We start from the raw sequence: 121,896 nt of genomic DNA on the forward strand, positions 1-121,896 counted from the left end.
GGCGTCGTTGTCCTGATGATGCACAGACGGAGAGAGAGAGGGAGGCTTTGATCAGAGTCTCTCTGGGCTCGCTGCGACACGCTGAGACACATCCAAACATCATTAATGCAGTGAATATGCAGACTGATTCCACTGCAGCAGAATCTCTTTGTGTCTCCGTCTCTCGGGTCAAAATAATAAATCAGACAGAAAGGAGACTTTCCAACATCTGCTGCGACTTATTGAGATTGTGAAGGCTCGTCTTATTTTCCTCTTCCTCCATCCTCAGAGATTCACACGTTGTGCGCATGGATCAGGGTTCGCTGAATATTTGCTGACTTTGCCCTCTGCACACTCGGCCAACGAGGACACTTCATCCTTGTATCTGAGCCGGTGATCAGTCCTTGATTTGATCCTCGAGCAAACAGAGACAGAGACACAGAGAAACCAAGAGGAAATGAAGCCAAGGAGCTTCTGGATCAGGCCTTCAAAATAAAATACACACCAGACCGTTGTTGAGTTTCTACCACATGATGGACTCAAACTGGACCACCTGGATTTAACTAATCAAACAGGTAGGAGCCTCCTATTGGATAATTACTGCATGGGTGATTATCTTTCAGCTGACAACAAGTTATTTAAGCCCAACTGATGCAATGAGCAGCTTCTCATTTCTTCAACAACCATGTCTAAAGACACATCCTGTGGTCGTCTGTTTGAGAAGGGTCAAATCATTGGCATGCATCAAGCAGAGAAAACATCTGAGGAGATTGTAGAAACTACTAAAACTGGGTTAAGAACTGTCCAAGGCATTATTAAAAACTGGAAGGATAGTGGAGAAGCATCAGGGTAAGAAGAGAGGCAGATGAAGTGATGCACCCATCATGCCTAGTGTCTACTGTACAAGCCTGTGGGGGCAGTGCTATGATCTGGGGTTGCTGCAGTTGCTCAGGTCTAGGTTCAGCAACATTATGAGGTCAGCTGACTACCTGAATATACTGAATGACCAGGTTATTCCATCAATGGATCATATTCCAAGACGACAATGTCAGGATTCATGGGGCTCAGATTGTGAAAGAGTGGTTCAGGGAGCATGAGACATCATGTTCACACATGGATTGGCCACCACAGAGTCCAGACCTGAACCCCACTGAGAATCTTTGGGATGTGCTGGAGAAGGCTTTGTGCAGTGGTCAGACTCTCCATCATCAATACAAGATCTTGGTGGAAAATGAATGAAACACTGGATGGAAATAAATCTGGTGACATTGGAGAAGATTATAGAAACAATGATACAGAGAATGTGCTGGAATCAGAGATATAGGAGGTCCAACCAGATATTAGGGGGGGACCTTTTGTTTTGGCCAGTGTATATTAAATATATAAAACATGGCAGCTAATAGATGGGTTAAATAAAGAATTAAAAACTAATTGATTTTAGTTTATTTACAGCCTCCTGTTAATAAAAACTCAGTGACGCATCGCAGCCTTTAAACTTTCTTTCACACTCCAGCATGTGTTCACTAATTACAGCCAAATTAAAAAATCAAACTGGAGACGGGCTAATTTGGACTGTGAGGAAGCTGGAGGGTTGAGTCTTGCAGCATTAATAGAATTTAAGAGATTCCTTGGTGTGCTTTAGTTTTATATTACAACTCTTCTGGATCAGTTTGTAGCTGCAGAAAAAAATCTTAATAAAGAGATAATAAACCTTTAGACCACCTGAACCGGTCCTGCTCAAATAGAAGGGTTAATCATTTTCTGTGTGGCATGGTGTACCTCAGGGGTCGGTTCTAGGACCACCTTTATTCTCATGGTATCTTCTTCCTCTTGGACGTGTAATTTGCAGACACGGTGTCTCGTTACGGTTTTTTATTTACGCTGACGACTCTCAGATCTTCCTGGGTCCCTGTCAACTCATCAGTCAACCTGATCGAGCATGAACGAACGAAAACTAAACTCGAACCTCGGCGTCTGGGTCGAAGTTTTGAGTCCCCGCATATCTGATCCGGTCTAATCCTGTTTTTACGACCTCGGGAACATTTTTCAAAAATCCAGCTTCATTTCATTTTATGTTTTTATTTTGCCTGAATGACAAATCAACCTCACATCTTCAGTCTAGTTCACATACTCATGCTCATTAGTCGGCGCTGCTGCTGTCTGTTGTTGTTTAGTGTCTTTTTGTAAATGCATCGTCTTCCGAGTGTTTCGTATCGTCTGCATCAGCTTCCACACATCCACTTTATGCCCAGTCCCTTCTATTCTACTCAGTCCTGTGTCTTCATGCAGCTCCATCCCCTCATCTCACTATGTTGTGCAGTGGCAGTGTGGAGGGGGGTGACTCCAGGACGCTGGAAGTCACTGTTAAGCCTTCTCGAGGTGTCGTGGGCCCAACTTAACCAAACATCAGTGAAGGGAGGTGCCCACTTGAAAACCCCAATGACATGCTGCATACTGCTGTTGTTTAGGCCAGGTATCTGTTGTCTTCATGTTGCTGGGTAGCTATGGTTAGCTGCTGAGGGGGCCATACAAGCCAGCAGCGTTAGGTTAGCTTATGTTTCACAATGGTTTGAGTTAGCGTCTGCTGCTGAGCGGGCCATACAAGCCAGCAGCGTTAGGTTAGCTTATGTTTCACAATGGTTTGAGTTAGCGTCTGCTGCTGAGCGGGTCATACAAGCCAGCAGCATTTATTTAGTTCATTTAGATTGTAGGTTAAGCGTCATATCACATGACTGTAGGTTTGTTAGAGTTTCTCAGCTGGACAGGGCCCTCTCTAAATGTGTTTTGCCTGGGATTTTGGCACAAGGGATTGTAACATCTAATCCTGTGTATTAATGAATGTGCTACACCTGTGATATATGGTTTAAAATAAACAATAAAAACACAGTTGTGATTTTAACCAGAACCAGGAAACCCTGTGTTTACAGTTTAACATCTTAGTGACGTCTTATCTTTGTGACCTTCTAGCACCATACAGGTCTTGAGGTCTTGGTCTGTTCCTACGGGGGACGGGCCAAGCCGTACATTTAAATAACGAGACTTGAGCGTTTAGATTCAAAATTTATTATTTCTTTAATAGATACACATTATTTAGGATGTACAACAGAGATCTGATCAGACAGTGACGAGGGACCAATCAGTGAAATCTACTTCAGCCAGATGTTTTTGTCTCCGACATCTGCATTATAGCCGGGGGCGTACTTCTTCCCAGGGAGCTACGAGGACAGAGAGACAAACAAAAAGACAATTTAACAAGAGGAACAAGACTGATAGGACGCCTGATGGGGACAGGCCCCGGTTCAGAGTTAACACCTTCATCTGACTGAAAATGTTGGGAGAGCTGCCAACGTCCTTGCACGACTTTCGACCGAAATGTGGCGAGAGGAGATTACGGCGCGGCGTGTCACTGTTCTCATTCTCTGCACCGGGATCCCGGCTCAGAAACAAAATGTCAGGTCACGGCCTCCTGCAGCATTACGAGGCGCGAGTCTGGCAGCAGGGGGAGACAAAAACGTCTCCAGTCAATAAACAGAAAAGGTCAGACCCGAATGTTTCCCCACAAGACTGATGACACAAACAACCTCGTAGAATATTCCACTTCTGGCATTTGCCATCTTGTAACCGCGACTCGCTCAATATTCCAGCAGAGGAAAATGAGTTCTGCTGCGCTGACAGTGACAGGATTTAGATTCCTCTGTTTACATTGGTCTGTTTTTAATAAAGACGAGATGACACGAGACGTCCTCAGAGAATAACTAAACAAGACGAAAAGGACAGATCATCGTCTGGAAGCCTAATTGGAGTTATTTTTATCCTCTGTGACTGAATGACTGCTCCTCGTTACAACACCAAATGCCACCGAGGTGGTGGAGGTGTGGAGGACGTCGTTTGTCAAATTCAAAGTGTTCACATCAGCATTCTCGTCCTCAGCGCGTCGTCCTTGAAGCCTGATCAACGAGCTGAACGCGCGTCCTTCGCTGCGTTTCTTTGGACTAGAAACTAGACCAACTTCCCTCGTCAACAGATTTATTGTTGGGGGGTAAAGTTTGAGAGTTATGCTCTGACAAAGATCTGCTGAACTGTCGGAGTTCAAACTGACTCTGAAGATAATTATAAAAATGGTCCTTCTGGCTTCTGTAGCGTCAAGAAGAAGAAAAGACAAGAAGGAGGAGGAGGAGGATGTGGAGAAGAAGAGGAAGGAGGAGGAGGAGGAGGAGGAAGATGTGGAGGAGAAGAAGGAGAATAAGAAGGTCAAAGAGAAGGAGATGGAGTAGAGAACACAAGGTACCAGCTACCCTCTCCACACTACATTAACTTTGACTGAAAGATTTATTGGACTGAATCCAGTCCACTCTAGGAGAAGACAAGGAAGACAAGGACAGACTTTAGGAAGCTACAGGAGACCAACTCTAGGAGAAGACAAGGAGGACAAGGACAGACTTTAGGAAGCTACAGGAGACCAACTCTAGGAGAAGACAAGGAAGACAAGGACAGACTTTAGGAAGACACAGGAGACCAACTCTAGGAGAAGACAAGGAAGACAAGGACAGACTTTAGGAAGACACAGGAGACCAACTCTAGGAGAAGACAAGGAAGACAAGGACAGACTTTAGGAAGCTACAGGAGACCAACTCTAGGAGAAGACAAGGAAGACAAGGACAGACTTTAGGAAGCTACAGGAGACCAACTCTAGGAGGAGACAAGGAAGACAAGGACAGACTTTAGGAAGACACAGGAGACCAACTCTAGGAGAAGACAAGGAAGACGAGGACAGACTTTAGGAAGACACAGGAGACCAACTCTAGGAGAAGACAAGGAAGACGAGGACAGACTTTAGGAAGCTACAGGAGACCAACTCTAGGAGAAGACAAGGAAGACAAGGACAGACTTTAGGAAGCTACGGGAGACCAACTCTAGGAGAAGACAAGGAAGACAAGGACAGACTTTAGGAAGACACAGGAGACCAATTCTAGGACATTTAGGACCAGATCAGGGGTTAAATAACTTCCCTAACATAAGACGTGTCCCTGATCTCCTGTGATGAGCTGTTGACGTCTGGACGTCTGAAGGTCTGAGAGGTGAAGACGTCGTGCGTCACGTTGAAGACTCGCTGTCACTTACGTCTTCACACTCGTCTTTTCCACTAACGTCTAACACAGGAACTAACTCAGTGTCTCCAGGGTTTCAGACAGAACAGAACTTTAATTAATCCGGCTGTTGACGCCGCCTGCAGCCGTGAGGACACGGAGACGCTTCACTCCAGTCATCGTTTACTGGACTCTGAAACCTGGGTGACCTACGCTCAGCGCTGCACCTGAACGCCTCACGGACACCTGATGCCAGCGCTCCAGGACGTGTCTCCAGATCGGATGAGACATGCGTAGAGGCTCGTGTCGTACCGATTTATAGGCGTAGTAGTTCTCATCGTACTCGTGGGACCCGATGGTGGTCTCTGGCAGGAACTTGGGGATGTGGGTCAGCGACGCCACCGCCTGTTTGTCCTCCACTCTGTGAAACCAGACGGGGAGAGGTGAGAAGCTGCTCTGGCGAACGAGCAGCGTGAGACCAGCGTCTGTGGTGGCCGAGGCCGAGCTAGAACTCACAGGATCCTCATCTGGTGGTAGGTGACGTCGTCCTGCTCCAGCCACGGACCCTTGTCAAACTTCAAATACTCCACGTCCTCGACCACCTGCGGACGACACGCAGCACATCACAGAACGGTTCTAGCAGCCACGCTCCGATAGAACAAATAACACGGGTAGCTGTGGGGATTTTGAGGCTGTAAGGTCACGGGTTTGAATCCCCTTCACTACTGATTACCTGAACACTGATTCACTTAGAGATATCTGAGTTTGGAAAGAAACGGTTCCAGAGATCTGTGATCTATCTCCAGAATAATTTCTAGTGTCTCATCTTTCATGTGTCTCTACTTCAGTCCAACTCTTCTCTGTCCTCAGACTTTTTAAATTCAGACGCTGCTCTCTGAGCTGGAGCTTCTGTCACACGTCCACTAATCTGAGACGAGTAGAAAGACTTCTAACCAGCCGATGCATGAAGATTTGTTAAAATGAATCAGGTCTTTCTTTAAATCAGAAACAAAAAAGGAAATAAAAATAAACTCTCACCCTTTCGACGTCCTGAGCTTGAGTCGTGTCGTAGGAAAGACATTCTGATTTTTCTCTGAAAGACAGAAAGACAGAAATAAACCACAACCTCCTCCACGTCACACTGAGATCTTCTCAGAACGTCACGCTTCATTCTTCTGGTCAATATCTTGATTTTTCACTTTGAAGGCTAAACTGGTTGACCATGTCCTCACCCTCCAGTCAACACATGATGGACTTGGTGATCCAACGACAGACAGACTGTTTGAATGAGGAGTAAAGGGTGGACTGAGATCTTCTCTGTCCTCAAACCCAGCTCCTCATTGGTCTTTTAGGAGTCTAGTCTAGTCTAGTCTGGTGTTTGGAGGTCTGGGGCCTTCAGGTGGACCCTGATATAAACCTAAACCCTCCACCAGTCTTTGGTCAGACTTCTTCATCGTCACTCAGAACGTCCTACCTGATCTGTGGCAGGAAGGTCTTCTTGTAGACGTCCTCGATGCTCTTCAGGTACGACAGAGGCACATTGTGCAGGTAGGACTGAGGAGAAGAAGAAGAAGACAGATTAACAGTTAAATAATCTGTCTCCGGTCCAGCGACGTCTCCTGCAGACGCGGTCTCACGTCTACCTTGCTGCTCTGCTTCAGCTTCTTCTGCACCTCCTCAGCCGGCTGGTCCACGTAGATGACGAGGTGTGGAGGCAGGAACTCACAGATGCTGTTGTTCTTGATCTCGTTGTAGTTCTGCACACCTGCACAGGCGCACACAGCAACAACCATCCTGTTAACGCTGCACTGGGACGTCCAGTCGGGGGGTGATTTGTCTCCATCGGTACTTACACTCCTTCCTGATGTAGCCCTGTTTGAACATGGCCTCCAGAAAGACCATGTCGCTGAAGGGGGAGCGCTCCAGGACCACTCCTTGACCTTAAAAACACAACATCAGGGTTATAGAGTCTCAGATTATGTTTTAATCCAGGTACATTCCAGCTCTTCCTGCTCTGTCAGTCGTACCTGTGGTGAGCAGGTGTTCGATGGCGTCGGAGTACTGCAGCAGCCTCATGAGGTACATCCACAGCTGAAGCCTGTAGCTGTTCCCGTCAGCAGCTTTGGGGTCTGTGTAGAACTTCTCCAGGCTGCACATCCCGTTGAAGTGGAGGGGGAGGGGCTCCTTCTCCCCGGACATCTTGTCCAGGTAGAGGGTGTCGGCCTCGGGCATGTAGAGCATCCCTGTCGGTGCAGAAGGTCAGTTAGATCTGTGACGACCCCTGGTGTCCTCTGTGGCTACGTTATGGGACTAAACTCTGTCTGTCTCTCCAGCAGGTAGCGGGTTGTGTGATCTGGAGCACTGACTTCCACATCTCGTATGTTTAAGAGAATAAATCTAAGTACTGCTGTGCCTTCCTGTTGTTGTGGCCCTGAGCCAGGCCATGACTAATGGAGGCTCATCCATCAGGGCTGGTTAGGTGAAGGAGTCTGTCTGTGCCTGTGGTGGAAGCTGCCACATGTTGCTGGTTTGGTCTACTGATTTTTTTGGTGTGTTTTGTCGTCAGAGCAGAGTTAAGATCTTTTTTTTTTGCTCTGGTCTCTGCAGAGAGATGAATCATGTGTTCTCTGGTAGCAGCTGTTTGTGTTGTTTAACTGAAACGCTGGCGTGTCTTCGTCTTGTTGTGGCGACTAGAGCCAGGACGTGACAGGAGACAAAACTAACGACGGAGACGAACGAGTAACTGAAAACATCTGCAGCAGGAAACAATTCTTTGATTTCCAGACTTCATGCAGTCAGTGTCTGCAGAGGATCCTCCATGGAGCTGGAAAACTGGGGGCTGTGTTTATAAATGGATCTTAAATGAATGATGTGATGTTTTAGTTCAACCTTCAAATTAAAGCTGCACTTCAGGTCCATCCTGGGGGGGGGGGGGGGGGGGGGGGGGGGGGCGTGGTGGGTTCAGACGGGATCAGGATCACAAAGATGAGTGTTATAAATGTAAGAAAACATTAAACCTGTGCACCACCCAGACACACCTGCACATCAAGGCCCATACAGGTGTAGAGGGACAGACGTTTCCAGACCTAACTAGTTAAATTATTATTAGCAGCACGGCCTCTGTTAACGTCCAGACAGCTCAGTCTGAGGTGGACTCTGCTGTGGTGCTGGACTGACAGGACCCAGGCGCTCAGACAGATAATTACCCAGCTTGTCGGCCAGTTTCTGAGCCAGCGCTCCTTTTCCTGACGCCAGGTTTCCGTCCACAGAGATGATTTTGCTGGACTGATTAAACCGCGGCGTGGTCCTCTCCCCCAGAGCGAAGGCCCACCAGCCGTAGCGCAGGCTCCTCACCGGGCTGGTGTGAACGCCCGCCTGGATGGGACACACAGAACAAAGGTTAACAGGCTGCAGACGTGGATCAGAGGCTCCCACTGAAAAACACTGAGCTCCTACTGTCAGATATGAATGACCAGCAGGTAAACATCAAGTCAACTGATGATTTAAAAGGTAATAAAAGCAGACGAGGGCAGTGAGATGAAGGTTTCAGCATAAAAGACTCTATTCACTCACATTTATTCATAATATTTGGTAAAAACGACCAAACATTTGTTCTTTTTAACATCATGAACCAACAAGCTAACTACAACTCAGCTAATAACCAGACTACACCTTAAAATAGTAAAGTTAACGAGTTAGCTTTAAGTGTTTAAACTAAATAAAATAAGATTTAACTCCTCGTCTGTCCACTTTATAAACAAACCAGCCGCTGTCGCTTGTTGGTGACCGACTGTCACTGATGCTAGCGGCTAGCCAGCTAGCACAGTTAGCTTGTCCTTGTAAACGAGTCGCGCCCTTTGGGTCCAATCAGGATCTGACTAAGTTTTATTTTCCGTCTTTACCTTCTGAGAGAAACCAGAAGCGTTGAAAGCATTTGCTCCCGCCGGGACGACCAGCCGGATCACCCTCAGGGCCATGGTTCACCGTCCTCCAAACTACCTCCGGTCTGACCCGAGAATCACAGAAACACGGCGACGGAGTTATACGTCACACGCGGGGTCCTCCGACTGGAGCTGTCCCCCCGAGCCGTTACTCGTTTAGCTGTCCACACGGTGCCTGAACTAATTTAGATTTACGTGAAACAAAAACATATTTCACACATAAAATAACTAATAAATAAACTATTAAAGTAACAGATAATAATGAAAACAACAGGTTTTAATAATGAATATTCTCATTCTCTGTTTAAATATATATTATATTAATAATCTAGTATTTAATTATTTAATGAACAAATCGTTTTGTCATTAAAATGTCCAATTCATTATAATCAATTATAATTCCTCATTGGCCAAATTGATCTGAACAAAAACTACTAATACACATTTCATGAGAAAACTTTAAACTCTTGTGTTTAATAAGTGGAACAATCTGATTTCCAGCTGTTTTCCTTTAAATCTTCAGTTTAATAAAGGGTTCTAAGTATCGTCATTAGCTGCTATTTATCCTCCTGTGGGTCCTCTACTATATTTATGTCTGCGGTGTGTCTCTGCGTATTTAACAGTAGGTGGCAGTCTCCATTAGATAAGTCGGTCTCACCAATCAGTGAGTGTCCCTCTGCACGGGGACAAAGGCCGGTCAGGTAGAGACACTGAGGACATAGAGGTCTGACTGAAGAGCAAATAAATTCACACAGACAGCATTTAAACACAGACACGTTACCAGAGGATGCAGGACACATGGATAGAGTCAGCATTAAAAGTATCCATGACTCTATCTTTTGCATAAACTCACTAATATCCACTGTGGGATCAATAAAGGATCATCTTATCTTAAACCCTTGAACTCTGACATGCTTACAGCTGCAGGGACACTGATTACAGCGGATCAGTTCACACAAACATCTGGATAACGCGTGCATGCGGCGTGAAGACCGCGCGACACAAACAAGATGATCTGATGGAAGGAGACGCCCGAGGCTCTGGAGACGCACGAGGCTCTGGAGACCTCTGACCGTCACCTTTTACATCCTGAGAGAAAACTGAGAGATGCAGGAGACCGATCTGTTTCTTGTTTGTCCTCCAGACGGCATCACATCAAACAGGACGCTTCAGATGACCCGACAAGTTTCTTCAGATGTCTCTGGTTTATTCAGATCTCTACTGGACTGTAATTTACATAACATCTCACCACGTCTGTATAAATCACTGACACATCTGTGGCTTGGCCCCGGGGCTGTCCACCTCATCCTCTCCTGCTCTTGTTCCCCTTGCAGCTACAAACTCGTCGCTATCGCACCTGAAACTCTCAGGACTTTTACGTAACGCCTCCAGCCCGTCAGCCTGTCAGCGTGTGAGCGTGACTCACAGGCTGTTTCCTCTGTAGGCTAGGAAACCACCAGAGTAAACACGGCTGACGCTCAGCTGCACCGCTTCGTTATTCAGAGGCCGGTCGGCCGGTCGGTCGGTCGGTGGAGCACGAAGGGCTCCAGCTCGGAGTCGGGGTGATGTAGCTCATCCTCCAGACCTCCTGATGTGATTGCAGCACAAATATTTGCAAACATTAGCTCTGTTGTTTCTGCGCCATCACATCTCATCCAACCCGTCTATTATTAAGCCCTGAGCGTTGTGTCAGATTTCTACCTGAAAAGTTTAAATCAGATCCACGACAGATCCATAAATGAACAACTTTGAACCGGATTTGAAAAGGAAATAAATCTCAACAGTCTCCATCTGCAGGTTAGAGTCCTGGGAGATGTGGGAAACCCCTGGAGGTATGACCGCTGCTGCTCAGGAACTCAGATTCATGATGATGATGCACGAGCTTTTTGAACTTTTAAAAGACGGCCTGGCAAACTGGAGACATTCTGCATCCAGTGCACACCCACACACACCAACACACACACACCAACACACCAACACACCCACACACACACCAACACACACACAGGAACCAGAGTAATTAGTCAACAGTGAAACAACAATACTCCACATTCACTCTCATGGCTGAGGCCCTGTGAGGCCAGCTGAGGGGTTTTGGCAAAACGCAGCTCTGCCAAATTTCCCCTGGTTTTTACAGCAGCTTTTATTTCAGTCTCAGCGAGAGCCAGCAGGGAGGAGGTTCGCCTGCGTTGTTTATCGTTAAAACAAAGTCAAAAGCTTGGTAACGCAGACACGCGGCGCTCTCTGCTGCTGCTGCTGCTGCTCCTCGTTACACCTGCGATGAAACCACTGGTTCTGAAGGTCAGACTCACATCAGGAGGGTTTCGGTGTCTGGGTCCAGGAATGGAAACGCTCTCCTCTGCAGGAGCTCGAGGTTTAAAGTGTCTCAGAGCAAAGAGACTGAACACAGTGAGGTCAGCAGAGTTCTCTCTTCTTCAAAGCATCATTCATCGTGTGGTAACTTTTAATTCTACTAATCTATAGATGCACATTCGTTCTTCACTCCAAGGATCTGGTGTTTTCGCATTTCTTGTGTCTCACAGTGACTCGACATAAAGTGAATATATTTATATTTACAACATGAATCAGCTTGTTGACTGTTTCCTGTTGTTCAAAGATTAATTAATGCATCAGAGATGAAAATAAACCTGCAGAGCTTTGGCTTCAGACACAGGCAGCAGGGTTTCACAGCATCATTCATTTAGTTTAATGTTTTTTTGTGAAGTTAATGAACGGATCAGACATTTAATAACTGTTCCATACGGTCTTGACTCTTTGTGTTTCACGGTAACAGAACATCAACTGTGCAGGTTTTTAACATCGTTCAAGGTTTTCTGTCGTTTACAGATTAATCAACGCATCGAAGGAGAAAACAAACCTGCAGACTCTTCACTTCTGAAACTGGCAGCAAAGTTTCAAAGCACCATTTGTCTCGTGCTTCGTTGTATTAGTTCATTAACTGACTGACAAAGAAAAGAGACAAATGAAATATTTAACGGTTTGATGCGTTCTAGTTGCAGCTTCTTCACTCCAACAGGTATTTGTTCTGTAGTTTCACCATATTACCTGTTATATATTTAGGTTTTCATGCATGCATCATCTTACCCGGTGCTTTCTGACATTTACTGAACAATGCATCAAGGAAAATGATGTAAATGCTGCAGTCCTGACTCAACGTGAGCTCCACGCTGCAGCTGAAACATGCATCCTCTTCATCTTTGTCCCCATAAAACATGTTTAGATGCCTCCTGGTGAATGAAGCCGACCACGGCCCCAGACCTGGATCCTGACAGCACACAACTGATCAGCATCATTTAGAATAAACGCAGGAGCTGAACGTGTATCCCAGAGTTCACGCTGAACGTTCTAACGTATGACGGCGTAAAATGACATTTATGAAGTCCAGTCTTCCTCAGACTTCATATTTCAGGTACTTCCTGTTAGGACCGTCGTCCCAAACATGTCCATCCGTCCATCCGTCCGTCCGTCCGTCCAGAACACACGGTAGTAACTTCCCTAATGATCACACCGCAGCTCTGCGACCACACAAGTGCAAATGAACAGAAATGCGTGACACTCCCCGGCTGCTTTAAATAACCTGATGTTCATTTTAATGGCGCTGCGGTTCGGGGGATAATGGAGCTCAGTTACATCTCGCTGTGTTAAAAAAACTGCCCTCCCGTCCTTCACACGCAACTCTTCCCTTCCCAGAGGGCAGCGGTCCTGCTTCTCGTCAAGCCTCGGCCTGTTTGAAAGGGACTCGGGGTTCAGCCTGACAGCTGGAGGTGGAGGTGTCCGGTTAAAAACTCTAAATCAAATCTATATAATATCACGATTTAATAATTACTGTGTCGCACTGTGAAACAGCAAAATAGATTGTTAAATGATGAGTTTAATCTTGGGGTAGCTTTGCATTTAGAAGCAGCTTATCCTCCAACTTTGTGTCTGAACCTGAGACGAGTATCTTGAGTAAATCACACGCCACACGGTTTGCACCATGAGAATTAGTGTTTTTACTGCTGACACATCCACGTGTTTATTCCTCTGCGCTGTAATAAGTCTGAGGGAAGTCAGGCCGCGGGTGGAGAGCAGTAAAAGCCAGGGAGGGAGGCAGCCGGCCTTTCCTAATTGAAAACCTATGCTGCTGGGCCGAATAAAAACCCTTCACTGCAGAGCTGGCGTGAAGCAAAGCCGTCGAGCCCCGGTTGTCGACGGCCGCCACACAGGAATGCACCAGGGCCAAATAAAAGAGCAGGCAGGGAAGACTGAACCCATGGGAACAAGGAGGAGCCATGTGCACGCCAAAGGAACGCCGCCATGTTTCCTATCTGGCGTGGCGTCAGGTTGGCTTTGACACCGGGCGGAGGGGAGTGGATTGATGGATGTCTGAGGCTAATATAAACGCATACAGCTCAGACTCCTGGGGTGGAGGGTGGAGGGTGGGGGGTTACCATGGAAACAAGGATGCCTCGGTTTACCTGGATGCAGGCCGGTGAACGACACCGTACATTAGGACAGAGCGTGAAGAACTGAAAGTTAAACTCTGAGGCAGGATCATGAACTTTACTCGTCCACATACTTAGAGAAGATGTGGACAGGTGTGGTGTGATTCATGAACTAGATCCTGATGAAGGATATATTGGTTCTCCAGTTTGTTCTCTGGTGTGGCCTGTAGAGTCTGGTAACGTCTGGGCGTCCCCCCGAATGATCTGATTGGCCCGGTGGATCTTTGCTGGAGCAGAATCAGTTCCTCAACGGAGAGACTCCAGAACATCTTTCCACCTGCAGGCAGAAAGCATCTCTGGCCTCCAGGCCGGTGGTTTCTGGTTCTACTGAACTGATAACGTGTTCCTATTATTTTGACTCAGAGGTCAGTGGGCGGGGCCAGATAACAGAAACTCTTTAGTGTTTATTTAAATCCAGTTTATCAGAACCACAAACTACACAATGATCATCCAGGTGAGTCACCACCTTCACGAAGGCTCACGTCAAAGTTTAATTCAAGCAACATTAATATAAAAACAGTAAATATGATCCAATAAAATAGAAACCAAGCAAATAAAATAAACTCTCTGCAGCCTGGACTGAAGGCCAGCGGGTAGAATGCATTCACTAGTGTACCTAATGTTATGGCAAGTGACTGTTCAGTTATTGGTAGAAAGCTCTCTGCTGCAGCTGCTCTGATGTTTCCAGCTTTAGTTTCAGGTCATTCATGATTTTGCAGCGACAGCCTGAACTAGAGCGGTTGTGTAGACAGCAGGGAAATAATGATGTATGTGCAGCGTGTAAAGCCTCTGTCTTCAGAATCAGAAGAACATATCTGGGGCTCTGGCCTGAGGGGGGACAGTATCCGCTCTGAGAGACGCAGCTCTCCCCTCGGGCGTCTCTCAGTCATCCAGCTGTCAAACACACAGAGAAGAAGAAGAAGAAAACAGAAAAGCTCCTGACTCTGATTTTAAGTCGTATTCAGATGCAAACGGCGTGTAGTTTTACACCAGTGACTCACTTGAAGACAAAGGCGTCATGAGCAGAGGCGGTCATGTGTGCAGCCTGCAGTCTGCCGTGTCTGCGCCGCGTGGTTCACTAAAAGTAAAAGTGCCACCTCTGCGCCGTCGGCGGCAGCAGCGACAGAGTTCAGGGAATGTGAACAGACAGCTGCTATGAGGAAGTCGAGTGTGCCCAAGATAAACACCGCTGTTTACAGAAGGACGACGCGCTCACACAGGGCTTAGGGTGTGAATGGTCGCCATGGCAACCGTCCGCAACATGTCTCTAGCTGTCACCGGCCGGGACGCGAGGAGTGGCGACAAAAATCTCTGGTGAATGTCACTGAGACGCCTGTCAGAGGACAGAATACACGTCCATGCATCAGACAGGCCCTGCACGGAGACGGTACAGGGACATGTGAGGGGACGTGAGAGGAGACATGAGAGGAGACGTGAGAGGGGACGTGAGAGGAGACATGACGGGACTCAACAACACCTGCAGCCCTGACCAGAGCTCCACTGGAGGGGACAGCGTCCATCCACAGGCCAGTCCAACCTTCACCGGGACAGTTCTTAATAAACAGATTGATAGATAGATAATTATAAATATGTACAAGTATATATAAAATATACAAAGATATGCAGCGTACTGTAATATATATAAATGCAATAACTAAAGATTTGAAGATATGTGGTACTGTAACATGTATAAATATCTGTTTAAAGACAGTATACGAGTATATGTACGTATAAAACTATACTAGATATATCAGTACTGATATTAAAGATATTAAACCTGTCGTACTGGACGACTATAGAGCAGCAGCATGTAGATGCAGAGCGACGCAGAGCGACGCAGAGCGACGGCTCCAGGGTTCTGAGAAGTTAAAGGGAAACCTGAACGCCTCAACACACAGAGGGATTAGACAATAGAGGTGCTAGCAGTTTGGGGAAGGTCCTTTCCTGTTGGAACACGACAATACCCAGGGCTGTGCACAGAGCCAGGCCTGAGAAGAAAAGACTTTCCAGCTCAACAAGCACCTTTCAGAGAGCAGATCCAGACGCTGCAGCAGAACAGAGCACGACACACAACGACATGAAAACCAGCTCATAGATAATCTAATCAAACGTCCTCATTACCATGGAGAGCTGGATACGTACCACCCAATGAACAGCGCTCAAGTCCATCCCCATGACGACAATAAGGGGGCCATGTGGTCCCAGAACCACCTCACTCCAGGTCTCCGCGGTCCGGTTCTGATCTTCCATCAGAGGTCAGAGGTCAGCATGGACACCCTGACTCATTTCTGTCAGAACCAGCATCAACCTCTTCTTCAGTGGAACCACATGGTCCAGGACCCTGACTGGCTCTGGTTCTCCTCCTTCCTTGGACCAGCGTTGATGAGTACTGATCCACTTCAGACCAGGAACATGGTTTTCCTGCTTCTAAAATGAACTTTGAGGAGAAAATGTTCTATTTTCTGCCTGATACATCCCACCAGCCATGATAACACATAGCTAGTCATAATGTTATGGCTGAATGGTGTGTTTGAAACCCTGTACGTAATCAGTAGTTAAGAAAATCTCAAAGTTATTTTATTTGCAGTATCTCCGCTACAGATCTTCCCGTCTGGGCTCTGAGAAGCGTCTTCAGACACTTTGTTTTGTTAAAGACGTTTTATTTAAATAAAACTGAGCCGAGCTGATTCTACTGGAAGAAGACGGGGCGACATTTTACAGTTTTCATCAGGAAGTAATTACCGCCGCTTCCAGATTAACGTCTAAACGCTGGTGATAAATTCCCACATCAGTGTGAACGGTAATGAAAATAATGTTTGGAATAATAATTCGTACATGACGTTTATTAACAAACAGGACGAGCCTTGTTTCTCGTTTCACTTGGTTTGATGATCAAGAGGCAGCTCTGCAGTTTTATTACAGATGTACGTCAGTAAAAACAAAAAAGAAAAAGAAAAGGAGCTGATTATCTGAGATTAGTTTTAAGCTTCCTGATTAGATCTGGAAACGTCTGTTTAGGTCTCGTTATGAAGCACAGAAGTATATTTACTCACACTAAGTGCTATTTTCAGACACTTGTGCCGCGCTCTTCATACTAATCCCGACTGTAACTTAATGTAATGCATTGTCCTTGGCTGGTTTTCCATGAAAACAAAGACCAAACCAAAATTTAAGGGGCGAATATTTCTGAGTTCTTGTAATTGGATGCAGCCTCGTTGCCTTTTAGGGACCACTGCTGGCTGTACGCGTTCATTCTTCCTCTCTTTAGCTTTTTAAACTTTATTACACATTACCATTGAGCATATTTGAGAAACCTAAACTTGAGTATTTGAGTATTTGCTCATGGGACGTTCGATGGCAGAAAGCACATGTACTCAAGTACTGTACTTAAATACAGTTTACAGGTACTTCCAGTATATATCATTCCCATTTTATTGCACTTTATTCTTTCTCTCCACTGCATTTGTTTGACTTTAACTTTAGTTTGAAGATTAAACACAGACTATAAACAAGTGGTTTCCAACCTTTTACTCTTTTTTTGTTTCTTGTCCAGAAACTAAAAGCACTGATGATCTGCTGAGCTCTCACAATCATCTGCTGTTTATTAAACCAGATATAAAGTAGTGTTAATAAAGATTCAAGTCAGGTTTACTGTCACTTCCTCAACATATCAATGAAAACACTGTGATACATATATGCAGACATGACAATAACTACTCCTACTACTATATATTATGACATAAATACATAAAGAAGTAAAAGTGTACAGCTCTTTCCTTATTTAAACTCAGACGTGACTTATGTTCATTGCAACAATCACCAAGACAAATACATGTCGTAATAAATATGATTCTTATACTAAACTAATTACAAAATCTAACTGTATAATGAATGAACACTGTTACTGATGTCAGATATAATCATATTTACTGATAATATATATATATATATATGTGTGTGTGTGTGTGTGTGTACTGTTAGTACTTTCAGTTCATGCAAGACTTTGACTTTTAATGGAGTATTTCACACTGCTGCACTTTTACTTTAGTAAAGTATATGGATATGTCCGTACTTCCCGGTGAAGTCCTAGTTTTCTGTGCAAAAGTACCCTGAAGTAGTACTTCAGAAAAGAAGTACTTCTATACTGTGTCACAGTCCATCATGTGACCATATGTCAGATAATAATTTCTAGTGCTAAGACTTTTTAATGCACTTTTAATTAACTATGGAGTTTCATGCAATAAGTTGACTTGTATTTTATGCTGTAGTACTTCTACATAGTAAAGGATGTGTATATTTCTTCTTCTGTCATATAAATACAGTTGTATATACATCAGATATATGTATAATATATACATATATAATATATATGTACTTTTAATTAAGTAGGACTCATGCAAGACTTTGTCTTGCAATTGAGTATTAATGGAGTAGTTATGGGGTATTTTACACTGTAGTACTTTAACTTAAAGTATGTAAGTATGCAAGTATTAAAGTAAGTAAAGTATGAGGATACATCTTCTTTTGTCATATACATGTTGTATATATATGTGCATCAGTTGTCTACATACATTTTTCCTGGTAATATGTACTTTTACTTAAGTTACTAGTCTAGTAACTTAGATAGCTACTGCTTATTGTTTATTTTTGCACTGTAAGTTGCTCACGTCATCTGTTTTTGTATTGCCTAATTTATCATCTGCCATCTCCTCTATTGTAAATTATGTTATGCTATAGTTCCTGTTTATAGTCTACTCACATTTAACGAACAAATCCATCTGTATAACATGTTCATAGTACCTCACTCAATCATTATGTATATCCTGCTCATTAACCTGTATATATGGTCTCACCTGTACATAGGTTCTGATCTGTAAATATTGTCCATATGCTGTAAAAACCAGACTTATTTACCATAATATTTATGCCATGTGCACTTCTGGTTAGATGCTAAACTGCATTTCGTTGCTCTGTACCTGTACATGTGTAATGACAATAAAGTTGAATCTAATCTAATCTAATCTAATCTAAGTATGGAGTTTCATGCAAGAGTTTGACTTGTAATGGAGTATTTTACACTGTAGTACTTTTACTTCAATATTACTTCAGTACAGGATGTGGATGTTTCTTCTGTCATATTCATAAATACAACAGTGAATACAATTTTACTGCTGCTAATACTTCAATGCTAGTACTTTTCATGCAAAACTTTGACTTGTATTTTACACTGTAGTACTTTTACTTCAGTAAAGTACAAGGATGTGTCTTTCTCTGTCGTACCTGTTGCACAATAATTGTATACAAATACGTCAGATGTTATCAGTTTTACTGCTAATACTCATGTACTTTTACTTAAGACTGCAGTTTCATGCCAGATGCTGACTTGTAATGTAGTATTTTACACTGTAGTACTCTAACTTGAAGTATGCAAGTATTAAAGTAAGTATGAGGATACATCTTCTTCTGTCATATATGTACTGTGTGTATATATATCTGTGCATCAGTTGTCTATATACATTTTTCCTGGTAATATTTATGTACTTTTACTTGAGTATGGAGTTTCATGCAAGAGTTTGACTTGTAATGGAGTATTTTACTCTGCAGTACTTTTACTTCAGTACAGGTTATGGGTGTTTCTTCTGTCATATTCATACAACAGTTCATACAACAGTTAATTTTACTGCTAATACTTATGTACTTTTCATGCAAAACTTTGACTTTGAAAGTATGAGGATATATCTTCCTCTGTTGTACCTGTTGCACAATAATTGTAAACAAATATGTCAGATATTATCAGTTTTACTGCTAATACTCGTGTAGTTTTACTTAAGTCGCTAGTTTCATGACAGATGCTGACTTGCAGAGGAGTATTTTACATTAAGTTACTTTTACTTAAGTAAAGTTTGCGGGTATTTCTTCTTCTGTGGCTCCGAGTGAGATTTCAAAAAGTCACAATAAGTCATAATGTGTGGATGTTACAAAAGCAGCCACAAAGAGTCCAGTCCACCTTAAAAAGCAGCTCTTACACACTGTACATGCACATTTCCTGAAAACGCCCCGTGTGTGTCTGTGTGTGAGAGAGAGAGAGAGAACTCCAGTGACTCTGACTTTACAATAACACGGCGGCGTTGTTTATCCAGAGAAAGGGGGCTGGACACGGGCTCTAACTTCTCTTAACTTACATTTCCTCCCCTTCTCTAAAAGCTTACGAGCTGCTGCTGAACCCCGTCTGCTGATCTCACCCGGACCGGACCGGACCGGTGCAGCGGACCAAGGTCAGAGACGGTGACCGCCCACGGGAGCTGTCAATGCGGCACCGAACCTCCGCGGACCACGGCGGCTTCTCTGTTGTGTTTACGTAGCGTGGGAGTCGGGATGGAGGACTCGTCCGTAGAGGAGGAGTAAACGAGCTACACGAACGCTGCCTTGAAGTTTTTACTTTTTATTTTATGAGAGTTTAAAGCAAAGTGACACCATGTTGGGAAACCCGGGGACGTACGCGAACAAGAAGAGGAAGAAGCCCGTCCTCAAACAGTAAGTCTGGTCACAAAGAGCCGAGCGGAAGTTTATATCTCTACACGAAAAAGTTACAAGACAATGTTCAGGAAGCAGTAACGATTATAAAGTCATTTAATGTCACAGAAAATACCCAATTAAATATAAATATAAAGCCTTACAAATTAAATTAGCTCGTAATCGAGTTATGAAATCAAATTGTGCTCAAAATTAAGATTACAGGATTTAAGGTGGACCGTGTGCTCTTGTTAAGTTTTATTAGCCTCATGTTAGTAACTGTAGAGCAGAAAGTTGTCAGATTAACTCCAGCTAACGCGTCTTTGTGCTGCAGAGCCTCCACTCTCTCCACTCTCTCCACTCTCTCGCTCCTCGGGGTTTTTTTTGTCTCCCTCTTTCCCGGACCACCTTAAGAATGCGTCTAGCTGGATCTGGCATGGATATCTTGCCCTCGCGCATTAATCACAATCAAGTTGGAGAGTCGGCTGCTGCTCTCACGCGATGCTCCGAGGAGGGCGGGGGGGGGGGGGAGGCGAGGGCTCGCGGGCTCCGAGTATGTTATTGTAATGTGATAGGGCCTCGCGCTCGCTGCCATGGCTCAGGGATCAGAGCTGGCTGGAAGTGGCTGCTCCGCTCCTCTACACGCATTGTTGTGTCTTTTTAAGCTTTTAGACCAAATTACACGAGGAAGCTTGGGAGTACACTGGCTTCAGGGCAACTCTGAGACACTTTCACACAACTTATTAACATTTTAGCATAGTTTTACATTTTAATCTTCACATTTTAGAGAGAAATACTGTCATTTTAGCCCATTAGCTTTACATGCTAATTATATATTATAAAAAAGTACAAGTGTGCCTTATTTACTAAAATGACATGTTAAGGTGATTATACTAGTTTCCAGTTTATGCAAATTTACACTTAGATCTTCATATTTCATATTTCTCATCTAATGGATGTTTGAACCCATTCGCTTTACACGCTAATCACATAAATGGACAGTTACAAAGCATTGAGTACTTCAAGTACTTCAAGTAACATTTCACAGTACTTTTACTTTCCTTGGCTATGTCCAGTTTATGCAAAGTTACACTTGTACCTCCACACTTAAAAGGGAAATACTGCCATTTGAACCCATTGGCTTTGCATGCTAATCATCTAATGGGCATTTGAACCCATTAGCTTTGCATGCTAATCACATAATGGACTATGATGAAGTATAGTAGTACTTAATTTACTGAAGAACATTTCACAGTACTTTTACTTTCCTTGGCTATGTCCAGTTTATGCAAAGTTACACTTGTACCTCCACACTTAAAAGGGAAATACTGTCATTTGAACCCATTAGCTTTACATGCTAATCATCTAATGGACTATTTGAACCCATTAGCTTTACATGCTAATCACATAATGGACTATTTGAACCCATTAGCTTTACATGCTAATCACATAATGGGCATTTGAACCCATTAGCTTTACATGCTAATCACAAAATGGGCATTTGAACCCATTAGCTTTACATGCTAATCACAAAATGGGCATTTGAACCCATTAGCTTTACATGCTCATCACGAAGTAAGATGTACCTCGTTTAATTAAATTACATTTCAAGGTGCTTATACTACCTTCCAGTTTACGCAAACAGTTATATCCTCATATCTTTATTCAGAATAAAATACTGTCAGTTTAACCCAATTTCTTTACATGCTAATCACTTAATGGACTACTTAATACTTAATTTACTGAAGAAACATTTCAAAGTACCTTTACTTCCCTTGGCTATGTCCAGTTTAAGCAAAGTTACACTTGTACCTCCACATTTAAAAGGGAAATACTGTCATTTCAACCATTCGTCACATAATGAACTGTGACGAAGTACAGAAATACATCATATACTTTTACTCGACTGTTTCCCATTTACGTAGTGTTACAAATTGGTGGAGTCCAAAACAGAGCTCAAACTAGAGAGTTGATGTTTGGTATTTAGTGCAGGACTGTTATATTAGGATGCATGTAGTTGTCACCTAGCGTACCTAATAAACTGTCTAATAGGTTATATGAACTCATGACCTCTGCGAATGAAAGGCTGCATCTTGTAATTACTTTTAGGTAGACTGACGCTCTAAACACAGCACTAGACAGCAAACTAACTATAAGTAAAGAAGTCAAATCTGCAAACATACAGCAGATTATAACATAAACCAATTTTCCCATGATTTTAAATCGCTGTGCGCTCTTTGAGTCGTTAGCGAGCGGTGTAGATATGTCTGCTCATTCTGATCTGGCAGTTTGTGCACTGGCAGTTCCCAGTGTAAATCCCAAAATAAAAAGGTGGCCTGTGTGCAGACGTCTGTGTTTCTGAAGATGTGGGACTGCGCTGCGAGGGCTGAGGTTTCCTGGACGGCCAGCTGGGCTCAGCTGCACAAAGGCACCATTGAGCCCGACTGTAAAAAGTTGTGGTCACTACACAGGGGCATTCCATGGCAGATCTGCCCATCCAGATTCTCTGTTTTATTACCCCAGTGCAGGACTTGCACATGTTGCCAGACTCCCTTTGCCATGCATACTATTATATTATGAAAAATACCAATTTGATGTACTCTGCATACTGTTTTCCAGAACTAGTCTTCAAGCCTCTTTTAGTGAGTTTGCAAACGACACAGGAAATATATTTGGAAGCTGGTTTGTTCTGTGTTGATTTTTTTTCAGCAGCATTCCTACAGGTTTTGCTGAAAACTGTTCAGTTTGAAAAAGTTAATTACAGCGTATGGGGCTCATTAAAGCCCCCCTATTTGGATGTTTGAAACGCTCAATTATAAACTCTGCACTTTTTATTTCAGCAAACAATTATGTCCCTAATAAGGAGATATAATTTACCTCCAGTGCACACATAATTTTCTTTTGCAGAGTAAACTAGAGGCTCTGTGAGGAGCACATGTTGGCAGACATGCTGATAAGAGGTGTGTCTGAACATTACACTTTGTTCTTTGCCCCTCGATTCATTTCAAAGAAAAGTGTTCAGAAACAACACACACTTTTTTACCATTTCTGTTGTCTTCTAACAGACACAGTGTCTGAAATACAACCTGAACACCACCTCCAGTTGACAATATCAATATAGCTTTAATTATAACTAATGTTGTGAAAATGTCTGTTTGTCTTAGAGATAAATGTAAATGTGTCTGCACTGTGGAGCACTTAAAATAAACTGTTATGTGATTTGCATGTAAAGCTAATGGGTTAAAATGACAGCATTTGTTTCTACAGTTTGAAGGTTTAAACGTAAACTATCCTGATGTTAATGCCACGTCAAAGTCAGAGTGCCCCTAAAGTACACAAAGTGCTTTTGAGCAAGACACTGAACCCCAAGTTGTTTTCCTGATGTGTATAGATGTAGGGAGAAATCTCATCTGAGACGAAAGTATCTGCCAAATGAATCTGTTTGCATGGCCCAGTGTTATAGAGCAGTGTTTCTAAAGGCTGTAAAAACCCTTTGCTTGTTGCAACAGAGGAGGCTTCCCAGAGCACAATCTGCCGAGCCAGTCAGATCATTTTATGTGGAGTTGAATTAGTTTTCAGCTAAAAGTCTCCGATTGGTTAGAGGACTATCCACTTGATGCAGGGGTATTTTGTTTTGCTCTGTATCAGTTAATGAAATCCAAATTGCGACTTACCAGACTCTGATTCTGGATGGAACAGGCCACCCCTGTCCAGGTACTTTCCAAAACCCGCACAGTAGTCGTCACTCATTGAACGAACTCATCCAACACTCCACGGCTGAAAAATGTCCGCGAGATGCTTGTTCCGATCCCCACAGACCTCCACGTTAAAATGTGCAACTTTACGGCAGAAATCAACATGTTTCCATCCTGACACTGAGACAGTTTTGTCCTCTAGAGTTAATTTCTCTATTAATGATGAATTTTCTTTTATCAAACTCACCTCTTCTGCAAAATTAAGGAATGCGGCTGCTTTGGGTGGCAGGTGGGTGTCCACACAGGTTGCTAACTGTCTTTAGCTTCAGCTCCACTCATGCTTCACCTCTTTGACTATTGTTGAATCAGCTGGGAGTTAGATGGCGGCGGCTGGAGACGCCACACTGAGCTTCAGAACTGCTCATTCTTCTCAAAATGTTGTTCAATAATACAATATTAAATGGTCTTGTTCTTTATTCTCTCCTCACTTTAATTTATTTCCATCTGTCTGGGATTCTTTGAAGGTTGCAACGGTCTCACTTTCATATAAGTTTCTGTTTGTACATGAAAAAGCACACTTTTGATGCTTTACGACCTCTGAGTCAACCCTTCTGGATCTGAGCAGATGAATGTGTGTCAGCGCCATTACAGCAGACGTTGGCTGCCTTACATCCCAGACAGAGGTGTTTTTGTTCTTCGCCTCGACATTGTCCTGCCGAGATAAGGAATCCAAACAGAAATTGAGGGTTACGGTAGAAACATCTTCCTTTTAGCACAATGAACGCCCTGATGTCTGCTGCTCAACCCCGTGATCCATAGCAAATCAAGGTGGAAAAAATGGTCGTGAATGCTGGCTTTTGTCTCTGCTGAGCATTTCTCAAGAGTGAGATCAGTCCTTCGCCATTTCTGAGAAGGTACGGCGTTGGTATGAGGCCAGAACTCCAGTTTAGTGGCAGCGGAGGAAATTTAATAGCCTGCCATTAACCAAAGTTTCGGTAAAAGGCAAGATTTGGGGAGAAGGTTGGGAAGTTGTGGCCTGAAACTGGAGTCATGCCACGGTGGTAGTTGCAGTGGATGCTCTGAAGTGTTTTAGGCCAGAAACCATGTGATTCAATGTGATTACAAGTAGACAGACTGATACAGCTTCTAAATATTTACAGAGAAGACTCCTGCTTTAGACATCATGTCTGTCCATTTATGTAGCACTTCTTAAAACGAGACATGAGAAAAGAAAATGAATCATATTCAATAAAAGAGGAAAAAATATGAAACAATGATTTAAGACAATAAAACATAACAGAAATCTATTGCCAGGGCAACATAATGAACCACATACAATCTGTGCAAACTAGGAAAAAGGCCTGTCTGACTTTAAACCATCCAGAGACCTAATAGTCCTAACATTTTTAGATAGTTGGCCGACGCAGTAAAGGCACTACGTCCTTTAGTTTTGTAATCTGAGTGGATAAAGAAATAAGGCCAAGACTGAAACACTGGAGTAGGTGGGTGGTAGAGTATAGAGTAAAAACCCTAGAGATGTAACTCGGGGCAAGGTCGTGCAGTATCTTAAAGGTGATCAGCAGGACATTTTCATTCTTACTCTGAGCCCTGTGACGAGGACGTGAGGACTGGCGGCTGTATTCTTGTGGGTCCTGTAGCGTGGCCTGACTAGGACAAGCGTGGAAGGTATTGCAGCAATCGGGGAGAACATGAACGTTTGAATGAATTAACTCATTCAGAGTCATCTGAGGACAGGGTATGCTGGAGGTCTGATGGTCACAAGTCATACACAGGTCATTTGTTGTAGGTTTAGTTATTGATTGACGTGGATGAATAGACTGATTCACAGCAGCATCAGCAGCAAAGGCTTCTAAACATCTAGATAGTAGACCAGTGTGTCGTCTGCATAACATGACTGGCAGCAACCTCCTAATTCATGTCTATCTGTTGTTATTCCTCTGTCCATATCCTGATTTGTTTTTTATTTATTGAGTATATACTGTTCCCAGTCTGAACGTTTCCGTTGCAGAACCTTGGATGCAAACAGTTGTACACAGAACTCGAAAAAGATTTGGCAAAAGCTGAATTTTGCTGAACTTTAACGACTTGAGACTAAAATTAAATGAGACGGTTCGCTGCGAGGCAAATCGACCTGTGGTTCTTAGACAGAAGTAATCAAAACAAAAAAGAACTGAAGCAAAGTCAGAGCATCGACATCCTACAGTTCAGTTTAATCACTGACCGTGCTGGTAAAATATTTAATAGATTACGTCAGAGCTAAGTGCATTCAAACTTAAGGCAAAAGAAACCTGGCAAAAGCTGAGGAACATCTTTATTACATCTAAACAGCTGTATTCATTGTTGCTGTCGTATGTTCTGAGATTACTCTGCAGAGGTGAGATACTGAACCTGAAAGATACAGAGGTGTGGTTTAAAAAATAAAAGACTCTGAATGTCAAACGAAATAATAAACGTATTGCGATGTAGGAAAGTCCAGATTTAAATTTAATTGGAAATCAGTGCTTCTTTCGTTTTTGGAATATATGTGAAAAGAGGATGAAATGACTTAAAGAGACCTGTTTTTGGTGAAGTAAGAAGGTTTAAATTAACATTATTACAACTTCACTTTATTTATACTTAATATAAATGCGTTTAAGAATGGAAACTAAATAATCTGACTCTTGTTCTGGCTCTTAAGACGTTAATTGAAATTTAAAACCATTATTCCTGCAGCTCCCTGTTCTCTGCAGGAACCAGTGTCCCTAGATTCTGAGGTTAGTTATTTCTAAAAGCTCCATAAATGTCCTTTACCACCAGATATCTGTGTGTTTCTGTGCAGGTGTGTGCTGCAGGAATGATAACAGTGGTTTCGAGTGTCGTCCCCATTTCTCACTTTCTCTTGCTCTCAGACCTGGTGAAGCATGTGTGTCTGATTTGTGATGACATTAATCTCCATCGAGCCTCGCCAGTTTGCCTCTTGCACTTGAGCCTGGGTGGCCAAATGATCGTAAAGCAGCTGCCGTGATAAAAAACTGGTTTCCATTTTGACAAACTACATAAGTAGCCAAAGGAGTGATTTGTGGTGATGTTGTATATTTTGCAAGCTGGTATTTGTGCTATTTATGCCTGGCTGAGAAAGACGTTGCGCTCTGTGTTGTTCTCATGGTTGTGTGTCCATAAAGACCAAATAGACTGGTTCATCCTTATTTTCAGACATCTGAAAAACAAGGCAGTTGGGTTTGTGAAGACGTTTCATTCAAGTCTTCATTTGTAAATGTCCGAGGGGAGGGTTTAGGTTTTTATCAGGAACATCTGTGGGTGGAGGCTCACCTGTAATTCGATGACGTTGTTTTGATCCATTGAAGACTCATGTCTCAATGTGCTCTTTCAGACATGTAGTTAGCATTAAGCTACTCAAGCTAGGTAGCTCAGTAAAACCTTTGAGGCTAGGACACAACAAACCGACGTCAATGAACTGCCAGCAAAAAGGTTTGTTGTGTCTGAGCCGAAAAGTTGCACCAAAGACTAAAGCCAACAACCAGCTGGTATATGCACCTGAGAGAAAATAACTCTCTACCTCAGCATTAGCTAGAGCTAGCATCTTGTGGACTGGTTCACTGTGTGGGACACACCAGAAAAGCCAAACATCGCCTTAATGGATGTTCAGTAGCGCATCCTATCGTCCTGTTAGCTAATGCTAACCTACAGAACCCAGCAGGAGTTAATCTTTAATACCAACACCGGACAGTTTGTGTTGACGACAAACCTTGCCTTTCTGTTATCAACTTTTTGTTCCTTGTGTTTCATATAAAACCAATACATGTTTCATATTCTCACTTTATGTGGTTCAGAGCTGAAATCACAAGTTCCTGTCTTCCACCACAAAAGATCATCTGGCCAACGAAACCACACTTCATTATCAGCTGCTTTCAGCAAACACTGCGCTGCTGTCTTCTGCTGCTTCTGTCTCTTTTTGTTTTATCCCACGAAGCTAAAACGTGAACATGAACGTGGCTCATGTTTAAACGTGTGTGCCACCCACAGCAGATGCTGTCGCTGGGCCCCGTTAGCCAGGCCGGAACTAAACTGGTCGCAGACTTCATCTTCAGAGTTGGCGGTAACGAGATATTTTCTTTTGTTGCTCTCCAGAAAGAAGGTCTCGGATGGCAGCGATGTCGTCAAATCGAACCCTTCCAAGCGCCACCGGGATCGGCTGAACGGGGAGCTGGACAGGCTCATGGACCTTCTGCCCTTTCCGGAGGAGGTACGCTCTCGTCTGGACAAACTGTCGGTCCTCCGCCTCAGCGTGGGATACCTGAGGGTCAAGAGCTACTTCAAAGGTGAGGACCACACTCGTCTAACATGCCATAACATCCTCGCTGCTGACACTAGGACTGATTCAGTTCAGTGTTTAGTGTGTTTACAAACTATTTTGCAGAGTTTTGAAAGAGGTTTAACTCTAGTTGGTGCAAAACGGCAAATATTTAAAAGACTGATTCAAGGAAAATCTAATTCTTAAATCCAGTATTACTTTATATATATTGTTGTAATTAATGAACTAACCTGGCAGCTTTTAGTTTCAAGGCCTCAGACTTCTTAAAGGTTCCCTGTGGAGTTAAGTTAGAGCTTTGCAGCAGTTTTTCAAGACGTAAGGTTTCACATGCGTGCACAAATGACACGATTTACACGATACGCATTCCTGGCAGCGGCGTGGCACTGTTCTAGGAGAAGAGGCAGGAATGAACAGAGGCAGATAAATGCTTAAGAAATCTTTGCAGTGTAGTAACAATGTGCACAAAGTAAACAAGTTATCTCCTGGGATATCTTCTCACTGTGCCTTAAAACTCTAGAACTACAGCGAACTACAGTTATTTGGGAGACTCTGAGACGGAGCGGTGCAGTCTGAAGTTTACCCCTCTGCGTAGCCGGCGAGACTAAAACCGAGCCGACGCTCAGCGGCCGTCAGAAGAAATGAAACCGATTTTGAGACGAACGTGTGAGAATGCGCCAGTCGGCCGAACGTTTGACAGACGAGGCAGGAATGAGAAGCACGCAGGAATCTGGTTTTTAGGAAACAACACATCCTCAGTACTTGTAACCTCGCTCCACCCTCCCTGAGAGCAACGCCTGCAGCGGCCTTCGACTAAATCTGAAACGCTCTTTTTGAGATTGGCTGCGTGTTGTCTTTGAAAGCTGATGAGTCATGTGTTAGTCAATTATATGTTAGATGTTGCTCAGCTCCACCTCCTGCACATGAAAGTTTACCTTTGACTTAATCTGTTCTAGACGAGCAGCTCTGCAGACAGGCTGCTGGGTACGTCTCTGATACGTCCTCCACCCCCATATGAATGGACATGTATGAATGGACATGTATGAATGGACATGTATGTCCATGCAGTCACAGGAGACGTGACATTCCAGCGCTGCTACTTCTTCTTTGTATTTTTTATTTTGTGATGCAGGTGAGATCGGCTCTGGTCGTGTTCAGATAAATAAATTCCTGCCTCTCAGCCCGTGACCGTTCCTCTGTCTGTTCACTGTCGGTCGATCTGCGAAGGATCAATGAAGTTGTGTTTTTAATAAGAGGGGACAAAGGTTTACACCGATCAGCCACAACATTATAACCAGGAAGTGAAGTGAAATGGGGGGGGGGTTGCCATGTTTTCCCAGAACCACCTTCCTCCAGGTGTCCGTGGTCAGAGGTCAGAGATCAGCATGGACACCCTGACTGTGTTCTGACTCATTTTTATGAGAACCAGCATCAACTTCTTCAGCAGAACCACACGGGTCTTCTTCATCCTCCTCTTCCTCTGCCTCATCCTCCTCTTTTTCCTCCTTCTGCCTTTTCTTTCTCCCCTTCTTCTTCTTCTTCTTCTTCTACATTTTCTCTTTGCTCTTCTTTATCTTCCTCCTTCCTCCAACTCCTCCTCCCATTCTTCCTTCTCCTTCTTTTTCCTCTTCTTCCTCCTCCGCCTCCTCTTCTTCTTTTACCTTTTCCTTCACTTCATCTTCCTGCTCCTCTTCTTTGTCTTCCTCCTCTCCTTCCTCTTGTTCTTCTTCTACCTTTTCTCTTTTCTCTTCTTTATCTTCCTCTTTCCTTCAAATCTTCCTCCTCTTCTTCCTTCTCCTTCTTTTTCCTCTCCTCTTCCTCCTCCTCTTCTTCATCCTCCTCCTCCACCTCTGGGTCATCCTACTCCTCCACCTCCTCTTCTTCTTCTACCTTTTCCCTCACTTCATCTTCCTGCTCCTCTTCTTTGTCTTACTCCTCTTTTTCCCTCCCCTCCACCTCCTCCTTCCCTTCCTCTTCGTTCGCCTCCTCTTCGTTTTTAGTTGTCCTTTCAGATACAAATGTAATAAACGGCTTAGAGCGTAAATAATAGTTTAATTATGTGGAATCTCCATTGAGTCGTGATGCAAGACTTTTATATAAAAGCCCATTTAAAACGATCTTTTATTTTTTTTTGTGCACTTAATTGATTTGAGCCTTTTAGTCTGAAATGTTTGCATGAGGCTGCAGATCCGTCATCGCCAGTTTTGTCCATGTGTCCTTTCACCTACAGCGATCTAGTCCAGCTGTCCTCAAACACCAGATAAAGGGTTCATGTCCTCACAGCACCCCACAGTTTTATCAATCATTAACAATTACTGGGAAAGCAACACATAAAAAAAAAAAAAAAGATCCAAGTTCAGTTTTAGTGAAGTAAAGTTGAGCATCAGAAAACGCTTTTAAGTTCATTCCAGTCCGTCTTTTCGTCCCGGGGCGTCCACGTCCCCCTACACTGATCCTGTGTCCCCTGAAGAGGCCCCACTCCTCAGTTTGAGAACCACATCTTTTGTCGAAGCAAAATCTAGACTGACATTTGTTGACACAAACACCCTGAAAACATCAGCCCACCCAAAATGATTCACCCAAACGAAAAGGCCTTTTATTTTTTGTATTATTTTTGTGCAGTGATTTAAAAGTCTGACATGAATACAGATGAGTTCTGACCACAAATAAACTTTGAAATTGTGAAGAAAAATGCTGCAGAAAAACAGCTGCAGTCATGGAGAATTTAAGGCTACACAAAATAAAAAAAAGAAAAAGAAATCCATCCATCCAGCAGCTGCTTAAAGGAGCGTTTCATTAATATTTATGTTCCTGCGGTTTATTGTCTGAAGTAACCTCCACTTCAAGATATATATTGTTTTAACAGCTGTTAGCTAACTGTCAGCTGGAGGAGCAGGAAGTACTCTGCAGAAAACAATGGATGAGTTTGATGCACGTTGTTAAAGCAATAACACCTGTGGTATGTTTCATCCTGAGTGAAACTACACCGAGCATTTTTATGATACTGACACGATCATAACACATTCAGACTGTGGAGACTATATCTCACTGGTTTACTGCTTTCATGCATGAAAAGAGTTCTACACTGACAAAAACTGAACTTACTCATTAGACTACAGCTTTAACCACATCTGGGTCAGTGCAAACATTCTCCATGACGATGTCGGGCCGAGTGCCCATGGTTCTGTACTTCGGATGTCGGATCCATCAACATGTGTTCTTCCTACTCTGTTTAAATGGTGATTTAACCATGAAGGTCGTCCTCTGTCAGTCAGTAACTAGAGTAATGTGGATGTGTGGTGAGGTGGTAGTAGTTGATCATCTAAACAGAATCCATGGAGTCCACTCAGTCAGAGGCTGCACCCAAACAACAACAACAAACACTGAACGTTTAAAAGAAGAGAAAAGTTTCCTGGAGACAGCGTCAAGGAGAAACATCTTCCAGAGAGGGTTAGGGAGTTTATGGCAGCGTTGGATGACCAGAACATTTCTGGAGTAGAGAACACAAGGTACCAGCTACCCTCTCCACACTACATTAACTTTGACTGAAAGATTTATTGGACTGAATCCAGTCCACTCTAGGAGAAGACAAGGAAGACAAGGACAGACTTTAGGAAGCTACAGGAGACCAACTCTAGGAGAAGACAAGGAAGACAAGGACAGACTTTAGGAAGCTACAGGAGACCAACTCTAGGAGAAGACAAGGAAGACAAGGACAGACTTTAGGAAGCTACAGGAGACCAACTCTAGGAGAAGACAAGGAAGACAAGGACAGACTTTAGGAAGACACAGGAGACCAACTCTAGGAGAAGACAAGGAAGACAAGGACAGACTTTAGGAAGCTACAGGAGACCAACTCAAGGAGAAGGCAAGGAAGACAAGGACAGACTTTAGGAAGCTACAGGAGACCAACTCTAGGAGAAGACAAGGAAGACAAGGACAGACTTTAGGAAGCTACAGGAGACCAACTCTAGGAGAAGACAAGGAAGACAAGGACAGACTTTAGGAAGACACAGGAGACCAACTCTAGGAGAAGACAAGGAAGACAAGGACAGACTTTAGGAAGCTACAGGAGACCAACTCTAGGAGAAGACAAGGAAGACAAGGACAGACTTTAGGACGCTACAGGAGACCAACTCTAGGAGAAGACAAGGAAGACAAGGACAGACTTTAGGACGCTACAGGAGACCAACTCTAGGACATTTAGGACCAGATCAGGACTCGGATCGGTTCATAGTGAATATCAAAAGATCGGTGGGCGAAAGAACTTGATGGGGACGTCTCTATTCTCTGCTCTGATCTGTATCACGGATGGAGATTATACTCGGATATAGTGACGTTGTTTAAATGTCTGACAGAGGATGCATGTGTGGGTGAGCAACAGGACAAGAGAAAAGAAAGAAAGAAAGAAAGTGAACTGGTAATTGTGTAATGTAATTGTGCATAATTCTATGGTTTAGCAGTAAATTGTAGCTACGGTGCAGACTGCAGTCTGTCATGCTAACAATAACAGTCAGATTAACCCACGATAGTCGCCTCATGTAAGGTCAACGCCTCAACGCCCACAGATGCTTTCACAGCCTGTGTTGGCACCGGCATGGATGGATGTGACATGTGATCCAGCCTCAACAACATATAAGAGTATGTGTCCTCGCTGCCTTCAACACCTCACGCTAGCCTTTTAGGAAAGCCAGAGAAATAAAGGCAGCGTTCATTTGTTCGTTCGTAGGCGTGAGATCAGATTGCAGAGTTTTGTAGCTTTCATATCACCTTCACTAATCCAGGTTATTATCACGAACGCAGGCTTTGAGTTCACTGACACCTGAGATCGTCGTCCTTTCTTCCGTTTTGTTTTTTTTGCAGAACGTGTTTCATGCAGAATCATTTAAGCTCCTGCAGGAACAAACACAAACTGCCAGAGTTAGTCACCGTTTAAATTTAGCAGTGAAATCTGGACATCATAACGTCCTGGAGCCCACGTCAACCTCCCAAGAATTTACATCTTTGGTCCAAAATATTAAAACAAACAAAGAATGTGAAGTTTCTCACATCAGAGAGCCTCGAGCAAGAGAATGTTTTAGATTTAATCTTATTTGTAAATGACTTAAAGAGTCAGTTTGACTAATCAATCAGCTGATTTACTGCTCTAGTTTATTTTAATATTTATTCTGAGACACATGTTTTTCCATCTGAAGGATTTTTGAAGATGCCTCAAACCTGGAGGTCCACTCACTGGCCAGTTCATTAGGTACACTAGTGATTGCACCTTATTATAACAGCCGTGCTCTTGTCTTCATGAAGGTTCAACATTAGTTTCTAATAACTGAGAGAGATGTTGATTCAACTGTGTTTTAATTGCTGTTTCAACTTGACTGAACTTGAGAACAGTCATGAAGGGGGATTTAGTGCAGGATTATATTAGAATGCATTCACCAGCGTACCTAATGAACTGGCAAACGAGCGTGTATGACTTCTAGCCTGGAAGGTAGCCACAAATCTTTTGCGGCGAAAGGTTTGTCTGGGGTCTCTCCGTTGGGAACTGATGAAGCTCCTGCAAAGATCCAATCAAATGTCTCTGATTGGTTGTAGGACTATCCAATCAATGCAAAGGGAACCAGAAACTATCGGTTTAAATATCAGAAACTGGGCCCCGACTGAAGAAGATGAATTTCTGCGTTCAAGTCCCGTAACACAGATCTGCTATCTATTTAAACAAGATCATCAAGGTTGGCTCTCTGGGGTGATCCCAGTCAAAACATAAGCCTAGGATGGGCGTTCGAGTGGGGACATGCCTGGAGCTGAAGATAAGGATCCCGTAAATCGTTAGGTAAAAGAAAAAGGCCTCAGAGAGAAGACGAAGCGTAAGCAGTCTTAGGGGGTGAGATCTAACGAGCAGATTGTGAAGCGTTATCAGTCTGCCTCCGAACGGCACATCTCTCTGAACGAGCTGGACGGCCCGCCTCGTAGCGTGACTTCACGAGGCAGCGCTGGATATTTTGGAAGGCTTGTGGCTCGCTGCTGCTGACATATTTGTGTGACGCTGTTGGAAATTTGAGAAAAAAAAAAAAAAAATGTGGACTAGCTTTCCAAGTTCATTGAAAACATCCAGGGCCTGTTAGCAATCACCGTTGATGTGGTAACGCCATATCTGGTGCTCTGATTTGATGTAATTTGGCATTCGGGGATATGTGAACATGTAACAGAAGGAATGAAGAGGTGAGGAGGAGAAGTTTTTTTTTAGAGAGAATCAGTTTGGTCTTGTTTGTTATGGAGTCCTGGCGGCTCATCAGGGGGAGGTTCTTCTTAAAACACGTGGGCTCACCTGTCGGCTCAGTGTCCCGACAGAGGTCGTCTTACTGCAGTGACAGCAGCGGTCGTCTGTTAGCTTTCACATCACGACTCGTCTTTCAGTATATCGTGAGAATCCAAGCAAGCTGCTGGGAGACAGATTTAATCATGTTTTCATTTTTTTTTTCCAATTTCCATTCTCTGGAAGGTTTGTTCTGAGTCTCTCCAGCTTCAAACCGCAGCACTACATCTCCCTGAACAAAAAAAAAATAAAAAATACCCGGGCTCTGCTCGCCCACCAAGGCTTTCTGTGACATTTAGAGTCTTCCAGAAAATGCTCTGTTTGTTTATGTGCTCAAGCAAAATCAGCTGTCGTCCCTGGATCAGAAACACAGAGGAGGATTATTACATTTAGTTAAGGGGCTGTGACTGAATGTGTTCATTTCCAGACTCAAAGCATTCATGTTCATCCACCATCAGCTACCAACATCCGAGTCCTAGCTATCTGATTTACCGGGGCTAAATTTAGAAACATTGTTCGAGGCGAAGTTGGTATTTCTGCCTCAAACCGTCGTGGTACGTGCCTCCTCTCGCTCCGAAAGCTACGACTGACCGCCTGGAGCCCGATAAGAATCTCTTCAGCGATGTGATACGTGGGGCACACCTAACGCGGCGACCTGAATATTGCTTTGTTTTGTTATTTCTCCCGCGTCTGTGCCCAGGACCACGACTGATGACACCACTTTTTTTTTTTTTTTTTATCGAGAAGATAAAACGAGCCCTGAGAGCCAAGAATAGCTCAGAGAGTTGATTGAAACAACAGATGCACCCCGACGTGAAAACAGATGTTGAGTCTTGAATAGCATATAATGACTGTTTATTTTGATTTGGGATCATCAGAGTCTGGGCTTGAAACAGCACCTGTGTATACAGTCATTGTCAAAGGTTAGGCGTCTAACACGGGACCTGGAAAGTCGTACTTTCAAAACGCTCTCTCAGATCTGCTGATAGTTTGTCGTAAGCTTTGACCTCTGCTTTTCCTTGATGATCACAAACTACCCAGACCATTCCTCTAACGCAAAGTCGTGGAAGTGAACGGACGCCATTAATCTGGGAGGACGAACCTCTGGACACAGTGACCCGACTCATTGGCTCTTATTTGTTGCAGGCTCTGCCCTTTCCTGCACATCTGCGTGAGAACAGAGATCTCTGTACAGGATCTACTGGAACTAAATGTTTTCAAATCAAGATAATATTCCCCTATGCATTGCTGGCATGCTTTATACTCTCTCCGAAAGCTGGCAGACGTCCAAGCCGTGACAGCATTTCCTTTTTTCTCTCCTTCGCTTCAGCGTGTGCTATTACTCTAAAGAAGACAGAGCTGTTCAAGTGCTTGTGTCTTTGGTTTCAGTTTTCGTTCTTTTTGTCTTCATTTTAATGCTGCTCAGTTATGTGGAAGAACTCTGGCCCCTCGTAGGCCCTTTTGGAGTAATTGCCCCACAGAGAAAGAAGACGATAAACCCTTGAGATGTTGTGCATCAAAAAGCCTGTTCCGCACCCTCAACAATCCTATAATGACAAGCTTTCTGAAACAGGAAGCAACAGTTTGATGCAGAGACGGGGCCTCTTTTGGTGTCAAGTTGCACCTTAGCCTTAAAAAAGAGTTTGCTCTTTTAAAGGAGGAACAAAGTCACTGCTGTCTTGTGGTTCATGAGGTTCGTACGATTTTGAAGGCAGCAACTCTGGCTTGGTCGTAGATTTTAACAGAAAAGCTTGAACTGAAACGATTGAACAGTCGTTACAGGAGGATGCTTCTCTCCAGCTGTTCAGAGAGGACCACACAGGCCTGTAGCTTCTCCTTCAACCTGTTTCCATTGTGAGTTGTTCAGCTGTGGTGGAGGCAGCTTCGAGCCGGTTGAACAAACACGAGACAGACTCAGAATATTCAATGAACCGGATGTTTTCCAACGTCAAACCACGTCAAATACTCCATGCATGTCCAACTAGAATCAGTTCTGTTGAGCTGCGACCAGAACCGACAGTTTGTCTGTGTAAATCTAAAGAAAACAAAGGAATAACTAATAAAATAATAATCACATGCCACAAAATAAGAGCCAGAACCCTTGTACCATTAAACGTCTAGTTCTGTCTCATTAGCAGACATGTTTTTATAGAGTATAATTTAACTGGAACGGTAAAATCAGACGTATTATTGATCTGCTAAAGGTTGCTAACACCCTGGTTTAGTTTTAAAGGCCTATATGTGCAGAAACAAGCTGCTGGAATGCAGCTCTGACATGCTAGGCATTAGCATCACCATTAGCTCTAGAGAGTCTTTGTTGAGCTCTTGTCTGAAACACAACAACTTCCCCCAGGCTTTGATCACCAGCCAACAATCAAAAGTCCAAACACTGACGCTGCTATGAGATGCTAGTGCATATTTTACAAAGTGTGCGTCTTATCAAGTCTCTACTTAAAGGATTCAGACATTTTTCAGCTCCGTCATCGGATCGTGTTGTTGCAGCAACATCTGTCTCTGTGTGTGACGTTGCTCTGCGGCGTCGGTGTTTGATGTTACTGTAGATGTGTGTTTCTCTTCCTTCACCACCGCCTTCAGCTCTCCAGCCCTCCAGCCCTCTGGTCAAGCCTTGGCCCGAGTTAATACCCCCGCCGTTCTTTTCTCCTGCAGCAGCAACACAAAGTTAGCGTGGGCAGCTCTCGCGCTGAACATCAACGGAAAAAGTTGCGGAGGAGAGAACAACGGCGCAGAGTTCACCGCTGGGGAAGAAAAACTAGAATGAAAACAAACAGGCCGCCGCAGAAGAGGCCCACTCACTCACGCAAACACTGGAGAGAGAGAAAAAAGCACTCGAGGGATGTGGAGGATTATCCAGATTTGGACATGAAGCGGTGTGGTGTACGTTTGACGGAGGAAGCAGAAATAAATCATGTTTTTGTGCATGTCTGTTTTCCTACTGTTGGTTTTCTTGTTACGGCTGCACATGAAAGCTAATAGCGCTGGTATGCATTGTCAGGGCTGCAGCTTTTTGTGCGGCTGTCAGGCTGTTTGTGTGAATGCAGTGTGAGTTTGAGGTGAGCAGCGCTCAGGGGGCCCCGTTCCCTCCTTAAAGAAGTTTGCGTGACAGGACTGGACGGACGGGTTGGGAGAGGCCATATCCTGGGATTTTCCTGTAGTGGCCGTGCAGATAAGGGAAGCGCTCTTGTCGGCTATTGCTTACAAAACTCCCCCAGGGGCAGATGCAGGAGTGTGTTTGTGTGTATGTGTGTGTTATATTTCTGTGTGTGTGTGTGCGTTTCATTTCATGTGTGTGCGGATATGCAGGCTGCCAGATCAGTTTTCCAGCAATGAGAAAACCTGTTTTCTGGCTCGGGACCAACGATTGAAGCCGAGCTCGAGTCAGAGAGCTGGCTTTGCTTTTTCTGCTGCACACTCATGATCTAACGTCCAGATTATTTATAGATCCAGAAATGACTCTTGTCCACCGTCTACAAAGCGAAGTGGAAGGGTGTGTGATGCAGCGCGGCGTTTAGTGTGGGTTTAAAACTCAAAGACGCTGTAAGAAGTCGGAATAACGTTACGATCAGTGGGTGGATGCTGATGCATTTCATAATTTAACATATTTAGACTCAAAGCTTGCTCATCTCTCTCATCTCTGAGAACAATAGCATCACTCATCTGAGCTGGAGAGTCGATCCAAACGTGACGTGACACGCTGAGAGTCGTGATGAAACAGTGAGAAATCTTTCAGCAGCGACTTTAAACACTCTGGGGGGGAAGGGGAGGGGAGGGGAGGAGAGGGGAGGGGGGTTATAAGGTGCACCAGCAGGTGATGCCAAAATGAACTCAAAGCAAACAAAGGAATAATAGTTCGGCATGCACAGATTGCTTATTTGTTTGCAACGTATGCAGTTTGCACAACTCACTAACATTTAAAAACAATAAAAGGCACGAACGCGCTGCCAGGTGTTTTGTAATCCCTTACCTGGAAGTCTTCGTCTAAACTCGCTTGGTTCCTCTCTGGCGTGTGAGCGAGAGTGTGAGTAGTGAGCTGTTACTGCCGTCTGTACAGATGTTGTTTGCGGTGGAGATTAATTATGTTAACATAATCCACCGTGTGTAGATAATATACAGTAGTTTTTACTTTCAAATAACCAATCAATCAGGCTGCACTCATCCTGAATCTGTAGACCAGACTACGACGACTGCGTCTTCAGACAAAAGAAGAATGTGATACTGCTGTCATGTGACATTTTACATTTCACTACACAAAAGGCCCTTTATGTATTTCCTTGCATGGCGCTGCATGTACAGTTACAGTCTCTTACAAATAACAAAACCTTTGTGTTACACTTTTATTCTAAGGTCTATTTTAGGTCATAGCTCAGAAACCTCCCAGGTTAGAGAGGCAGGTGGAGCGTGAACATCTTAACTGGGATACCCTCAGCAAAAAGTAGTGTACTTGAAGTTCATTTTATTAAGTATACTTGAGTATAAGTATAGCAAGTATACTACAGACCATATACTTGTAGTGTACTAGAAAGTATACTAATTTAATACTTCTTCCGGCTAAATTGGAACGTTTTTAGTTAATAAAAGTATACTTAGAGTATACTTTTATGAACTAAAATGTGGACTAGAAGTATATACCTAGTACACTAGTAGTATACTGAAGAGTGTACTTGTGGTATACTTAGAGTATACTTTTATGAACTAAAATGTGTAAAATGTGGACTAGAAGTATATACCTAGTACACTAGTAGTATATAGATGAGTGTAGTAGTTGTATACTTGAAAGTGTACTTTTATGAACTAAAACGTGGACTAGAAGTATATAACTAGTACAGTAGATGAGTATAGTAGTTGTATACTTGAAAGTGTACTTTTGTTAAAAGTTAAAAATGTTCCAATTTAGTCTGAAGAAGTATTAAATTAGTATACTTTCTAGTACACTACAAGTACATGGTCTGTAGTATACTTCCTATACGTATACTTATACCCAAACATACTTAATAAAATGAACTTCAAGTATACTACCTCAATTTTAGTATAAAATAAGTATACTTGTAGTACACTTGAATAAACTACTTTTTGCTAAGGGTTCCTTACACAGATCAGCCACATCATTATGACCACTGACAGGAGACAGTTCAGTGTTCTGCTCGGAAACTTCTGGACTTGGCATTCATTGGTGTGGATGTTACTTAGACATGTAGCACCCACCTAGACCAGACCAGGCACCCCCACCCCACCTAGACCAAACCAGGCACCCCCACCCCATAGCAATGACACTCCTTGATGGCAGCAGCCATCCCCAGCAGGATGCAGCCTGACACAGACACACACACAAAAACACTTTAGGAACAACTAAAAAAAAAAAAACATGAAGAACAGCACAAGGTGTTGACCTGGCCTCCAAATTCACTAGATCCCAAACTGATCAAGTATCTGTGGGATGATCCACAGAGGCCCCTCCCCTCAACCTATAGGACCTGATCGGCTCAGAGAACCAGAGCAAGAGAACCGAAACGGGAAATGATGAAAGTAAAGAAAAAGTTCAGAGCACACACTCAGAAGACTCTTCTCATTTTCAGTCTTCATCTGAACGTTGAAATACACAGTGATGATCTAGAATCAGTATCTGGTCTGTGCGACACTTTGGAGCTCTACCTAGCTTCCTGGCCTGCCAGCTAATAGTAGCTCCTTCTGTTTATAGTGAATGATGAATACAGACTACTGCCACCTTGTTGGTAGGAAGAGTTATTTCCTCTGAGGGTATTTTCCTGGCTCTAGCCTTTATCTTAAATCAAGTTAACTGTGACCTGCAGGACTTGTATGTGCATAATCCATCTGTAAATATTGCGATTCTAATTCTTGAGACTGACTTTGAGAGAAGGTTTAATTATCTATTTACCGTCTACACTGGGTCTGGTTCTTCATCTCGACCTCTTCATGAGCTCAGAATGGGATCAGTCGCATCATGTCAGTTCATGTTCAGACCTCTAAGATGTATTTCCATCCTCTTTGCAGCGACCATGAAGAACAGTAACAACAATCTGGCGTTTCCTGGCGTGAACGGACAGAATGGGAACAACATGGACAACGTAGCCTTCTCTGAAGGAGACCTGCTGCTCCAGGTACGAGACGGGAACAGTTAAACACTGAGTCTGACTTATACACGTCTGTCACATGATGCTTATTAGAAACAGAAACACCAGTTTTAAAAGCGAACAGTATCTCTTCCTAGCCTCCCAGCTAACTGCAGCACATCTTAGCCTTCCAGCTAACAGCAGCACGTCCTAGCTTCCCAGCTAACAGCATTCCTTCCTAACTTGTTAGCCTCTTAGCTAACAGCAGCTCTTCCTAGCCTCCCAGCTAACATCAGCTCTTCTTAGCCTCCCAGCTAACAGCAGCTCTTCTTAGCCTCCCAGCTAACAGAAGCTCTTCCTAACTTGTTAGCCTCCCAGCTAACAGCAGCTCTTCCTAGCCTCCCAGCTAACAGCAGCTCTTCCTAGCCTCCCAGCTAACAGTAGCTCTTCCTAGCCTCCCAGCTAACAGAAGCTCTTCCTAGCCTCCCAGCTAACAGCAGCTCTTCCTAGCCTCCCAGCTAACAGTAGCTCTTCCTAGCCTCCCAGCTAACAGAAGCTCTTCCTAGCCTCCCAGCTAACAGTAGCTCTTCCTAGCCTTCCAGCTAACAGAAGCTCTTTATAGCCTCCCAGCTAACAACAGCTCTTCCTAGCCTCCCAGCTAACAGTAGCTCTTCCTAGCTTCAACAAAGCCTCGACTGGCCATCACTAGCTACCAGGATGAACTGTGTAACTGAGCAGAACAACATTCAAATCTAAAAATAGTGTTAGTGCACCTTTAAACTGTTGCAGCTGAAGAAAACAGTCCCATGGCCGGATTAATCAGCGAGCGGCCCCGAGGCTAACAGGTGCACGGACGCACACATGTTTATTTGTGTGCGTGTCGTGTTGTGTGCAGCTAGTCCACGTCTGTCCGTCCAGGAGGAAGTTATGACAGGTGATGTCGCTCGTCTTGGGGCCTCTTGCCAAAGCTGCGCCACGCTTCGTGGTTCTTAACAAAACCTGCGCCTGTCGAGAGCCCCGGCGACTCGTCTGGTGACGCTCACCTGTCAGGCACATTTTCACACTTTGTTCTGCGTAATGACCACGACGGGCAGTGATTATTCGATTCAGCGGGCCTTTCAGGAGCTGCAGCTGTTGGTGTTTCTTATTACGTCAGATTATAAACAGGCTGCAGGATTTACAACTCTCCGTCCTCTGCAAAGAATCTCACACGGACGGAAAATTACACGCAACTTCTCATATTTTTACAGATTTATTTAATTTTTTTGACAGTTGAAACCTTTTTCAGATCCAAATATAATTTCTTCACATTGAAGTCTGTGTTCTATCATACATGACTGTCTGTGACTGTGTGTGTTCTCTGTGCAGGCGTTGAACGGCTTCGTGATGGTGGTCACCTCAGAGGGTTTGGTGTTTTATTCCTCTCCTACAATCAAAGAGTATCTGGGCTTCCATCAGGTGAGACGCTGAGTTCAGGTTCTTTTTGATTAGTGTAGAATATTAGAATATTCTTTAAAGGCAAATACTGATTGTTTGCAGAAAAGCTTTCAGATGAGAGTTAATTTAAACAAAGTTAGGAGATGAACAACACAGGAGCCAGGGAGTGTGAATTAAAGAAAAACAGTTTAACAAAAACTTAGTGGCAGCAAATGGGCACGCTGCAAGGGTAAAGAAAGTAAGTCTGAAACAGTGAGGGGTAAAAACAGGATGAATCCAAAAAGGGAAAACAAAAGGAAAGAACCAGGAGAGAGACTTGAAACAGGAAGAAACTTGGATGATCCAAATACCTGGATGTGTTCTAGCCAGGTATCCCAGAATGCATCAGCAAATTACAGAAGGACAAGTCCTCCTCAATTAACAAATCACAAGGAAGGACACCCCACCTGGATATGATTATGAGGTCTCTTCATGAAGGGGACAGTCCTCCAACCAATCGGAGACATTTTAATAATCTTCTGTCCATCAACACGTAAAGCCCCACCCCCAAACAATCTGACTGGCCAGGCAGATTTTTGCAGGAACATAATCAGACTCTAGACCGAGGCCAAGCTCTTTGAAAACTTTAAAATTACAACAAACCAGATAAAGACACCATGACTCTCTGTTTCCACTCTCTCTAGTTCTGATTTATTATACTCTACTCACTCAACACTCTCTGTTCAACATTTATATTTGTAAATGAACGGATTGTCTGACGAACGCCGGTGTTGTGTTCTCTCCTCTGCCGACAGTCGGACGTGGTTCACCAAAGTGTGTTTGAGCTCATCCACACTGATGACCGGGCCTTGTTCAGAGAGCAGCTCCACTTTGCCCTAAACCCTCCGCCCGTCGCCACAGACGGAGACGGTGAGTCCTTGTCTGTCCCTGTCTGTCTGTCGTCCACTCAGCTGTAGCATGCTAGCAGGGTTAGCCTTTAAAGCTGCAGCTTTGTCCACTGACGGTTACAATAAAGGTTATTGAAACAAGCTGAAACTAAATACATTGCACTTTTTATTTTATTTATTCAGACAGTAAACCTTTGAATGTCACATTTATTAAAATAAAAGAGAAAAATGTTTATTTATTCTGTTTTTGGGGGGGTTCTCTTCATAGCAGATAAAATAAAAGTATCATGAGGTAGAATGTATAAAGGTGTATATAGCATATGTATAAGTATATATAGAAATATGAAAAGTATACGTAAAATATACAAAAACTTTATTAAATGCATAAAATATACGAAGAAATAAAATATACTAGAATATATATAGACATATATGAAGATATGTGGTAATATAGAATAAATCTGTTTGAAGACAGTTTACGTATGAAACTATACCAGATACATAAATACTGTTTGAGGTATCAGAGACGTGTGACGTCACACCTGTAGTCAGGTGTCTGTCGGTGGTTCAGGTGAAGGTTTCTGACCCGACCCGTTTCACCTCAGCTCTGCAGAGTCTTGGTAACACGGTGGTGTACAACCCTGAGCAGCTTCCCCCAGAGAACTCCTCCTTCCTGGAGAGGAGCTTTGTGTGTCGCTTCCGCTGCCTCCTGGACAACTCCTCCGGCTTTCTGGTTGGTTTTAAATGAATCTCTCTCAAAATAAAAATAAAAACACACACATTTCCTGATACCATGATGTCTCCTTTACCTTAAACCAGGCCCTGAAGTTCCAGGGCCGGCTGAAGTACCTCCACAGCCACAGTTTTCTGAGGGACAACGGGACGAGTAACGTTCCTCAGCTGGCTCTGTTCGCCATCGCTATGCCCGTCCAGCCTCCATCCATCGTGGAGATCCGAGCCAAAATGCTCCTCTTTCAGACCAAACACAAGCTGGACTTCACACCTACGGGCATCGATGGCAGGTGCTGCTGAGATCACGCTCTAAATCACTGATCCAACATTAACTGATGACTTTTAATCTGCAGCTCAAACTCATTGCTCGTACGCTTGGTCTCGTTTCAGAGGGAAGATCATTCTGGGTTATTCAGAGACTGAACTCTGCATGAAAGGCTCCGGCTACCAGTTCATCCACGCTGCTGATATGATGTACTGCGCCGACAACCACATCCGCAGTACGTTGGCACTTTACTCTCAGTTAAATGTAGAACAAGATCAGGTGTTAAATCTGTGCATTTATCACCACTGGTGTTAACACTGAGAGGAACCAAAGAGATCTGTGGTTGAATCAGTGTCATTCAGAGGTTCTGTAGATATCTGTTCAGATCTGGTGTTGACACAATGGAGGATGTGAGAGGAAGGAAGGGAGGAAGGAAGGAAAGAAGGAAGGAAGGGAAGAAAGAAAGAAGGAAGGAATGGAAGGAAGGAAAGGAAGTAAAGGAAGGGAAGAAGTAAAGGAAGGAAAGAAGGAAGGAAGGATGGAAGGAAGGAAGGAAGGAAGGAAGGAAAGGAAGGGAAGAAGTAAAGGAAGGAAGGATGGAAGGAAGGAAGGAAGGAAGGAAAGAAGGAAGGAAGGAAGTAAAGAAGGAAGGAAGAAAAGAAGTAAGGAAGGAAGGAAAGAAGGAAGGAAGGAAGGAAGGAAAGGAAGTAAAGGAAGGGAAGAAGTAAAGGAAGGAAAGAAGGAAGGAAGGATGGAAGGAAGGAAGGAAGGAAGGAAGGAAGGAAGGAAAGGAAGGGAAGAAGTAAAGGAAGGAAGGATGGAAGGAAGGAAGGAAGGAAGGAAAGAAGGAAGGAAGGAAGTAAAGAAGGAAGGAAGAAAAGAAGTAAGGAAGGAAGGAAAGAAGGAAGGAAGGAAGGAAGGAAGGAAGGAAGGAAGGAAAGAAAGAAGTAAGGAAGGAAAGAAGGAAGGAAGGAAAGAAGGAAGGAAGGAAGGAAGTAAAGAAGTAAGGAAGGAAAGAAGGAAGGAAGGAAGTAAAGAAGTAAGGAAGGAAAGAAGGAAGGAAGGAAAGAAGTAAGGAAGGAAAGAAGTAAGGAAGGAAGGAAAGAAGGAAGGAAGGAAGTAAAGAAGTAAGGAAGGAAGGAAAGAAGGAAGGAAGGAAGTAAAGAAGGAAGGAAGAAAAGAAGGAAGGAAGGAAGGAAAGAAGGAAGGAAGGAAGTAAAGAAGTAAGGAAGGAAAGAAGGAAGGAAGGAAAGAAGTAAGGAAGGAAGGAAAGAAGGAAGGAAGGAAGTAAAGAAGTAAGGAAGGAAGGAAAGAAGGAAGGAAGGAAGTAAAGAAGGAAGGAAGAAAAGAAGGAAGGAAGGAAGGAAAGAAGGAAGGAAGGAAGTAAAGAAGTAAGGAAGGAAAGAAGGAAGGAAGGAAGGAAAGAAGGAAGGAAGGAAGGAAGGAAGGAAAGAAAGAAGTAAGGAAGGAAAGAAGGAAGGAAGTAAAGAAGTAAGGAAGGAAAGAAGGAAGGAAGGAAGTAAAGAAGTAAGGAAGGAAAGAAGGAAGGAAGGAAAGAAGGAAAGAAGGAAGGAAGGAAAGAAGGAAGGAAGGAAAGAAGGAAGGAAGTAAAGAAGTAAGGAAGGAAAGAAGGAAGGAAGGAAGTAAAGAAGTAAGGAAGGAAAGAAGGAAGGAAGGAAGGAAAGAAGGAAGGAAGGAAGTAAGGAAGGAAAGAAGGAAGGAAGGAAGTAAAGAAGTAAGGAAGGGAAAAGAGGCTTAAATGAATTAATTCCTAATCCTGATTATTAATGAATGAATGACAGTGCAGACCAGCTGATGTGTGTTGACCGTGTGTGTTGTTGTGACAGTGATTAAAACAGGAGAGAGTGGACTGACGGTGTTCAGGCTGCTCAGTAAGTCAGGAGGCTGGGTGTGGGTGAAGGCCAACGCCAAGCTCATCTACAAAGGAGGAAGACCTGAGTTCATCATCGCCTACCAGAGAGTTCTAGTGTGAGTGTCTGACGTCTCAGTCCCAGTCGTGTTCCTCTCATGGTGGCGTCATTAACGTTCTGTGGTCGTTTCAGGAACGCCGAGGGAGAGGAGTACCTGAGACAGAGGAGAATGCAGCTTCCCTTCAGCTTCACCACAGGAGAGGCCGTCCTCTACAACACCGGCCCCACCGTGGACATCTCTCAGTTCCAGTTCAACAAACTGTTCAGCAACAACGACATGAAGAAGGACGTGGCCCCCCGCTCCCTGGTCGACTGCTTCCTGAGGCAGGACGAGGCGGTCTACACCCAGAACGTGGACGCCCCTCTGCCAGTGGACCAGGTGTTCATGGACAGCCGCGCTCTGGTCAGCGTGGCCAGCGACTCGTGGCAGGGCAACGAGGCCACGGCCGCCACCAGCGACCCCGTGGTGGTGAAAGAGGAGGCCAAGCAGTCGGTCATGGCTGTGATCGACAGCCTGGGACAGCTGGCCCAGAACGGGGAGTTCGCTGCGACGCTCCAGAACCTGGAGGTTGGAGACGCAGAGCTGGTGGAGTGGGAGAACGCTCTGAAGAGACTGAAGCAGGACGAGGACCAGCACAGCAACGTCAGGTCTGACCTGGACAGCATCCTCACCAACGACATCTTCGACTACATAGACTCTGTTCTGTTCAAGGAGAAGGGAGAAGACTGTCTGGACGTCCTGTCCTCCAGCTGCCTCGGCGGCGTTCAGGAGGACCCCTTTGCTCGGGCCGCTCAGTTCTCTGAGCTGTGTGACGCTCAGCTGTTCACCACGCCGAGCCCCGACCGCCCGTTCACCCCCATGAACGGCCTCTACGCCTCTCACCAGCAGCAGGGTCCAGTCAACGGGGCGTCCGTCGCTGAGCCTCCTCAGATCTTCGACGGCAGCCTCAAACTGTCCCACCAAGGTCCCCTGGTGCCTCCGGCTGACGGCAGCCTGCCTCCTCTTCAACAGCTGCAGCTGCAGGACATTTTCAGTCCGTCTATAGAGCTCCCCGAGCTCACCGTCCCCGACATCTCAGCTGCTGATGTCTTCGCCCCGTTTCAGTCCTGTGGGCAGACACCTACCCACCACATGGGGGTCTCTGCCCCGGTCCAGCAGCCCAGCCAGCTCCTGCTGCATCAGAACAACCTGCAGCCAAACGGACCTCTGCTGCAGAGCTCAGTCCAGCAGCCAATCAATGTAGCACCTGGTGTGGTGGACGTCCTGCCCCCCCTGATTCCCTGCAGTGACTTTAGTTCCTCTACACCTAATATTCCCATCGGCTTTCCTACACCTGTCCTGCAGGAGAGTCTTCCGTTTGAACCGCATGCGCGCCCTCTTCAGCAGTGGCCTCAGAGCCAGCAGCAGAAGCTGCCCCACGCTGGCATCGTGCAGAACGGACACGAGACGATGCCGGCGTTCCCGAGCCAAAGCTCAGAGAGCCAGACATTCCCAGGTGCTGGCTTCTGGCCGAGGAGCGTCGCCGGACTGAACCACGTCCAGCAGCAGGGGGCGCTGGCAGGCAGCCAGGCGGCCTCCCAGAACAGCTGCATGTTCAGCCAGCACTTTTCCTCCGGTCCGGCAGGAGGGGACGTCCTGGCTCGGTCCGGGTCCGCAGGCCTCAGAGGGGACGCCCCGTCTCTGGATCAGAGTCCTCCTCAGGGCTCCTGCTACTTCCAGTGGAGCCACAGCGACCCCGTGGTGGGGACGTCGGCCATCAGCCGGGAGAACGCCACCGTCAGTCCTCTGACCGCCGCCCCCAGCGTGTCCTCCGCAGAGCTGCCACGCGGCCTCCAGCTCTACCTGGACGGCAGCCGGCCCAGACAGGTAAACACAGAGCAGGAGCTGGAGCAGGACAATAAAGATTAAGATTTATCAGACAAGTCAGAGGATTAAGAGTTTAATCAGAAGACAAATATCATGTTTATTTATTTAAAGAGACGACTCATGAATCATTTCTGTCTGGCTTCAGTTGTAAACACAGTGACTGGTCAGGTTTAATGTGACTGCACTGCCCCCTGGAGGATGACAGTGTGTTAGCAGTCTGCTTCCTCCTTTACAGTTTATCTTGAGCATCTTCAGGTCTGGTTGCAGCATGTGTTGCCTTCACTGTCTGCAGGAAAACACAAGTCATTTGGTTAAAATCATAAATCTGTGTTTGAAACACGTCCTCCTCTCCTCTGAAACCTTCTCTTCTCTCTTCTGCAGAACGATCTAGTCTCCGCCGACCGCAACGGACTCTTCGTCGCTCCGGCTCACGACGTGGCCTCGTACCTGATGGAGTAGAGCCGGGTTGCCGCGTTGCCGGGTTGCCACGTTGCCGCCGCGCCTGCAGGAGAAGGACTAAGACCCAGTGTAGTTTGCCTGTATCAGTGCTTACCGTCGTGTTATTGTAATATGTTTTATATCGCCCCGCGCCGCCCGTCAGCCGCGTGGCGTCTCTGGTGAAGATACACACTATGAAAACAATGAAGTATGAAGACACGAGTGCGTTTACCGGGATGGAGCTTGAGCTGGGAGGGAAACTCGAGTCAGTCCACAGCAGCCAAAGATGTTTGTTTTTTATAAGGGAAACCAGATTTTAATCCACAAAGACTAAAAAGAATCGAATCATTTTTCTAAAAGAATTTGTAAAAACAATAATAATGATCAGTATGAGAATCACTGAGCTGTGCCTTCAACGTAATGTCTCTACAGATGAATGAGTCTGTGTGTTTTAAATGAAACCCTCAGAGAGGTTGAGTGTATAGATGTCATTTTCTGTCGTTCCACCAGAAGGTCTGCGCTCGCTGTCTTCATGTGCAGCAGAACTGGGCGTTAACGGAGAGAGCTGTTTGTTTTTTTTCGGTTCGGGATTCAGTCCCACGATTTCACACCAACACATTCAGACGGCCTGGGCTCGCTGAGCAGCTGCTTCGTTTCCGTTTGGCCCAGACTAAAGATGAGCCGCAGACAGAAACCACTCAGCGCTCCTCCTCCTCCTCCTCCTCCTCCTCCTCTTCTTCTTCTTCTTCTTCTTCTTCTTCTTCTTCTTGTAAATGTGCGTTTGTTCTTGAATCATTCATCTCAACAAAACTAGAAACCAGAGGAGCCTGCACCGTCTCCCGTCCTTCACTGAGATCAACGTCTACATCTAGAACCTGATAACACCGTCCCTAGAGTACATGACGTGATCAGAGCAGAGACACATCACTGCAGGACTGTTGACAAAGACGTTCTGCTGCTGGGACGCATCAAATGTGCAGGAAATAGAACAGAAGAAGAAGAAGAAGAAGAGGCAGCATGTCCTCCTCCATGTCTAGAGCAGAAGAAGACGAGCAGGATGTCTCCACGTCTCCAGCGCTGCGTATTGGAGGAGTCAGAGGACAGACGCATCAGACTACCGGCTGCTTCCTGTCAGTCCAGCTGCTAAAACAAACTACCGCTGAGTTCAGACGCTCCTCATGACCTGGTGGAGACGTGAACTGAAATCCTGTTTTATCTCTCTGTGCATTTCAGCCTCTTTAACAGAAATCAGTGTGAAGAGTGTGGAGACGCCTCTTCCTCCTCCTCTTCCTCGTTCCCTGTAGACATCCACACTACACCAGCAGCGTCCAGACGGTTCAGACCAACCTGAGGCAGCTACTCCTCAGTATTTGAACTTTTCCTCAGTTATGAACGAGCCTGCGTCCTGGTCGGCCGCTGGGTGACCGCCTCCGCCGCCGCCGCCTCCACCGCCGCCGCCGTCTCAGGACGTCCTCTGATGACGTTGGACATGACTGTAGCCACTATGAAAAACCTGGAGCCAAACGTTTTTATTCACAGTTGCTGTTATGAACATGTGCCTTGACCGACCGCTGCCATATCTGTTCTCTGTATGCAAACATCCATATACACATATATACATACATACATACATATATATATATATATATATTCACTTCAGTGTACTCCACTTTATTTAGCCAAGTACTTAAACTATCTACATCATAATCTATGTTCAGCAGATATCCAGCCTGTGTCTTTTGTCTGTGTTTCCTTTTCATAAATATCTGTGTGCAATGATTGAAGCTGTGTTTGTCTTCATTGGAAACATGAAGCTGCTCCTGCAGGACGTCCTGCTCAGACCTGGGTCTGTCTCAGATGGTTTGTTCTCGTCGGAGGCCGTAAAGTTTCCTCCTCAGCTGTGACAGTAAACTCTGAAACGTTATTCCCCTCAGAGCTGTGATGGCAGATAATGTTAAACAGCGATGAAGAGCATCACCAACATTGTTTTAATGTCAATGTGCCAGAAGCTACTGGAGCGAGGGAGGGAGGGAGGGAGGGGAGGGAGGGGAGGGAGCTGAGTCCACAGACTGGGCTGCAGAAATAAAGCTTCACTGACCTCGAGTCCAAATATAAAAGATCTGTAAACGGAGGAGGAGGAGGATGAAGAGGAGGAGGAGGAGGAGGAGAAGGAGCTCACCTGGATCTTTAGGAAATGTGTCTCAGCACATCTAACCCTCCTGATCCAGGACTTTCTGAGACCTCTGCTCCACCAGCATCAGTCTGGTCCTGGTCCTGGTCCTGGTCCTGGTTCTGGTCCTGGTCCTGGTCCTGGTGCCCCCTGCTGGTCTCATCCATCCACTGCAGTCACCAGCTGGAAAAGGTTCAGAATAGAAGTTACGTTGCTAATATTTCAATATGAATATTTCATGATACAAGCTGCATTAAGTCTTCATTTATTCTATATTAGTGGAATCATTTTGATATTTACTTGGTGATTTTTCTGTTCGACCTGAAGTCACAGAGATCCACTTATATATTTATGAATTCAGAGTCGCAGGTGTTAGTTTTTCAGTCCGTCTTCTTCCGTCTGAGCAAGAACAGAAACTGATTTTTACTTAAACAAGGTAAAAATAAACAGGTCGTACAAAGGATCCTGTTTGGAGAATGTTTGAAATGTTCCACATGGTCAGTAAACGTAATGATGAGTCAAATATTCATCAGTTTATATATATTCTCAGTGTTAAATCAAGACTCCATCAGGATCAGAGTCCACCTGAAGGTCACATGACCAGAGTCCTGGACCTGGACCTGGAGGAACCTGCTCTGATCCTGTCTCCTTTCTCCAGTGAATGGAGAATAATATATCTCAGTCCAGATCCAATCTTAGGACTTTAGGAACAGAAAGAAGATAAAACTCTACATTTGTCCCGTTGTCCTCGTCTCAGTTTGTTTTTTTGGATGAACTGTGAGAACCTTCACACACTGTTGTCTTTATTTATTAGATGTACTAATAGAAGAAGAAGTCACTGTGCTGATAGTTTTCACAGCTGCAGACTTTGACCCTGTTTTTATTTCAATCTCCAGAAAATACTTTTCAAGTACAAACCAATGTCTCAGTCAGTTTCCTTCACGTCCTAAAGAACTCAACGTTTATTTTAAAAACGTCTCTGGTTTCAGGACGTCCCTTAATATTCTTATTAGATGAATCAAACTGGTGTTTTTCCATCAGTCGACGCTCTGAAGCCTCTCTGACGTGACGCTAGATGAGACGGTGTCCTTCACACAAAGCCAGACCGTCTTCAGAAGTTAATGCCGTGTATTAAATAACAGGCCTTTCAGGACCCGGGCTTCCAGCCACAGTTTAAATGATCTCTTACAAACCCACAACCATCGTGCATTTTTCAGTAGTTCATCTTTTTTCTTTTTCCACTGCAGAGACACATTCTGGGGTTTTCAGACCGAGGGCCTGCGTGCAACAGTAATATTATACCCAGCTGACTGTGGCCTGGGTGCTTTGATTGTCCGTCGTCTTCGTGGAAATGCGCAGACTTCAGACAAAAAGGAATAAAAACATGCGGGTTAGAAAATCAGGAAACAAGCAGTGAAGAAATAAACCATCTTAAGTAACATGTTTCTATATGTGTCTGTGTGGAATGAAAGGTTTAATGATGGATGTGACACATGAGCAGCACAGAGGAGGAGACGCAGTCTTTGGTGACGTCCACGGGTTCCAGACTTCCTGCAGCGTGAATGATTAGATGTCCGATTACTTTTGAGCTGTTTATAAAAATAGTTGTAATTCCTGAACGTTCTCTCCATGTTGGATGTGAACAAAGAACTTTAAACCCTTTAACTGTAGACTAAATAAAAGTATCAGACATACTGGCCACTTCATTAGGTACACTAATGAAAACAGTCCTTCTCTAAATCTCCATGAAGGTTCTGGTGTTCAGCTTTAGTTTCTAATGACTCAGAGAGACGTTGATTCTACTGGGTTTTTATTTTGTAGATCTACTGAACTGACACGTGTTCCTAATATTGTGGCAACTCCATCCTCCACATTGATCATTTAGTTGATTTACCTCCTTTCTGACGCTCTTTCAACATTAGAACCGTCATGAAAGAGGATCCAGGTTAGCATGCATTAGCTGGTGTACCTAATGAACTGGACAGGCAGTGTGTGCAGCCCTGGCTTGATGAAGAGAACACTGAGCTGTGTTGGTCCTCTCTGACTGGCTGGAGTCCTCGTTCAGGAGTCTATTAAACCACACCTGCAGGACGGTCCCAACAACTAGAAGATTTAATCTGAGCCGTAACGATCCACTGAGGTTATCCAGTAAATCCACAGCTGGATTCATTTTCTTTCAGGTGACTGAGCTGCAGGGGAATGTCCCTGGAGCCCCATTGGTCAACCTGAATGATTGACACCTCTATTGAACAACCAGAGCCAATAGAATCGAGGGGCAGTCTTCAAATTTACAACAGAATTGACCAATCACACGGAGGCACCATGTCCAGGTGAGGGTCCCACCTGCTACCTCCATGCTTCACCTGGATCTAAAAGACACTGAACCACTGACGTTAGAAATCATTTCTTGACTTTGTTTGTAGCTGTTCTTTAGCCGCTAGCTTCCTGTACGTCAGCACTTTATCGTCTTTCAGTCTCTTGGTGTTTAAACTGTGTTTTGTTTGTGTAGTGGTTGTTGTTGTTGTCGTCTGAGTGCATCTACAGCAGGTTGCTACGTGGTTAGCATGCCCTTAAAGGGGGGTTGTTGTTGGATCCAACCCTGAGGCTGGGAGGCAGTGATGATCAGGTCTGGTCTCTCCTAGCTGAAGCAGCTAGCATCCCCTAGCTGGTAACTAGCTTCCTCCACTAGCCACTCTAATTTCAGCAACTAGCAACCCATAGGTTGGCAGCTAACATCCCAAGGCATTCCAATCTACCCAGGTAGCATTCCTAAGCTAGTGACAGGCATCACTAGGCTGGCTGCACTGATCAAAGCAACCAACTAAACTAGCTACAACCACCTGTAGAGTTAGCCACTCGTATCAAAGCAGTGTTTATTCATCTCAAATTTACTTTGAAAAGATAGCATCTCTAGGCTAGCCACTCCAATGTTAGCAACTACAGGCCCTATGATGGCAACTTCCACAGCAACTTATTTACCTAAGCTAATGATGTAAGCAGCTAGCAACCCCTAGGTTAGTAACTAGCATCCCTGTGTTAGCCACTCCAACTGGCACAGTTAGCATTCCAAAGCTACTGACAGGTTTACCAAGGCTAACAATCCCAGTGAAATCAACTAGCATCCCTAAGCTAGCTACTACTAGGCTGGCCTCTCCACTTAAAGGAGCTGGCTAACATAGGGCAGTGATTAGCATCCCAAGGCTAGTGACTTGCTATGCTAACCTAGCAATTGGTGTCACTAATCTAATCACTCCCTTTGCAGAGATAGAAGCTAGCGTTCCTCTTTAGCAGCTAGTGTTCCTGAGCCATAGAACATTTTATTAAGAGCAGGTGAGGTTCACGTTGGCATGAAGACATTCATCTGACATGGATTCAACATAAACACACCTAGCTCCTGATCTGTAGCTACATGCTAATAGCATCTCCTTCTAAATGACTGTAGCACAAACATCATGAAGCTGTTCATCCTGTGAACCTGAACATGAAAACCATGACTACACTACAGCCTGTCAGTGTGTTGGCCTACTTTCATTCCTACATGCTGGGGGGGGGGGGGGTCTTCATCACCCTGAGGGGCCTAATCTGGTCACATGACTCGATGTATGTATTTCCATGGCTGCACACGCAGACGTACGTGTCAAAACACAGCTGTGTTAAACCTCTGGGTCTGTTACAACCAACAGAGCTGCTCACTGCTCTGCTAGCTAAGCTAACTAATGCTAACGTCCAAGAAGAGGAGGAATAGATGAAGTAATGTCACACTGGACCACTTTAATCAGTCAGGAGCACGATGTCGTTCCAGGTTGTTGGGTCGGGGCCCTTAAAGAGACCCCTTACTGTCATTTAAACACTTAGCACATATCCACTGCTGTAGTTTAAAGTCTGCAGTGTCAGGTGGGGGCCACTTACTCCTACCGTCATTTAAACACTAAGCACATTGCCACTGCTATTGCTCAATGTTTGGTGTCAGGCGGGGGGTGGAGGGCCCCCAGCTGACATAAAGTTTGTCATGTCAACTGGGGGCCCTATAGTCAGGTCTCCATTCACTTAAGAAGTTGGATAATTGCTACTGCTGTAATTGTTGTTGTGTCGGGCTGGAGCCCCTTAGAGAGAGGTCTCCGTTTAAAGACTTAGCACGTTGCTACTGCTGTAGTTGTCACGTCAGGTGGGGGCCCTATGGTCAGATCTCCATTTAAAAAGTTGGATAATTACCACTGCTGTAGTTTAAATGTTATCATGACAGGTGGGGGCCACTTAGGAAGGTTTCCTACTGTCATTTAAACACTACGCATATTGACACTGCTGTAGTTTCAATTTGTGAGGTGGGGGCCACTTAAGGAGATTCCCCACTGTCGTTAAAAATCTTTCCACTGCTATTGCTTAAAGTTTGGTGTCAGGTGGGGGCTCCTACTGTAATTTAATTCACTGTAGTTTAAAGGTTGTCGTGTCAGCTGGGGGCTCCATTTAAAAAGCATATTTTCCTTTTTTGTTTTAATGAAACTGGGAACAGCTGAAATGTTTTTAGTTCTTGACCTTTGAGTAAATCTCTAATAACTAAAGTTTGTGTCCAGCAGGTGTTTGGTTCCGTCCTCCGTCCTCTGTCCTCTGTCCTCCGTCCTCTCCATGAAGATGTTGTTGGTCCTGCAGATGCTCCTGAGTTCTGTTCCATTATTCAGGACTCTAACCCCTGACCCACATCCATCACGGGCCACTGCAGCCTCCGACTCTCTGCTCTGCTGCGCGCTGATTGGACGGCTGGACTCCACCGGGAACGCGCCGGCGTAGACGCGCTCGACCCGTGTTTCCAGGAGACTCTTCGACGTGCCCGCGCTCCGCCCGTCCTGACCGTGCTTCGCGAGCGCGCACCCGTCTGAAATCTGTGTCGGGCGTGCCCGCCAGTGGAATGCGCGCCCCCGCCGTCCCCCCTTGTAGCTGCTAATTGGAGAGCTCCGCTGATGTGGAGGCGCAAAATGGAAACAGTGGCCGCGTCCTGAGCTCTGGGACTGATTCTGTTGAGAGTAGAGGCCTCGTTTATTCTCAGGATGAAAACTCAGCGGAGGCTTTTCTTTTCTTTATTTATTTACTTGGAGTAAGTTGGTGTTTCTGAGCTGCTGACTGGAGAACAAGTGTTTCCTTATTACTCCAGATTTCATTTCATCTTTTCTCTCGGATTCCTCTGCGTCATTTTCATGTTTGGTTTGATTGGAGGGGCCCGTTAAACGCAGCGGAGCGAGAACACGTCCCGTTCACACCGAGCTGCTCGAGTCTGACTTACATGGTTTTATTTTTAGTTTATTTATTTATTTTTCTCTGAGTAGAGGTTCTTGATGAGGAGGACTGTGGAGGAATATTTCCCGGAGCTTTTCATGTAGCGCAGAGAGGTCTGAGTGTCTGAGGGATCCGTCAGAGGCTTATATAAGAAGAGGAGTCATGTATGCGGGACGCAAGAGGAGAAAACCCGTCCAGAGAGCGTGAGTTCACTGCATCAGTCACTTTATTTTAATCTTTCTCTTCAATCAGAGTCTTGTTTCTGTGTCACATCCTCCCGGTCAGTCTCCACCAGTCTGCTTCCAAATGCGCAATCCTGCGGAATATTTAGATTCTTCACATTTTACCATCATTTTCAATATATATTTTTATTTATTTATTTTATGAAATAGACTTGAATTCATCTGATCTGCTCCTAGTTTATAAAGAAATATTTCCAGTGAGGTCTTTAAAGCCTGAGGATTACTGCGGGCCTGCACCAGCGGCCTGGCCCAGCCTCCAGCTCTGCTCTCTCCTCTTTAGTCTTTATTCGACAAATAAACCGACAACTAAACCATAGGCAATAATATGCAGCTACTTTAATATAAATAAATATTTAGCTAAAGTTTCCATCTTTCCATCATGTTTGCATGTTGCGCCATTTTCTGTCAAAACGTCCTTCAGAGTATCCGCGGGCCGTATATTCTTTTCCCTCTCAGGACGTTAAATGTTTATTTGACTTATTAAAAGTTCTATTTTCTGTTAAATCAAATCCATCTTTAGTTGCATCTTTTAAAGGTTTTAATCCAGAGCCTTTAACCGTCTGGTAATGATCTGATCTGTGGCTCCAGGCTCAGCTGCTGCGGCCTGACGCCATTTTCCCTCAATGAGAAAAAAGCTGCAGGTGAACTGAGCTGTGATCAGCTGGGACCGGCTCTGGAAAGAAGGCCCAGTAATAAATAAGATAAATGATTATTTCAATGTTTTAATTTAACAGACTCATGAACAAAATAAAAAAAATAATAAAATAATAAAATAAATCCTCATAAGACACAGACTGAGAGGAGGCTCAGGAGATGAAGATGAACAAGACATCAGCAGTTTAACTTGTAGATCTCCATCATCCATGGTCAGATCACATGTGATGTGTGTGAGGCAGATAAATAAATAAATTAATAAATAAATAAAAAGAATATCATTATTGTAAAATAAAAAAACCAAGAGAAGGGAACATTTAAGATTGAAAGGAGAGGAGTTGTTTTGTCTTTTTTTTTTTTTTTTTTTAATAAATGAGTCATAATGGACATCTAGTTGAAATAAAAAGAATATCTTTATTTTATTTTTACTTTATTTTTCTTTATTTGAATCTAACCCTACATCAGTCCAGAAGAATTTAACATGAACAGAGTCATAAACTAATAAAACACAGGATCCACAGACAGAGTCTAGACGTCTGTAACTAACAGCTTCTTGGATAAATTTAACTTTATTGCTAATTCATTTATTTTTTTCCCAAACTAATGATTCATGTTGGTTAGAGGCTGCAGTCAGTCAGTTAAACAGACTGTATTCATTTAGTTGTCTCATAAAGTTCAAATAAAAACAGAATAAAGTGAGTAAATCTATTAATGGTCTCTGCAGCTACAGTGACTGACTGGAGTTTAGACAGAAAGCAAAGTTAAATAAAGTGTTGGAGGCAGAATAAACATTTATAAATATCATGAAGAAGTAGAAACTCTTCATCTTTTAAACTGATGTCATTTAACTAAACCTCTTAAATCCTGGAATAAACTTCAGTCTCTGCTCTGTAAACATTATTCTGATATCTGACTTGTTCCATATGAACTGTTACAGGAGCACGTTAGAGGCTCCGCCCACAGCAACACTCAGAGCACCTGATTGGTTCGCTCTGACAGGCCCCGCCCACAGCAACGCTCAGAGCACCTGATAGGCTGCTCTTTAAATACAAGCTGTGGCTCCACCTTTTTATTTATCTATTTATTTTTATTGCCATTGGGAAATAATCATTTATAAAAATAAACTTTAAATATTAAAGATGCATCAATATTTAATGTGGTCGAAAGTATTTGAAGCATCATCTGCTGCAGGATCACAGAGAACAGAAATATGAATTAATAGATAAATAAATAAATCATATCTGTGACAAACATTAAAACTGAATCCTGCAGAGGATCGACCAATCACAGACGAGCTGCTGCTGATCAAAGAGTTTTATTATAACTCTGTCTTTTATTCTGAACAAATAGGTTCAATCATTTAATTCAAAAAATGTTTTCTAGTTTATTTATTTAATATATATTTTAAAATTAAATTCCCATCAGACGCAGTGAAAGTGATTTCACATTGTGAAGTTCAACAGTATTTTTTTTTTTTGTTCATTAGAATATTGTTAAAAAAAAAAATATGATGTGGATTATATGTCATTTGATTATTTCTATATTTGTTAATTAAATGTTTGTTTGATTCATCCTTAAACATCTGAAATAAAATAGGAAAAGTTAAAATCATTTACAGCTGTAAAAATAAAACCAGTCGATAGTTTTAGAGACGACTGAGGAGACGCTGTAGTTTAAAGCTGCAGGACGAGGTTCAGGAAGAAATATGAAGAAGGTGGAATGAAGCTTTCTGGTGTTTTTGTTTATTTATTTATTTTTATTCAGAGTGAAATGTCTGAATAAAAATTCTGCGTCACTTTTACACATTTCCTCCAAATACTGACACGTGTTTGGGAATTGTTATTGATACCATTGTTCTTATTTTTATTTTTATTCTCATTTTTCTTATTATTATTTTCATTTTGTTTTATTCTCATTTTTATTTTTACACGTCTATGTGTATAAAATATTACTCAGACATTTCATAATAAAAGAGAAGGAACATTAAAGTCAATCTGCTGTGAACTAAATGAAACTGAGTCAAATGCTCAAAAGATGTTTAAAAAAATATAACATTTACATTTATTCTAATGAAGCATCTCAGACTTTAATGTTTTAATGTTTTAATTCCAAAGAGTTGACGTGTTTGTTCAAATCAGCTTTAAGTGAAGTGAATAAAAAGGAGATTAGTTTTTCTTTGTGATAAATGGTTGGAGATGAACAGAATAAATCATTTAAAACTAATTATTTTATATAATTCTGCAGCTGATGAAGACTCAGATGAACTTTGTGTTATTTTTAGAACAAAAGAGAAAAAGAAGAATGAGATAAATAGATCTCTGATAAATAAAGAGAAATAACTCATCTTAAAACGTTCTGACCTGATTTAGTTCTTTTATTTCTGAAGCTTTAGTCTATTTTTATGTTCTTCATCAGTCTGGGTGTCTCCAGTGAAATAGATTTTATTTTACTAAGACGTCCTGAAGCCTCAGAATGAGATAAACAAAGTCTTTTCTCTATCAACCGTCAGGGTGAAGCAGGCCCCGGTGGAGGGGGCCAAGTCCAACCCGTCCAAGCGGCACCGGGACCGTCTGAACGGGGAGCTGGAGCGCCTGGCCAGCCTGCTGCCCTTCCCTGAGGAGGTCACCGCCAGCCTGGACAAACTGTCCATCCTCCGCCTGAGCGTCAGCTACCTGAGAGCCAAGAACTTCTTCTCTGGTAAATCTGATGCTCCATGGCTGATGTAGACACACAGGGCTCTGGTTAGCCTAGCTTAGCATCCAAGCTGCCCACGGAGTCGTTTCTTGACAGATGAACATTTATTTCTAGGATCAGTGACCTGGTAGAAAAACCAGAAAACTAAATATACACTATTTCATCAGGGACACCAGCTGATGCACTATAATCTAAAAGTTGTGAATTTTCTGCCGTTCCATTCATTAGTCATAAAAGTGATTTAGTGCACGGCTGTCACAGTAGAATTCATCCACTAGTGTACCTAATGAAGTGGCATGTGAGACGTCAGAGTTAATATCAGTAAAAATATAAAAATATGAAGAAGACATAGAAAATCTATCTTATTTATAAAGAATTAGTCTGACTAATGAAAATGAATCTCATCCTGTTTCTGAGCTCAGACCTGAACGTATCCTCCCTGGCCAGTTCATTAGGTACACTAGTGAACGCATCAACCTTCTAGATGAAGGTTTTCAGTTCGGTTTCTGAGACAGATGTTGATTCAACTGTCTGTTTTTATTTATTTTATTTCGTAGTACTATTGACTGACTGACAGGTGTTCCTAATATTTTGACATTTTAGTCTAAATAACAGAAACTCTTCAGTGTTTAGTTCAGTCCAGTTTAACAGCACCACAGACTCCATCCTCCACAATGATCGTCCAGGTGAATCACCACCTTCCTGACTCTGCTTCTACATCAACTCAACATTCATGAGGTGTACCTAATGAAGTGGCAAGTGATCGTATTTAAAGCTTGGTTAGTTTGTGCAATGCTGCTGCTGCTGCTGTGATGTTTCTAGAGTTTTCTGTTGATTCAGTTGATTTGGTGTGACATTAGAACGCCTCCTCTAGTGTACCTAATGAACTGGCCAATGGATGTGAATGCTATTCCACCGGCTGGGCCTCTGGAGTCTCTCTGAAGGTTAACCTGCTTGGTTCAGTTGGAGGCTCGTGTTTTGTTGCGTCCCTACGAGGACGGGCCAGGAGACAGAGCGGCGTCCGTTAAGGAGCTACACGCTAACGGCTAACGGCTAACGGCGCTCTGTGCGTTTCCTCCTCAGCTGAGACTTTGTCATCTCAGGCGCTGATCTTTCAAACAGAATGCTGCATTGCGGCCGTGGGATGCTCTTGAAAGCGTGAATAATTGAGAGGAGTTTAAAGTATTTATGAGATGGAGGCAGAGCAGTGTTTGTTTAAGGCAGCGGCTTTTTTTAAAATGGCCGTTTGGTGGTGGAGGCGGAGGCGGTGGTGGAGGCGGCGGTGGTGGTGGTGGTGGTACAGTAAGAGCTTGTCTCTATTTGCTGCTCGGTTTAAATGTTTGTGTTCATTCTCATCCAGTCACGGATGCAGCTCTGCAGCTCTGCTCGTCCTGTCACAGCGTATTATTGACACTGGATTTCAGAACCAATAAGTCAAAGTGTAGCCTTGTCTAACAGCATTAGCCTACTTCCTGGACTGTCTCTAAGTAATTAACGAGCTCAGGCTGTTACATTATGGAAGCCGCTCTTCGTCGCTGCCGCCGTGGGCCTCCTCTCAGCTCGGCCATGATTTGTTGTATGTAAACAGCACAAACTCTGCTCGTCAGAAGCGTCTGAGGGTGGGTGGTCTGGGACTCAGCTCGTGTACAGTCTGGGAACGCTGCCACTGCTTCCACTAACCCCCCCCCCCCTCGCCCTCTCGGCTCTGTTTGGATGTTTGGAGGAGCCGTTACACGTCCCGCCTTCGTAAAAGATTCAAACGCCCTGAATGTCTCTTTAACACCTCCCGACCCAAACACTCTCTGTCGTGGCGGGGTCTGAATGAATCCAACACAGCTGCCATCTTTGTTCTAGAGCTTAGAAGGGCTCGTCCCTCTCAGCCAGTCAGAGCAGAGCAGTGGTCTAGTGACTCCAGCATATGGGTCTGCTCCACTTTACTGGAGGTTTGAAACGGATGAAAGGTGATATGGAAACGCTTCTTATGCCTTTTATGTATTCTACAAGCTTTGTTTTTGCTGTTGACATGTTGCTCAGTTGCTTGTTCACCTCTAGTGTGAACGCAGCATCATCTACTAGTCTACTCCTCCTTGTTTTTTGCGTTCTTCAGAATTTCTGCAAAAAGAAAGACTCAAAACATCACGAAGTCCTGAAAATCAGACAAAGAGAACCCAATGAAACCCCTGAAACTGAAACATTAGACTAAAATGAGCCAATATTACATATCAGAGAGGAGCTCCTCTAGGATCCAATCAGTCCATGTGTTCAGAAGTGTTTCCATCAATGTAATGAGACTCAGGTGTGGTTCAGTTCCTGGTTTAGTTTCAATAAATCAGGGATTTGTCTCAGTCTGATCTTCACAACACATGTTTGTGGACAAAGGAGCTTTCTGAGGAGCTCAGAGAAAGAGTTGTTGTTGCTCATCAGGCTGGAAAAGGTTCCAGAACCATCTCTAAAGAGTTTGGAACCCACAAATAATCCACAGTCAGACAGATTGAAGACGACTGTTCCCCTCCACAGGAGTGGTCCACCAACAAAGATCACTCCATAATAGTCTGAGAGGTCCCAGAGGAACCCAGGGGAACTTCTAAGCAGCTAAAGGCCTCTCTCTCATTGGCTGATGTTAATGTTGATGAATCCACTCAACAACCATGGTGTGATGGACAAAGACACTGCTCTCCAAGAAGAACATTTCTAAACATCATGTGGACAAGACAGAAGACTATTGGGACAATGTTTAGTGGACAGATGAGACCAAAGTAGAATCATAGACGGTTAACTTCCACAGTGGAACTCGAAGAAATGAGCTATCGTTGGTTATAATAGGACTGGACCCTGAGGTCAACCACTGACCAACGAGCCTGAAACTCTTTTCGTGAAGGTTGCGTTGCTCCTCCTTTATTCATTTAACCTTTCATCGTCCTCCTCAAGTGGCTTCAGTCGATAGTTCAGCTCCGTCTTGTGAGTCCTTGTCGCAGGTTGAGGGGAAAGACCAACAGCTGCTTGTCCACACGGGAGGCCGACTGGTCCTCTGAGAACATTGCATCAGTGTTTACAGTGAAGAGGATAACAGAGGAGATCCTGGATGACGTAACTAAGCCAATAAAGACTCTCCTGGTTTCCTAGAGGAGTCGCTGCCTCCAGCCAAACGCCTCCAGCCTCCTCCCTTTCTCCTCTTCCTGTCAGTCGGACCTGATCCCTCAGCTTTTAAAAGGTTTCAGGGATCAGACCTGCTGTCACATGACTGCTGCTGTTTAACCACAGCTCTCAGATACGTTATCACTGATTATCACCTGTTAAATAATCTGTCCTTAATATGCAAGAGGCAGGATGACTGTGTGCAAAGGAAACAATCGGGAAACTTTCCAGATTTCTGTGTCTGTGTTTCCAAACCCCCCAATAAAAATCATCAGGACTTTTAATATGTTCTCCATGGCCTGAATATGGAGAACATAATATCTTCAGCATCAGAGCCTTTAAAGGCCACGTTTGCTCCATAAACATAATGATGCTGGGGTTTCTCCTGAGTTTTAAAGAAACTGGATCTTCTCAGGCTGCAGGAATAAAAATAAAAATGGTTTGTGATAAATGCAGATTTGATATTATAATATTTTATAAAGCATAACAGCTGGTTAAAGTCAGCTAGCCATGCATGCTCACCCGCCACCTCTGCAACTTTCTTGTATTTGACCCTTAAACAAATAAACTAAATAGTTTCTGCCATAATAAAAGCATCAGGATAAAACGTCTTGACGGAGAGAGATGCTCAGAAACACGGCGAGTGCCTCCCTCTGCATCAGGAAACGGAAGATAAATAATATATCTGCTCCTGCTGTACTGGAGCTGACTGAGGACTCAGTCTGAGGACACGGAGCGCCGTCCGGTCGAGTGACGCCTGAATTCACGTCAGTTTGACGTCTGAAAGAAAACGAGGGAGAATAAATAACCGTCAGAGTATATCAGCCACTCAGAGAGGGTGAGGATTTGTTGCTTCTTCCTCCTGGGGGGCCTCCCCTACACCCCTCCATCCCTCCATCCCTCCGTCCCTCCGTCCCTCCGTCCTTCCCCTGCAGGACTCAACCATCCCCCCACCACTGGTCACCGCACAGTGCTGCCAGGAATGCAGGCCACCAAAGGGAAAACCTGGTAATCAGTGGTGACCCCTCCCCGCCTCACCCCGCCCAAATCCCACCACTCCTCCTCCTCCTCCTCCCCCTTCTCCCTCGTTCACCTCCCACAATATTCAACCATGTGATGGAGAAACCTCGGGAGACACGAAAGCAGCACAGGGTGCGTGTCCTCGCTCTGCATTAGTGGCTGTGTGTTCATGTTCAGACTCTATATGTTAGGGTGTGTGTGCTGTGTGCATCCATGTGTGTGTGTGTGTGTGTGTGGGTGGGTGGGTGTGTGTGTTAGGGGTGGGTGGTGGGGGGCTCTGTGTTCATCGCGTGTTCATTTGCTGCAGCGTTCGGGGGTGAAGGAGTTGAAACGTTCTATATTTACTCGCTGTCATTCACTCTGCAGGAATAATTAACACATAAACACACATTGTGTATGCACTGCAGTGTGTGTGTGTGTGTGTGTGTGTGTGCGTTCACAGGTTCCTTTTAGCCGTTCTGTTTTCGTGGTACTCTGCAGATTACATCATGTTGTAAAATGTGTCAAACACACATCGACTTACAGGACGTCCCGCGTCCAGATTCTTCTTCAGCGTCCTGACCTGATTAGCCGTTAGAATGGAGAGATTAGCACCTGACTGTGAAGTCACACAGGGGTGTGTGGGGTTCAAGACTTTATTAGGAATTATTCTATTTATGTGGAAACTGGATCCTTTTATAAAACGTGATTTATGATTTATATATAAAATATAATATATATAATTATATAATTTATGATTCTGAATTTGAGCAGAAGTTACATTTTACCATCACGCAGCGTTTCATTTATTCACGTCAAACTAAAATTAAGAGTGTGAAAGTATGTCTCCATGGACTCTAGTTGTTCCTCTAATAATCAGAATCAGAACCAGAACCAGAACCAGACCTGATGGATGAGGGGTGGAGGCTGTGGTGGTGGTAACCATGGTAACCTTTACTAATCATCATCAGGTGAGGGACAGAAACATGGAGGTAGAAAAACAAGATGAACCAAGATGGAATCAATGTGGACAGAGACGATGGAGACGTGGAGACATCTTGGTCGTCTTCTAAGACTCTACACATTCAGGACATGGAGGAGGACATGGAGGAGGAGGACATGGAGGAGGACATGGAGGAGGAGGAGGACGAGATGGAGGAGGAGGAGGACATATTACTTCTTCTTTTCCTATTTTTATTTCTCCTCCTTCTTTCTTTTCCTGTTTATCTTTCCACTCCTCCTCCTCCCCTTTCTTCTCTATTTTCTTCTTCTTCTTCTTCTTCTTCTTCTTTCTCTTCTTGCTTCTCTATCTTTTCCTACTTGTATCTTTCTCCTCCTCCTCCTTCCTCTTCTGCCTCCTCCTCCTCCTCCTCAATAAACACACACGTGTCTGATCAGATCATTTTATTTAGTCTCCATGGAAAACGTTTATTCAGACCCTCAGGCTGACGGTCTCTCAGCGTTGGACAGTTTCAACCAAAAGTGGCCATTTCCTGCTAAAGAGAAAAGAGAGAGGGTCCTGTCCCGTCAGCACCTCCACCTCCTTCCTCTACATGACCCGTGGGGGCTGTGGGGGCCGTGGGGGCGGAGCTTGTTGTCTAATCATCAGCATTAACGCAGCAGCCCCGGCAGGCTTTAATACAGAGGGCTAATGCCGTCCAAATATAGTCCCGGTTTATGATTCAGACTCCTGCTATTGTTGTCCCACGTGAGCCGATGGGTCCACGCTGTGAACAAACAATTCTCAGTACTGACATGAACACAAAGACCCGGCTTATATAATGTTTACGTAACCGTGTTTTTATTTGTTTGTACAAAGTAAATCTATAAAATGCAGACGACAAGATGATGTAACACGTCTGCTCTGCTTCGTCTGAACATCCAGAGAGAAAGTGTCTCTTTGGTGTTAGAAGAGATTTCATCCAGATCTTTCTTCAAACTCTTAAAGTCTGTCTTGGCACCGTGGCGGCGTCGGGTGGATGCCAGGATGACATGTAGGGATTGGGCAGGAAATTTAAGCAGCACAGAACATCCCCGCTAATCCCGTTGTAAATAGCATGATGGGACAAATTGAAAGTGGTCAAATATTTGATAAATATTTGCAGTGTATTTTGGGGATGAAGCCCAGAGTAGTTGGCTCAGTGTTGGGTAGATTTGTTCTAGCAGCTCAGTGATGAAGCCGAGTCCAGAGTCGCCTGGTTTGGCTTCTAAAAAAAAAAAAAAAAATCATGTTTAAACAGTTTGTTTTGCAGAAACGCAAGTTGAAGCTGAAATTATGTTCAGTAGCAAAGTTTATTTCCAGTCCACGATGTGCCAGCGTCCTTCAGTCCAGAAGACTTCAGGCAGAAATAGCAGGAAAACAAATTAAATATCTTGTCAGTGAATGTTTAGCTGAGGTTTTTGTTTCCTTCAAAATGTTTCTTCTGGCTGAAAATGTATTAATATTTTAACATCATTTATTGAGCATGGTAAATCATTTATATCAGACTGAAAGTAAACGCTGTTCACCTTGATTTTACTAAAACAGACTAAAAGCTATGAGATTCACCGTGAAAACAGGAAGTTGATCTGGAGTCTCTCTGTTGGGAACCGATTCTGCTCCAGCAAAGATCTGCCAGGGCCAATCAGATCATTTGGGGGCGGGGCTTAATGTGAAGTAATGTGAAGTCATGTGAGAGACGTGGAGTAGAATTAGTTCCCAACAAAATGTCTCTGACTGACTGAGGACTGTCCAGTTGATGCGGATATAGATTGAAAGTTTCCTCTGTCTTTGAGACTCTTCCTAAATATCATGCTGACATGTGAATTGACGTTGAATTACCTTTGACATACAGTTTGTTAATGAAAGGAAACCTTATGATAAACCTGTTGGTTCCTGCTGTGTCTACTCTCTTCACCATGCGGTATAACAAGAAATAGAAAACCCTCCTCCAAAGGCTGAGCTCTGACAAACTCTGTGATTTTCAGGGTCACTGCTCGTTTGTCAGGTTTCATCTATCAAGTGCTTGAACAGATAGGTTAGCAGAGGGCGACCATGAGGCCCCGTGAAAGGAGAAACCTCTCGGTCCAGCACCGAGGCTCGTACAGTCGTCCTTTTCTATCTCAGAGAAACACTGGAGCTGTAGTTTAAAGAATCCATTAAAGAGACTTGTTGTTTCATGTGAGCAGTTTAGTTCATTATTTTGTAGATTTGGAAGAAGTCGTGTTCAGAGACTCAAACCTCGTCTGGAGCTTCAGCTCGTCAGGATACTGCAGTTTTAAAACCCTACCACACGCTTATACAGATATTCTTCTCTAATCTCAAACTTGTGAACGCTGCAGGATGTTATTAAGATGATCAGATCAGACCATGGGGCAACAGATTGTGTTGATGAAGAGTTTAACTGTCGCTTTTAGTGTCTGTCAACAACAGCCTGCTCACTAACGTGTGTCTGTGTAGACTGATGCAGGTTGTAAATGTCTGAGGTTCATCAGAGTGGGTCAGTAAACGTCTCACGGTACCAGACGGTCTGGGCTGGACCTTGGTGTTGATGTTCTGAGTGCAGCTTGATGGACGTTTAGCAGAAAACACTTCCCTGGTGTCGTCTTTCATTTATGCAAATTCTGACTTTCTTGTCAGCTGTAAATACACAAATGAAGACTTGGAAACATTTAGTTGTTGCACCACAGTCGGTCTGGAAAACTCCTCATCTGCATGCTGCAGCAGAAAGCGATTATAAATCCCTCCATGCAGATCCTGTTTGTGGCCGACTTTAGAGATGAACAGTTTTAAGTCTAATGTCAAAATACGACACTGAGAGTTTCATCTAACATTTTAATGTCGGCAGAAAATGAAAAAGGGATAAAAGCAGAGAGTAATAGTCTCTTGTTCAGACCCCATCAGCTCACTGTGCTGTTTTCACTTCTATTATTTGTCGTCCACTAACCGTGGAGCTCCATGACGCTAAGCTAAGCAGACTGAATCTGGGAAAGCCAAGCTGTTCTACTCAATCCAGTGGAAGTGCCTCTGGGTGATTGTGATGGCAGCGAGAATGTAAATTTTTCATTATGTACACTCGTGCCTGCTGAAGCCTGATAACAAGATCTGCTCTTTGTCCTCCTCTGGCCATTCATGAGGCTTCGTGTTGGCCCACTTTTTCTGGCTGGATGACGTCGACGCTGCCGAGCGTACCTGAGCGTTCTGATGTGTAAAACTACCAAAGTGGCGACACGCAGCAGGCGGCGCGTTGTCGGGCTGAGATATGTTCAGAGTCAGAGGACGTGCACACGTAAAGAAAACTCAAAAGAATCAACACACTGACTGGATCTAAAGACAGGTGAAGACCTCCACATGTTTCCTGAAGCTCAGCGTGACGTCTCAGTCCATTCAGCAGCGGTCAAAGAGGTGGAGCTAAAGACAGCTAGCAACCTGAGAGGACACCCACCTGTCCATCAAAGAGGCCACGCCCCCTTAATTCTGCAGAACTGTAATCCTTGATCTAATTTAAAAAAGCGTTCTAGACATATTCATCGTGAACGGAGAAATGATTCTAGAGACCAGAACCTGTTTTAGTAGCAGGGTGGTAACATGGAGGTCTATGGAGACTGACTGACTGACTGACTGGTGGAGCCTCTAGTGGACGGGAGAGGAACTGCTTTAGGAGACGTTCCTGCAGGTCACTTCACTAATCTAATTAGACATGCTCAAAAACATACGAAATAAAATAAAGCTTCACAATTTAATAGTTTCGTTTGATTTATTTGTAATCTAATCTTTGTTTAGTGTCAGAGCTGCACAGTCGTAGGAGTCACAGTGTTATTATAATACAGACAAACAGATGTCATTAGAGTCTGGTAGATTCATTAACGCATTCATTCATTTCATGTAAGTAGTAGTTTTATTTGTGAAAACAGACCAGGAAGCAATGTTTGCATGTTGAATTATATCCTTGTTTGGGAACAAGGTCAGGGAGTGTCCGTCTGGTGTGAAGCGTTCTCCAGTCTCTGCTCCTCCAACACTCCTCACATGGAACCTCCTCCTCCTCCTCCTCCTCGTTAACGCTGTCTAGTTAAACCCCCCCCCCCCCCCCGATAAAAAACAAAGGATCTGACCCAGAACACAGACACTCACTCCACCTCCGGGGTCAGAGGTCATCGCGGGTGGCAGCTCGATGTTGCTGCAGGGGTCAGAGGTCGCTGTGCTCATGACATCAGCTCATCGTCTCAATTTATGGAGATAAATCTTCATCAGTGATCATTAATGTTTTCGTTTGTGGAGAAGGATCCATCAGCCTTTTTATCGGACACAGTAAATAAATGTGATAGATAGATAGAGTCTTTATTGTCCTATAAAGGATATTCTTCTTCACACATCAATTCATTCCATAAAAGAAAGACAGCAGCATTTGATGTTAACATCACAGTCTCATACAAAAAATCACACATCACATATAACATATAATATATAATATGACACACCATACCCCCCATAAGACATGTGAGTGTCTTGGGATCTGCTGAACACATCATGGACAAAACTTTCTCTACATCAGCAGAGCTCCCTGCGTTTATTTATGCTAACTCCTCCAGACGCCTTGAACTCCAGATCTGGAGGAAAGAAAGGAAATATAGTGACGCCTGGAGGAGCCGTCGCCTCGTCTAACATGAACGTAGCCACGAAGGGAAAGACGAGAACCTCCAGAGCTCTGTTCTCTGCCTGATGTTTGGTTCATGAACGGAGCAAAGATTGTTTGTTGGAACGCAGCCGTCATTTATATTATTGATCCATCGACTGATGTAGAAGAATAAATCCATTCTCTCTGGACACGTCTGCTCCACGTGGACTAAACATCAGAAACATGGAGGTAGAAGAACAAGATGAACCAAGATGGAATCAATGTGGACAGAGACGATGGAGACGTGGAGACATCTTGGTCGTCTTCTAAGACTCTACACATTCAGGACTGGAGGAGAACATGGAGGAGGACATGGAGGAGGACATACTACTACTTCTACTTCTTCTTTTTCCCCCTTCTTCCTCTTCCTCCTTCTCTTCCTTCTTCTTCCTCTTTGTTTTTCATCTTACTCTTCTTGCTCCTCTTTCTTTTCCTACTCTTATCTTTCTCCTCCTTCTCCTGCCTCTCCATCTCTTTCCTCTTCTTCCTCTGGACACTAACATGGAAGAGACAACACATCTTATGCTTTTTCATCTCTTTAGTCCTTCTTCTCATTCCTCCTTGTCCTCCTCCATCATTTTCTCTTCTATTTCCAGCAGACTCAACGCTCAGATTGCAGCAGAACCACTTTGTCAATAAAGTTCTGTTGTGATCTTTGTGGTTTATTGTCTGTCTTCTCACTAATACTGTGAAGTCCTGACGTAGACAAACTGTATGTGAGCAGGTTAAACTAATGAAAGGTTGAGGTTTTGGGTTGTTTCAGATGTCATGTAACATAAGCATCGTGTTTAGTAGTGAACATGAAGCAGTCATGTATCTCAGGCCTGAATCCTCCGTGTCCCTCCCTCTCTACAGTCGCCCTCAACAATCGCAACGGAGCGACGCCAGCCGCCGGGAACGATGACGGCATCAAACCAGGAGCTGCAGAGAAGATCCCTGAAGGAGAGCTGCTGCTGCAGGTCAGAATCCTTTATCTTTTCGCTGCTTGTTTCATTTTGCTGCACTGATTTACTTTGTGTGATTTCATGTTTGTTTTCTCCTAAAGTCTATTTAGGCCAGACAGAGCGGCTCAGAGCAGATTACCGCTCAATATGTCTGCTCTCTGTTGAAGTCAGTGTTGTGCAACTTCACACCAACTAGTTCAAAGTTCAGATCGCACAGATTAAAGTTAACTAGTTCAGGTTTATTTTATTTTTTAATGTTGAACTAAGTTCCTAGACTCTAAAATGAACAGTTCACGTTCATTTTCTTTCTTTTTTTAAATGAGCAGCTTGGAGATTTTCCTGTTCAGTAGAACCTCTGACTGACCTGTCCATCCATCCCCAGCCCGTCATACTCTTTCCACCAGGATCTGTGCTGCTTTATTGAATAACCATTGACAATATATTAGGAGGTAACTCAGATGTTTGTGTGAATCAGCTGCACAGTTGGAAAAATGACGCGTTCAGTTCAGAGTTCACAAAAATATGAACGCTCATTGAACACGTTCATGCACAACACTGGTTGAAGTGAAACGTGACCAGATCAGAAGATTTGCTCACATTAAGTTGGATTTTTTTTTTTTTATTACTATACTTGTGTTTTGCCCATAAGTTTTTAAAAAAAAAATACAAACTAAACAAATAGGTCTCAGTCTAATCTGTTGACGAGATGTTAAAACCTTCCTCTGAGGTTTATCCAAAAAAGGTTTAAAAAAAGGCAACTGGACTTGTAGAGTTTGTTCAGAAGACGTTTCACCACTCATCCGAGTAGCTTCTTCAGTTCTGGTGGACTGGTGGGAAATCTGAGGTTTAAATAGGAACTCCTCCTGAAAAAACTTGCTTGTTATGCTAATAACCAGAAACTGGTGCAGCTAATTTCCCTTAACGACTGGGTACTTGCCTGTAGTTGAGGGGGGACTGTGTTGTCCCTGTCCTCTTTCCTATGAATGGTTCTCTAACGACTCTTGTCCGTCAGAGGCTCCAGTGTCAAGGTGTGAATGAGACTGAAACTTCTTGGGGACAGAAGTTAAAACTGTATTGTAAATAGATGGCAGATTAAATCTCAGTCCACCTCCTCTGTTTAGTGAAGGTTTTTCCAGTCTGACATAGATGGCTTCCTTTACTCCTCTTTCAAACCATCGGTCTTCTCTGGCTAAGATTTGGACGTTGTTATCTTCAAAGGAGTGTCCTTTGTCCTTCAGGTGTAGGTGGACCGCTGAATCGTTCCCTGATGACCTGGCTCTCCTGTGCTGGTACATGCGTTTATGGATGGGTTGTTTGGTTTCCCCAATGTATAAATCTGTACACTCCTCACTGCACTGAACAGCGTACACCACATTACTCTGTTTTTGCCTGGGTGTTTTGTCTTTTGGGTGGACCAGTCTTTGCCTAAGTGTGTTTCCTGGTTTGAAATAAACTGGAATACGGTGATTTCTGAAAATTCTCCTGAGTTCCTCTGAGGTTCTGTTTCATTTCGTTCATGCTCTCAGTCTCCTGAAGATGTTTGACATTCAGATCAGCTGACTGATGTCGTGTTCATGCAACCAGTTTGACTTTGTGACGTGGAGCATCATCCTGCTAGATGCAGACATTTCAGGAAGGTGACGTTTCGTTTAGACTGTAACTGATTCATTGACTGATGTGTAGGAGCCTGAATTGTCCAATAAGACCTTCATCTGAGCAGCAGCAGGTTGTCTTCTTGGACTCAGAGCAGTTGTAAGGAGGAGATCTGTGTCTGGTTTACAAGAATGATAGCAAAAGACGCTGCAATGATGGCTATAAATGTGACTGATGGGGTAACGAGACACAGGTGAAACCACTGAGGGCAAACAAATAAATAAACAGGCAGGAAGAATGAACATGTCAGAATAAAAGCCCGAGGCTGAAAGCAACAAGTAGAAGACCAGTATCGTGACGGTCGGTCAGCACCAACCAGTCTGACCTCTGACCTCTTAGCAACAAGGCGTTCTCTACCTGGAGGGCTTTTGTCTCTTTAGAGACTATTGTGGTGTAATTTAGCACAAAAACCAACAACCCTGCCACACACTCAAAGATCATAATGAACATCTCTGTCTGATGTCTAGTGTGAACAGTAACCGAAGCTCCTGACCTGAACGCGGCACAGCTGCCACATGACCGGCTGATTGGACAATTACACAGAAAGGTAGAAGGGCTCAGTGAGTTTGTTTAATCGGAATCAAAAGTAAAGTTAAAGCGTGGCTATGTGGGTTCGGCTGGGCCTCATGTGGACCACAGCGCCCCAGGGAGTCACTCCTGTCAGACCTTTGGACAGACGCAGGCAAGCTGTTCTGAATGCTAAGCTAAGCTAACCAGCTGCAGCTCCATCACACAGATATGAGAGGTGGTTTTCATTCATTGAAGTACTTCTGTGTGCTGAGGCTGAGCTCTGTTTTTCAGTTTCAAATAAAAGCTCCAGTTTGAAGCCATGTTTAGTTCCCACATCAACATCTAGCACCTGTCCATCTTTTAAGTCCCTGTGTCTCCACCTGGTCTTAATATAAATGTGTCTCCACAAGTGTCCCCAGCCAGCACCTGAGATCTGATCTCAGTTTGTGTGTCTGTAAATCAGCAGCGCCATCATGTGGTCAGTAGAATATTGTAGCAGCTGCTGTCTCTAATGGATCTCTACCTACCGCTGGATCAGAACCATCAACAGCTGCTTGTTGACTTGGAGACATGATCCAGATGTTGGAGACAAGATGGAAAGACTCTCACATGTTAAGTTCTGATTTATTTATGACGAATTTAGGAGAAGAAAGAAAGAAGGAAAGAAAAGAAGAGCAGGAAGGGAAGGCCGGAGGGGAAGATGGGAGGGAAGGAAGGATTAGTTTCTAGTTTAGTTTGGTTCTCAGCTTCAAGGCCAGAATCTTTTAAAAGGCTCTCGTTACTAATGAACAGACATCACTGATTCATGTGATCATTTCTACTAGTGGTTGAATGAATGAGTTAAACTCCTCTTCCTCAGATCAGCCCTGTTGAGTAGGTGGTCTTTAATGTGACCCAGGACTCACTGTGTGTTCACACTACCAAAGGAAGGAGGTCACATGTGTCCCAGACCACCTCCACATGTGGACTGACACCAGATCAGTGTTCACACCTGGACCTGTTTAACCTGGACTCTAGAGACCAGATCAGTGTTCACACCCGGATCTCGGTTTGTCTCAGTCTGGACTAGACCAACCTGCTCAGAGCTCCATGAATGAGGCTTGAGTCGTATAAACTCCCTGCAGTCTTTTTGTTGGGCTCTCAGGAGCAGAGTGTGGATGACATTTCTCTTCCCAGTTGTTGTTTTTTTATTGGACATGGAATCATCACGACCTGTTTCAGTGACAGCAGAGCAAACACTGAGCGGTTCATGGCGTCCTCTCTGAACGGAGCGTGTCACTGAGTTGAAGCCGAGCTGCCAGATCTTTTAGGGATCTGCTGCAGTCATTGATTTTCCAGTCCAGTTCCTCCCAATGTGCAGCACGCTGACATTCCAGGAGAGGAAACAGGCCGGCAGCCTTTATCATAACAGGGAGGGAGCACTTTTATCAGAACACTACGTTAACCCAGCCTGTTAGTCATGAGCAATAAAAGCTCATTTGGAGGAACGGACTCAGTGGTAAGCCCTCCTCCTCCTCTTCCTCCACCTCCTCCTGAAGGACGGCTGATGAGGAGTGTTGCTTCTTCTCTTTGTTACAGATGAGTTATTTTTCCTGATAAAACTGATGACGCCGGGAAACATAAAAGCTCTCATGACGTCTTTTCTATTTTGATCCCAAATTTGATCAACTCATCTTTAAATCAAATGAGATCAGATGATCCTTTAATTTATCCCACAGTGGAGATAAGAAGCTCAGTCCCCTTCTATCATACATCAGATTTATTTTGAGGACCAGACTCTGGCTTTTGTCTGGTTGGGTGTTTGCTGAGGAGGAAGATAACAGCTGATGATCGAAAAGAAAAAGTGTTTGCCTGGATATTTATTGCCTCTTGGATGATGACAGTTTTTAGTTTTTATTGAGGATTCTTCTTGTCTTCATGAGCATGAGGAGGAAACAATGAGAACCAATGAGAGAGCGACGGTTCAGTTAACGTCCTCCCACGTCTTTATTTCGGCCATTTACTTCCATTCATGTCCAGTTCAGTGTGTTGGAGCACCATTAGCTTCATTTATCTCCATTCCAGTCTTCCCATGTGAGAGCTGGACCTGTTTGATACTGACTTTAATTTCAGTCAATGATGAACGCATCCTGAGTTTATTCAGTAGAACCTCACGTTAGACGCATTGTTTTTATTTATTTATTTTCCAAGCCATGTTCTTTGGCATTTTTCAGACAAATGAGGAGAATGTTCATTTAGTTTGATTCTTGTTTATGTCTCTGCAGCTCACTCTGCACACAGCTGGAAACATGTAACATCTAAACCTGATAAAAACAGGTGTCGAAATAAGAGGATTAGAAAAGGCATTAGAATTGGAACAACAGGAACCGTTGCTAATATTAGCTCTTGTCTCAGATGGTCGTTTTGTTCAAGAGCATCTCACATCTAAAGGTGACTGATAAAAGTCTTGACCCATTGGTGCTAACTCTGTGCGTCCTCCTCTGTTGTCCTGCAGGCTCTCAACGGGTTTGTCCTGGTCCTCACTGCCACCGGGACCATCTTCTACTCCTCTCACACCATCCAGGACTACCTGGGCTTCCATCAGGTATCCATCCTTTGGTCTCCAGAGGTCTCCACCAAAAACATCTGCGACTTTACATGAGGCCTGGTTTTGTTATAATTACCTGTAATATTTATAACATCTCATATCAGCACTGCATAAACTAACTATTTTATTTGTAATATTTTTTTTTTTTTTTTGGAAAAGAACATAATAATAAATATAAATAATAATATATTTTTATTTTAAATTTTAAACAATACAATTATAAGATATATTTTATTTTTTAGGATTTTTTTTTATTTTGGAAATGTTAGCTTAGATATAATTCACTTTAATTCAGTTGTATTTATGTAGCGTTGATAGCAATACTAATAACATAGATATAGAGTAGAAGGCAATGATGTATGTATGGACAGTGAGAGAGAAGAGAGTAGAGGACATGTCCTCGGTGTATCGTCCCCCAGCAGCCTAGGCCTATAGCAGCATAACTAAGGGATGGTTCAGTCCAGCTCTAACTATAAGCTTGATCTAAAAGGAAAGTCTTAAAAGTAGAGAGAGTGTCTGCCTCCAGAACCCAAACTTCTACTTCATTAACTTTAGGAACCACAAGCAATATTGAATTCTATTCTTTCTATTTTACAATAGAGCAGACGAAGAGAAGCTAAAACTGGAGGAATATGATCTCTCTGGTTAATTCCCATCAACGCTCTCGCTGCAGCATTTAGAATCAGACTTGTTAGACGACCTGATAATTACCCAGCCTGGAGATAACAGATGCATGGACTAGTCTTTCAGCATCACTTTGAATATATATATATATATATATATATTGTATATATATTGTATAGCTATATACAGTAAAGTATAATAAAAATAAACAGACCATTGCAGTGAGTGCCTCATCTCAGGCCTCAGTGCAGTTTTATGTCAGATTTACAAAATTAAATCTGTTACACACACATGTGAAATACAACACATCGACTTTGGAGAGTGACGACATATAATAAGACATTAATTTTACATTTTAAATATGAAAAAACAACTGGCATCCTACAGATATTACATTTATAACACATGTCCAACTGGAAACACAAGTTTAACAGAAGATGTTTGCACGGAGCCAGACTGACAGCTTGCGTGTGATCCCAGACAGGAGCAGCTCAGGAGTCTTGCTGATGCTGGCCTCCTCTCTGCGTGGTGCAGACTCAGAGCCTCAAACAACTCCAGCAACACCTCACCTATTTATAGGCCGACCTTTTGTAGAGAACCAGCTGTGAGCAACACGTCCTGCAGACACCGTCTCTCTCTCTCTCAGCGAGCCTGGCCTCTAGACGGAGAGACAACGGTCGCGTTACATTTTTAGATTTTTGGAGATTTCCTCACGCAGCCGGAGCGTAGTGGAGGATAGCAGCTCTGGTACCTGGTGAAACAAGGACTCAGAGTCTCCATGCTAACGTCAGCAGTATCCAGATTATATGAAATGAAAAAGACTTGTTAAAATAAAAGAGTTTATACGACAAAATTAGATTATACAACAGCAACAACTGATGGACTATTATTTACGAGATTGTGGAAACAACGAGAGGGCGGCGTTTATTTGAAACCTGTTGCATTACATATGCAATACAAGTGTCTTTCAAGGTCTGAGAGACCTTTTATGCAGGGATGGGTATGTTTGGTGTCTTTCACTAGCAGATACACCTTTGTACCCGTATAGATATACAGACTTTCAGCTCTCTCTTGCAGCCTGTTATGCAAAACTCTCATCAACTCTAGCGATGCTCACGCTAGCTCTCTGGTCGGTGACGTGTGAGAGAGCGTCACGACACACTTTCATGATCCATCGTCATCGATCACTCAGAATGTGAATGAAAGGGAGTCCGTTTATTTGATTCCAGCGAATCAAATGATGTTGAAGCTGATTTACGAATAGTTGCATAATGTCACTTTAAAATATGCTTTGCACACCATTTCACAGTACAACGTAAATCTAATCCAGGTGTTCAATCTTGTCTCCTCTGGTAATTTTCCTCAGACTGATGTGATGCACCAGAGTGTGTATGAACTGGTCCATACGGAGGACCAGCAGGAGCTCAGGAGAAACCTGCACTGGGCTCTGAATCCTCCTCCTCCTCCTGCTGCAGCGTCTGCCATCAGCCAGGACTCCCCACAAGGTGATCACTCTCTGCTGCTGCTGCAGGACTTTATCAAAGCTGGGACATCCCGGTGGGACTGACAATGTCTTCTCTAGTGCTTGAGTTTCACATTTAGTTGATAAAAACACCACTGAATGTGCACCGACTCTTCTTTTTGCAAAACTTCCTACAACCAATCGGATGTCTGACATATTTTACAACGCAATTACAAACTGTGAGGGTTCACTGCATGAACAGGAAACAAAGTTCTGCCAAAGTTAAGGGTCTGTTGGAGCAGACGTCTGGCTGAAGTTTGTGTGTTTTAGTAAATCTGCAGCGTGCAGCCTGAGTGCACACATTGGGACATGAATATCAGACGGTTAAGTACACACAGTTTAGGCATTAAGCTGTAAGACCAGCCTCAGGTCAGATCACATGACCCTGTAATCTTCACTGTGGCTTATGAGGTGAAGTGGTCCCAGATCTGTATTTGGGTTTTAAGATGCTTATGTGTGTGTGTGTGTGGGTGTGTGTGTATGTGTGTGTGTGTGGTAACCCAACTAACCCAGGTCTGCTCTGAGAAAGACTTTTAACAAAAAAAAAAATCCTCTCCTAACATCATTACATAAGTGCAGTTTGGGAAGCAGACGTCATGAAAGTTCAGCGTAAAGGGACATTTCTTAAAACCATGAAAGAAGCACTTTGTTTTTTAAACTTGTGAAATGATCAACGTCATCTCCGTGTGTGTTTTTAATTATTTTCTGATGTATCCATTAATGCTTTGTATTCATTTACGTCTAAACAATAACCACAACTTCTACCATCAAACGTTCAGTTTCTCATGTTGACATGTTTGAGAACTTTTACCTAATGACACAACTCTTCTACAAAGTTCAGATCTATTCAGAGAAATCAGGGAAGATGTTGTTTTCTGGACTCTTTTGTCTTTTACTGGCATACTTACATCAATCAGCCACAACATTATGACCACTGACAGGAGAAGTGAATAATATTTAAACCATCTTGCGACAGAAGCTTTTGGACCTGGCATTCTCTGGACATGTAGCACCCACCTAAACCAGACCAGGACTGAACTCACTGATTCTGACGCTGCTGTCTCGTTTTGAGTCTGTGTGATGCCTCCCAGCCAGAAGGTTCTGGGTTCTAATCCAGGCCAATGGTTCCTTTCTGTGTGGAGTTTGCATGTTCTCCCTGTCTCTGCGAGGGTTCTCTCCAGGTTCTCCAGCTTCCTCCCACCATCCAAAGACATGCTGGTTAGGTTCACTGGTGATTCTAAATTGGCCGTAGGTGTGAGTGTCTCTCTGTGTTAGCCCTGGGATAGACTGGAGACCTGTCCAGGGTGGACCCCCCCTCTAGACCAATGACAGCTGGGATAGACTGGAGACCTGTCCAGGGTGGAGCCCCCCTCTAGACCAATGACAGCTGGGATAGGCTCCAGCTCCATGACCCTTCACAGGACAAGCGGCTACAGACAATGAATAAGATGAATGAGCTTCTGACGATCAGCTTTGAGCCTTTTTGGTTATTTTCAGTAGGATCTAAAATGGACATGAACGTAAACATTGCTACTGCTGATTTTGCTGATTAAGTCAGTTCTCCACTGGGAACGGATTCTGTTCCAGCAAATATCTGATGAGCCAATCAAATCTTTGAGTGAGGCTTAATGTGGTGAAGCACGGAAGAAGTTCTTATGCAATATGATATATTTAGGTAGCGTTGACGTCAACCCTGCACACAAACGTTTGCAGACGAAAGTTGGTCTGGAGTCTCTCTGTTGGGAACTGATTCTGCAAATCAGCAAAGATCCTCTGGACCAACCTGACGATGTAAAAGCACTCGAAATTTTAAATACAATGATGTGAAAACTGCTTCAATCTGATGAGTAAATCAGAGAGAAGATATCATCTTTGAATAAGTCAGTAACAGTGATGATATTACATCTGTAGATGGAGACCAGGAGATGTTCCACACCAGATATTGAGTTGGGTTATATTTTAATGAAGAGTTCATCCTTTTCCTGACAAAGAGATCCACTGGGTGAAAATTCACTCACTTTTTTCTTTTGCCACAGAGATGGAACCTGACAGTAGCTCATCTTTGGTCACCTACAAACCTGAACAGCTTCCGCCAGAAAACTCGTCTTTCCTGGAGAGAAGCTTTGTGTGTCGCTTCCGCTGCCTCCTGGACAACTCCTCTGGCTTTCTGGTAGGTTACAGAGGACTGGTGATGTGAGAATACTGTCTCACTACTTCCTGATTCCGTTCTTCTAAATTCTGCACTGAAAATAAAGCATTGTTGGCACGTCCAGATTATAACAATCATAGAAGAATATACCTTTAAAGGTTAAAAATATCTCCAGGTTGAAAGAGGCTGAGAGATCCTCTGGCACAATGTGTAGGAGCAAATGGATCATCATGTGGATAAAGTAATAACTGTTAGCTGAATCTTGTGAGAGGATCATTATGAATCTCTGAGGTATTTCCATGTGAGGATGGTCATCTAAGCGTGTGTCTCTTGCTGCACAGGCTCTGAACATCCAGGGCCGACTCAAGTTTCTGCACGGACAGAACCAGCGGCAGGAGAACGGAGGGAAGGCCCCCCCACAGCTCGCCCTCTTCGCCATCGCTACCCCTCTGCAGCCTCCGTCCATCCTGGAGATCAGGACCAAGAACATGATCTTCAGAACCAAACACAAGCTGGACTTCACACCGCTGGCCTGCGACGCAAAGTAATCCCTCTTTTCAGTAGCGGCCTCACCTCTAAGGTCGTATTTGTGAATTCATTTGTAGAAGCGGTTGACGAAAGCAGCGCTCCCGCGTGTGTTTGTTGTATTTTTGACTTTATCACTCCACCAGTTGTGTCACATGTGCCGTGAAGCGTGAACAGTGCTTTAAAAATAAATTGAATGTTTTCTGTGCAGGGGGAAGATCGTGCTCGGGTACACGGAGGCTGAGCTGAGGGTACGAGGATCTGGATATCAGTTCATCCATGCAGCAGATATGCTGTACTGTGCAGAGAACCATGTCAGGAGTAAGTACTATCAAGGAACCTCATGGTGTAGACGTGAAGCTTTGAACTGCAGCGTCTTTAATTTGGCTCTGACCCGGACCTTCGCTGCATCTATCTGTCAATTTGCATCTCCCGGTTCTGTTTCGTAGAAGAGTTTGGAAGAGTTAGAATGTTCTCTGTCATGACCTTTTGATTTCTGCAGACACTCCAGAAACCATCATTACATTCATGGTTGTGGTTTTCAGACAGCTGACAGTAAACGTGCACCAAATGTCGCCCGCGGGACTCAAACCACTGTTTGTGGGACTCTTATCTAACTTTAATGTCTCCATAGACACTAAATAAAATGCTCTCATCAGACGTGTTTCTAGCAAAACACCAATCACTTTAGAACTTTATTGACACAGTGGTTCTGCTGCTCTTGAGCGTCTTAGAAGTCCAAAATGTCTCCAGATCTCCAGCATTGCTGTCCACATGGATTCCAGCTTGGGGACACTCGATTGTTGGTTTAGCAGTTGATAGAGGATTTAATTGTTGAAGAGCAACCTCTTTTCGAAACATGTGTCCCTTCTGGAAACTCCTCACCTGATATTTACCCCACATGGAACAAACAAGTGCGGAGAGAATGGATTTATTCCAATAAGCAGAGAGAAACCAGCTGATCAAGAGTTTCCATGGTTATTAGGAGATCACATGTTCATTCTGATTAGTAGAGGAATATTAGTGTCCGTGGAAACACAGCAACTGTTGGCATCTTTAATCCCTGATGACACATGTGTCTACCAACAGTTTCATTCCATTGTGTTTTAAGACTTGAGTGAAAAGTAAAAAATGCTTTTACTCAATTTAATTTAAGTCCATCGGTTTTATCTGCCAGGACACTGACAGAAACATGTTGCTGTTTCAGATTTATTCCTGTCAAAAATGTTGAGGAGATCTGCTCCAACCTGGTCACAGAGTTCAGACAGATTTTACAAGTAATCCCGTGGATTAGGGAGCAGATTGAGCAAAGCTGCAGAGCTGCCAGAGGAGAGGATAGGACCCACAAATCCAGTGCATGAGCAAAGCATCAGAGATGATCCATGCAGCAGCAGCAGCAAAACACAAACACTTGAGAGGTCAGCCATGCTGCTGTCAGCAGAACGAGGGTCAGGGCAGTTTAACTGAGACGTGAAAGCCAGAAACCAACCAGAAACAAAAACAGCACTATTCAGGAATTTAGCACAAACACAGACACAACAACTTTTCACTGAACAAATCTGCTGAGAGACTAAATATTAGCCTGGTGTAGTCAGGCTCAGAATATGAGTTTGTTAACTCTACATCTGTATTTAATTACAGTGTTTCAATGATACAGAAAGAGAAATACCTGAGCCAACAATTGCATAGTCCTCCAACCAATCAGAGACATTTTGTTGTAAAATAATTCATCTCTGCGTCTCTCAGATGACGTCTATGACTAGTGTTACTCTTCTGTCCATCAACACATAAATCGGCTCTTTGCTGGAGCAGAATCAGTTCCCAACAGAGAGACTTCCAATAAACTTCTTGTATTTTGAATTTTCTATTTTCACTCAAGTCCTGACAGTAGACTTTAGTGAACGCATGACTGTGAACCCAATCAAGATGTGGATGTGAAGTGAGACTGGCTATCTTAATATATAACGTTGAAGAACAACTACTTTGTGAAATTCTACAGAAGAAGAACTTTTCTTCCTTTGTAAATTGAAATTTAAAATAGTGAAAGCAAATCTCACTGCAGACAGTCTGGTCATCCCCATTTTTATCAACAGCTGCCCAGATTTGGGTGAATGTTTCTGTCCGTACTCATGGTTCTGATGAATGTTTGTTGATGTTTCTGGTGACGCCATCGCCAGACATCAACCTCAGTCCAAAGTTTTTACCGTGCATCTTCATCCAGGATCAAGATTTGTTCCTGAGTGATGTCATTTGGAGCCACACTTGTGCAAAAGTGTAAAATGCTCTGCAACTTTAGACTCACTGCGGAAAGGAAGTGCTTCCTGTAGGTTTATGGTTCTGTTGGCTCAGTGTGACTGCTCCATGTTTGCAGTGATGAAGACTGGAGAGAGCGGTCTGACTGTGTTCAGGCTCCTCACCAAGGAGAACCGATGGAAGTGGGTCCAGGCCAACGCTCGGCTGGTCTACAAGAACGGCAAACCAGACTACATCATCGCCACCCAGAGGCCTCTTCTGTAAGTTCCTGAATGGATAACGTACCAAGCCTGTTAGAATATGCACTACACGCTTAAAGTTAAATTCAAAGCTTCAAACATTTTCTGATTAATGCTTCTTTGTTGTGGTGTCCAGGTGATGATCATGCTTCTGTTTTCTACAGGGATGAAGAGGGAGGAGAACACCTGCGAAAGCGCTCCATGCATCTACCTTTCACCTATGCTACGGGCGAGGCGCTGCTCTATCAGTCCAATCATCCCATCGCAGGCTACAGAGACGGAGGCCAAGAAAAAAACGGCAGTAAGTCAAAGAAGAGCCGGACTGAAAGGCTCGTGAGGGACGGTCTGGACCCAGGCTCCCTGCTCGGGGCGCTCATGAGTCAGGACGAGTCCGTGTACGTTTGCCAGCCGGCCCTGGAACCCAAGATGACGTTCCACAGCAGCTTCTTTGGAGAGCAGATGGGCTTCTCTGACTCGGAGTCCTCCCGTTTGCGCAGAAGCTGGGACGAGCCGACGAACGGGGTGGTGGCTCCGAGCATCACAGAGTCGGGCATCAGCTTCGACCCGCTGCTGGCCACCCTGGACTCCCTCTCTTTGGAAGGCCAGGGCGTTGTCGATGCAGAGGATGGGGGTTGCTCAAACGGCGAGCTGTTTGGAGCTCTAGAGGGGCTGGGGCTGAGTGCTGAGGACTTGGAGCTGCTGCTGCTCGATGAGCGGATGATCAGAGTGGAGATGGACCCTGAACGCGTTCCCACACTAGACGACCTGCTGACAAACGACGAAATCCTCTCATACATCTACGACTCCATAGAAGGAAAGACAGCGTCCACAGAGCCTGGAGGGCTGGTGCCTCTCAGCTCTGCCTCAGTGACCTCCACCACACTCTCGTTGCCTGACAATAATCCCACCTCTGATGTGCAAATGCCGTTTCCTCACTGTAAGCCTCCTCTGCTGGGACAGGCTCCCATCCTCCAGCTGTCACAGCAGATGCAGCAGCATCTCAGCATGCGGTCAGGAAAAGGGACGCATGACTGGGGCCAGCACGGCGACCACTTGGCTAACACGGTGGTAAACGGAGATCTGCTGGGGCAAAATCAATCAATCCCCAACGGACAATGGACCTCCCAAGAAATTCTATCAACTGCAGGGTTACAACTGGAGCACTTTAACACACAGCAGACTGTTTTCAGTGACAAGGCCTCAGAACATCAACACTACCTGCAGCAGCAACCCAGGATACAGAAGCAGCTGTCACAGCAGTGCCACGCCAAGCAGAAGGCTGCCAACCTCAACAGACTGCGTGGCATCTCCGGCACAGAGCATTCAGCAGGAAAGTGGCAGGACTATGGGTTCAGTGAGAGCCTGGACGGCAACAGCCAAAAACCCCCGACAGACAGCTCACTGGTGTCCTGCATGGATTACAGCATGTCCGATGTCGACCACGCGGGTTATATCAGTGGAAGCGCTTTGTTTGCGAGGAGCGGGCAGCAGCAGGCGGACGAAGCTACAGTTTCATCCTTCCAGGGGATGAACCTCAAACGGCAGCCGGAGCAGATCCCTGTCCCCTTAGCCCAGGTCATCTCCAGCCTGTCACAGTGCCCTCCCCCCAACACCTCCCTGGAGCAGATCCTCGGGGTGAGTACTGCATGGTGACCACTGACATCCCTCATGAGCCCAGCCATAGCAAGGTGAGGCTCAGCGTGGAGGTTCACGGCTGCAGCGTATCTGTCACTGAGTCAGATGAAGACACTTTGATTTAACCTTCAAATCGGACGTTTGGTTGCAGTCATGATTCCCCGAATGATTTGTTTATATGTGGCTCAAATCTTTCTTTCTGCTAAAATACCTAAAAATCAAGAAAGTCTTATCTAGTGTTGTTATGGACGCACCCTGAAGATGAATCCTAATGATTTTGGTCACACACTGGTTTTACATTTTACCCATGATATCTGAAATATCAACAGACAGACGTCAATGAAAATTTGGAGAGTTTATCATGACACATTCTCCCATGAAACACGTCCTCTGATAACAGAGCTGAGGCTTTGATTTATCAGGTAAATATTTAAATTAAAAACTCTTCTGTCTTTTGTTTTACATCTGATTCTCAGCTTGTTTAGACCCAGCTTCCAGTTATTAGGTCACTGAGGGGGTGTTGTCAGTTTGTGCATATTAAATTTCAAACATCTTTACAAGTATTTTATTTAATATTTAACTTGATTCGCTTCACCATCTGAGCTCATATTCTTCTTTAAACCTTGAACATAGAGGCCTTACTGACGACATCTTGATTTGCAGATGGAGAACGGCTGCATCCTGAACACTCCTTACCCAGCAGGCTGTGCTCTGCCCAACGGGACTGGACCAGCGCCCCCTGCTGTCCAGATGCCTGTCCCTGAGACTCTATCCAGCCTCCCCGACCCACCAGCCACTGGCTTCTACCTCTGACCACCTGAGCAGGAAGAGCGGAGCCAGGAACTCACAAAGACTGGAGCAGCCTTATACATCCAGATGAACAGCAGACAGAGCTGGGGAAACGGAGGTGGACGTGGTTGTTCTTTGTGTCTCTGGGGACTCTGGGGGACGGGTCATATTATCATATGAGTTCTTTGTTTACAATAATGCATTGAAGAGTGCTCGGTTTATTTTGAAGTACCACAGAGGTCAGTGTGAGTTTTATATGTCTGTGTTCAGATACACTGCAAAACACCTTAGATTAGATTTTCACTACAAATAATTAATATTTAAATTCAAAACAAATATATTTTATATATATCTTTTATTTCAGGTAACTTTTGGTTAGAGTTTAAACACTATGAAAAAGCAAGATAACCCAAGAAAATTAGGGTTTTTATTTGCTTTTTAAAGGCTGTCGTTAATTTAAACAGCGCCCTCTTATGGAAGTGTCAACCTCAGACATTTTCTTTAAACTCCAAGATCACAAGCTGTGACCTTTTTAGAAAACGGTGGTGGTGGATGGTAAGTTAATATACTGTGATGTAGTAGCTCAGAGTTTTAATTGTTAAAATATGTCTGAGGGAAATGTTGATATTCACAACAGCCTCATCCTTTCATTCTGTCTTGACACTGTGCTAACTGTTAGCCTCACTGGTAGCTTGACATCAGCAGTTTATATTCACGACTTCCCGTGTCGTAACCACAAGCTCACAGTTCCATTTGAAGGCAGCAACATGTCACTTAATTCATGATTATATATTCATCAGTCAAGAGCCTCACATGCCTTGACTTGCTGCTTTTCTTTTTCTTCATAGATGGAACTATTTATCAGTTAATGAAGGAAATAATCTACCAGCTAATGGTTAATTATAAGATGCACAAACTAACAGAAAGGTCGTCGTTGGTCTCCACTTCATGAATGTACAACGGGCTGGAGAAGCTCTGCAACAATCAAATGCAGTTTTTTGTGAATTATTTTTCCTGATGAAATAAGAATTAGTTCAATTGCTTTGTATCTGAATGCACAAACACTCTCTCCAAGCTTTTTGTTTGTCTGTTTGTTTTTTACCAGAATGTAACCTGTCAGCGATTCCTCTGTTGAACAGTTTTCAACAATGAGATTAATTCATAATGTTTGAAAAAAAGTCTAGAATATGGAAATTAAAACTAGAAATATCCTGCACTTTATTTCAAGCACCCACTTAATGCAGATCTGTAGTCAGGGAGATCAAGGTCATAAAAACAGTTTCTTGGTTTGTCTTTGAAGATTCGGTTTCAAGATGAAGGATTTCTGGTTCTGCTGAGGAACCTTCAGCTGATGGTTAATGTCCTCACAAACACAAACACTTCATTACCTCCATCTTCCTCCTCTGGATGAGTTTTCCTCTTAGATTTCTTTTTGTTCAAAGCTGAACTCAATTACATGAAGTTTATTTTAATTCTATGTATTTATTCACGTCCTGCAGAAAGGTAAAGGTTTCTGATTGTTCTGAAGTTGTTGTGAAAGAAAAAAAGAAACTTATTCTTTGTCCTCTTCTACATGAGCAGTGGTTGCACTCGCTTTCAATCAAACCTGTGTTTTTGAATTTTAGAAATTCCTTGTTTGTTCGGATCTGAGGATGTGACGGCCGACAGAAACAGCAGACACTGATATGAAACATTTTTCCTATTAAACACAAGAACACCTGCAGAAACAGCAGCTCAGAGATTTTTTTGTGATTTCAGGTGTGCACAGGATGATGGGAGGAGTTACAGAATGCAAACAGTGAGAAACCAAATGTGAGAATTAAAACGTGAAGTCTACTGAAGGACACAGTTCTGAATGTTTTCTTGTACATAGAAAAAAAAACGTCTGGTAAAGGATGCAGAGTCAAATTATTTCATCGAGAAACGATGCTGAAAAGAGATTTCAAATGCTGTCAGTAGTATAAATATTCATGTTGTTTTCTGTTGATGTGACTCACACGTGGACGTTTCATGTCATTCCTTTCTTTTTTCTACAACAGAAATGTTTCTTATATTTAATATGGTTGATGTGACTTATATGACAATGTGGAAAAAAGATGTGTATATAAAGGCAAACAATATACAACAAATACAGGTCTGTACATAGTTTTATGTCTCGTTTCAAGCACTATTTTTAAAACACACGCTTATCGGAGCTCGTTCTTTATTCTTTTTTTATTGTTGTAAATAGTCGTCTCATCACAAACACTGGATTCCTCCTGAAAATGGTGCCATACTGCTGAGACTTGTGAGAGCTGAATCTGTGTGTAGCCACTGTAATGCTAACAGATGTTCAGGTTTGACTGCTTGTTTTTTTTTTTTTTTTTTAATTGTTTATTTTCTTCCTTTTGAAATAAAGGATTTCTGAAATCACAGTGAAAAACACAAACTGACCACTCTAACATGTCCGTTTCTGAGCCCTCCAGTTTTGTACTCACATTGAACAGCAAGGTTGTCAGTGACTCCTGACTGTGGACCCTTGACGTATAAAGGTGCTACATGTAGCATTTTAACATCAATAAATCGTTACCACATGAATTCAGAGCGGTCTGTGTGATGACTGAGAACAGAAGTACACGCTTCAGGAATCGTACACAGAGTTCTGAATGCGACGGTGCAGCCTGCAGGCTTCGTTGTAATCAGCCAGCTTCCAGAGATTAAGCTGCAATATGGACATGTGAGAAAAGACAAGAAGATATAAGGTGGTTTTCACACCTTTCAGACCTTTACTTGCATTAAGTGTTGCAGCAAAACATGTCAAATCATAATGCAGCCCAGAAGTCATGAAAGATGATACGATGAGATGAAACCACTAAAAGTATTCATATTCGTTATTTTTATTTTACATCGGCAGAGTATTAAATGTCCTATCGCATTTGGATGCACCATTCAATTCACGTAACCCCACATGGGGGGTACCTAGCCCTCAACAGCCAATCAGGAGCCACGAGGCCAGTTCAGCCTGTCAGCTTGGAAGTGAAGTGCAAGCATGTTTGTTTTGCCGGTCTCTTCCGATCTCAGCCACGGGAATGAGAACAGCTACCTGCAAAAAGGAAAACCGGAGAAACCCCGAATTAAACTGTGATAAGACAAAGATAAAGCCAGTGCACTTACCTACTGGGAATCCAGAGCTGAGGAACTGAACGAAGGAGACAATCGGTAAGACGAGTCGTTTATTGCTCGTTAATACTTACCGTCATCTCCATGCTAATGCTAGCTCGGCGTCTCACAGGCTAACCACTTACCTTCCATCTTGTGAGCCGCTGCAAGCCCGACATCAACGTGCTTGGCATTGAAACACATGAGCAACGGTGAGAAACATGTTTCTTTTAGCTGCTCTAGCGCTATTTTTCTGTTTCTCAGTATGATAACAAAAATGGTGGTGGTAGTAAAAGTTGTGGGAGTGAACAGAGGTGAATAATGGTGCAATGTTTTGAAGGTGTATGTTGTGTCTCTATTTTAGGCCAACGTATGCAAGAGGGAAGTTGTTTTATTTTGCTTTTGCCAATTTAAAAGAAAAGAAGTAATTTGAGAATTCGTATAATAAAATTGAAATTACATTTTATTTTGTATGTGCAAACTATTGAAGGAACCTCATTTCAGTAATGAGTTTACAGTGACTAGGAGAGTAATTTTTGGTGCAGTTTCTCTCATACTAGTAGGCCTATAGTACGTTAGGAATAATTAAGCACATTTCTGTGATACCTCTGAAAACTGAATGTTAATGCTTACAATAAATATTACTGAAACACTGTTCATATGAACAGTAACACACGAGTTCTTGAGTATTTAGTCCTCATATTTGAACTCTGAAGATTTAAGATTTGATAAGAAGGTTTGATGCAACATGTAGAGATTTTGATGTTTAAACCTTTAATGATGCATCTGAGAATAGAAAATGATAGATATGACCTTGTTTATAGGTCAGGTTTTTTGAGAGGACGGGAAAATTTGAAGACCAAAAACGTGATCCCGATTGTATTACATGGCGAGCCAAGACCTCCGAGGAAAAAGTCACCGACAAGGAGATATACAGTTGTCCCTCGCGGTTCACCTTTCGCGGCCTCGCAGTTTCGCGGATTTTTTTAGTGCAATTTTGCATGCTTTTTTTTTTTTTTTTTTTTACAGTGCATTTTTTTCTGCGTCCTGATTGGCTAAGGGACTGTAGACCATTGTCAATCAATCTCCTCCATACAGTGTCTCTTGTACAGTACAGAATGCGTTCAGCTTGCCAAATTACATAAACAGTATCTTTGATCGCTGGCAGTGTGACTGAAGTGCGGTATGTTTGTAAGTTATTGAGAAAATTGTATAAAGTGTGTAGTGAGGGGTTTTGCAACCTTAAAACATTTATAATCATTGTAAAAAATAAAGCTGACTACTTCGCGGATTTCGCCTATCGCGGGTTATTTTTAGAACGTAACTCCCGTGATAAACGAGGGACCACTGTACACGTGTACACGTGTACACACACACACACATTCGCATTGATTTCCTTGAACTTTTGATATCAGGTGCACCTGCAACAACTTTAAGTTTAAAGGGCCCGAACAGACACTCTTATTTCATTTTTTTCTGTACGCACACGTTCTTTGTTTTTGGTAAATTGGGTTATTATTTCATATTTTCTGTACAAATTGAATATTTTCTATTCACTGTTACAATACATGTGTTGCTATTCAACATTTACTCGTCTGCCTGATTTTTTATTGTTGCTCAATGTATTGGCTCCTTACGAATTTGGTTTCTTCAGATTCTGGCCGTGGTCTTATCATTAGTCCAACTCATTATTATACTGTAATTCACTTTTAAATCACTAAAATTGGTTACACACATGTCTCATGCACTGATCAAAATGATAAACTTCAGCTTTATTGTTCATCTACAGGTTGAGGTCAGGTGATTGTGGAGGAAAGCCTTCTAGGGTGTGTTTGGACTCATTATGTTGTTGCAAAGAAAAAATCTTGTGGAAAGTCTGACTTGTGACTCCAGACTGTTGCCTACTGAGCCAGGTGTGGCCTCAATTACTGGCAAGTGTGGCTGGCTTTATCCTGTCACACACCTGATTTAGTTCCTCCTCCAGTGTTTTGTGCTTGTAGCAGTTAGATATTAGACATTATATTGTTGCAATGTTACCTTTACAGCCTCCAACTCACCTTTTGAACGTTTTTTGGATATATTATTATTATGTGACATATATAAACAGTATAGTCTGAGAGTCTAGAGTCCATAAAGCAAAGAGCAGAAACAGAAACACATCTATATGCTGAGTGAGTGAAACTGAACACTGGCTGCATCACTGTGAGTAGAATGTGTGTGTTTTAGCTCATGTTTCTGCTGAACATGTGGTTTATTCTGCAGCATTTATCTACAGTCAGAGTCTCTCTACACACAAGCTGCTGCTGCTGCTGCTGCTGCTGCTTCAACCTCTCTGGATCATTAGGACACAGCTCATCCTCTCTCAGCTCACACACACCGTCCTCTTCACTGCCCATAACCACCATCTGCAGAGAGAAGAAGAAAGAAGAGAGGAGATAAATGAGTGCTTCCAGAGTCTCCCTTCATCAGCTGTCAGTCAGTGATGCAGCTCATCCAGTATAAAGAGCAGCAGGGACTTCAGTCCTGTTCAGAGCAGCACTGGAGCAAATATATACAAATGTGATGACTGGACCTCAGCAGAGGTTCTGCTCTGTAGAAAGAGCACATGGTTACTAAATGTAATGCTGGTTCTGTGATGTGCAGGTTTCAGTCAGACTGATCTCAGAGCTGTGATCAGTTGTTGATCAGATTTGATGAATGACCAACACTGTCTCTATACATCTTGGAAGGCTGTCAGCTGGAATCCAGCTTTATTTCCTGGACACATCAACACAACAACAACAGTCGTCTTCACATCACCTCAAACACATGATCGTAACAAGCTTCTGCCTCATCTAATTGGCTGACTGTTGTCTCCCTCTCGGTCTTTCTGTCCAATCCTGAAGCCTGTCTCCATTCTCCTCTCACAGCTTCACTGAGAAGCTGCAGGTTTACAGGAAACACTGGATCTTTGATACTAACTGTGTTTAGGACAATACTGATGAAAGCAGCATGGACTGACTGGAACCCTTTACTCACCACAGAGTCTCCAGGTTGTAGTCTGGACTCTTCACAAGATCAAGAAGCTGCTTCACATCTGAATCCTTCAGATCTTTGTTGTAACTCAGGTCCAGATGTTTCAGATGGGAGGGGTTGGACTTCAGAGCTGAGACCAGAGAATCACAGCTGATCTCTGACAAACTGCAGCTCCACAATCTGAATAAAGAATAAAAGATGTAGATTAAATCATGAATAATTCAATCAGATGTGTTCAGGTTTAAAATGTGCAGCTCAACATTACTGTGTCCTAACAACCTTTAAGCTTCATTGACTTTAACAACTAACAGTGGACCTTTTCTACAGTTTCTGATACAAACACTCTTCTTGAACTAAAGGACAATTACAGATTCGTGGAGGAAAGTTCTGGATGAACATGATTTAGATTCAGTTGGTGATTAAACATATCAGATCTGCAACAGTAACAGACAGTGAACTGACCTCAGAGTCTCCAGTCTACAGTCTGGACTCTCCAGAAAACCACACAACTGCTTCACTCCTGAATCCATCAGGTTGTTGTTACTCAGGTCCAGATGTTTCAGATGGGAGGGATTGGACTTCAGAGCTGGTCCCAGAGAATCACAGCTGATCTCTGACAAATTGCAGTTGATCAATCTGAATAAAGTATAAAAGATGTAGATTAAATCTACTCAGACATGTTTGACTGACTTTGACCTTCAGTTATTGTGGATCTTCGTCATATCTTCTATACAGTCAATACAGACAGTAATATGTGACAGTGTGAGACTAAACACACCTCAAACACCTGCATCTGAACACATGATCGCATCTGTGTGTGTTGACCAGGAATGCAGCTATCAACATTATACGGTTATTGAAATGTGTTTGTGTCTGTCTTCAGTTTGAAGAACAATAACGTTTTATATGAAAACAAATTACATTCAGTTGGTGATTAAACATATCAGATCTACAACAGTCAAAGTCAGTGAACTGACCTCAGAGTCTCCAGTCTACAGTCTGGACTCTCCAGAAAACCACACAGCTGCTTCACTCCTGAATCCTTCAGACCGTTGTTGCTCAGGTCCAGATGTTTCAGATGGGAGGGACTGGACTTCAGAGCTGAGACCAGAGAATCACAGCTGATCTTTGACAAACTGCAGGTCTCCAATCTGAATAAAGAATAAAAGATGTAGATTAAATCTTTTCACACATATTTGACTGAATCTTTATCATGTCTTCTACAGACATCATTACTTACTGACTAAATGCACTAACGTGTAACACCAGTTGTAGACTGCTTCTCTGTGTATTTTAGAACAGATGTTAAAGTTTCAGTCTGATATGATGTTGGTCCCTGATATGTCCTCTGACATGTTAACCCTCCTCGAGTAGAGCTCTGGTACTAATTCCTGGGTGGAGGCTAAAAACCAGAGGAGACTGAGCCTTTGTAGTCAGAGACCCTCGACTATGGAAATGAGCTCAACCTTTTGTCAGGTTCAAATGAGCAGCAGAAGCAGAAGATCTGGGAGTTTGTGCTGCACTTCAAACTTTACTGATCAGAGATCTCTTCATACACTCCATGTTTAACCTCAGAGAGATAAAATAGTTGATGATTCTGTGATTTGTTCAGGAACACAAACTCTGTTTTGGCTCTAAATCAAACACTATGACTGGTCTCACCTGCCTTCTTTCTGCAGTCATTCCAACCGAGTCCTGTCTCTTCTCCAGCTTCTGTTTGAAATCCTCACACTGAGCCTGAATCCTGCTTTGTTGGGATGTTTGGGCCTGTGCTCGGCTGCTGTTTAGGACTCTGCTTTAACACACACCTCACCACAGCAGCTGTGTGGCTTGTCTCTGTAGCAGCCATGTCAGCTTCTGATCCCATCAACATCATCACAGTTCCTAACTTCACCTTCATCAAGTTTTCCATTCATGTCTTTTTCTTCTTTCTCTGGCCTGTCTCTCTCTCAGACTCTCTGCAGCCTGTTTTTATCTGCTATCATCAGATTTTCAACAGCCTCATTCACATCCTCACACACTCTACAGCCTCATCAGTACTGACTTCATCTTCACTGACTGATGGAGCACAACATGAACCTGTGGAGGCTCACATCATCTCCCCGACATGACTCCACTTCTGTCACCTTTAAATGAACCCTGCTCAAGTCTTTCACTTCTATTTGGAGCCACAAGGAAAAACTATTGTTTCAGATTTGTGCTCATGGAAATACTGAACATTTATCAACTAAAGAACATTTGACACATCAGTCAATGAGTCAGTGAACTGACCTCAGAGTCTCCAGTCTACAGTTTGGACTCTCCAGTCCAGCAGACAGATGCTTCACTGCTGAATCCTTCAGTTCATTTCCACTCATGTCAAGCTCTGTCAGATAGGAAGGGTTGGACTTCAGAGCTGAGGCCACAACTTCACAGTGAGTCTCTGAGAGTCCACATCCAGTAAGTCTGTGATTAGAAAACATATAAAATCTGTTATAAAATCAGATCATTTACATTCTAGATCCAGACTGAATGAGTATGAAACAGAGTGAGGTGATCATCTGATGAACATCTGTGGTTCAGCTCATCTCATCTTACTGTGTTTGATATGACACAATGACTCTCTTCAGTCTCTCTCATAGCTGCAGACTTTTAATGACAATCTCTGTTCTGCTTTCATCTTGTAGATGGAGGGAAAATGGAGTTACATTTAGGCTTCCATACTGTCCACAGTCTGTCAGTGTGATTTGATCCACACAGTCAGAATGAAGACATCTGGTTGATGAAAACATTTCTTCACTTTGACTCCAGAACATTTAGAATGAGTTGAACTCAGTGAACAGTTCCAGTTTGAGAGATGATCTCTCTTTGCTACCTACTACTGTCAGCTACAACTGTTCACGTCCATATGCAGGAAAAATCAGATAACTTCTGCCAAACGCTGCAGAAATGAAACTAAACACTTGACAAGAAGGAATCCACTTTTTATACAAACACAGTGTGTTAACTGAACCCAGGATATCTTATTGATGCTTGAGTGAATATGAAGTTTCTCCTTAAGAGGTGATGCATTACAACTGAATGCTAATATTTGTGTTTTTGTATGATGAGCTTACAGCCTGAAGGAGATCTAAAAGAAAATGAAGACAGATTACAAACAGAACTAAACTGGTTCATCCTACATAGAATGTCATGTAGAAAACATCTTGGGACAAATAATGTAAAAATATACCTCTAATAAAGTGACACTTGTAATTTGAGTGTGGTCATTTTGTTCCATGTCATTTCAATAAAAGCACTGAGGCATCCCCCAGCATCCTCCATGGTCACAATGACTTTAGTAATCGTTAGAAAATGATACAGATCTGGTTTTAAACCACTAAACTTACTGAATAAAACAAACTATAAAATGTTGTGTCTCAAAAACCTCCAGCACAACCTCCTTCATTAGTTTTATCAGGGTTACATGAAGCCTCCATCACACAAAGGAAGATAAGGAAATGGTTAAAATAATATAGAATCTAACAATTATTACAAATACATAATAGATAACAACAAACATCACAACCAACTAAAAGAATCTACATTTTTATCCTCTGCGTTTTAAACAGCTTCAGAAATCAACTCAACTAATGTATAATGTTTGAGGTAAAACTAAGAATAATGACAATAATGTAATCCTGTGTATATGTGAAGAACTAAACTACTAATCTCCACTGACTGATTCTTTTAATGATCACATCAGGACTCACTGAGCCTTTCTGCAGTTCCTCACAACTGGGATCAGTCTCCATCGTCCCTCCTCTGATGTGTTGTACTTCTTCAGGTCCAACTCATCCAGAACCTCCTCTGACATCTGCAGCATGTAGGCCAGAGCTGAGCAGTGGATCTCAGAGAGTTTCTCTGATCTGTTCTCTGACTTCAGGAACTCTTGGATCTGGTGATGAACTGAGAGGTCGTTCATCTCCATCAGACAATGGAAGATGTTGATGCTTCTGTCAGGAGAGGTTTTATCAGTGTTCATCTCCTTCAGGTTGTTGATGGCTCTCTGGATGATTTCTGGACTGATCTCTGTCTGACCCAGCAGACCTTCTAAGAGTCTCTGGTTGGACTCCAGAGAGAGGCCATGAAGGAAGCGAACAAACAGGTCCAGGTGACCATTTTTACTGAGCAGGGATTTCTCCATGGCTCCATACAGGAAGTCATCCAGAGAGTTAGTGGTATACTGGCAGTCTTTCCCCAGGAAGTCCTTCAGCACCTTTGTCTTCTTCTTGGTGTAACAGTGGAACATGTAGACTGCAGCCAGAAACTCCTGAACGCTCAGATGAACAAAGCAGTAGACTGATTTCTGGAAGATCACACTCTCTCTTTTGAAGATCTCTGTACAAACTCCTGAGTACACTGAGGCCTCTGTCACATTAAGACCCCAGAGCTCCAGGTCTTCTTGGTAGAACATGATGTTTCCTTTCTCCAGATGTTCAAACGCCAGCCTCCCCAGCTTCAGAAGAACTTCCCTGTCAGCCTCCATCAGCTCCTGTGGACTCGTTTCATGTTCCTCACGGTACTTGTTCTTCTTCCTCTTTGTCTGAACCATCACAAAGTGTGAGTACATGTCAGTCAGGGTCTTGGGCAGCTCTCCTCTCTGCTCTGTAGTCAACATGTGCTCCAGAACTGTAGCAGTCATCCAGCAGAAGACTGGGACTCCACACAGGATGTGGAGGCTCCTGGATGTCTTGATGTGGGAGATGATTCTGCTGGACAGCTCTTCATCACTAAACCTCCTCCTGAAGTACTCCTCCTTCTGAGCGTCAGTGAAGCCTCGTACTTCTGTTACCCTATCAACACATGTAGGAGGGATCTGATTGGCTGCTGCAGGTCGGGAAGTGATCCAGACCAGAGCCGAGGGAAGCAGTTTCCCCTTGATGAGGTTTATCAGCAGCACGTTGACTGATGCCTTCTGTGTGACATCAGACACAACCTCACTGTTGTTGAAGTCCAATGAAAGTCTGCTTTCATCCAGGCCGTCAAAGATGAACAGAAGTTTACAGACAGCCAGCTCCTCTGCTGTGACCTTCTGTAATGTTGGATGGAAAACATGGAGCAGGCTGAGAAGACTGTACTGCTCATCTTTGATCAAGTTCAGCTCCCTGAACGAAAGCACAATCACCACACTGACATCTTGGTTTTCCAAACCCTCTGCCCAGTCCAGCGTGAACTTCTGTACTGAGAAGGTTTTTCCAACACCAGCGATGCCGTAGGTCAGAACCACTCTGATGTGTCTCTGTTGGTCAGGTAAGGCTTTAAAGATGTGGTGGCACTTGATTGGAGTGTCATGGAGGGCCTTCATCTTGGAAGCTGTCTCAAGCTGCTTCACCTCATGTTGGGTATTAACCTCTTCACTCTGTCCCTCTGTGATGTAGAGCTCAGTGTAGATCCTGTTGAGGAGGGTTCCACTTCCTGTTACATCACTTCCTTCAATCACACGTTCACATCTCCTCCTCAGACTGATCTTATGTTCATCTAAAACCTCCTGCAGACCAACATCTGCTGGAAAGAAGAACAAACGTGAGACAGAAAGAAAACACTCATCCCTGTTTGAAGTCACAAAGAACAGAAAACTGACTTTTAAATGTGTTGTAAAGAGTTTTTTCTTCTCACAATGAAACATTTTTGGAGGAAACATTAGAAATGCTCTTTATTCTTGTGGTAGTGTTTGATTGACAGCAGAAGCAGCAGGTTGAGCTTCAGCAGCTTGTCTGCAGCTCTTCATCTAACAGCTCACTGTTGTTGTTGTTCCTTCCTTGTTGTAATATTTAAGACTGAGCTACCAATAAAATGATGCACAATATGTTCATCTCTTGGTTTTAATAGCACCACCAACCAAACACTGATAATCAGATGACAAATACACTGCATTTCCTCTGGCTCTTTCACAATAAAAGCCTCCTACTGGCTGGTCTCAGCAGGAGTTTCATTTGCTTCAGCAGTAATTAACAAAGCTCAGTTATGAGGAAAGAAATCAGTGAAGAGTAAAATAAAGCTGATATGTGAAGTGCAGGAAAACAAAAGAAAATAAATTAAACTCGAGGAATCTAAACTAATTCAATATTCTATCAATATATGTGAAGTTTTGAAGCTGTTCAAAGTGCTGCTACTCATCAGCTGCTTCACTATCTACTGCTACAAACTGATGTTAGCAGAGCAGTTTTCCTCAGTGGATGTTTGTTTGGTTCTTGTTCAACAAGTGGATCTGCAGGACAAGATGTGTGTAGGTTAGAGAAGAAGGAGACGTTAGCAGGAAAGCTAATGTGGGCTGTTGTTCAGAGTCTGTGTCTCTTGTTGTGTCTCAGGCTGCTGTCTGGCTGTTAGTCAGTGTGACTGTCTGTAATACACAGCATTCAATCCTCTCTGTCCTGCTGTTATTACTCTGGAGCAGAAACAATGCAGTGACATTTCACTGGGAGTTCATTTACAATGATGTTTAGAATGATCTTAAATCCCCATGCTGTAGAACACAACAATGTGTCTGGATTAAATCAACAGGTTTCCAGAAAAGAGTCCATCAGCAGACAGATGTACAGTCTTACTTTGTACAGTGCTGCTCTGACTGGCTGTCTGCAGTCCAGGTCTTCTTCTGGATCTTGGTCCACACTGGGGACAGGAGGAGTCTCCTGATGAAGCAGACTGGTCCCAGTATGAGGTGATGCACTGTCTGCAGAACCAGTGTCCACAGCTGCTAGAGACTGGATCCTTCAGGACGTCCTGACACAAAGCACAGCAGGACAGCTGCTCCTCCACAGAAACAGGACTCCTCTTCCTCTCTCTGTCAACACATTTCTTCATCACTAAAATCATTTGCAGATTGAAAATCTTCACAGACTTCAACATGAGGACAAATATATCTGAATATTGATGAGTGGACATTCTGAAATGGAGGTTCTCAGGTGTTTTACTACAGAAATACCATCAGTACTTCCTGGTTCTAAAACCCAGACTAGGATCTTACCTACCTGCACTAAAACATCTGCATCATGACTATAAATCTTTCAGCAGAACATTTCTGCTTCATCCTAAAATCATCATCTTCCATCAGGTCAGTTTACAGTAGAAACAGTCTCTTACTTTGTGTCTGAGGGTCCAGGTTCTTCACTGAAGAGTGGAGGAGTATCTTTGGACCAGTCACTCTTCATAGACAGACATCTGGATACTGTAGATTCTGCTCCGTCCTCCTCTTCCTCCATCTTCAGTCTGAGAGGTAAACCAGTAACACTCAGTGAGTTTACATCAACTTCAGTTACAGTCAGTCTTCTCCAGTCAGCTGATTTCTTCTCAAACATATTTTCATTGGAGACATTTTACTGAAACACAACAGTAATTCATTGAGTTCAGGAGTCCTGGCTGCTGTCTCTGGATTTATTTTAGTTTAACACTAATACTGTCAATGCAGCTCAGTCTGATCCATAATATTTAATTAGCTGGCTGCATGTGTTGTAATATCAGCCACCACAGCTAAGAGCTAACATTATAGTGAGCTACATTCTCCAAGAAACAATGAAAGTGACTGACAGAAGAGTTTCTCTCCAGTTTTCACTAAACAACAGTCAGTGTGTCACTGCTTCTTGTTCACCATGAAAACATTCCTCCATTGATGTCCTGATTGTTTACTCCTGCTTATTTCGTCAGTGCAAATCAATCTATGTTTTTCTGTCCCTGTCAAGGAAAACTGTGAATTATTATTCACTATACTGACTCGTCAACTTTACTGTTGTGCTATGATGCTTTAAGCAGGAAGGACAGGTCAGGAGTCCAGTGGGTCGTTGCAGCAAACTAGCAGTGGTTCATCAAGTGTGTGGAAATACTTCACTAAAGATGAAGCCCATACTACCTTAACATGTCAGTCCTGAAATATAACCAAAGTAATACTGCAATGCATTTGAAAAGACATCAGCTAACGCTGTCCAAATCCTCTGGACAGCAGTCAGTTAACGACTTCAGAGAAATATTTTTTTAAATATTTTATTTTTTTCCCAGCTACATTATCCTATCTTACAACACACTGTGAAGTACTATTAAACACTACTGACGGTGCCAATTATATAGACTATAGATATCTGCAGCACACAGTATTGCTTTCTACTGTGTTTTTATGTGTGACGTCATCGACTAGTTGACATTGACACGACTTTCACCACATATTAGTCGACTTTAAAAAATCTGAGGTAGTTCATCCCCATATTCATTGTGTGATCTGTTAAGTTGACATCTGTTGTGTAACGCTGCTCACACTCTAAACTGAGTCTTGGCATCATGTTGCACCCAAAACTGATCCAACCTGTTCTGCGCAGTCAAGTTCAACAACAGTCCTTTGTGTCCAAGAGTCATGGGAGCTGTAGTTATTGAATGCTGACATAATAGCTGTACTTTCATTTTCACTAAGGAGTTCAGATTTATCTGTCCAGTGCAGCAATAAATATATGTTTATATTAAAATGTGGTCAGAAAACCACAGGAACATAATGACAAAAGATTTAAAGAGTCTTCACTAAAGACTTTTAGTTCATCTTAAAAACCTGTGAGAACTACTGTAACCTGTAGCTTGGCAGAAAAATACTTGTATGTCGACTCAAACTGAATAAAGAGAAGTCTCAGAATGCTGCTGCTTCTTTGTGACTGATTTAATCTTCCACTATGAACATTTAATTAATGAGATCTAGAAATCCCTGTCATGTTTTTAACTGAAAAGTATAAAAGTTCAAATGTTGTTTTAGATCATTTCACATTAAACATATGAGCTCAGTATTATTAACCTGATGTGACAGAAGAAACAGGAAGCTGCAGGTCCTCAACACTAAACACTGTTCCAGCCGTTTGTAGCAGTTCTCTTACTTTGTGTCTGAAGGTCCAGATTCATCACTGAAGTCTGGACCATGAAGTCTGGACTCTTCATGGACAGACATCTAGATCCTGGAGACTCTGCTCTGCTCTTCTTGTCCTCCTCTAATGGAGTCAGTCTGAGAGATAAACAAACGACACAGACTGTGAGCTCAGAGCGAAAGAATCAAGACGTTTTTCAAGAGACACACCCGCCACACAACAGCCACATTTTTCTTTCAGTCTTTAGAAGTTCATTGTGAATCTTCTTCCCTCCACAGTCCATAAAGAAAAAACTGACTCAAATGATAATAATGTTGTGTTAACACTCACCCTGTCTCGTCGTTCAACCTTCTTCTGTCCACTCAAAATAAACTCTGAGCTGATTTCAGAGTTCTCTTCCTGTTCTCATCAATCTTGATCACCTGCTCAGGTGAGCTCCTCCCCTCTCCATTTACAGGAAATCAGGTGAGTTTATCTGTGAGGATCAGACTCACTACATGATGTGTTTTTGAGCACCACTCTCAGCTTGAACTAAATGGCTTTTAATAAAGATGTTGTCACTTTATCTTCACATTCAGATCATGGCAATAAAATGTTCTTTTCCAGACTAAATAAAAACCAAGAAGCTCCTGCATGTTTGACTGGATCTGGATGTTTGTGTGGGACAGGTGACAGTGGGTTCAGGTCAACAAGCTTTCATCTCAGCCTCTGACCCTCAGCACAGGAGCCCTCCAGGACCGAGTCCTGTCACCCTGACACCAACACTTTCACATCCCATCCCAGTTCACTCACCATCCTTAAATCCACTCATGACACCATCATAGATCTCATATCCAGTACCATGCAGCACAGTCAGTGGGAGCAGGTAGCCCAAGCAGTCACTTAGTGCCACCACAACAACCTCCTGCTCAGGACGTCCAGAAGCCATCAGACACAGAGCCCCAGCCAACACTACAACCCCCGTCCATATCTCAGGTCAACCATCACACATTCATTTCTACGTCTTCACACACTTAACACCATCATTTAACAACACTTGTAGCTGGAGAGAAAGTATTTCCAGAATCCTTAAAGACTCTCCTGAACATCTGGATGAAAAATGATGATTAGTCTGTTGATGAACCATAAAAAAGAACAATTTTAAACATTTCTATTCTCTTCATGTTCCAAAGATGTCAGACAGGAACCACATTACAGGTTATAATCTGTTTAACATGAAACTGAATTTAAAGATGGATTAGCAGTGATTGTTCAAATGTTTTATTTCTTCTTTACTGAATGAAGAAGGATTTTCTTCCGTTTTAAATCAAAGAGTGAGGACATGTGTCTTCAAAGAAACGTAGATGTGGAAAAACATTCAAAGTTCACCAGCAGATTTTAATGGTAAAATGGTCAAAATTAAACCAATATTTACCCTTTAAATTAAAATGAAATTGCAGGCCTGAGTTTACGACGCTTCAGTGCGAGGAAATCCACAGAACAGTAAAGGAAAGTGTTCCCTCCAGTGCAGCTCAACTCCGGAGAACAACAGTTGATCCAGTCCGAGTCTGTGATGAAAGGGCGAGGCTGAAGGTAATGGCCCAATATGGAAGCAGACAGGTGAAAGAAAGATGGAGTCTCCACAGGCAACCCGCGACGACGTCCGACCGACAACTTGTCCCGGTACCGGCAGTGTTCCAGATAAATCCTCACGGTCCCGTGTAGAAACAGCAAGGCTCAGTCACAGAGTTAGCTGCTTTAGCTACGCAGCGGCTAATGCTCCATTCACTTAGCTAGCGAATGCTAATGACGCTCAGAAGCTAGCGAAACGAAATATTTAATAATGCACTTATGTCTTTTTTAAAACATTTGAAACTTATTTATTACATTATTAACCTTTCCGTCAAACTATTTTAACCTTCATAAAATGTAATTTTAACACGTTTAATAACAGTTTTCACCAAAAAAAAAAATAAATAAATAAACAAAAAAAAAAAAAATACATATTTATTTCTCATTACTGTTTTTATGGGTAGAGATTTCAGCAGGGTTACACAGCCATCTCCTCACATACGTCCACTTCACTTCCATGTGCTGAACAAACTGATTTATTTCTTCATATAATACATTTAAATAGTAATAAATATAATCAATTTCATCACGTTTTGGATCTTTAAAACAAATCTTCATATCTGAGCCTGACAGATTTGAATTATGTTTACACTTTGTTCAAACATTTCCAGCTAAGATATGTCCGACAGTCCTCTGAACGCATCTCTTTGGTGTGTGTCTTTGAACACAACACTCAGTGTGTGTGTGTGTGTGTGTGTGTGTGTGTGGGTGGGTGGGTGTGTGTGGGTGTGTGTGTGTGTGTGTGTGTGTGTGTGTGTCTGTTGGTTGCTGCTGTTTGGAGACATCTGGTGGTGATGGAGAGAACTGCAGCCTGGTTTCTCACCTGAACCACTTTAATGCAGGTGTGTTTGAGCACAGCTTCACACTGACTTCAACAAACTCAACTATTTAGAACAATCCAGTTCCTGCTATATTAGGAGAGTGGAACTGATCATCTTGTTCAAACTGAACTGACTTTATTTGTGGAAAGAGGAGATGAAGAGATTCCCAGAGTGGATGATAAACAGCACCGTCTGGTGGCCTCTAGAGGAACTGCAGCCGACCTCATCAACATCTCTCTGTCATAGATCCACAAGTTCAGGAGTTATTATTTAATGGATACTTCAGGGACCTCTAAATATTTCCAGCAAATACACACATCCTGGCCAACTGTCTGCTTGGAGAGCTTGAAATATCAGCAGCTGTTTGATGTTACCAGTCTGTGGTTAGTTCACTGTCAGCGATAAGAGTAGGAGAGTCCAGTGTCAGAGGTCAGTTCAATATCTATAATATGTGCAGAAGTTCCACCATCAATAGTTAGTTCACTGTACGTAATAAAAGCAGGACAGTCTGGGATTAGTTTGAGTCTGTTTATGTCTGTAAAACATTAGGACAGTTCAGAGTCTGTGGTTTAAATTCAACTGAATTAACTATAGAGTCTGGAGTGTCCCACTGTTCTTACAGACCATGAACTAACCACACACTGGACTGTCCTGCTGTCTCCACAGACAGTGAACTAACCACACACTGGACTGTCCTGCTGTCTCCACAGACAGTGAACTAATCTGAGGTCCTGTCCTCATCAACCTGTCCAGTGTTATAGTTCTCCATTCCTACCTGAATGTATAATTCTCCAACCTGCTTATGATTCCTCTTCTATTCATCCATTATAGCAGCTAACTCACCTGGAATAGAACGACTATTGTCACTGACAGTTTGATGCCCCTGTGCTCTTGTTGATCCATATAACAGTAACTTTATCAGCTCTCTGTAAACACACTAAATGTTTCTACAATTAATATTTTGAACACTAGCTCTATCAATCTTTTTATTGATGATCAATCTCTCATGTAACATCATCAGCTGTATCTTGTACTCTTGTGTTTCATGTTTAGATGTTACATGTCTGCTTTAATCAGATGTTTGTATGAATTCCTGTTAAACAATAGTTCATCTTTCCACCGTTGCCTTCGTGCTGCTCTGGAGGTTTCATGCTCAGGGTTCTCTACAGAGTCTTGAGACAGTTAGGGACTGATGTTTTCACCCCCACCCAGAATGAGAACAGCCTTTTGAAGAAGCATGAAGTTTTCTAAAAATGATGACCAAACAGCAGAACTCAGAGCTCTGATCACTTTAATAACACCAGAAAATATAACCTGGCAGCAGATGTTAATGCCATCTGGTTCAAAGTCCACACAAAACAAAAAGAGAGAGACAGAATGACTTAACACATGGTCTTATGTGCATGTGGACTACACCATCTTTAAAGGAACAAAGGTAGAAATGAAAACAACCAAACCTAAAAACTACAAATGTAAAAAAAAAAATTACTTTAAACCCTTTTAAAATACATTAACTTCAAAACAAATATTTTAATCTTAAATTAATATTAGGCTTAAAGGAACAGTATGTAAGAAATGTATTTCAATTAATCATAAAATGGCCCTGATATGTCACTAGACATGAAGAAATCATGTTCATTTCAAATACTTATATCACTGACAACAGTGGTCCGGCCAGGCTATTGTCATTTAAAAGTGAAAGTTGCAGCCCTCAACTGATGTTATTGTTGTCATGTTGTGTTTTGGTCTGAGGCGCCACTCTCCACCTATCTACCAATCACGAAGTCAGTAGAGTTTCGTCTTCCGGGTTGCCAGCTCTGCTCTAGTTACCGCAGCTGCAGCTACGAACGTGTCGGATAAAACATGTATAACGTTACTAAACCTAAAAGACCTCGTTATGTATCCGAACTACGTCGTGACAAAGTCCAAAAATAAAACAAGGATTTGTAGGAGATGCCTTTGAAAGATGGAGACGTCTGAAAACGGAGAAGAATTTGAAGACAGACGCCAACTTTGCTAATTTTCTCCTGGCTAACTTACTTGTACATAATGTAAATGGACATTTCAAATATTCACGACAGTCGAACAAAGTTATGCATGTTCGTGCAAAGTAACGTTACGTTAGCGCATACAGAGGAGGTGGGTCATTGAATTGAAAAGGTAAGGAATTGTTTGGGAAATAAAAACGGCGAGTCGTCATTGCTAACATTAGCAATCCATTATGAGCCCGTTTCTCTGTCATTATGCTGAAACGCAGAGGAAAACAACATTAGCACGTCGATTATGGAAATGTGAAACGTAATTGAGACGTATTGAGTAGCCTAACGTTACCTCGGTAACCTGGCAACCTCGAGTCAGGGGGGAGGTTGGAGGGGATACACCGTTCTACAGTATTTTGAAAGTGATTGCAGTACCAGTTTTGGCCAGTTTTGGCCACAATCCTACATACTGTTCCTTTAACAAAAAGAAAATACAAAAGAAAGCAATCGCATTCTCTCCCCTTCTAAATACTCAATGGTCTAGTCTGGATTAGAGGCACCTGGTGACTGTGGCGTTCAAGTTCACGCTTCTTGAACACCACCTCGACAGGAACACCTCCAAAAGAGAAAATGGTTAAAATCAAAACACCAATGAAACAAACCCTGTGGAAAATATATTAACCCAAGTCAATGTATTAAACTAAACGGCTCCATATTTAGTTAACGGATATTAACTGAATAAAAATACTAAATAAAAGTAAATATTCAAATAAAGAAAGAAAGGCTGACCTGACAGGTGAGGGAGTGAGTGCAGCTCCCTCACAGAGACACTTGTTAATTGTTATCGATATAAATGTACAAGAACACACACATAAAAACCTCAGCCTTCACTTCACAAGGATGAGATCCAGAGTTAGCTCAGATGTTCTTATGATTCTATTCCAGCATCCAGCATATACACACATCCACTGGAACTGAACAGAAGGTCCAACAGTGTCAGGAAATATCAGAGAAAAGTCCAAACAGTTTTAGATTCCAATGTTAACTCAGTGGAGTCCATAAAGCAAAGAGCAGAAACAGAAACACATCTATATGCTGAGTGAGTGAAACTGAACACTGGCTGCATCACTGTGAGTAGAATGTGTGTGTTTTAGCTCATGTTTCTGCTGAACATGTGGTTTATTCTGCAGCATTTATCTACAGTCAGAGTCTCTCTACACACAAGCTGCTGCTGTTGCTGCTGCTGCTGCTGCTGCTTCAACCTCTCTGGATCATCAGGACACAGCTCATCCTCTCTCAGCTCACACACCGTCCTCTTCACAAAGATCATGATCACCATCTGTAGAGAGAAGAAGAAAGAAGAGTGGAGATAAATGAGTGTTCCCAGAGTCTCCATCAGCTGTCAGTCAGTGATGAAATAAATACTGATAAAAGCAGCATGGAGTGACTGGAACCCTCTACTCACATCAGCACCACAAGATCAAGAAGCTGCTTCACATCTGATTCATTTAGGTTGTTGTAACTCAGGTCCAGATCTTTCAGATGGGAGGGGTTGGACTTCAGAGCTGAGACCAGAGAATTACAGCTGATCTCTGACAAACTGCAGCTCTTTAAACTGAATAAAGAATAAAAGATGTAGATTAAATCATGAATAATTCAATCAGATGTGGTCAGGTTTTAAATGTGCAGCTCAACATTACTGTGTCCTAACAGCCTTTAAGCTTCATTGACTTTAACAACTAACAGTGGACATTTTCTACAGTTTCTGCTACAAACACTCGTCTTGAACTAAAGGACATTTACAGATTTATGGAGGAAAGTTCTGGATGAACATGAATTAGATTCAGTTGGTGATTAAACATATCAGATCTACAACAGTAACAGACAGTGAACTGACCTCAGAATCTCAAGTCTACAGTCTGGACTCTCCAGAAAACCACACAGCTGCTTCACTCCTGAATCCTCCAGACTGTTTTCACTCAGGTCCAGATGTTTCAGATGGGAGGGGTTGGGCTTCAGAGCTGAGACCAGAGAATCACAGCTGATCTCTGACAAACTGCAGTTGATCAATCTGTATAAAGAACAAAAGATGTAGATTAAATCTAATCATACATATTTGACTGACTTTGTCCTTCTGTTATTGTGGATCTTCATCATGTCTTCTACAGACATCATCACTTACTGACTAAATCCACTAACATGCAACACCAACTGTAGCATCCTTCACTGCTTCTCTGTGTATTTTAGAACAGATGTTAAAGTTTCAATGATGACTTTCAGTCTGGTATGATGTTGATCGCTGATTGGATCTCTGACATGTTAACCCTCCTCCAGTAGAGCTCTGTTACTAATTCCTGGGTGGAGGCTAAAAACCAGAGGAGACTGAGCCTTTGTAGTCAGAGACCCTTGAGTCTGGAAATGAGCTCAACCTTTTGTCAGGTTCAAATGAGCAGCAGAAACAGAAGATCTGGGAGTTTGTGCTGCAGTTCAAACTTTACTGATCAGAGATCTCTCACACACTCTACAGCCTCATCAGTACTGACTTCATCTTCACTGACTGATGGAGCACAACATGAACCTGTGGAGGCTCACATCATCTCCCCGTCATGACTCCACTTCTGTCACCTTTAAATGAACCCTGCTCAAGTCTTTCACTTCTTAAGATTTGTGCTCATGGAAATTCTGAACATTTATCAACTAAAGAACATTTGACACATCAGTCAATGATTTGAATTGAATAAATAAAGAAAACCTACAACAGTTCCAGTCAGTGAACTGACCTCAGAGTCTCCAGTCTACAGTTTGGACTCTCCAGTCCAGCAGACAGATGCTTCACTCCTGAATCCTTCAGGTCATTGTAACTCAGGTGCAGATGTTTCAGATAGGAAGGGTTGGACTTCAGAGCTGAGGCCACAACTTCACAGTGAGTCTCTGAGAGTCCACATACAGTAAGTCTGTGATTAGAAAACGAATAAAATTTGTTGTTAAATCAGATCATTTACATTCTAGATCCAGACTGAATTCAATTCAATTCAATTCAATTTTATTTATATAGCGTCAATAACAATACAAATCGTCTCAAGACGCTTTACAAAAACCCGGCCTGAAACCCCCAGAGCAAGCCTGAAGGCAACGGTGGCAAGGAAAAACTCCCTTTTAACAGGAAGAAACCTCGAGCAGAACCCAGCTCATATGGAGGGACCCATCTGCCTAAGGCCAGCCGGGTACAGACAGAAGAAAGAGAGAAGAGAACATCAAAGAGAGAAGAGAAGAGAACAGCAAGATAAACATACATCTGTCATAGATACACATATCTGACTAAAGTGTACATGTGGAATCTTATGATACAAACTGATGATGTTACATGACAGTTTGAAAATGTAAGAGGAATCATAGGCAGGTTGGAGAATTGTTCATTCAGGTAGGAGTGGATAACTGCAGGATTCCATGAAGACTGGGCAGGCTGATGAGACCACGACAACAGATGTAGTATAGAGCTCCACAGGAAACACACCACTCCAGGCCAAAGATACTCACAAGAAGAGGGGGGAAGGGGGGGAAGGGGGGGGGGGGAAGGGGGGTGGGACACACACAGCAGTAAACATTCTACATAGTAATAGCACAGAATTGTATGACTAGTAGTATATAGGAAATTAGAGGGCAAGAGCTCTGTGCCAGAGAAAAGAAAGTGGAGGATGCGAGAGAGGAGAGAGAAGAAAGAAGGAGGACATGTGTTTGGTGCATCGTCCCCCAGCAGCCTAGGCCTATAGCAGCATAACTAAGGGATGGTTTAGTCCAGCCCTAACTATAAGCCTGATCAAAAAGGAAAGTCTTAAGCCTGACCTTAAAAATAGAGAGAGTGTCTGCCTCCCGAACCCAAACTGGGAGCTGGTTCCATAGGAGAGGAGCCTGATAGCTGAAAGCTCTACCTCCCATTCTACTTTTTGAAATTCTAGGAACCACAAGTAGGCCTGCACTTTCAGACCGAAGTGATCTGCTGGGATGATATGGTACAATAAGGTCTTTAAGATACGATGGAGCTAGGCCTTTAAGGGCCTTGTATGTAAGGAGGAGGATTTTAAATTCTATTCTAGACTTTAAAGGGAGCCAGTGAAGAGAAGCTAAAACTGGAGTAATATGATCTCTCTTGCTAATTCCTGTCAATGCTCTTGCTGCGGCATTTTGAATCAACTGGAGGCTTTTTAAAGAGCTATTTGGACAGCCAGACAGTAATGAATTACAATAATCCAGTCTGGACGACACAAATGCATGAACTAGTTTTTCAGCATCACTCTGAGACATGATGTTCCTAATTTTGACGATATTACGCAGGTGAAAGAAGGCAGTCCTGGTCACTTGCTTTATGTGACATTTAAAGGACATATCCTCATCAAATATAACACCAAGGTTTTTTAGAGTAGTACTGGAGGCCAAGGTAATGCCATCCAAAGAAACCACGTGATTAGATAATGAATCTCTGAGATGCTTAGGACCGAATACAATAACTTCTGTTTTGTCTGAGTTTAAGAGTAGGAAATTACAGGTCATCCAAGCCTTTATGTCTTTAAGGCATGCTTGGAGTTTAACCAACTGATTAGTTTCATCTGGTTTCATAGATAAATATAGCTGGGTGTCGTCTGCATAGCAATGAAAGTTTATGCCATGTTTTCTAATAATCTTGCCTAATGGCAACATGTATAACGTGAAGAGTATTGGTCCTAGCACAGAACCCTGAGGAACTCCATAACTTACTTTTGTATAAGTAGAGGAATCATTATTGACATGAACAAACTGGAATCTGTCAGATAGATAGGATTCAAACCAGTCTAATGCAGTTCCTTTAATCTTGACCTCACTTTCAAGTCTCTGTAGTAAAATATTATGATCAATAGTGTCAAATGCAGCACTAAGATCTAGCAGAACAAGTATAGAGACAAGTCCACTGTCTGAAGCCATGAGGAGATCATTGGTAACTTTAACCAGAGCTGTTTCTGTACTATGATGAACTAAAACCTGACTGAAACTCTTCAAACAGACCATTCTTGTTTAAGTGGTCACACAACTGATTAGCAACAACTTTTTCTAGAATTTTGGAAATAAAGGGAAGGTTGGAGATTGGTCTATAGTTGGCTAAAACATCTGGATCTAAAGTGGCTTTCTTAAGTAAGGGCTTAATTACAGCAATCTTAAAAGACTGAGGCACATATCCTATTAATAAAGATAAATTTATCTGGTTCAATATGGAGATATTAATTAATGGAAAAACTTCTTTGAGCAATTTAGTTGGGATTGGATCTAGAAGACAGGTTGATGGTTTAGATGCTGTAATTGTTGAAGAGAGCTCAAGAAGATCTACTGGGGAGAAGGATTCCAGATATTGATAAGGTCTTACAAAAGTTTCTAATGTCGCTGTACTTGCATCTTTAACAGCTGTTGGAAGGATGCCTTGAATATTTTCTCTAATGCCAACAATTTTATTAGTAAAGAAGCTCATGAAGTCATTACTACTGAGGGCTAAAGGAATAGATGGCTCAACAGAGCTGTGGCTCTTTGTCAGCCTGGCTACAGTGCTGAAAAGAAATCTGGGGTTGTTCTTGTTTTCTTCTATTAATGATGAATAATATGCTGTTCTAATACTACTGAGAGCTTTTTTATAAGTTGTTAAACTATCTTTCCAGGCTATGCGAGCTTCTTCAGAATTAGTGGAATGCCAAATTCTTTCTAGCTTTCGGGCTGCCTGTTTTAAACAGCGCAACTGTGAATTATACCAGGGAGCTAGCCTCCTCCTATTTATGACCTTCTTTTTCAGAGGAGCAACTAAGTTTAAAGTTGAACTAAGCGATGCTGCAGTGCCATCGACAAAATAATCTATTAGTGCAGGGGTTAAATTGTGGTTGCTGTCGTCCACAACATTGGTACATGGCACTGAGGTAAATAAAGAAGGAATTAATTCTTTATATCTAGTTACAGCATTGTCAGACAAACATCTACTGTAATGAAATGTCTTTTCAGTTCCTGTGTAATCCATTATTGCAAATTCAAAGGTTATGAGGAAATGATCTGACAAAAGAGGGTTATGAGTAAATACTGTTAAACCTTCAGTTTCTATGCCATATGTTAGGACAAGATCTAAGGTGTGATTAAAACTGTGAGTTGATCCGTTTACGTTCTGAGAAAAGCCAATTGAATCTAATAATGATGTAAATGAGGAGCTAAGGCTGTCACTGACAACATCAACATGGATGTTAAAGTCACCTACTATAATGACTTGATCTGTTCTAAGAACTAAATCACATAAAAACTCAGAGAACTCAGCTAAAAACTCAGAATAAGGAGCAGGTGGGCGATACACCACAACAAAAAGAATTGGTTTTTGTATTTTCTGGTCTGGATGGGGAAGACTAAGAGTAAGACTTTCAAATGAATTAAAGCTCTCCTTAGGTCTAGGATTAATAGATAAATCAGAGTGGAAGATTGCTGCCACTCCTCCTCCTCTACCTGTGCTTCTAGGAATATGATAATTACTATGACTGGGTGGAGTAGACTCATTTAAACTAACATATTCATCATCCTGTAGCCATGTTTCAGTCAAACTAAAAAGATCAATCTGATGATCAGTTATCAGATCATTCACTAAAAGAGATTTAGATGAGAGATCTGACATTTAAAAGACCACATTTAATTTTCCTATTCTTGTGTTCTACCAATGAACTTGTTCTGATTTGAATAAGGTTCCTATGAGAAACTCCTCTTTTGTTATTTATTGGTTTAAATAATCTGGGAGCAGACAGAACATCTATAGAGTTTATATAGTTTAGGGTGTGAGACAGTCCTTGAGAAGCGGCAGAGAAGTGTGTAAGACTACAACTCCGCCTCCTGGTCTGAACTCTGGGTTGTCATGGTTTCGAGGGGTTAATAAAATCGGCCATATTCCTAGAGATGAGAGCAGCACCCGCTAAAGTTGGGTGGATGCCATCTCGCCTAATCAGACCAGGCTTTCCCCAGAAAGTGTGCCAATTGTCAATGAAGGCCACGTTGTTTTCTGGACACCACCTAGATAACCAGCGATGGAATGACGACGTGCGACTAAACATGTCATCATTGGTCAGGTTGGGCAGGGGACCAGAGAAAACTACGGAGTCCGACATAGTTTTAGCAAACTTACACACCGATTCCACATTAAGTTTTGTGACCTCCGATTGACGTAACCGGGTGTCATTACTGCCGACGTGAATAACAATTTTACTGTATTTAACCTTAGCCTTAGCTTAGAATGAGAATGAAACAGAGTGAGGTGATCATCTGATGAACATCTGTGGTTCAGCTCATCTCATCTTACTGTGTTTGACATGACACAATGACTCTCTTCAGTCTCTCTCATCGCTGCAGACTTTTAATGACAATCTCTGTTCTGCTTTCATCTTGTAGATGAAGGAGGGAAAATGGAGTTACATTTAGGCTTCCATACTGTCCACAGTCTGTCAGTGTGATTTGATCCACACAGTCAGAATGAAGACATCTGGTTGATGAAAACATTTCTTCACTTTGACTCCAGAACATTTAGAATGAGTTGAACTCAGTGAACAGTTCCAGTTGGAGAGATGATCTCTCTTTGCTACCTACTACTGTCAGCTACGACTGTTCACGTCCATACGCAGGAAAAATCTGATGACTGCTGCCAAACGCTGCAGAAATGAAACTAAGCACTTGATGAGAAGGATTCCACTTTTTATACAAACACAGTGTGTTAACTGAACCCAGGATATCTGATTGATGCTTGAGTGAATATGAAGTTGCTCTTTAAGAGGTGAAACAACTGAATGCTAATATTTGTGTTTTTGTATGATGAGCTTACAGCCTGAAGGAGATCTAAAAGAAAATGATGACAGATTACAAACAGAACTAAACTGGTTCATCCTACATAGAATGTCATGTAGAAAACATCTTGGGACAAATAATGTAAAAATATACCTCTAATAAAGTGACACTTGTAATTTGAGTGTGGTCTTTCTGTTCCATGTAATTTCAATAAAAGTACTGAGGCATCCCCAAACATCCTCCATGGTCACAATGACTTCAGTAATCTTTAGAAAATGATACAGATCCGTCCGCATGGGAGAGACCTGACGGGCGTGAACGATTGTTAATCCGACCGTGGATGAGCCACTGTTATTCTAGCTGGATAACCGCGAGTTAATTAAAAGGGTTTTACTGAAGCTGGTCACTTTTCATTAACAGATGCACTATCAGTAGCCCACATCATTCATGCTGGATGTTAATGTTTTATACATGCAGGCATTTTGTTAATCTCATTTGATGTATAGGGATACTTCCATGGGGCGGCGCAGTGGAGAGGTGGTTAGCACTGATGCCTCACAGCGAGAAGGTCCCTGGTTCTAATCCAGGCTGACTGGTTCCTTTGTGTGTGGAGTTTGTATGTTCTCCCTGTGTCTGTGTGGGTTCTCTCCAGGTACTCCAGCTTCCTCCCACCATCCAAAGACATGCTGGTTAAGTTCATTGGTGATTCTAAATTGGCCATAGGTGTGAGTGTGAGTGTGAATGATTGTCTGTCTCTCTGTGTTAGCCCTGTGATAGACTGGCGAGCTGTCCAGGGTGGATGACAGCTGGGATAGGCTCCGGCAGACCCCACGACCCTTCATAGGAATAAGCGGTTACAGAAGATAAATAAATTAATGAATACTTCCATGGCCACTTTAAGATGTCTTGGTGCCCTGCTGTGGCTCATATTTACTTTGTTTGTTTTTTTCTCTGTCTCTACATGTGTTTATATCTTTAACCAGTTCTACCTCATAATGGATGTTATTGTTATACATGTAGGATGTTCTGACGATTCAAAATATTTTATGGAGCCATAGGTGTGTAAGTCATATGCAGTCACCTATTTTCCTCCGCTCACTTTTCAAATGAACAAAAGAAAGTATTTGCACGCAGGGCCTGGAATACAGTACTCGATTTTCCATTTACTGACGTTTCTCTCAGACTAAAGGGGTCAATTATTGTTACTACAAGGGAGGAGACCCCGGAAGACTAGTTTAGCTGTTCGCTGTGAGCCTTGTCTTGGGTGTAGCACTCAGGGTGGTCACATGTTGTCATTACTGTTTTTCCTTCTTTTTTTGTTACCCTTCCTCCCCTATTCCATTCAAAATTTACAGAAAAGGTTAAAGCGGCCATCATCATTCATAAAAGGATCCTGTTTGAACCAACAAATGTGATTCACTGATGGCCGCTATGTCACAGTTTCGAGTACGCTTCAGAATATACCAGTGGTCTTAGTTTCGGTTTATGCGGTGACCTGGGATGACAACCTGGGACGAAGGCTCTTTGCAAAAATTGCAAATTGCTGTCAGTCACCGCATTATCATGGGTGGGGACTTCAATCTGGTGCAGGATGTGACTCTTGACAGATCTTCCCCTACACAAATCTCACTATCCAAATCAGCGAACATAGTAAAAATGTATGTATCGCAGTTGGGAATTTCTGACCCCTGGAGGCTTAAAAATCCCAATGGTAGAGCTTACTCATTTTGTCCCATGTACTACACCACTTATTCTCTTCGGAGAGATTTTTTACTTGATAACAATCTCCTAGACTGTGTGTATGCATGTGATTATCAAACAATAACTATCTCTGATCATGCTCCTACCACAGTTGACATTAACTTTCCAAGTTATACGATCCCTCATCCACTATGGAGGTTCAATTCGCACCTGCTGTCGGATAATGAGTTTACAGATTTTGTTGCGACGCAGATCCGTTCTTACATAGAGCTGAACGAAACCCCTGATGTCAGCAGTAGCATTCTGTGGGAAGCGCTTAAAGTTACCATTCGGGGACACGTGATATCTTATATTTCCCAAATGAGAAGGGCTGAATGGGCTAGGCTCAAGGAAATTGCAGAGGAACTTCTGAAACTTGATGGAACTTACTCAACCTCTCAATCCTCCATCCTCTATAAGAAACTACTACATTTGGAACATGACCTGTTAATGACACATGTAGTGGAAAGACAGTTGCGACAATCGAAACAAAGCTGTTTTGAGCAGGGTGATAAGGCCGGGAGACTCTTGGCACAGCAGACCCGTGCAACTGCTGCTTCTAGATTGATCCCTCAAATTAAGCTTCCTGATGGTAGACACACTTCTGATCGACAAGTTATCAATAAGGCTTTTTCTGATTTCTATACCACACTGTATACTAATGGATGTGCCCCAACTACCGCAGCATCCCCTAATCCTCTAGACCGGTTGACGTACCCTCAGATTGACGTAAATATCACCAGAGAACTGGGTAGACCCATCTCTTTGTTGGAGGTGCAGGAAGCAATCAACTCTATGCAAAACAGGAAATCGCCTGGTCCTGATGGTCGAGTTCTTCAAGGCATACTCGATGTTATTAGCCCCATCCTTGTGAGAATGTTCAATGACTCCTTTACTGAAGACAGACTACCAGTGACCATGTATGAGGTATCTATTTCACTGCTTCTGAAGAAAGACAGGGATCCTACCTCCTGTGGTAACTACAGAAACAGTTTTGCTTTTAAACGTAGATGATAAAATTCTGTCTAAGATTCGCGCCCTCCACCTTCAAAGTGTGATGCCATCAATAATCTCACAGGACCAGACAGGATTTACATTAGGGAGACAGCCATTCTAAAACACCAGAAGACTGTTGAACTTTTCAACTCTTCTTTTCTTCACCTGCGTCCAACACTCCTGTAATTATAGTGGCGCTTCATGTGGAGAAAGCCATCGACCGGGTGGAGTGGAGCTTTTTATTTTTTTATTTTAGAGAAATTTGGATTTGATTCTAAATTTATTTCTTGGGTTAAACTTCTGCATGCAACCCCATCTGCATCTGTAAATACTAATGGCGTTCATTCAGCATACTTCCCTCTCAAACCTGGGACCCGACAGTGTTGTCCACTCACACCTTTGTTGTTCAATATAGGCATCGAGCCACTAGCCATCTGGCTGAGAAACCAGAATGAGTTTGAAGGCATTACCCGCCACGGTCTAATCCACAAACTCTCCTTTCTTTATTTATTTCAAACCCTACATCCTCCTTCCCCTCAGTTTTGTCAATTCTGGATCAGTGGGGGCACCTATCAGAAAATTATATAGATATGGTTTTAAACCACTAAACTTACTGAATAAAACAAACCATAAAATGTTGTGTGTGTCAAAAACCTCCAGCACAACCTCCTTCATTAGTTTTATCAGGGTTACATGAAGCCTCCATCACACAAAGGAAGATAAATAAATGGTTAAAAAGAATAAAGAATAAAACAATTATTACAAATACATAATAGAACAAAAATCACAACCAACTAAAATAATCTACATTTTTATACTCACAGCATTTTAAACAGCTTCAGAAATCAACTCAACTGATGTATAATGTTTGAGGTAAAACAAAGAATAATAACAATAATGTAATCCTGTGTATATCTGAAGAACTAAACTACTAATCTCCACTGATTGATTTGTTAATGATCACATCAGGACTCACCGAAACTTTCTGCAGTTCCTCACAGCTGGGATCAGTCTCCGTTGTCCCTCCTTTGTTGTGTTGTACTGATCCAGGTTCAACTCATCCAGAACCTCCTCTGACATCTGCAGCATGTAGGCCAGAGCTGAACAGTGGATCTCAGAGAGATACTTTGATCTGTTCTCTGACTTCAGGAACTCTTGGATCTTCTGATGAACTGAGAGGTCGTTCATCTCCATCAGACAGTGGAAGATGTTAATGCTTCTGTCAGGAGAGATTTTGTCAGTGTTCATCTTCTTCAGGTTGTTGATGGCTCTCTGGATGATTTCTGGACTGTTCTCTGTCTGACCCAGCAGACCTCCTAAGACAATCTGGTTTGACTCTAGAGAGAGGCCATGAAGGAAGCGAACAAACAGGTCCAGGTGACCATTTTTACTGAGCAGGGATATCTTCAGGCCTCCACACAGGAAGTCATCCAGACAGTTAGTGGTGTACCGCCAGTCTGTCCCCAGTAAGTCCTCCAGCACCTCTGTCTTCTTGTTGGTGTAACAGTGGAACATGTAGACGGCAGCCAGGAACTCCTGAACACTCAGATGAACAAAGCAGTAGACTGATTTCTGGAAGATCACACTCTCTCTTTTGAAGATCTCTGTACAAACTCCTGAGTACACTGAGGCCTCTGTCACATCAAGACCACAGAGCTCCAGGTCTTCTCGGTAGAACATGATGTTTCCTTTCTCCAGATGTTCAAACGCCAGCCTCCCCAGCTTCAGAAGAACTTCCCTGTCAGCCTCCATCAGCTCCTGTGGACTCATCTCATGTCCCTCATGGTACTTGTTCTTCTTCCTCTTTGTCTGAACCATCACAAAGTGTGAGTACATGTCAGTCAGGGTCTTGGGGAGCTCCCCTCTCTGTTCTGTAGTCAACATGTGCTCCAGAACTGTAGCAGTGATCCAGCAGAAGACTGGGACTCCACACAGGATGTGGAGGCTCCTGGATGTCTTGATGTGGGAGATGATTCTGCTGGACAGCTCTTCATCACTGAACCTCTTCCTGAAGTACTCCTCCTTCTGGGCGTCAGTGAAGCCTCGTACTTCTGTTACCCTGTCAACACATGTAGGAGGGATCTGATTGGCTGCTGCAGGTCGGGACGTGATCCAGACCAAAGCCGAGGGAAGCAGTTTCCCCTTGATGAGGTTTGTCAGCAGCACGTTGACTGATGCCTTCTGTGTGACATCAGACACAACCTCACTGTTGTTGAAGTCCAATGAAAGTCTGCTTTCATCCAGGCCGTCAAAGATGAACAAAAGTTTACAGACAGCCAGCTCCTCTGCTGTGACCTTCTGTAATGTTGGATGGAAAACATGGAGCAGCCTGAGAAGACTGTACTGCTCATCTTTGATCAAGTTCAGCTCCCTGAACGAAAGCACAATCACCACACTGACATCTTGGTTTTCCAAACCCTCTGCCCAGTCCAGAGTGAACTTCTGCACTGAGAAGGTTTTTCCAACACCAGCGATGCCGTAGGTCAGAACCACTCTGATGCGTCTCTGTTGGTCAGGTAAGGCTTTAAAGATGTCGTGGCACTTGATTGGAGTGTCATGGAGGACCTTCATCTTGGAAGCTGTCTCAAGCTGCTTCACCTCATGTTGGGTATTAACCTCTTCACTCTGTCCCTCTGTGATGTAGAGCTCAGTGTAGATCCTGTTGAGGAGGGTTCCACTTCCTGTTACATCACTTCCTTCAGTCACACGTTCACATCTCCTCCTCAGACTGATCTTATGTTCATCTAAAACCTCCTGTAGACCAACATCTGCTGGAAAGAAGAACAAACGTGAGACAGAAAGAAAACACTCAGCCCTGTTTGAAGTCACAAAGAACAGAAAACTGACTTTTAAATGTGTTGTAAAGAGTTTTTTCTTCTCATAATGAAACATTTTTGGAGGAAACATTAGAAATGCTCTTTATTCTTGTGGTAGTGTTTGATTGACAGCAGAGGCAGCAGGTTGAGCTTCAGCAGCTTGTCTGCAGCTCTTCATCTAACAGCTCACTGTTGTTGTTCCTTCCTTGTTGTAATATTTAAGACTGAGTTACCAATAAAATGATGCACAGTATGTTCATCTCTTGGTTTTAATAGCACCACCAGCCAAACACTGATAATCAGATGACAAATACACTGCATTTCCTCTGGCTCTTTCACAATAAAAGCCTCCCACTGGCTGGTCTCAGCAGGAATTTCATTTGCTTCAGCAGTAATTAACAAAGCTAAGTTATGAGGAAAGAAATCAGTGAAGAGTAAAATAAAGCTGATATGTGAAGTGCAGGAAAACAAAAGAGAATAAATTAAACTCGAGGAATCTAAACTAATTAAATATTCTATCAATATATGTGAAGTTTTGAAGCTGTTCAAAGTGCTGCTACTCATCAGCTGCTTCACTATCTACTGCTACAAACTGATGTTAGCAGAGCAGTTTTCCTCAGTGGATGTTTGTTTGGTTCTTGTTCAACAAGTGGATCCGCAGGACAAGATGTGTGTAGGTTAGAGAAGAAGGAGACGTTAGCAGGAAAGCTAATGTGGGCTGTTGTTCAGAGTCTGTGTCTCTTGTTGTGTCTCAGGCTGCTGTCTGGCTGTTAGTCAGTGTGACTGTCTGTAATACACAGCATTCACTCCTCTCTGTCCTGCTGTTATTACTCTGGAGCAGAAACAATGCAGTGACATTTCACTGGGAGTTCATTTACAATGATATTTAGAATGATCTTAAATCCCCATGCTGTAGAACACAACAATGTGTCTGGATTAAATCAACAGGTTTCCAGAAAAGAGTCCATCAGCAGACAGATGTACAGTCTTACTTGTTCTGGATCTTTTTCCACACTGGGGACAGGAGGAGTCTCCTGATGAAGCAGACTGGTCCCAGTATGAGGTGATGCACTGTCTGCAGAACCAGTGTCCACAGCTGATAGAGACCGGATCCTTCAGGACGTCCTGACACAAAGCAGAGCAGGAGGGCTGCTCCTCCACAGAAACAGGACTCCTCTTCCTCTCCCTGTCAACACATTTCTTCATCACTAAAATCATTTGCAGATTGAAAATCTTCACAGACTTCAACATGAGGACAAATATATCTGAATATTGATGAGTGGACATTCTGAAATGGAGGTTCTCAGGTGTTTTACTACAGAAATACCATCAGTATTTCCTGGTTCTAAAACCCAGACTAGGATCTTACCTACCTGCACTAAAACATCTGCATAATGACTAGAAATCTTTCAGCAGAACATTTCTGCTTCATCCTAAAATCATCATCTTCCATCAGGTCAGTTTACAGTAGAAACAGTCTCTTACTTTGTGTCTGAGGGTCCAGGTTCTTCACTGAAGTCTAGAGGTTCACGTTTGGAGTCATCACTCTTCATAGACAGACAGCTGGGTACTGTAGACCCTGCTCTCTGTCTGTTGTACTGACCTCTGCAAAATCAAATATGTTTTATTCTCATCAATCACTGATAAACTCTGAGGTAAAAGTCATTTCAGTAGCAGTAAACACACAAACTACAGCTGCTGCAGATAATCAGATGGTTTCATGTCTGTAACAGTCCTGTGAGATTAGATTACAGCTTTTCTAGGTGACTGACAGCTGTCAGAGAAGCTGAGAGGGAAGACAGGACTCATTATTTATGTTTGAGTCACAAAAACCAATTCAAATATATCAGCAAATATATTTTAGTAAAAATGAATCAACCATCAGGGACAGACAATCTACTGGAACTGACAGAAGTGATTTTAAATGAGTCATAAATGAGTTAGTAGCAGTTCTCTTACTTTGTGTCTGGGGGTCCAGGTTCTTCTCTGAAGTTTAGAGGTTCAGGTTTGGACCTGTTACTGTTCACAGACAGACAGCTGGATACTGTAGACTCTGCTCCGTCCTCCTCTTCCTCCATCTTCTGGACTTCAGTCAGTCTGAGAGGTAAACCAGTAACACTCAGTGAGTTTACATCAACTTCAGTTACAGTCAGTCTTCTGGTTTCAACCAGAAACCTGGTTACCAGAATACAAGGAGGACTCAGAGAAACCTGATTTCACTTGCTGACTTTTAAAACCTTTTATAAACCATCCTGATGAAATGTAAGACCTCACATTTAAGAAATGTCTAAAAGCACGAAGATAATTCAAATCAATCTAAATGAAATCTGAGTCTTATGTATTCCTTTGATGGAAGGTATTTACCTGTGACCTCTGACCTAATGCATCTAAATATAACAACAATGGAAGTGGATGATGGGCCTAGAACAGAAACAGGGTTTCCCATACAATGTTAATACTATGGTGGCCCGTCATGACCTAATTTACTCCACCATGGTCTCATAACCAACTGAATTTAATCTGACGGAGAAAACGGCTCAGAAACATTCACGTAGCATGTGAAGCTATTTGTGTTGTTCACTAATAAAAATAAAAGTTACCTCCACTTTTTAAAAGCTGATGTTTGTGCTCTTGATTTTTTAGACCATGGAGATTTACAATTATTTAAAGAGAGTTGGTCAAAACCTGGAGGAAACGACTCCAGACGTAACGTGCTGCACAGGCTGCTGCTGTTTGTCACTAAAGCCAATATCCACGTTATTACCATCATTTAAAGACGCAACACGTCTGATTTTATGTGCAGACATTTCATCTACTGTAGAAATAGTTTTAATAGTTGGGACAGCATCATCATTAGAGGCTTTTATTTAGACAGTAGGAAACACTGCACCAGTCTGTTCAGAGACTCTGACTGAGAACAGGAAGTGAAACACACACTACGCTCTTTAATAAAAGCAGCAGAACTCCAAGTGATCAATCACAAGTTTGTGTGAATAGTTGAATCAAAGTGTTGAGTTCTGACTCTTCTTCCCTCTACAGTCCACATGAAGAAGAAGAAGAAGAAGAATGTTAACACTCACTCTGCTTCAGCTTCAGTTTTCCTCCCTCTGCTCTGTCGTCTCAAATGGAGTCTGAACAAACTGACTGAAAACTTTCGCTTTCACTGCTACAGGAAATCAAGAAATCATGTGTGTGTGTTGCTCACAGCCTGATGTCTTCATCTCTGTTGGCTTGAACAGGACCAGTTTCTCTTTGGTTCATGTGTTGTCACTTTATCTTCACATTAAAATCATGTCAATCATTTTATTTTTTCAGATTAAATTCTAACAAGTTCAGTTTTCTTAAAGAAATTTAGGAACCCGATTACCTTGGGAAAGTAAGTAAACAAGTAGTGAAGTAGTGTGAAATTATTATATTTAAGTGAGCTGTACTTGTTTGAAGTGGATTACACAAAGATACCTCAAGTGAAGTATATTACAAATTTCAAGTGATGTCCGCTTGTTCTGGCAGAATATATTAAGTTAATGTGACACAAAGTATTTGAGTTGTAACAACTTGATTTGAATTTAACTGTACTGAAATACATTAAAGGTACAGTATGTAAGAAATGTATTTCAATTAATCATAAAATGGGCCTGATATGTCACTAGACATGAAGAAATCATGTTCATTTCAAATACTTATATCACTGACAAACAGTGGTCCGGCCAGGATATAGTCATTTAAAAGTGAGAGTTGCAGCCCTCAACTGATGTTATTGTTGTCATGTTGTGTTTTGGTCTGAGGCGCCACCCTCCACCTATCTACTAATCACGAAGTCAGTAGAGTTTCGTCTTCCGGGTTGCCAGCTCTGCTCTAGTTACCGCAGCTGCAGCTACGAACGTGTCGGATAAAACATGTATAACGTTACTAAACCTAAGACCTCGTTATGAATCCGAACTACGTCTTGACAAATTCCGAAATAAAACAAGGATTTGTATAGGAGATGCCTTTGAAAGATGGAGACGGCTGAAAACGGAGAAGAATTTGAAGACAGACGCCAACGTTGCTAATTTTCTCCTGGCTAATTTACTTGTACATAATGTAAATGGACATTTAAAATATTCACGACAGTCGAACAAAGTTATGCATGTTCGTGCAAAGTAACGTTACGTTAGTGTGTGTGTGTATTCTACACAGGGCGTGTGATGCGTTCAGTGCAGTAGTGTTGGAGTAGAAGTAGTGCTTGTAGTTAGTGCATGTTGCATGCCACTTCTGCTTGCTGCCTTCCGCTTTCAGCTACTGCCGCCGGCTAGTCCCCTGTTTCAGGGGCCGAAAAGAGGAGCCGAGTGCGTAAGCCTCCTCTGCCGGTACACAGCCTCTCCACTGCCAAGACTCGTACACGCCTCCTTGTGGCCACACACGGTAACTGGTACCTCACGGTTCCAGGCAAAGTTGTACGGGATCTCGGAGTAGCAGGGGACCCCAGAGACGTGGCACGCAGGCCCACTAGTATGTGGATATGCTCTGCTGCCCGTCAACCTCTGCCCCAGCTATGGGCAAATAGTGAAGACCTCAACGGCGGACCAGGCGGAAGATGGCAGCAGTGAGATGCACAACAACGGCTGAGAAGGCGGATGAAGGCTGCAACAGAGGGCGATCTCCAGTTGTCTTGGATTCCATGCCACTGGATCCAGATCCCTCTCTGCCAAGGATCGTGTGGTGGCTGCAGGCGCATCAGTCTCCCCACGTTAAAAGATGCCACGCGCAGGCGTCCTCCCGAAAGGAAACCCATCCTTTTCACACCCTGGATACAAAGTCCTGTGGCGATCGGGGAGTGGTGACGGGGGCAGGATCGTGAAGTCTGGCAGCCCCTAGCCAC

At 43.1% G+C, this 121,896-nt stretch overlaps 5 protein-coding genes across 6 annotated transcripts; 2 read left to right on the top strand and 3 right to left on the bottom strand.

The window, feature by feature from the left end:
* Positions 1-3,026: 3,026 nt before the first annotated feature.
* Positions 3,027-9,105, bottom strand: ndufa10 (NADH:ubiquinone oxidoreductase subunit A10). The gene is made up of 10 exons (XM_084545332.1): positions 8,969-9,105; positions 8,273-8,441; positions 7,094-7,309; positions 6,920-7,006; positions 6,710-6,831; positions 6,541-6,620; positions 6,105-6,159; positions 5,583-5,668; positions 5,379-5,487; positions 3,027-3,194 (listed from the first exon to the last, which is right to left on the bottom strand). The coding sequence occupies exons 1-10, from the start codon at positions 9,041-9,043 to the stop codon at positions 3,126-3,128; spliced, it is 1,068 nt and encodes a 355-aa protein (XP_084401458.1). The 5' UTR covers positions 9,044-9,105; the 3' UTR covers positions 3,027-3,125.
* A 10,467-nt stretch (positions 9,106-19,572) lies between these two features.
* On the top strand, positions 19,573-49,817 carry LOC311488647 (aryl hydrocarbon receptor-like). Its single transcript, XM_084545462.1, has 11 exons — positions 19,573-20,046; positions 27,870-28,060; positions 40,388-40,494; positions 41,815-41,904; positions 42,678-42,792; positions 43,376-43,503; positions 43,590-43,792; positions 43,893-44,002; positions 45,615-45,756; positions 45,831-47,565; positions 47,947-49,817. The coding sequence occupies exons 1-11, from the start codon at positions 19,988-19,990 to the stop codon at positions 48,022-48,024; spliced, it is 2,958 nt and encodes a 985-aa protein (XP_084401588.1). The 5' UTR covers positions 19,573-19,987; the 3' UTR covers positions 48,025-49,817.
* Positions 49,818-55,569: 5,752 nt separating this feature from the next.
* Positions 55,570-84,276, top strand: LOC311488307 (aryl hydrocarbon receptor-like). Its single transcript, XM_084544937.1, is given in 12 exon segments — positions 55,570-55,644; positions 58,847-59,034; positions 69,675-69,778; positions 74,421-74,510; positions 76,504-76,642; positions 78,696-78,829; positions 79,150-79,352; positions 79,545-79,654; positions 81,705-81,846; positions 81,990-83,461; positions 83,464-83,513; positions 84,124-84,276. Coding segments are annotated over 12 exon segments (2,823 nt in total). The 5' UTR covers positions 55,570-55,603; the 3' UTR covers positions 84,274-84,276.
* Positions 84,277-85,461: 1,185 nt separating this feature from the next.
* On the bottom strand, positions 85,462-100,761 carry LOC311488304 (protein NLRC3-like). The gene is made up of 10 exons (XM_084544933.1): positions 99,585-100,761; positions 99,267-99,391; positions 97,504-97,629; positions 96,969-97,204; positions 94,134-95,928; positions 92,674-92,847; positions 91,380-91,553; positions 90,865-91,038; positions 90,406-90,582; positions 85,462-89,792 (listed from the first exon to the last, which is right to left on the bottom strand). Coding segments are annotated over exons 2-10 (2,928 nt in total). The 5' UTR covers positions 99,338-99,391; positions 99,585-100,761; the 3' UTR covers positions 85,462-89,791.
* Positions 100,762-103,695: 2,934 nt separating this feature from the next.
* LOC311488305 (NLR family CARD domain-containing protein 3-like) lies at positions 103,696-120,610 on the bottom strand. 2 transcript variants are annotated; one of them, XM_084544935.1, is made up of 8 exons: positions 118,995-120,610; positions 118,521-118,640; positions 118,028-118,221; positions 115,196-116,987; positions 106,446-106,619; positions 105,563-105,736; positions 105,131-105,280; positions 103,696-105,004 (listed from the first exon to the last, which is right to left on the bottom strand). In XM_084544935.1, exons 1-8 carry the CDS (start codon positions 119,111-119,113, stop codon positions 104,998-105,000), a joined length of 2,730 nt encoding a protein of 909 aa, XP_084401061.1. In that variant the 5' UTR covers positions 119,114-120,610; the 3' UTR covers positions 103,696-104,997. The 2 variants fall into 2 exon arrangements, with proteins under 2 accessions (XP_084401061.1, XP_084401060.1); XM_084544934.1 differs by having other exon boundaries at positions 115,196-116,990.
* Positions 120,611-121,896: the final 1,286 nt, after the last annotated feature.

The sequence above is a fragment of the Chelon labrosus genome (genome assembly GCF_963514085.1).
Source record: "Chelon labrosus genome assembly, chromosome: 5".
In the NCBI taxonomy this organism is placed as follows: domain Eukaryota; kingdom Metazoa; phylum Chordata; class Actinopteri; order Mugiliformes; family Mugilidae; genus Chelon; species Chelon labrosus.

Excerpts from the sequence above, each read along its gene's own strand:
- LOC311488304 (XM_084544933.1), bottom strand. The coding sequence starts at position 99,337 with ATGTCTGTCCATGAAGAGTCCAGACTTCATGGTCCAGACTTCAGTGAT. Across the intron at positions 97,205-97,503 it reads CCTGGACCCTCAGACACAAA|AGAGAGGAAGAGGAGTCCTG; the intron begins GTAAGAGACTGT and ends ATGTGTTGACAG. Across the intron at positions 90,583-90,864 it reads TGTAGACTGGAGACTCTGAG|ATTGTGGAGCTGCAGTTTGT; the intron begins GTCAGTTCACTG and ends TTCTTTATTCAG.
- ndufa10 (XM_084545332.1), bottom strand. The coding sequence starts at position 9,043 with ATGGCCCTGAGGGTGATCCGGCTGGTCGTCCCGGCGGGAGCAAATGCT. Across the intron at positions 7,310-8,272 it reads GAAACTGGCCGACAAGCTGG|GGATGCTCTACATGCCCGAG; the intron begins GTAATTATCTGT and ends CTGCACCGACAG. Across the intron at positions 5,488-5,582 it reads TACCACCAGATGAGGATCCT|AGTGGAGGACAAACAGGCGG; the intron begins GTGAGTTCTAGC and ends CTGGTTTCACAG.
- LOC311488647 (XM_084545462.1), top strand. The coding sequence starts at position 19,988 with ATGTTGGGAAACCCGGGGACGTACGCGAACAAGAAGAGGAAGAAGCCC. Across the intron at positions 28,061-40,387 it reads GGTCAAGAGCTACTTCAAAG|CGACCATGAAGAACAGTAAC; the intron begins GTGAGGACCACA and ends TCCTCTTTGCAG. Across the intron at positions 43,504-43,589 it reads ACAACTCCTCCGGCTTTCTG|GCCCTGAAGTTCCAGGGCCG; the intron begins GTTGGTTTTAAA and ends ACCTTAAACCAG.
- LOC311488305 (XM_084544934.1), bottom strand. The coding sequence starts at position 119,113 with ATGGAGGAAGAGGAGGACGGAGCAGAGTCTACAGTATCCAGCTGTCTG. Across the intron at positions 118,222-118,520 it reads CCTGGACCCTCAGACACAAA|GGAGAGGAAGAGGAGTCCTG; the intron begins GTAAGAGACTGT and ends ATGTGTTGACAG. Across the intron at positions 106,620-115,195 it reads AGGAACTGCAGAAAGTTTCG|ACTTACTGTATGTGGACTCT; the intron begins GTGAGTCCTGAT and ends TTCTAATCACAG.